At 45.3% G+C, this 118,466-nt stretch overlaps 4 protein-coding genes and 1 long non-coding RNA gene across 11 annotated transcripts; 2 read left to right on the top strand and 3 right to left on the bottom strand.

Moving 5' to 3' along the window:
• Positions 1-2,980: 2,980 nt before the first annotated feature.
• Pofut1 (protein O-fucosyltransferase 1) lies at positions 2,981-37,097 on the bottom strand. Of its 5 annotated transcripts, none has more exons than XM_071608836.1 (9): positions 36,898-37,097; positions 35,203-35,324; positions 30,511-30,693; positions 28,933-29,045; positions 20,014-20,206; positions 18,058-18,300; positions 10,543-14,617; positions 4,393-4,496; positions 2,981-3,478 (listed from the first exon to the last, which is right to left on the bottom strand). In XM_071608836.1, exons 1-7 carry the CDS (start codon positions 37,028-37,030, stop codon positions 14,429-14,431), a joined length of 1,176 nt encoding a protein of 391 aa, XP_071464937.1. In that variant the 5' UTR covers positions 37,031-37,097; the 3' UTR covers positions 2,981-3,478; positions 4,393-4,496; positions 10,543-14,428. The 5 variants fall into 5 exon arrangements, with proteins under 5 accessions (XP_071464937.1, XP_071464936.1, XP_071464934.1 ...); XM_071608835.1 differs by having other exon boundaries at positions 2,981-4,496; positions 10,543-10,632; positions 14,257-14,617; XM_071608833.1 differs by having other exon boundaries at positions 2,981-4,496.
• Positions 37,098-37,244: 147 nt separating this feature from the next.
• Positions 37,245-51,324, top strand: Plagl2 (PLAG1 like zinc finger 2). 2 transcript variants are annotated; one of them, XM_027945178.2, is made up of 3 exons: positions 37,245-37,330; positions 42,699-43,075; positions 45,591-50,705. In XM_027945178.2, the coding sequence occupies exons 2-3, from the start codon at positions 42,816-42,818 to the stop codon at positions 46,819-46,821; spliced, it is 1,491 nt and encodes a 496-aa protein (XP_027800979.1). In that variant the 5' UTR covers positions 37,245-37,330; positions 42,699-42,815; the 3' UTR covers positions 46,822-50,705. The 2 variants fall into 2 exon arrangements, 1 of the variants encoding a protein (XP_027800979.1); XR_003584071.3 differs by lacking the exon at positions 37,245-37,330 and adding an exon at positions 51,090-51,324 and having other exon boundaries at positions 42,983-47,042.
• A 1,364-nt stretch (positions 51,325-52,688) lies between these two features.
• LOC114100577 (putative testis-specific Y-encoded-like protein 3) lies at positions 52,689-56,167 on the top strand. The gene has a single exon (XM_027945364.3). The coding sequence runs from the start codon at positions 52,944-52,946 to the stop codon at positions 54,009-54,011; it is 1,068 nt and encodes a 355-aa protein (XP_027801165.1). The 5' UTR covers positions 52,689-52,943; the 3' UTR covers positions 54,012-56,167.
• Positions 56,168-56,787: 620 nt separating this feature from the next.
• On the bottom strand, positions 56,788-59,974 carry LOC114100578 (uncharacterized). The gene is made up of 2 exons (XR_003584094.1): positions 59,668-59,974; positions 56,788-57,157 (listed from the first exon to the last, which is right to left on the bottom strand). It is a non-coding gene; the product is annotated as an uncharacterized lncRNA (long non-coding RNA).
• Positions 59,975-62,219: 2,245 nt separating this feature from the next.
• Tm9sf4 (transmembrane 9 superfamily member 4) lies at positions 62,220-112,184 on the bottom strand. Of its 2 annotated transcripts, XM_027945361.3 has the most exons (18): positions 111,954-112,184; positions 90,733-90,846; positions 88,272-88,371; positions 81,916-82,084; positions 81,685-81,814; positions 80,508-80,631; positions 79,130-79,248; positions 78,921-79,032; positions 77,625-77,695; positions 75,246-75,378; positions 74,353-74,434; positions 74,182-74,257; positions 72,090-72,173; positions 70,002-70,177; positions 69,468-69,531; positions 68,020-68,139; positions 66,742-66,831; positions 62,220-64,228 (listed from the first exon to the last, which is right to left on the bottom strand). In XM_027945361.3, exons 1-18 carry the CDS (start codon positions 111,966-111,968, stop codon positions 64,079-64,081), a joined length of 1,929 nt encoding a protein of 642 aa, XP_027801162.1. In that variant the 5' UTR covers positions 111,969-112,184; the 3' UTR covers positions 62,220-64,078. The 2 variants fall into 2 exon arrangements, with proteins under 2 accessions (XP_027801162.1, XP_027801164.1); XM_027945363.2 differs by lacking the exons at positions 90,733-90,846; positions 111,954-112,184 and having other exon boundaries at positions 81,916-82,040; positions 88,272-88,352.
• Positions 112,185-118,466: the final 6,282 nt, after the last annotated feature.

Genomic DNA, 118,466 nt, shown 5'->3' with positions numbered 1-118,466 from the left:
TATTTATTTATTTATTCTTCTGTGGTACTGAGGATTGCACCCAGTGCCTTAGGCGCTAAGCAACTGAGACCCTGTCTCTGAATAAAATACAAAATAGGGTTGGGGACATAGTTCAGCGGTTGAGTGCCCCTGAGTTCAATCCCCAGTACCAAAAAAAAAAAAAAAAAAGAAAAAGAAAAAGAAGAATAGAGTATGGTAGAATTGACAATATGACTTCCAAGTTTGGGTAAAAAAGACATAGGTCTGGCATGGCACAGTGGCACATGCCTGTAATCCAATTGACTCAGGAAGCTGAGGGAGGAGGATTGCAAGTTTGAGGCCAGCCTTACCTACTTAGCAAGACTCCATCTCAAAAAATAAAAAGGGAGGGCTGGGGATATAGCTCAGTTGGCAGAGTGCTTGCCTTGCATGCACAAGGCCCTGGATTCGATCCCCAGCACCACATACACAAAAATAAATAAATAGACAGACAGAGACAGAGAGAGAGCTGGGTGCAGTGGCTGTAATCCCAGTGGCTCGGGAGGCTGAGACAGGAGAATTGTGAGTTCAAAGCCAGACTCAGCAACGGCAATGAGACTTAGCAACTCAGTGAGACTCTATCTCTAAATAAAATACAAAATAAGGCTGAAGATGTAGCTCAGTGGTCAAGTGCCCTGAATTTAATCCTCGGTACCCCCCCCCCAAAAAAAAATAAAATAAAATAAAAAGGGCTGGAGATGTAGATCAGTGGTAGAGTGCCCTGGGTTCAACCCCTAGTACTAGGCAAGGAGGTCAGGGACATGGGGAGGAGACACACAGCACTGTCTGGTTTTTCTGGAATATTCTCTCTCCAGATGACTCCTCCTGGAATACTTCCTTTTGGAACTTAGCAACCATCCTGTGAGGGGACCCAAGCTACACTGAGGCCATTTGTAGTGTTCTAGTCAAAGGCCCTCACTAGGGGCTGGGAATGTGGCTCAAGCGGTAGCGCGCTCGCCTGGCATGCGTGTGGCCCGGTTTCGATCCTCGGCACCACATACAAACAAAGATGTTGTGTCTGCCGAAAACTAAAAAATAAATATTAAAAATTCTCTCTCTCTCTCTCTAAAAAAAAAAAAAAAAAAAAAAAGAGGAGAATGCTGAATGTTTCATTTAAAAAAAAAGGCCCTCGCTAAGCCCCATATTTTAGTCATGTTCTGTCCTGCACAATTTTCTGACCCACCAAATCTATGAGCAGAATATAAGCCTTGTTTCTGCCAATAAGTTTGGGGTGGTTTGCTATCTAGCAACAAAATGTCAGAATAGCAACCCAAGAACACAATGTTATTGCAAATGATTTAAACCATAAGGAAAAACAGTGTAAAAGTGGTAGGTTCCCTTTCAAAAGATGCCTACTGGACTAGGGCTATGGCTCAGTTGGTAGAGTGCTTGCCTCACATGCATAAGGCCCTGGGTTTAATCTCCAGCACCACAAAAAAAAAAAAAAACGAATGAAGAAAATATACGTGCCATTCCATCTCCCTCTCCAGGATGATAATATAACAGTGTCCTTCCAGATCATTTTCTATATTTTTACATATGTATGTATAATAGAAACATGTAGGTTTTGTGTTTCTTAATGTCTCAGTGATCTATTTAAATTTACAGAAGAACTTGAATTTGGTAATACATTAACATGTGTGATAGCCAGCTCTAAGTTGGCCCTCAGTGACCTCCCTCTTGTATCCAAATCCTTGTATGGTCCCTTGTCACACTAAACCAGCATTGGCCTACATGATCACATGTAGAAACAATGCATGGCAGAAATAATGCTATATGCCACTCCTGAGACTAGATTATAGAAGACACCCCAGCTCCCATCTTGGTCTCTTGCTCTCTATTATATCCCTTGTTGTAGGAGAAATCAGTGCCACATTGAGAGAAGTGCCACGGACAGGCCCATATTGAGGATAACAGAGGTCTCTGGATAATCAGGTAGTTTGGAACCAAGACCTCCAGCCAACAGCCACTCAAATGTGTCATCTTAGAAGTAGATCCTCCTGCACCAGTGAAGCCTTTAGATGACCCCTGTCCTGGATGACATTTTTACTATAAGCTCATGAAAGACCTGAGCCAGAGATGCCCAGAAAAGCTGATTCCAGATTCCTTACCTTCAAAAAACTGTGTAATAAATATTTGGTGTCCTTGATGCCGAGTTTGGGGTTGATTTATTGGCAACAATAGATAAAAATAATACACATAATTCAAAAAAAGAGATATAGCCAGTTGGGCATGATGGTGCACACCTATAATCCCAGTGACTTGGAAGGCTGAGGCAGGAGGAATGCAAGTTCAAGGCCAGCCTTGGCAATGTAGCAAGACCCTCAACAACTTAGCAAGACCCTATCTCAAAACAAAAAACTAAAAGGGCTGGGGATGTGGCTCAGTGGTTAAGTGCCCCTGGGTTCAATCCCTGGTAACAAAAAAGAAAAAAAGGATATCTAAAGCTCTCTGTCACTCCTACATCTAAACACCTGGTCCCCTATCCTCTCCTAGGTCTTCCACCTCATTGTCAGTAAGCTCTGGGGAAATATGATTATCCTGGGTATAGAAGCTGACACCCATCCCAAGCCCTTCCCACAGCTCCATGAGAAGCTGTAGCAGTGTGCCACTCCCTTCAGCAAGCTGTCACATCAGGCCCTGATTCCTCATAGATGCCACCCACCTTTCCCTGCCAGGGCCTTAGACACCCACATGAATCCCTACATCCCGTCTCACATCTGCGGGTGGGGCTTCCCCTCCTCACTCACTGGTGGAAAACACGATGTGACTTTTTTCTTCAGCTCACAGAAATCAGAGATCAACACTCACCTCCCAGCATCTAGTCCCAGTCACCAATCTCACTGGCTTGTCTCTTGTGGACACTTGACCTTCATCATGACTACCTGAGCCCAGTACCCTTTGCTGGACTTCCCCAAGGGTGAGTCAGATTTTCATCATCATAACAAAGACCTGAGATAAATCAGCTGATAAATAAAACAGGTTTATTTGAACTCACAGTTTTGGAGTTCCAGCCCATAACTGGCTGAATCCATTGCTTTGGGGCCTGTGGCAAGGCAGTACACGACAGCAGGAGCATGAAGCAGAGCAAAATGTTCACTTCTTGGCCAGGAAATGAAAAAACAGAAAATGGTCTAATGTTCTTCCATTCTCTTCAAGAGCACACTCCCCAATAACTTGAAGACTTCCCATTAGTCTCTATCTCCTAAAGTTGTGTCCCCCCAAAATTCATATGTGAAGTCAGAACTCCCAGGTTGACAGTGTTGGAGTAGGCAGTGAGGCTTTGGAGAGATGATCAGATCACAAGGACAGATCCTGCATGAATTGGATTAGTGCTCTTATAAAATGAGATTCCAGAGAGGTACCTCATTCCTTCTACCAGTGTGGACACAATGAGAAGGTGCCATCTATGAATCTGAGAATAAGCCTTCACCAGACACTCAGTCGGTTGGTACAGCCTCTAGAATTATAATAAATACATTTCTGTCATTTATAAACCAATCAGTCTACGGCACTTTGTTACAGCATCCTGAATAGACTAAGACACACACTCGTCATAATTCCCCCAAACCAGTAGATCTATACAGTGGAACATAGTTTAGAACGAAAAGGAATGAGCCAGGCGCCGTGGCACACACCTATAATCCAAGCAGCTCTGGAGGTTGAGACAGGAGGATCACAAGTTCAAAGCCAGCCTCAGCAATGGCCAGGTGCTAAGCAACTCAGGGAGACCCTGTCTCCAAATAAAATACAAAACAAAACAGGGTTGATGATGTGGCTCAGTGGTCGAGTGCCCTGAGTTCAATTCATGGTCCCCCCCCCCAAAAAAAAAAAAAAAACAGGAAAAAAGAAAAGGAATGATTTATTAATTCCTGCAGTAACTTAAATGAATCTCAAAGGATTATTGTAAGTGAAAGAGTCAGTTTCAAAAGGTTACATACTGCTGAGTGTGATGGCACACACCTGTAATTTCAGCAACTTAGGATGAGGCAGGAGGATCACAAGTTCAAGGCCAGCCTCAGAAATTTAGTAAGGCCCTAATCAATTTAGTGAGACTGTCTCAAAAAAAGAAAGCTGGGGAGATACCTGGATTCAATCCCTAGTACCAAAAAACACTATATGATTTCATTTGGGTGACATTCTCTAAAAGTCAAAACTAGAGAAGGATCTGTGGTTGCTCCAGGTTGAGATGGGAGGAACGTGTCACTACAAAGGGAAATGCAAGGGCTTTTTGAGGGCTGATGGACGGTTCTGTGTCCTGTTTGTGGTGGTGGCTATAGAGATGTACATGTGAGAATTCATAGAACCACACATGAAAAAAGTAACGGAGGAAGAAGGTAAGTTGTACTAAGTGCTATTTAAACAAACAGAAACCTGGTGGTAGCGAGCTTCAAGGAGGGTCCATAATGCTCCTGGCCTTCTGCTAATAGTTTTGTCCTGTGTCCCTTCTCACTTTCAACAGGGCTAGCCTGAGTGACCTGTAAAAATGAAGGAAGTGATAGTTCATGACCTCCAAAGCTGGGTCAAAGACATTGCAGCTTCTGTATTGGCCGCTTGAACCACTCATTCTGGGGAAGTCAGCCACGGTGTGGCAAGGACCCTTGAGCGACCCCAAGGAGGGGAGCTGAGGATATCCCACAGTGGCCAGTCCCAACTTGCTAGCCATAGGGGTGACCTACCTTGGAAATGGGGCCTCCAGCCCCAGCCAGGCCTTCAGCTGGCTGTAGACTTGGCAAGGATTGATCACAACTTCCGAGAGACCCCTCTGCCCCCCCCCAACCCGGAGCCAGAACTGCCCAACCAAGTTACCCAGGAGTTTCCCACAGAAACTGTGATATTGATTGTTGTTGTTTTAAGACACCACATGGAGGGGTTATTACTTATGCAGAAATAGACAGCTGACAGAAAAATTAAGCAAGGCATGGTGGCACACACCTGTAATCCCAGCTATTTGGGAGGTTGAGGAAGGAGGATCACAAGTTAGGGGACAGCTTCAGCAATGTAGCAAGACCCTCAACAACTTAGTACCCCCCCCCCAAAAAAAAAAAAAAAAAAAAGCCAAGTTAGATATACCATTCCTCTTCCAATGGCCTTAAGGTCACTCACACAAAACCAAAGGTGAGGTCTACCACAATCCAGCCTCTGTTTTTCCCAGGCCTCACCTCCAGTTCCTCCCTATTCTCCAGATGGCCCCAGGGCTCGCTCACCTTCAAGCCTCTGCTTAAGCCTGACCGCCCCAGTCACTCTATTTCACCGGACTTCACTCTCTTTACTCTTCATGACCACCTAACACATTAGTTTTTTTTTTTTTTTTTTTTTTTTAGTACCAGGGATTGAACTCAGGGACACTCAACCGCTGGGCCACATCCCCAGCCCTATTTTGCATTTTATTTAGAGACAGGGTCTCACTGAGTTGCTGAGGCTGGCTTTGAACTCCTGATCCTTCTGCCTCAGCCTCCATAGCCACTGAGATTACAGACGTGCGCCACTGCACCTGGCTCTTGTCTCTTTCTTCCTCACCAGAAAGCAAGCCATTAATTCATAATGGCTCCGTAATTCAATTTGTATTCTCATTTTACAGATGAGAACACCAAGTTCCACCAGTTACACACTGGATTAATGGTTAATGTAGGCCTTACACACAAGTCTTTGGACACCAAGCCTAGTCCCTTTTCAAAGGGTCACCCAGTCCAAAGCCCTCATGTTACAGATGAAGAGACAAGAGTTCAGAGTGGACCAGAATCTGCCACAAACAGGCAGTTCTCTGACTCTCAGAGTCCCCTCCCCTCTGCATTACTGGTGTGAGTTCTTGGCTCCCTCTAAGTCCTTCTCCTAAGAAGTCTAATCCTCTGGAGACTGGAGGCGGGGTCCATTTACCCAGCAGGCTAAGTGTTCAGGGTTCCTGTTTGCTCCCTGGCAACAGCTGGGAGAAGATGGCCTCACTCTGAGCAAACACAACAATGAAAAGCCAGGGGGAGGTACAAAGCAAGCTTAGCCTTGCAGGGCTGCCAGAGCTCTGATAAAGCTTAACCCCCCTCCCTCAGGCCCTCCTTGGGTTTACAGAGCATTTTTATGCACTTTGCAAGCCTCTGGCAGCCCTGTGCCACCAACGTTCACACGGAAGACACTGAGGCTCAGAAGGCTTTGCAAGTTCACAGAGTTACTATGTATCAGAAGCCATGAGGGTATCAGTGCCTCAAATTCTCACAACAACCCTACAAAGAATACAGTCACATCATATGCAGGTTTAACAAATTGGGGCAGATATTAATAAAAACAAAATTTTATGCTTTAATGTGTCAATTAAAAATAAATATAATTTCAAGTGGGGTGACGTAGCACAGCCTGCAGTCCCAGCAAGTCAGGAGGCTGAAGCAGGAGGATCTCAAGTTCAAGGCCAGCCTTGATAACTTAGTGAGGCTCTAAGCAATTTAGAGAGACCCTGTCTCAAACTAAAAAATAAAAGGGCTGGGGATGTTGCTCAGTGGTTAAGCACCCCCTGGGTTTATTCCTTAGCACCAAAAAGAAAAAAGAAAAAAAAAAAAAAAAAAGAAAGAAAAGAAAACAAACTGAGCAGAAAGAAAATACTTCAATACTTTAGGTCTTGACTTTAAGACATTATCTACATCTTACAGACACAAAATGCAGAGGTTCAGACATGCTAATGACTTGAGTCACACATCAGCTAGTGGCTGCACTGGGATTTGATCCTCCCAAGCCTCCCAGGATATGGATGGTCAGCACATAGCAGCCCCGGGACAGAAGTCAGGTCAAGACCAGCACCTCCATTCTAAACCACCTGAAAAGCCAGTGAAACCAGATGGCATAGATAATGGGCACTATGCTGGGAAGGACGCAGTGCACAACCTCTCTGGGGAACAATATGGCCAAGTCTGTCAAATTATAAACTTACACACCATTATGACTCACCACTTCCAGAAACATATCCTTTGTTCATGGTGTCTAAAAACAGCAAACTTTAAGGCCTCATGGTAAATTAAAGGCATTATAGTCCAATCATGTTGTGGAATATTATGTGGCAGATAAAAAGGGAATGGAAAACAATTATATGTGTGTGTATGTGTGTGTGTATATATATATATATATATATATGCACGTTTTATATATGCACACATACACAGATATGTTTTATACACACACATGTATGCCTATGTATGGCAAGAGAAATTTCTGGAAGGCGTTCACAAAATTGCTAGTACTATGTTTGCCTCCAGGGAGAAGGAATCTAGATATTTTTCAATCTACAGACATAGTATGTTAAACTAATTTATAAAACCAGGGCCCTGCCTTTTGGCACTTCCCTTGAGAGGTGCTTACAGGGACCTTTTCACTTATCCTTGGCTCAGGTGACCCCTTAGTGAGCCCTGAAAATCCCCTGCTCCCATCTTCACCCAGCTTTGCCCCAGCCCAGAGACAATCTCTGTCTGGCTCCCATTGGGGAGGGTCAGACTTTAGTTTGATGTTCTAGCCCTTTATGAGCTGCTCAGATCTCCTTGTGTCCCCTCCTCTTGGGGCTCCATCTCCCCAAGTCCATGCTCGGGGCCTCCATACCTCAGCTCTTTGCACCTTGGTTCTGAGTCTCTAATGCCTTTTCTCCTCCCCCAGGTGCAGCTGTTAAAATATGCCTATCATTCCATTCAACTCTACCTTCGCCAAGATGCCAGAAGTCAGATCACCTGCTCAGGTCACTTTCTGCATATTCATTCAACACATAAGTACAGGACACTTATAAGCCAAGCACTGGTGAAGAGCAGATACAGGGAGACACGTCAGGCACCGTCCTGTTCTTGGGGAGGACCTCCGGTCAGCTGGGAAAACAAGCCTAGTCTTCTGATAAGTGACATAAGAAGCATCACAGTACAGAGGATAAGGGCACTGACTATGTGTCATGCTTGCAGGTTTTGAGTCCTGGGTCTATTACTCAAGCTGTGTGATTGTAGGCTAGTTGCTTTACCTCTCTGTGCCTCCATGCCCTTATCTGTAAAATGGAGATAATAAGAAAAGCAACATCTGTGAATCAGATGAGTTAGTTTATGCGGAGGGCTTAGGACACAGTTTGGCACATGATAAATGACAATAATTATGTCAGTTATTATTACAATTTAAAGGTGCTGTGGAACTCCGAGAGGAAAATTTCATAGGATTACATTTTTTCTTTTGTCCTTCAGATGGAACCCAGGACAAAACCCAGGGGTGTTCTACCATTGAGTTATATAACCAACTTTACTATTTTGAGACAGGGCCTCAGTAAGTTGCCTAGGCTGGCCTTAAACTTGGGATCCCCTCTTCAGACTCCCAAGTCGCTTGGACTACAGGCACATGCCACTCCACCCGACTTGGCATTAGGAAACGTTAGAGGGGATGGTCTAGGCAATCGCAGGCAGTGTGCAGCCAGTGGAGTTTGAGTGGACGGCAGTCTCTCTCCTCGTCACTTCCATGTGCCTCTCCCATCTCTTACTGGGAGGTGTCTTTAGGGCACAAGGATGAGTTGCTGGTAGCGCTCAATGGTACAGCGCTTGTCTAGTATGTGCAAGGCTCTGGGTTTTATCCCCAACACTATAAAATAAAATAAAATAAAATAAATAAAATAAAACAAAACAAAATATGTGGCTGAGCGAGCTTCTCCCAATCTTACCTTCTTCATTCATTCCACACCTTTTTTATTTTTTTGGTGAAGACTGAACCCAGGGCCTCGTGCATGCTAAGTGGCCCACTGTCACGGAGCTACTCGCCCAAACCTCATAACCATGGTTTATGTAATATTTTTCTCAGAGCCCATTATACTTTTTAAAATGAAATAAATTTCTTAAAAGCCAACTTTGAACCACATCTGTAAGTGAAAAAAAAAAAAACAAAACAGAAAAATCCCAAGTAGCAAAAATTAAATATAACAAAGACAATGTTAGTGACTTGTAGCTGGCTAAGGCCATCTGAGTCCGAGCTCTCTGCTCTCTCCAAGTACTAGCGAGCACAGACAGGAGTTAATGACACTGGCACTGAACTGGGACTTTCTCTATGGGAATGTTGGCAGGATGGGAAAACACTGGAAAGCTAGTTCTCTCCTCTTGTACCCAGTACCTCCGGAACCATCTTGGACACCATCTGACCTGAAAACGCCCCCACACTCCAAGAGAATCAATGTCAATGGCTTGATGTGGCGCCGGTTTTATTTAGAGGCAGACTTTCCGAGGCTGAGGTCCACCCCAGGCTGCCACCCCAGGTGGGTATTGTTCCTCCACTCAGCTGAGTCACGCCCCTGGGAGGGAGGTTTCTGGGAAATGCCTTTTGTGTCTTCCCCTCACTGTTTACTTGGCATCCTGGGCTGGTGATCAATAAAGGATTAGATGTAAAAACAAAGCAAACCTGCTTGCCAGTTAAATAGTGTCATTTCCAGGGAAAGGTCCCAACCCTGGAATAAACCAGGTTTCAAGTGAGAATCTGAATTAATTCTGACAACATAATCCAGCGCAGGATTTGCCTTCAGGCAAGGAGTTTTTTCTGTCAACTCCACTAAGGATAGAAAGAGAGCTGGGGAGAGGAAGGAGCTTTATTTTCAAGCCAGTGAAACCTTATTATTATTGCTGTTACTATTATTATGCACTAAGCTGCCTTTTTTTTTTTTTTTTTTTTGGTGTTGGGACTTGAACCCAAGGGCACTTAGCCACTGAGCCACATGCCGAGTCCTTTTTTATATTTTCAAACAGGGTCTTGCTAAGCACTTAGGGACTCACTGAGTTGCTGAGACTGGCCGAGACTTGCCATGCTCCGGCCTCCAGAGCCACTGGGGTTACGGTGTGCGCCCGCCAGGCTGCACCAAGCTTCTTTGAGGTGAACAGAAAATGGAAATGAGAGCTCCATTCTTCCTTCCTTCCTCCCTCTGCCCTTTCTCTCCTCTCCTACCCCCTAGAGCAGCTATGATGCTTCAGGACATTGTTTCCCAGCCTTATCCATTTCTGCCTTATCATAACCCATCTCTACTGGTACTTACTTATAAAAATTTTAATTGCCTTTGTTTACTTCTGTAAAGATTTGGTCTAGTTGCATATTTCCACCCTCATGTATATGGAGAGACATTAGTGGATTCAGTTCCCGCAACTCTTAAGTCACCTCCTTAAGGTGCGCTTGGTGGGACCTGGGGGGCATGCTAGGGTTCTTCTGTACTGTCGGGTGGCTGAGGAGCCGAGATCCTCTACCCACCAATGTTGCTTCTGACCTGCCTCCTTGGAGACTGCTTTAGCAGGTCTGGGATTCCATATGTCTTATTTTTCTTTCTTTTTATGGTTCTGGGAATCAAATTCAAAGCTTCATGAACACTGGGCAGAAGCTCTGTCACTGGGCTAACCTATAGCCCCACGGGATTCAGCATGTCTAACAAATTCCCCCAAGTGAGGCCACCTGCGGGTCCTATGACCACAATTTAAGAGGCCCTGAGCCACTGGCATTAAACCCACCTATAGGTGCTTGCCAAAAAAAAAAAAATGCAGATTCCTGGACACTACCCACCAGTCACTTGGATTCTTCAGGCAAGGGTGGCTCTTGGAATTTGCCTTATCCAGCAGCACTCCAAGGAAGCTCTGGACACTGCAGTAGCACCTGTAATGTGGAAGTGAGGTATGGGAGTAAGAAAATCTGCCTTGAGGTCACTCTGCAAGTCAGGGAAGCTCCCTGTGGTTTGGGCCCTAAACTCTCCAGCAGCCAGGGATCCTCTACCTCCTCATCTGCCCTCAGTGTGAGCAAATCCTGCTGGCCTGTCCCTCAAAACACACAGGTAACTTTTAAAAGACTCCAGTAAACAAGCAGATTTGGGAATGGGAGAGTGATGGAATCAGACTGGTAAAATATTGATAATTATTAAAAATGTGAGTTCAGTTTATCACAATGTTTGTGTGTATGTGAATTTTCCCACAATAAATATTTTTATTTATCTTTGTGTGTGGTACTGGGGATCAACTCCATGGGTACCATACTACTGAGCTACACCTCCATTGATTTTTAATTTCGAGACAGGGTCTGAGTTGCCCAAACTGGCCTAGAACTTGAGATCTTCCTGCCTCAGCCTCCCAAGTCACAAGATTTTAGGTATATGCCACTATGCCCTGCACCTTAACACATATTTCAAATAAAGAAAAATCTTTACAAATAAAAATATTTTTCAAATTCCAATAGTGAGAAACTGGGAACATATTAAGGTCTCATAATAGGAAAATGGTGAACTTGGGCTGGGATTGTGGCTCAGCAGTAGAGTGCTCACTTAGCACGTGTGAAGCCCTGAGTTCGATCCTCAGGACCACATAAAAATAAACAAACAAAATAAAGATATTGTGTCCAACTACAACTAAAAAATAAATTAAAAAAAAAAAAGGAAATGGTGAACTATGGAGAACCTCTCAATGGAAGTTGATATAATTAATTTATTCAGGCTATGAACAGGGAAAATATGATATACTATTGAGTAAAAAAAAAGACATTAAATTGTATATATTGCAATATTAAAACTATGCAGATTCACTTCTTCAAAAACTGAATTATAAAAAATAATTTTATACATTCAGAATCTGACCATTTCCTACCTCCTTCAATGCAATGGCCTTTGCCTCCTGGGAGAAGAGGGTGCTGGGGTTCCAGTTCAGGGGGGAAGAGCCCCTCGCCTCTCCCCTGCACCTGGGACCCAGGCCCACACCAGTCTCTGCTTTCACCCTTCCCCTCCCCATGCCAGTTCCAAGGGACCTTCAAGAGTGTAGATCAGATCATATCCTCTTCTGTCTCCAAGCCTGCAGAGGCTCTTATCTCTCCAATTAAAGCCAAGTCCAGGCCAAGGTGCAGACCTCTGGCTATGGGAGTGGCACTGGATTGCTGCAGCCACTCAGCTACACCTACTGACCTCCTCCTCGTGGCTCTTCAGGAGCCTGTGTCCCTATAGGGCCTTGATACATGCCATTTCCTCTGCTGGGAATATGCTGCCTCCAGGTATCTGGACACCTGTGTGCCTCCCCTCCTTTGTCAGCTATTCTTGTCTAAAACATCTTTCCCACTGCACCCCTAAATCCTTTATTTTTCTTCATAGCACTTACCAGTATCTCCCAATATGCTCACTATGTCTTCTACTTTCTTGAATGCAAATTCTTTGAGAAAAAAAGACTATGTTGGTTTCTCGCTGCACCATTGTTCCTAGCACAGGGCCTGGAACATAGTGGGTGCTCAGAAAACATGATGAATGAGAATGTCAAACTAAATAACTACCAGAGGAACCTGTCGACTTCACATGGACTTTGTTTCTTGGGTGACCTGGCAAATCCGCAGTAAGTGCCCATTGGAAATCCAAGTGGCTGATCTTTTCCAGCAGAGGTCCCCACGGCACACACAGGGTAAAGTGCATTTGTGAACCGACGGCAGTGGAACATGGTGGTGGCTAACAGAACTGGCTCTAGGGGTCAAATTTTGGCTTAATGCCATCAGCTGTGCAGCATTGGAGAAATAATGAGAATTCTCTGAGCGTTCATTTTTTTCCCTTATCCAGAAAGACAGGGATAGTACTAGTTCTTACTTCCCAGGGCTGGGATGGGAACTAAACAGGAGAATGCCCATAAAGCACTTGGCAAGCATGCTGCCTGGCACAGAGGAGGTGTGCACGAGAAGCAGCCCAGTTAATCCAAAGCTACGTGTGCCCCCGCATCTCTCAAGTTCAGTGTCTCTCATGCATATATGCTTTAACTGATCTGAGCCTCTCAACAACCCGTTGATTTTACCATTTTTTCACAGGGTAGGAACCTGGGTCAAAGAATAAAGCAAGTGCCCAAAGGCCAGAGCTGAGACGGCCAAGGGCTCCAGCACCTTTGCCTCCAGAGCACCAGTCAGATTACTGCTGACGCCCATCTGTGGATTCGGATGGCCCACTCTAGCTGACTCTAGAGCTGTGCCTGGTGTGAGGCTGTGAACAGCAGATGAGAATGAACAGCAGAGTCAGAAACGGAACTGGCCAGCAAGCCACGGCATCTCAACAACCTGCTGGAGGCCGAGCATGCACAGGCTCCCTTGTCTGCACCCTTTCCTCTGGGTGAGGCTTGAGAGCAAGTCTGGAAAGATAAGCCATTTACCAGGGTTTAAAACACCTGACTGTTTTTCCAGGAGGGAAAACTACAAAAGCCTTCTGTAAAGTCAGGCAGCAATTCTACACAGCAAATGCTGACTTGGGTGTTAGAGATCCTCCTGTAATCTCTGACCCCTGACCCAGTGTGCCCAGGACCTAAAGGCAATCAGGGGAGAAGCCCCTGCATGGAGCTCTGGGCCACCTATCCAGGATCAGAGGCCACAGGTGTTGCTGTGGCATTTTAGAACTACGAGGTCAAAAAAATCACAGGCTCTCAGGAGTCATGTACTGTGGAAAGTGCAGCCTCTAGAGACAAAGAACCTCATGACCATAACCCCTTGCATCTCATGGCTTGGGCAGAGATTACATTCAATGGGAAGGGGCAAAGGTTGCTTCTAAACTGGGAATTCCAATGGTTTCTGGATCCTGGGCACCTTCTATGTGCCAGATGCTCCTTTGTGAAGGCTTTGTGTGAGAGCTCCCAAGCCACAGGGCGGGGGTCAGGGGAAGAACAAGCTTTGGACATCAACCCAAATTCTACCCACAGGCCCTTTGAGAGGGCAGCCTTCAGAGGATCCTGTTAGGCCCACGAGCCCTGACCCCAGTGATGCACTGAGGTCCCCATGGTGCCAGGTTTGCAGCAGCCACCAACCATCAATTATGAGAGAAATACCATGATCATCAGGCTTGCTGGTGTGCTCTGAGCCGGGAACGTGCTGGGTGAGAGGCAGCAGCCCCCAGAGCACTGCAGAGTGCCTGACTGTTTACTCCCATTTGCAGTGTTTCTGATAGAGGAGCATACACACACCCCAATCCTGGACATGGCCTAGGAGGTGGGGATGACACTGGCTCTGGTTGGGCAGTGGAGATGGGTCTGAGGGCCACTTTGGGGGATACTTGGAAAAGTGGCCAAAAGACCCACCTCAGCCCTGGATCCATCCACTTGCTGTTAAGGTCACTTTAGGTATCTATGCTAATGGATTTCACTGACTTTTAAAAATAAAGGAGAGTCCTAGGGTGGCCATGACCTTGTATCAAAACTATAAAAATCCCCTTCTATAAAAAAATCTCTCAGCTTCCCAGGCTGCTCATCCCAGGGAGAACAAAGGAGAGAGGTTTGACTGCTCTACCTTTGTGAGAAATTCCCAGAGAATGGGGAAACACAGAGGCGGGAGATGCCTCCCTGATACGGTTCTCCAGCTCTGGCAGGCAAGAAGAGGAGCTTGCAGTCCTGAGAGCACCTCTGGCTGCCAGGCCTGGCTGAAAGGATCAGCTGTGACTGGTGACATTCTCCAGCCAGGATCAGAATTCATCCCGCAGCTGAGGGGGCCTGTCCATGCCGAAGAAGGACGACTGCTTTCCCTGGAGGTCTCGCTCCCGCTTCACAAAGGCAGTGAAGGAGGAGACACAGTTGCCAATAAAGTGGTCAGCTCTGCCGAGGATGTACAGGTCGATCTGGGCCACCTCGGGCTGCAGACTCACCACCTTCACCTGCAGAAGGAAGGCAGAGAGTATCAATCTGGTGGCTGCCAGCCACAGGCTCGACCGCCTTCCCTAGGACTGAGGTTGCAAAGAAAAGGAGGAATGGAGAGGATGAAGACCTGGGGTCGGTGTGAGAGGAGTGCAGCCCAGCTGCCTTCTAGGTGCCTGTGTCCTCCTCCAGGCCCTCCAGCCTCGGCTCGGAATGCCCCACTCTGGGTGCCTCTGCCCAGAACGCCCTTTTCCTCACCAGGGCTGGGAGCTCTGTGGAGTGTGTGCTTAGCATGCCCAAGGCCCGAGCTTCCATCTCCAGCATCAAAAGAGGGAAAAGAAAACCCTGAGCAAACTCTCAAGGCTCAGCTCATATTCTGCCTTCCTCATGAAGTCCTGGCCTGATGGGCTTCCCTCACCAAATCCTGGCTCCAAGAAGACAGTGCCCACCCATTCAGCTCTGCTGCGTGGATGCCTCTCTCCACATACTAACTCCAAGCCCCAAGTTCTGTTCAATCTATGCCCAAGATTCTCCCCAAAGATGGATCCTTCCTGTGAGGAGCTGCCCCATGCTCAGCCCAGCCATGACCATCCGCTGCTTGATCCACTACAACAGCCTCCTCACTGCCCCTCACTGCCTCTCCTGACCTGCTCATCACAGAACAGCTGAAGGAAATTTTAAAGATGCCCCTGCCCCTGCCCTTCCCCACATAATAGGTGCCCTATTGCCTTTCACAAAGGTGCCCCACATCACTGTACTCAGATCACCTTTCAGACTGTCCCTGACATCCCTTGAAATCTAGCAGCCAGCAGCCAGCCAGGCTCCCTCCCTCCCCTTCTAAGGACCTTTCTCTGTCTGGGGTATACCCTCTTTTTTTCTCTTCTAGTATTAGGAACTGAACTCAGGAATGCTTACCACTGAATTACCTCCCTTGTCCTTTTTTTTTTTTTTTTTGGTGGTGCTGGGGATTGAACCCAGGGCCGTGTGCATGCGAGGTAAGCACTCTGCCAATGGAGCTATATCCCCAGCGTCCCCAGTCCTTTTTGAGTCAGGGTCTTGCCAAGTTGCCCAGGCTGGTCTTAATATTTTGATCCTCCTGTCTGAGACACAGCCTCCTGAGAAGCGGGGGTTATAGGCCACTGTGCAAGGCCAGGGTATTAGCTTCTACTTACCCTTTACTTCTCAGCTCAAGTGGCAGCTCCCTAGGGAAGCTCTCTCCATGGGCCAGGGCCATTTACTCTGGGCTCTTACAGAACCCCTTGGCTCTGCTTTGGAGCACATATCTCAGTTTGTGACTTTCATTCCTTAGTGATTCTCTGATTGATACTGTGTCCTGCACCTGACTAGGGCCGGAGCTGTGTCAGCTGGCTTTCCACTGCTGTGCTGGCCAGGCTCAGCCACAGCCTACCTCAAATGATAGAAGGAAATGCCCACCCACCAGCACCCCCCACCCCACATACAGTTCTCTACCTGGGTCTAAATTGTGAGCCCTGGAGGGCAGGAGCACATCTTAACATCAGTATCCCTGCCTGAGCACTGGCCCAGCTTAATGGAGGGCAAAGGTTAAGTCAGAAGCAAGACAAGGATCTGAGCCCATGGAGAAGAGGGCTGAGGAGTGGGGAAGAAATGAGAAGACTGGCACAGGAACCAGAAATAGAAAACAGCAAAAGGCTCAAGGCGCAACAAACGCATCAACTCTAAAGCTCACAAAAAACTCCCTGGGACTCTCCAAATGCTTCAACTTAGTACAGAGGCGAGGGGGTGTGGGCTGAGATGGGCTGAAAGTGCTTTGCTGTTCCACTGAGATTTTTGATGTAACAAAAGCCATCATCTCACTATGGGGATTGTAGCAAAGAAATAATACCAGTTTAATCATGGCCAAAATCCCCCGAACAATTCCACCTACACCTGAAACTTACCCATTCTGTGTCATGGCTGCTATAATTAGCTCTGGGACCTCTTGGGTAAATTCTGTCCCTTCTTGGGACTTGGGTTTCCTCAGCCACAAAACAGAGGGGCAGGGTGAGAGGACGCCTAATGTCTCCCAGCTCTGATCTTCTGTTAAAAGGGGGCTAGGAGAACAAAATGTACTGACCCAGCACTTCCTCCACGGCTAGAACTTCCTGTCTGTGTCATGGTTAAAAAAAAGGAGCCTGCTCAAAGAAAGCCCATGGCTCCCAACATCTGCCTCTTAGGGTCTACCCAGCATTTACTGTTTTCGTTCATTTAACGTCTTATTTTTTTATTTTAAAAATACTTTTAATTGTAGATGGACACAATACCTTTATTTTGTTTATTAATTTTTTTTTTATGTGGCTCTGGGGATCAAACCCAGTACCTCACGTGTGCTAGGCAAGTGCTCTACCACTGAGCCGCAACCCCAGCCCCCCAGTTAACGTCTTATTGAATGTTTACTATAATTCAGCTATTTTACCGATCCATACTTTCCCATGACCAGACTCTTCACTGCTACAGCAGGCATTTACCAGACACATTCTGCTACTTATGCACATATTTCCTTAAATATACACAGCTTCCTTCAACATTCACTAAGCACAAAAGAGCTTTCCTTTATTTATCAACCAACTATTTTCTATTATTAATGAGAGCTAACTTTATTATTATTATCATCACTTTTTGGTGGTATCGGGGGTTGAACCCAGGGCTTCATGCAAGTTAGGCAAGTGCTTTACCACTGAGCCACATCCCCAGCCCCTTTTTATTTTTGTTTTATTTTGTGACAGAGTCTCACTAGGTTGCTCAGGCTGGCTTCACACTTGGACTCCTCCTGCTTCCTGAGTAGTGGGGATTCTGATGGTGTGCCACTGCATCTGGCAATAGCCAACTATATTAAGTACTTATTTTGTAGTGGGAAACTTTTTCCTTCTACCTGATCTTTACATTTGTCCTATGAGACAGGTGCTATCAGTCCTATTTTATAGATTCGGAAACAGAAACTCAGAGAGGTCAAATAATGCTTGTGAGGCTGCTCAGTGAGTTAAATCCAATTCTTTGGCTCCAGAGTCTATGCCTTTAACCCCTCTGCTGTCCTGGATCTCTTCCCAGGACCCACTCTATGTTCTAGATACTGGTGGCAATAAGGCAGGGTCTCAGCCCCCAGAGATCAAAGATATTGGGGAATACAAGAGTAGGGTTCAGCTCAGCCTTCAAGAAATCCACAATTCCTAGAAAGAAATACAACACATTTCCACACTAGTCTCAGACAGTCTAGAAAGTGCCATGAATACTCCCAGCAAGAACCCACAAGCTACAAGAGGGAAAGAATCTGCAGAGGAGATGTTCAAGCTGGGGTTGGAGGGAAGGGTAGGAATGGAGAGGAATGAGTGTTTAGGCAAGAGGCTGGTGGGGGGAGAACATGAAGCACAACATGGCAGCAGGGGGACAGGCTGGCACTTTCCCCCATTCCCTCTTGCCACACTCCCTCGGGGCCCATGCATACCTTCTCTTTGAAAAGCTGCTGGATCTCAGGCACATAACTCTCAGAGTCAGTGGCAATGTAGACTGACCGGGCGTTCAGCGCGCTCACCCAGAGCTTCACGGCCCGCCTAATTTCCTTCAGGTCCGGCAGGCACATGGTCATGGTCAGGGGGGCTGCTGTACTGCGGCTGTAGCCCACACACTGTGGAGAGGCCATGAAGTGCGAGCCTGCAGTACCGTCCTTCAGCATGGCGCATGCGTTCTTCTGTAGGAGGGGTGGGGGCAGAGTTAGACAGCAGCAAGAATTGGTAAGTAGAAAAGGACAAGCAGGAGGAGCCCAGCTGCACATTTTTTGGTATGCGGGCTGAGAATGGACTCAGGGCCTTGTGCATGCTGAGCACATGCTAGACCACTAAGCTACACCCCCAGCCCCCCAACTGTTTTTTAAAAGCATGAAGGGAAGAGGGAAATGAATCATGGGAATAACAGTGATTATTTCTGAATGGTGGGATCCTGGTGTTGTAAAAACTTTTTTCTTAGTCTTAAGGGACATGGGGTAGAATTGTGAAGAGTGGTGTTGATAAGGGACAGGTTTATCTGATTCCTTACTTCAGTGGAAACACTTCTGATAGCTGTCAGGAGGTAACAATGTTTGCTGTGGATTCCAGAGATAGCCTTTATCAAGTTAAGGTGGGCCCGTCCATTCTATTCTTGGCTGGTTATGAGTTTTTGTTTTTAATCATGAATGAGTGTTGACTTTCTTTTATCAAATGCTTTATTATCCTCCACTGAGATCATCATGATTTTTTTTCTTTGGGTGTTAAAACCAACATTTTACCGCTTTTGGTGAGGCTGGTTTTGAACTCACAATCCTCCTGTCTCAGCAATTTCATCGCATTCCTGGGATAGATTTTATTTGTATGTTACTTGGCTTTACCTGCTGATATTTTACTTAGAATATGTGCACCTATGTTGATTAGTGAGAATGCCTATAATTTTCCAAGTTGATCTTATCTGAATTTGGTATTAGTGTTATGCTAGCTTAAAAAAAAAAAAAGCATCTTTTATCTTTTTTTATCATTTTACATTCTAGGAAAGCACAGACAGGAGCTGTTCCTTGAATGTTTGGCTGAAACCACTCATAAAATATTCTGGCCCCAGGGCTAGGACTGTGGCTCAGTGGCAGAGCACTTGCCTAGCATGGGTGAGGCACTGGGTTCTATCCTTAGCACCACATACAAAAATAAGCAAAGAAAATAAAGGCATGCTGTCCATCTACAACTACAAAAAAAAAAAAAAAAAAAAAAAAATGTGGCCTGGCTCCTTTTCCTTGTGGAAGCAGGTCAGGGAGAGAGACTAGTGGTAAGTGAGATTACCTCATCAACCGAAAAAGAATGAGTTTTAATATAATTCCTACACGTTTTGGTATTTTTCAATTTTCAACAATGAGCACTTCTAACATATCTATATATCGTATCTCCTTATGTAAATTTAAGCAGACTGTCAATACTGGTTCTGTGATTTTCACATGGAGGGTAATTTGATGAGTTTCCATACATTTAAGCAGCCTCCAAATTCTGGGAGGATGACATCTTCATTTCCTGGGAGCCCCCCTCTGCACCAAGTCCATAGCTGTTTTTCAACAAGGAGTCCACTAGCTAACCACCTCATGGGGACAGAGGAACCCTAGGTGAGGGTCTCTCAACCTGCTCCTGACCTGGACTCTGGCTTGATACTTCAGTTTATCCATCAACAAAACAAGGATACAAACAGCAGCTGTTAAAATGAGAGCTGGCTCTAGACTGCTCCAGAGTCACACTTCTGATGGGTGCTGTAGCGGGATCATGGGACACAATTCCATAGACTTGGTCAAGTGAGCTCTCTCTGCCCTGTCTTGGACTTGGGGTCAATTCCTATAGATATGGCTGCTCAGCTCAGGCACATGTCAAGTGAGCCAGGGAAGGGAAGGGGAAGTTACCCAGTCAGAGCCAATGCGCAGATGAATGCCCACATAGGGCCGGATGAGGTGGGCACGGATCTGGGCCTCTCCCATCTTCACCATCTCATCTGACCACACCACGTACTTCTGGAGTGACTTGTGTTCCTCCAGGACAGGGAACTGGGCTGGGGCCCCTGGCAGGGCGAGCACAGGATGTTCCTTTGCTGAAAATCTAGACGGGATGAGGAAAAGTCAGACAGAAAGTGCATAGAGAGCCTGCCTGTCACCTCCACGGAGAAAAAGATGGTATTGCACCATGCCCCAGAGACCCTGCAGAGGCCCCGTACCATGCAAGAAGCACAAGAGGTTGTGAAATCCCAACGGGTTGATAAGAAACTACAGTGGTGGCAATAGGCACAATATGCAATACTGTCCCGCCGCACGGAATTTACAACCCTCTTTGCTTGTTTAACAATTAAAAATTTACAGTAGAGCATTCCAGCCTTTTATATGTCATGCTGGCTTCCAATCTGTGGTGCAGTAATTCACTCCAGGGTGGGGTGTCTGGACCAAGCCTTTGCCCTTTTACCCACACGGCGGGACTGAGACGTGCAGCTGCTTACAGAGGCAACGGCTGGGTCACACTCACAGGGACTGTGTACACTGGATTAGATCATTCATTCAACACTTTTCAAATACTTATTGATTGCTTACTATGTGTTGAGACCCAGAAAGAGAGGCATGGTCCCTGCCCTCATGGGATGTACAAAAGGTCCCAGATGTCCCCATCACAACCTCCCAGGGCTCTCTTTCCCCATTTACACCATATGTGTTTTGCAATTTTTCACATCTGTCTTTTCTGTTGGACCCAGGCCTGTGGAGACAGTGCCTCTGATGCGCTTTGCAGAGCACCTGGCAAAGATAAGAGCTTAGTAAGCACATGCTGACTGACTGAATGAGGAGCAACCTATGTTCCCTCCTCAGCTAAACCCAGACTCCATCCCAGCCACATGAGACAGCTTGCTGTTCCATGAGCTGACAGCACATTTTCAAACTCCAGATCTTTATATACTGCTTCATCTTCCTGGACTACCTGCCTCTGCCAGCAAAACCCTTTTCTTAACATTAGGAAATAGGCACAGCCACTCTGGAAAATAGTTTGGCAGTTAGTTTCTTATAAAACTAGACATGCAATTACCACAGGACCCAGCAATGGCACTCTTTGGCATTTATGACAAGGAAATAAAAGCTTATTTTCATACACGAACCTCTACACTAATATTCACAGCAGCTTTATTTATAACAGTCCCAAACTGGAAACCACCCAGATGTCGATCAACAAGTAAATGGTTCAACAAACTGGCACATCTGTACCATGGAATACTACTGCAATAAAAAGGTGTCAACTATCAACACAGGCGACAACTTGGATGGCTCTCCAAGGGAATTATCCCAAGTGAAAAGAGCCAATCCCAAAGGTAACACACTATATGATTTCATTGATATAATAATGAAATGACAAAACAGAGTAGAGAACCAAAACAGAAGAGATTAGCGGTTGCCAGGGGTTAGTGATGGTGTGTGTTTGGGGAGGTAGGCGTGGTTATAAGTTGACAATACAAGGATCCTTGCGGTGATGGAACCAGTCAGTATCTTAACTGTGGTGGTGGATAATATGAACCTACACATGGGATAAAATTGCACAGACCACACACACACAGAGGTGAGTACAAGTAAAACAGGAAATCTAAGTAAGAGAGGTGGATTGTTATCAATGTCAGTATCCTGCACTCCAGTTTTTTTTTTTTTTTTTTTTTGTTATCAAGGACTGAAGTCAGGGGCTCTCAACCACTGCACCATTTTGTATTTTATTTAGAGACAGGGTCTCACCGAGTTGCTTAATGCCTCGCTTTTGCTGAGGCTGGCTTTGAACTCACAATCTTCCTGTCTCAGCCTCCCAAGCCGCTGGGATTACAGGCATGCACCACTGTACCTGGCTTGCACCATAATTTTATAAGATGTTATCACTGAGGAAAAGAGGAAAGGGTACATGAGACCTCTATATTATTTCATACAACTGCATGTGAATCTACAATTACCTCAACAAAATCTTCAAATAAAATTTTGAAATATTTCAAACCTTAAAGCAAATACAGAAAATAGCAATCCACATACCTATGACCTATATCAACAGAAACTAAAACTTTGCTTTGCTTCAGATTAAAAAAATACCCACCTAAACAAAAGCCCTATCCTAACATATTTCCCTTTCCCTCCCTTCCCAGAAGATAATGTGTTATTATGCCTGATTATACTTATCTATCTATCTTCCTACCCATGACTTAGTTTCCTTATCTGTAATAGAGCTGATAACAGTTCCTACTTCATAAGGCTGTCTTTTGTGTGTGTGTGTGTGTGTGGTACTGAGGACTGAACCAAGGGGTTCACTGAGCTACATCACCAGCCCTACTCCCCCCACCCCCTTTATTTTGCAGTCCTGAGATGGAACCCAGGGCTTTGCACATGCTAGGCAAGTGCTCTACCACTGAGCTACATGCCCAACTCCCAGACCTTTTTAGGGCCTTACTGCGTCTTATTAAGTAATAGGCCATATTCTAATTGCTCATGAAATTTCCATAACAGCCCTGTGAGGTAAGTTTTACTATATTTTCTTTGGCAGATGAGGAAACTGAGGCACAAAGAGGTTATATAACGTGCAAAAGTCAAATAGCTAAGAATTGGTGGAGCTGGGATTTGAGTCTAAACAACCTCCTTCAAAACCTATGTTCTTAACTCCTAAGACTTCACTCCCTTCTCCCCACCCAGTCCAATGAGCATCTCAACATTTGAGTTTGTGACTTATTCTTCTGATTCTCAGGCCCTAGCACAGGCCTCAACACACAGTAGTTGCCATAAATACTTTCTGAATGAATGAATGAATGAATGAGAGAGTCAGTGATCTTATTAGAAAGACCAAGTCAGGCTGTCAGGAGTTGAAGGAGGAATATATTAATATTAATATACTAGCTAAAGTCCTGGCCCATATTAGGTCCTCAGATTAATATCTGAGGGTCAGGATTTTAGCTAAACTCCTTTCAGATGTCACCATAAAGAATTTTTTAAAAATATTTATTTTTTAGTTGTAGTTGGACACAATATCTTTATTTTATTTATTTATTTTTATATGGTGCTGAGGATCGAACCCAGGGCCTCGCACATGTTAGGTGAGCGCTCTACCACTGAGCCACAACCCCAGCCCCCACCTCAAAGAACTTTGAAAGAAAAGCAAGCATTTTCTAATCTTCCAGGGGCCTGGATCATTAGGATAAAATCACAATTTGAGCTGTCCCCGATCTCTTGGGAAAATCCTGCAACTAACCCTTGAATGTCTGACCCCTCTACCTGGACCAGCACAGAGTTGCCCAAGTGGGACAATATCAGCTCTGACCCAACATGGAGCAAGAAGCTAAGATTGATTTGATTATTTGCTCTGAGGTCAGAGGATGTTGTCAGGAAAGCAAGCAGGAAGTAAGGTCTTGACTAGAAAGAAAATTTGACCATTCCACATGCCATGCCCCCTGATTATTGGCCCTAGGTCAGCCCTTAGCCTGGTCACTATCCAGCAGAAGGCAGCTGGCTCTAGGGCTCACTTCACTACTTCACCCATGTTGCTAAGATTCTCCAACAGGTCGGGGTTCCTCTCTGCACAGCATCCATTCAGCATACCTTTGTGGCTGGACATCATGCTGAGTGCAGAGGACACAGGGACATTAGAATGTCAGGGCCAAGGGCTGGGGATGTGGCTCAAGCAGTGGCACACTCGCCTGGCTTAAAAAAAAAAAAATATTGGGGTTCTCTTTCTCTCTCTCTTAAAAAAAAAAAGAATATCAGGGCCTTGCTTTTGATGTCCCTGCCAGAAAGGACTACCTTCTTTCCAGCTCTTTGCAAAGCTGGCTCCCTCTCATCCTTCAGGTCTCAGTCTGATTTCACCTGTTTATGTCCTCTTGGGGAGGGTGCAGGCTGGGAGAATGACATATTATGTATCTTTATAAGAACGGTTCAACATGGTGGCCCATAGCCTCCCAACAGGAAATGTACAATAAATACCTGCTGAATTAAAGCTCTGCTCTGGTATTCATAGACTCAGAACCAGCAGAGCTGAAAAGAACCTCAGAAATCACTTGGTGGGAGAGAATTATCTGTCTTCTTTTCCTATAATCCAACTTTCAGCTAGATACTTGGAAGCTCAAAATAAAGACATTTCTCTAAATTTCTTGCAGCGAGGGATGGCTTATGGGTCTTTGTACTAGTCAGTGAGATGTAAACAAAAGAGTTACAATGAATTTTTAGGAAGGCTCCTTAAAAAGGCGAGGCTATCTGGATGCAATGGTGCAGGCATGTAGTCCCAGCTACTCAAGAGGCTGAGGCAAGAGGATTGCTTGATCTTAAGAGTTCAAAGCCAGCACAGGTAACACAGTCCCTCTTTGGTGGGGTTGGGAGGAGGGCAGGGCTTTGCCTTTCTTCTGCCCCTTTTGACCTCCAAGTTGCCTGGAATATGATGTGTGATGGCCAGAGCTTCATCTCTCATCTTGGCCCAGGAGGTCATACTGCGGATAAAAGCTAATAGGACAGGGCTGGGGATTTGGCTCAAACGGTAGCGTGCTAGCCTGGCATGCGCAGGGCGCTGGGTTCAATCCTCAGCACCACATAAAAAATAAAATAAAGATGCGTGTCCACCAAAAACTGAAAAATAAATATTTAAAAAAAAAAAAAAAAAGCTAGTAGGACAAACGAGTAGAAAGACAGGAGCCTTATTCCTGATGCCACTATGGAAGTGCCACCCTGCCCTGGACTGCACATTCCAATACCTCATTTACTTAAGAACAGTAAACTCTATGTTAGTCTGCAGTTATTTTTGGGTTTTCGGTTACATGTACCCTAACTTAAGTTCAATATGCCTTAAATCTGTGGCCCACAAAGTACTTTTACTTTATTTGGAGGCCTGATATACAAGAGAGTTAAGTACTGGTTGAAGGTAGTGGACAGGAGGAACTGAGCCCTTCCAAATTGGTCTCTGGGGGACCCTTCTGGTCCCCACAATGGCTCTGCAGGCAGTTCTCAGGAACTCTGAGGATTGTTTGGAAACCACTGATCTACTTGGTGGGGACTGATCTTGCTCACCCCTTCCTTTTATAGATGGAGCACTGAGGCCAGAAAAGGGCAACAGCTGCCCAGTCATACAATGAGTCCAGGTATAGCTGCACCCTTGGGTTCTACTCTACACTCTACCTTCCATCCCCAAGGACAATTTTTTTTTTTTTTTTTTTTTTTTTTTTTACAGCAAGCGTCTGCTTACAAAATAGTTAAAATAAAATACTCTCTCACCCACTTGTAAAACTGATCATCCACAGGCTCCTAACAATTTGCCTCACAAAGGCCTATAAAGCACTGTACAGTCTGGCCCCTGCTTTCTTATGTGGCAGTTCATCCATCTATCTGTCTATTTATTTCTTTATCAATTATACAGGGGATTGATCCCAGGAGTACCTTACTGCTGAGCTACATCCCCAGCCCATTTTATTTTTTATTTTGAGACAGGATCTCACTAAGTTGCTGAGGGTTTTACTAAAATGCTTCAGCTGGCCTTGAACTTGAGATTCGCCTGTCTCAGTCTCCTGAGTTGCTGGGATTACAAGCATGTACCACCGTGCCTGGCTCTTGTGTGGCAGAATAAAGATAGCCATCAAAACCAGGCATGGTGGTGTGCAGCTATAGTCCCAGGTACTCAGGAGGCTGAAGTGGGAGGATCACTTGAGCCCAAGAGTCCAAAACCAGCCTGGACAATATAGTGAGACACAAGACACTAAGACACCATCTCAAAACAAATAAAACAAATGAGCAAAATAACATTCAAGAAAAAAATGGCCATCAAAACTTTGAATCTCCTCCCATAGGTGAGTTCTATGTTCCTCACAATTTGACAGCAGTGACACTGTGCAGGTTGCCAGGCCAGGCATTAGGGAGCCAGCAGTTTCTACTTTCTGTCTCTTGGGACACTGCCTGAATGCTCCCTCTCAGAAACTAGTTCTCATGCTGTAAAACCTCAGGCCACAGGAGAGATCATGTATACACAGGCTGTGGATGGTCCCAGCTGATCTCCCTGGTAATACCCAGCATCATCACCAGTCATGAGTGAGATGTGGCCACGTAACTGAATCAAGTCTTCAGATGACTTGAGTCATGGCAGCTGACTGCAGCCATAAGAGAACCACATGCAAACACCACCCAGCGAACACAAGAGTCCATCAAGAGATGAATGGTGCCAGGCACCATGGTGCACGCCTGTAATCCCAGAGGCTCAGGAGCCTGAGGCAGGAGGATTGCAAGTTCAAAGGAAGCCTCAGTTGTGGCTCAGCAGTAGAGCACTCGCCTAGCACGTGCGGGGTGCTGGGTTCGATCCTCAGCACTCATTAAAATAAAATTAAGGTACTGTGTCCAACTAAAATAAAATATTAAAGAAAAAAATAGTAGGTCTCAGTAACTTAGCAAGGTACTAGGTAACTTACTGAGACCCTATCTCAAAGTAAAAAAAAAAAGACACTAAGATGTGGCCTAGTGAAGCACCACTGAGTTCGATCCCTGGTTTAAAAAAAAAAAAAAGAGAGAGAGAAGAATGGACATGCAAAATGTGTTATATACATACAAGCAATACTACTCAGTCTTAAAAAGACTGAGGTTCTGACATGTGCCACAATACTGATGAACCTTGGAGACGTTTTTCTACATGAAATAAACCAGACACAAAAAGACAAATACTGAATGATTCTACCTATAACAGGTTCACAGAATAGGTGATTTTTTTATTTGTTTGGTTGGTACCAGGGATTGAACCTAAGGGCACTCACTCACTGAGCTACATCCCCAGCCCAATTTTGTATTTTATTTAAAGACAAAGTCTCACTGAGTTGCTTAGTGCCTCACTGTTGCTGAGCTGGCTTTGAATTTGCAATCCTCCTGTCAGCCTCCTGAACTGCTGGGATTACAGGCATGCACCCCACACCTGGCAAATAGGTGAATCTGTAAAGACAGAAAGCAAGTTACCAGGGAGTCTGCTACTTCAACCTTTGTGACCTCAGGCAAGTAACTTCACTCCTCTCTGCTTCCATTTCTTTATGTGTAAAGCACAGATGACAATATATCCTGTAGACTCATGGAAAGATTAAACCCAAGTCAATACATTTGAAGACTTAAGAACAGTACCTGGCACATTTTAAGCATGAAATAAATATTAGCTCTTATTATTTCTTTAAGACTTATATACACAGCCAGGCTCAGTGACACATGCCTATAATCCCAGAAACTCAAGAGGCTAAGCCAGGAGGATCATCCCAAATTCAAGGCCAGCCTAGGCAATTTAGCAAGACTCTGCTTCAAGCTGGGTGTGGTGGCACTTGCTTGTAATCCCAGCAACTCAGGAGGCTGAGGCAAGAGGATTGCAAGTTCAAGGTCAGCCTCAGCAATGTAGAAAGGATCTAAGCAAATTTGTGAGACCTCTTCTCAAAATAAAAAAGTAATGTTGCTCAGTGGTTAAATACTCCTGGATTCAATCTCAAGCAGCACCCTCAAATTCCTCAAAATAAAAAGGGCTGGGGATGTAGTTCAATGGCAGAGTTCCCCAAGTTCAATCCCCACAATGGAGGAAAATTTTTACATACAGATCCTAGAAGCCTACGCAACAGGTCTATGACCTTGAGCACATTATTTAACTTCATCAAGCCAGTTCGGACCTGTAAAATGGAAATTGAGGGCTGGGGATCTGTAGCTCAGTAGCAGTATGTTTGCCTAGCATACGTGAGGTCCTGTGTTCGATCCCTAACACTAAAAATTTTAAAAAGTGGGGGGGACTGATAATAGCCATCTTATAAAATCTCATATAAAAAAGGCACGTGAGAGCTAACTTTGGCTGGCCACTTATTATATGCTATGCATTTTTGCTACGCATTTTCTGTGGTAGGAGAAGATACTGTTACTACTCTTTCCACTAACCCAAGGAAGAAATTGGAGCCAGAGAGCTGGAGTGGCTTTTCCAGAGATTCCTGAGAAGGAGGCTGAGCTGTGTCAGAGCTTTGGATTGTCTTACTCCTGAGCCTGTACTTGTTTTCTACATCTGTCTACCTCTGGCCTACTGAATGCCAAGTGCTATGACTATGCCTGAATTCATATGTTCCTCTCGTCTCCTAACCAGCCTGACTGCTAAGACCAGGCTCTTTCCTGCCATGCCACAGTCCGTACCCTATGTGAGTTATCATCACCAGGACTAGATTACAGCTCCCCAGGGTGGGGGTAGAGGGGAGAGGGTTGGGAGTGCTGGATGCCCATGAGCCCCATGTCCCTCCCTGACCCCACCACTGCTGCCCCTTTATTTTTACACATTACCTGTGGCCTCTAAGTACTGACTCACACATGACAAACGCTCTATAAATATTTCACAGCCTCTGCCTGTGCCCTGCTAACCTATTTTTTCTTAATAGGGCCTACTGGCATACAATTAATAAAGCACATCCAGTAATTATCTGGATGACATCACTTCTCAGTCTGCACCTGAAGCTGTTCTCTAAGAGCTGTTTCCAATTTTCACCTTGTGAAGAGGAAGGCACAGGGGAGTGATTCTCACGCCTGGAGGAGGAAATCGAGATGCATGTGACTGCACAATGTTCTTTTTATGACATCCCTTATCAGCCAATAAACTCTTGCTCAACTTGTGGCAGGTCAATGTCCCACCGTGTCAGGCTTTGAGATGGGAACAGATCACACAGAATCACAAGTTCAACAGACAGAGTGCCTACACCTTTCATCTCACACATCAGGGTGGGGTAGAGGGGAGAGGGTTAGGAGTGCTGGATGCCCATGAGCCCCATGTCCCTCCCTGACCCCACCACTGCTGTCCCCTCAAAGTACCTCTGAATCCATTGTTCTTTGTAGGAAGCGCTGAAGGAAATGCCTGTAAAAAGTTCCGACTTATTGAAACTCACATGAAACTGATCCCAGAATGGGCCAAAGGGGTTTCCTTCCTGTAAGAAAAGAGTGATGGAAGACTCACTTGGGAGACGAAGGAAAGACCATCCAGGGTTGGGGCTAAGGAACTGTAGGGGAACCCTGGGTGCTCTGACTCAGGATGAAATACCCTCTTAGGATGGCTCCCTGGGCTGAGGGCTGAAAAGAGTTGCTTGGTTTCCATTCCAGTTTCCAGTAGGAAATATTCTCTAGTGTTTGATAGTCTTTCCCATTCACAAGTCAAGTTCCACCACCCCTGAAGAACTGGTGGGCCCAGGGAGGAACAGACCTTGGGATTGGATCCATGGACTAGAGCTTCAGTAGACTTTCAAGACTGGCTAATAGACCACCCTTGTTTTCCAACATGGAATCCAAGGCTCAGAGAAAGTAAGACACATGCCCAATATCACACAGCATGTGAGGGCATTGCTGGGAGCTGCAAGCTAGATCTCCTTTCTCAAATTTCATGGTTCTGCTAACCACTCTCCCCAAACTGCAGCATCCATACTGAATGATAGATTTGGGGATTATTTTATTCCCAAAGTGCCAGAAATTTGCAAATTTCTACTAATAAAATATGGCACTTCTCATCTACCTTCTGAGAGGCAGAAAAGTCTTCAAGTTAAGAGGATGGACAAAGAAGCCAAACTATCTGGGGCTGAATCCCAGCACTACCACATCTGCTGTGTGACTTTGAGCAAAATTTTGAACCTCTTTGCCATATTCAACATCCTGTCTATGTAATGGGGATATCATTAGTACTTTCTTCATGGAGCAGTTTGAGATTAAATGAATTAATATGCACAAAGCTCTTAGTACGGCATCTGACATAATGAGGATTAGTTATTATTATTGATGTGGCACCTTATACTTCACAAGCATTCTTATACTTGGTTGTCTTGACATTTTCTGAGAAAGAAGGAACAGAGACTAGCATTTCCATTTTTTTTTTTTTAAAGTTTCCTCATTTGGCTGTTTTTTTTGTTGTTGTTGTTGTCAATGGACCTTTATTTTATTTATTTATATGCAGTGCTGAGAATTGAACCCAGTGCCTCATATGTGCTAAGCAAGTGTTCTACCTACCAGTGAGCTACAACCCCAGACCTAGCATCGCTATTTTGTAGGAAGAAATTAAGGCTCAAAGAAGCAAATTCTGGACAAGGTGACACTGCTGATAAATGCCAAAAATAAACCTAAATCTCCATCTTCTATTCTAAGCCCTTCTGGGACCCTCCCCTACATAACGTGCTACTACACAATCTCAGGAGTCCAGTGGACATAGAACAGGCAGAAAGGGCCCCCAAGGGGCTGGGGCTGGGGCTCAGTGGTGGAGCACTTGCCTAGCATGTGTGAGTCACTGGGTTCAATTCTCAGCACCACATAAAATAAATAAACAAATAAATAAATAAAGATATTGTGTCCATCTATAACTTGAAAAAAAAGATAAAGAAAAGAAAGGGCCCCCAGGCTCACAGGACCCACCTTCATGGGGCATGTCTTCTTATCAGGGCTTCGCTGTGCTGCCACCTCAAAGCAGTATGCCACCCGCTTCTCGGGGGGCCAGTGGGTGGGAGCCAGCTTCTCCATGAAGTCCTCCAGGCTGATGACCCGATGGTAAGCCTGGAGGGGCTCCAGCTTGAAGTACTTCTGGTAGGACACATGGAGCTACGGGAAAAGGAGGGGCAAAGGTCCTACCTCAGTGTTCCAGTTTAGAGACATTAACTAAAACCATACACTCCTAATTCCAGACACTGCAGATTACGTGACAATGAAAAACTTTTGTTAAAAGACACCAAAATAGGCTCAAGACATAGCTCAATAGTAGAGTACTTGCTGAGCATGTGTGAAGCCCGGGGTTTGATCCTTAGCACTGAGAAAAAGAACACTAAAGTCAGGACAGAGACAAAATGGGGGATTAAATCTGCAAATTCAAAAGTGAATAGTAGTATCCCTCGTGCTAAAAAATGACAGCTGATCTATATGACAAATAATGGGCAAAGGATAGAGGTGAATAACTCACAGCAAAGGAAACCCAAATAGCCAATACTCTCAACTGATGTGCAACCTCACCAATAATTAGGAAAATGCAAATTACAGTTATGAAGAGACATCACTTCTCGCCCAGGAGGCCAGCAAAACATTTAAATGCTAACACTAATTGTTACAAAGGATGTGGGAGTTAGGCACTCTCACACATGGCTGGCAGCTGACCTGTATATTTTGGACAAACCACTTTGGGATGCAAGCTGTCAGCATTTTAATTCAATACAATTAAAATGTTCCTTCTACTGTTAGGTATTTGCCCTGGAGAAGTTCTTTCACTTTTCACTGGAGTTGAGTACAAGGATGCTCAATGATACAGTGGAAGAATAGGGAAGAGCACAGAAATTACACCCAATACACTGAATCTATGGAGTGGCTGCCTCTGGGGGTGGGGAGAGGGACTGGGATTCGAACAGAGGCCAAGAAAAGTTGTCCTACACCAACTTTATCTGCAATGCTTCATTTCTTTTATTAACAAAAAGAAAAAGTGAAGCAAAAAGGAGACAGTATTAATGATCACTTTTAGCAGTGATATATGAGTGATGGTTGTATTCATCTTTGTATTCTTTTTAGATTAAAAAAAAATTAAACACCATGGAATAAAACTTGAACTTCATCCTATTGGTCAGGGTTTCCTAAACATGTTGCACTAGTTCAGATGGATAAAAGGTTCTGCATAAAGGAGCTCCAGAGCTAACGAAGCCAAGGAAATGCTATTTTAAGTTGCTTCTTTATTGCAGCAGGTCTTTTTAGGGCCTTAAACACGCTAATGTGCATTGTGAATCTGAAAATTTTGGGGGATAAGGAATTAAGAATATTTCCCAAACTGATTCAACTATGGCACCCTTCTAAGACTGGAAATTGGGGTTCCAATGAATAGATTTTAGACACCTTAGCTATTAGCAATAATAGTATAGCTAAAGGATTTTTTTAATATTCATTTTTTAGTTATAGGCAGACACAATACCTTTATTTTATTTTTATGTGGTGCTGAGGATCGAACCCAGTGCCTCATGCATGCTAGGTGAGCGCTCTACCTCTGAGTCACAACCCCAGACCCAAGCTGAAGGATTTTTTTAGCACAAAAAATATTGAAAGATCATTCTGGTGGTAGAGGAGAGAGGAATTAGGAGGTTACTGCAATGGTCTTTTTCTTTGTTCAAGTATCATTCAGCATGCACTCACTGGGCAGCTTCCACACATTTAAGTGAGAGATGGAGCAGCTCAGACAGGTCAAGATGCAAAGGAAGGTGAAACAGGGGTTGTATGTATGTACGTAAGGAGAGGCACAAAGGGGAACCTTTAGGTTCCTAGCTTGGCATCCAGGTGAATGGCGTGGCATAAAATAAGGCTGGGATTACAGACAGTGACAGGTTTGTGGGGAAAGATGCCAAGTTCAGTTCGGGCTGTGATCTGAGATATCTGAAGGACATCCAAGTAGACTCAAGGGTCTAGGAGTCAGAAATTCAGGCTTGTGATCAAAGAGTGTTAGCCATACATAAATTGGATAGGTACCTGGAAAACAGTGAAAGCCATAAGAGTCAACAGAAATTTATAGCAAAGCAAATAATGATAATAATAGTAACTACTACTTATTTAGTGTTGATTTAGTGCCAGGTATTATACTCATCACTTTACAAGGATTTATTCATCAATTCTACCACCTCCAGTATATTTATAAAGAAACCTGGGCATACAGAACCTAGGTGACTCATCTGAGCCCACAGAGCTCGAAAATAGAAAGAGGACACACACCAACAACTAAACAGTGGATGGAGAGAGAGGTGCTCCCAGCACAACACAAAGAGGGAAATGCTGACAGGTCAGGGCTGTGGCAGGAATCAGTGGTGTCCTGGAAGCCAAGGGAATAAGAAAGTTCAGGAAGGAGAGAGACTCACAGGAAGTCAGGTGAGATGAAGACTGAGAAATAAACCCTGGATTTGGCAATTCTGAGGTCCCTGGTGACCTCAGTGAGAACAGTCACAGCAGAGAAGGAAAGCCCAATTGGGGCAGGTTGAGTAACCCACAGAAATAAAGGAAGTGGAGACTCACAACTGGCCAAGACCATAAGGAGAGAGCAAGCAAGTTAGAGGGAGGTGGATGGGCAACATCTAAAGGTAAGAGTGAGAAAAAAAAAAAAAAAAAATGAGAACGCTGACAGGTCCCAGAACTGAGAACTTCTTGTGTCCTAGGTTCTTCGCATTGAGGAGCTCAGGTGACTCTAAGAAGGAGGCAGATGACAACATCCCAGGCATGGTACCACCATTAACCCATTCAGTTCTTACACGGGATATAGGGACAGTTATTACCAAGCTATTTTAAAGAAGAGGAAACTGGTTGGGCTGTGATGCATGCCTGTAATCCCAGCAACTCGGAAGGCTGAGGAAGGAGGATTGTAAGTTCAAAAACAACCTCAGCAACTTAGTGAGGCCCTAAGCATCTTAGTGAGACCCTGTCTCAAAATTAAAAAAAATAATAATAAAAAGGGCTGGGGATGTGGCTCAGTGGTTAAGCACCCTGAGTTGAATCCCTGGTACTTAAAAAAAAAAAAAAAAAATGAGGAAACTGAGGTACAAAAAGGTACCTTGCCCAGGTCACACAATTAGTTAAGTGGATAAGCTAAGCTCTGGTCTCAGATACTCCCGGCTTTTAATTTCAATCGCTCCAGGGCTTGGCTATAGCACCATGGTAGGATGCTTGCCTAACATTCACAAAGCCCTGGGTGTGATTCCCCATCACTTGTAAGAGGGGTGGAAAAGGACTGGAAATGGAAACTCAAATTCCTGTATGAAAAATGGAAAATAAAACCTGTGGGACTCAGGAGGCTGAAGCAAGAGGATCACAAGTTCAAAGCCAGCCTCAGCAACTTAGCAAGACCCTAAGTAACTTAGTGAGATCTTGTCTCAAAATAAAAAATAAAATACAAAGGGCTGGCTCAGTGGTTTAGTGCTCCTGGTTTCAATTCCTGGTATAAAAAAACAAAAGACCAATCTATGCAGAGAAAAGGCTTTATGAATAAAATGCAGTGTTTTGTATATACTTAGTGTTATTTCTTACGTCTATTAAAGTTTTTTGTCAATTCATTAAATACTAATTAAGTTCCTACTGTCAGGCCCATGGGATATGGTGTGAACAAAGGCAGACATGGGGTCATTAAGACACAAAGATAAGCCAGGAATCAGAGGATGCTAAGCAGACCATGCTGAGGGAGTCCCCTGATGGGATAAGAGGCAGCACTGCAACCAGAATACTTGGGGTTGTGGTCTTGGCCTCAGTTTCTTTCTTTCTTTTTTTTTTTTTTTTTGTACTAGGGATTTAACCCAGGGTTATTTAACCACTAAGCCATATCCCCAGCCCTTTTTTATTTTTTGAGACAGGGTCTTGTTAAGTTGCTTAGGGCTTTGTTAAGTTGCTGACACTGGCTTTGAATTTGCAATCCTCCTGCCTCAGCTTGAAAAGCTGCTGGGATTACAGGCATGCACCACTGAACTCAGCAACCTTAGTTTCTTCTTCAAAACTGATAATCATATCCATCTTTTTTTTTTTTTTTCCAGTATTAGGGATTGAACCCAGGGGTACTCAACCATTGAGTCACATCTCCAACCTCTTTCATTTTTTTATTTTGAGACAGGGTCTGGCTAAATTGCTGAGGTTGGCCTTGAACTTACCATTCTCCTATCTCAGACTGGGATTATAGGCATACACTATTGTGCCCTGCACCCATCACCTACTAATGGGAATGCACAGATGGTGGAATCAATCAGGACTAGAAATGGAAACTTTAGGTCTCAAACTCTGAAGTCAGACAGACATGGGTTTAAATTCTAGGTCTACTACTCCTATAAGCTGTGTGACCTTGGGCAAGTTACCTAACCTCTCTAAACCCCAGTTTCCTCATGAGGATGAGAGGTGGGAGAAATGAGCTAATCCTCATGCAGTGCTCAGAATAGAGTCAGCACACAGCAGGGACTGGAAAAATGTTAGCCATTGTTATTCCAGGGAAAAAGAGTTCTGAGAGTAAGACAAACTCAGAGGAGTAGGAGGTAAAGCCCAGAGGACTTGGAGGTCAAGCAGAAGTCAGCAAGACTGAGGAAGCGTGGACAAGGGCCAAGGTCAGTGGGAAGTACTCACATTGGTGAAGGGAGGTTTGTGATGCTGGTACTCAATCCACGGAGGTACAGCCAAGGTGCGGTTCAACAACTTTGCAAATGCCAGGGAGCCCAAGAAGTGATCAGCCTGGTTCCCAAAGCGCCCTGGAAATGGTATGTTGTGGCTAAGGTGAGGCCTCAGGCATCAAGGACATTGGGCACCCAGGGGTGGGGAGAGCCAGGATACCAAGGAGAGCAAGTTGGACTCCTGAGTCCGGCATTCAAGGCCCTATAGGTTCTGCTCCTTAAGCCTCAGCAACTCCAGATTCCCTGCTATTTCCCCCAACATAAATCTACAATTCTCACACTACCCCTATCCCTAAGATCCATTCACAAACCCCCATCCAGTTGCACTCTCCCAACTTGGATATGAGTTTCTTTCTTTTTTTAATATTTATTTTTTAGTTGTAGATGGACACAATATCTTATTGTATTTTATTTTTTTTATGTGGTGCTGAGGATCGAACCCAGGGCCTTGCACATGCTAGGCGAGCTCTCTACCGCTGAGCCACAATCCCAGCCCTTGGATTTGAGTTTCTTCAATTCTTTTCCTCAAATGTCTTTTCTCATTTCCTGGCTTTTCGTACTTTTCTCAGCCTGTGAATGCCTCAGGTGGAAGGATTGTATCTGATTACTTTTGCTATCCCCAGCATGATCTCCATGCTAGGATACAGGAGCAAGCATGGATAAGATCTCTCCCCTCAAGGCACTCAGTGCTGATGGGGAGATACCACACATGTAAACAAATACATAATGATGACTTTTTTAAAATTTCAAGAAAGAAAGGAAAAGGTTTGATGATGGAAACTAGTAAGGAGATTACTTGGGTAGAAATCAGTCAAGTCCTCTCTGGTGACATTTATGCTGAGACCTGGAGGATAGGAAGGAGTTGGTAGGGCAAAAGTGAACCGGAGGTCATTCCTCACACACCTGGGTGTGAGGAAAAGAAAGGCTGCAGCTGGAGGGTTAGGAGAGAAGGGAGTTGTGGAGGTGAACAGCAGTCGATCAATTAATGCAGCGGCCCAAGGGCCATGGTCAGGAGCCTGGAGGCCATTGGAGGATTCTAAGAAGGAATTACTTTTTCAGTGATACTTCATTCCACTGAAACTGCATTCTTCGCTGGCCCTTAGATTCTTCCTTACCCTGATCTCTTTTATTTTACTGTAGTTTTCATTATCTTTGAGAAAAATCATGTACTTACTTATTTTTCACGTTTATCTTCTACTGTCTATTTTCCCCATTTAAAATACAGCTCTAAAAGGGGCTGGGGTTTATTTGTCTCATCACATCCGTACTCTCAGAACAGAGAACACAGCCTGGCACAGAAAAGGTATCCCATAAATATTTGTTGAATGAATGAAAGAAATCGCTTGGAGCTAGCATGGATCAGTGACATCAAATCCTGCCCCACTAACTCCGTTTACTGAACTCCAGGCTGGCTTAGACCTCGAGTAAATCACATAACCTCTCCCAGCCTCAGTTTTCTCATCCATCAAATGGAAAGGTGGATACCGTGGCCCTCTGTGCCCTCGCAAATAGGGCAGAGGGGAGAAGCGCAGACCCTGCAACGCTCTGGGGATCTCTCCTGGACCTGTCAAGGAATCTGAGCGCCTCAGAGGAGTGGCTGCTCTCCCGGTCTCAGTTTCTCCATTTGAGCAGAGAGCTCGGGAGGCCTTACCCATGCAGGGGCAGTAGAGCAGGTAACCGGCCGGGTCCCAGGAGCCCGTGGGCAGCCCTGGGAGAGGCAGAAGCAGTAGCAGCACAGACGCACGCAGTGCCAGAGGCCGCAGCGCCCGCGCGGCGGCGCCCATGTCGGCTCCAGAGCCTGCGCGCGCCAGGGAGAAGAGGAGGGGAGGAAAGGAGGGGCGCGAGCGTCCGCCCCGCTCCCGGCGGTCCCCGCGCGCCGCCCGCGCGCCGCCCCGGCCGCTCTAGCCCGCCGGCGGGCGGGACCATAGAGAGCCCGCGGCACCGCCCCTCCACGGCCCGAGCGCCCGCTCGCGCGGCTCCCACAATGCACCGCACAATGGCCGGACCGCCGCCACTACCGGGGCCTGAGCGGGCCTGGCGGAGCCCGAGCGCGGCCCGGCCCGCAGCGCGGGGCTCCGAGCGCGGTGAGTGCGGCGAGGGCTCCAGGGGACGGCGGGGAGCGGGGTGGGAGGTCGTCTCGCTGCGCCCGCTCGCCGGCACCCGGGGCGGCGGCGCCCCTCATTTTGGGCCCCTTAGCGCGGTCGTCCACACCCCCGACTGGGGGCCCCTTCTGCTCCAGCCCGGCCCGAGATAGGCCCCAGGATGCCGAAAACTTTCCCCGGACCTCATACCTATGCCTGGGGGACCCGAAGAAGCCCCGCTGGCCCCCTTCCTTCTTAGATCTAGAGGCTCAGCCCTGAGGGTCCTCCTGTCCCGACCCCCAGGCTCCCTGGAGACCCAGATAACGCGCTGCCGACCTTACCAAGGACCCCGGTCTGGGGGACGCAGATAAGCTGCACCTGCTCCCTCCCTTAGACACGCCTACCCCGACCCACATAACCCCCTCTTTCCTGCTCCAAACAGTCCGCTTTTTATCCTCTGTTTCATTTGCGAGGTTTACCTAACCCCCTTTGAGGCTTCCATCAAATACCTGGGTCTGGAGAACCCAAATAAGCCCTACCTGTAGTTCCCTTCCTAGTGACTGTTTTCACGAACTTTAGACATTTTCCATCGGGGGTACCCATTTTGAGATTCTCTTGAAATTCAGAGAATTTAGAACATCTTCAACTCCCAGAGCCCTCCTCCAACCCTTAGAATCCCCATCTCTCTCTCTTTTGGGGTCCCTTGGAAACGCACATAACTCGCTCTCATGATTCTTTACCATGTTTGACCTTCTTTCCCATCCCTGAGATCCTGAATTTCTGTTTCCTCCCCATGTGTCCACTCCCATCTCCCAGTCTTGGGGAATTTAACATTTCCCACCTTACATGGGGTGGTCTAGAAACTAGTCTGGGTGGGCAGGCTTTTTCCTGCAAAACCAGCCCCATGCTATGGCCCAGTTTGGTGGCCTCCTGTAAGGTGGAAGATAAGGGCCAACAGTGTGGGGGAGTTGGTGCTTTTCACCTGTAAGTGTAGCCTGTCTCCTGCCTTGTGTGTTTTTCCACCTGTGAGCTTGGGACTGTGATAGTTTGGCCTTGGGTTTCTAATCCTCCCCTAGTGTCCAAGGTGAGGCCACAAGATTGGGGGGGTGGGGTGTCTCATGGAGTTTCCTCACGGTGAAAACGAGGCTTTAGTGAGTTGCAGCCATTTGCTCAAGGCCTCCCCAGGAGTGGGAGGCTGCAGGAATCTGAGGAAGTCCAAAGAGGGCCCATCTACACTGACAGAAGAACTAGCAGCACAAGAGTAAATCCAACCCCCTGTTAATCCTGTTTGATGTTTCTTGGAATGATGCAAGTCATTGAGACTCTCCAGCCTCCCTGTAATTTAATTCTCCCACCACTCTGAAGTGTTGTATGTGTGAGTTGGAGTGAGCACGACAGCTATTCCCATTTCCCTTTGCTTCTCACTGTTTTCCAGCCAACCAGTATGCTTTTTGGGTATCCCAAGTCAGGACCTATTCTATATATAATTTCCTAGTTGCTATTTTGACTTTTGCTTTAAGGGAAGATTCAGTCCACCCCAAGGAACGTTCCTGGGTGTGTTCCTCCTCGGCAGGTGTTGAATTGAGTTCTTCAGATCCCCAAGTAGCTCTTGGGCAGGAGGGATAAAAGCTATTTTAGGGTAGTCACTGAAGTGGAGCTGTTAATCCTCTGTGGGTCTCTTTAGTTAAGAACTCTCAGAGATTAACCCTTTCCTTGCAGGGACAGGGAACTAGCTCAACAGGATTTTGGGGGACAGTTGGGAGAATTGGAGTGTGGTAATAGAAAGTGGGAACATGTAATTTAATACAAAGACAGAGGTAATAGCTCTCTTTCGTTGGGCACTTATAGCAGACCAAACCCAATGCTGAGCTCTTTGCATACCTGCCTAAAATAATCCTTACAACAAGCCTGTGAAGTAAGTATTTTAGCTTACAGATGAGGAAACTGGCTAATAATGGAGAAAGAACGCAGTTTCTATAGAGGTGATGTAACACCATAAAAACTATAGTTTCATCAGAGGGCAGCAGGCATCATGGCATACAGCAGAGGACAGACAGGAGCAGTATGTCTCCGTTTCAGCTTTCAGAGGCCAATCACAGTTTTGAGCAAACATTCCTATTTGGGGTATGGAGACTTAATAATAGAAGAGGGTACAATAAAAGCATAATAAAGTGGCTATTCAGGCAAGAGAAAAGTCTGGCCCAGGAGATGTGCTAGAGGAAGGTGAAGGAACTGGTTAGAATGGATGTGCTGAGGGTTAGTTGTGAGGGAAAAGCGGAAGGCTGCATTCTGGGGACATGTCAGGAAGGGAAGGAAACTCACTCTTAGGCTTGAGAAAATACTGAAGGGAAAAAAAGAAGTACTAGTCAGGTGCGGTGCAGAAAAGAGGCAGATGCAACTTGGACCTCAGAGAGGACATTGCATGTATTCAGCATGTTTCATGTCACTTCTAAGAGAATTATTTCACTTAATCCTCTAGGAGAATTTTATAAGGAGAATAATCTCTATTTTAGAAATTAAGGAAAGCATTTCAGAGAAATAAAGTAACTTGCCTATGACTTCACAACCAGTTAAGTGGCAGTTCTTTTGATAGCAAGTCCAAGGTTCTTTCCATACTACCTCCACCTTCAGATCAGATGCCAGAAAGGATCCTAGGCTGAAAATATACTGAGTTATACCAGTCTGGGAGGGATTGTGTTTGTTTTATGGGAACAGGTTCTGTCAGCTTTCTGTAGTTGTTACAGTTAGAGCGTGAGACCAGAAGAGCAGCTTTGAAAGAGAAGCAGAATTCTTTTACAGTTTCGTGGAGGAAGGAGAAGTCTGAAGGAACAGGCCTGATTATGTGAAACAAATCCAGGAATCTTCTGGATCACAGGAGTTTTCAAACAAAGGACAGAGAACTAGATTCCCAAAGGGTTCCTAGGTAATACAACAGCTTGTTGGTGACAGATAAGGTCTTTACTGTGCCATTTTGTGTGTGTGCGCGCGCACGCGCATTGGGAATTAAACCCAGGGGTGCTTAACCACTGAGCTACATTCCCAGCCCTTTTTTTATTTTTCATTTTGAGACAAGGTCTCACAAAGTTGCCTAGGTTCTCTCTCAGTTGCCAAGGATGACCTCAAACTTGGGGTCTTCTTCCTGCCTCAAGCCTCCTGGGTCACCGGGATTACAGGACTGCACCACCATTCCCAGTTTACTGTGCCTTTAAAAAGGCCTATAGGGGACTAGGATCTGGGTGGTGACTCTTTTCTTTTAACCTCATTAAGTGCAGATCAAGGCAAGCACATGGTTCCCGCCTTCTTCCTTGGTTCTATCAGTACAACCTCATGAGCTCTTCTGAGCCATTACCAGCCTCTTTCCTAGAAGCCCATTACTCACTCTTTCAGTAGCTGCATGCTAAACTACTATGTCTTGTTTGTGCATGTTTGAGAGAATAGATGAGGTGGACGTGTGGGAGGTGGGGCTGTACCATTCTCTTTCTGAGTTCGTACGGAATTTCCAGGGTTTGGCTCCCCTCTCATATCAGCCAGAGTAGTGTGCTTGCTTTCCTCTGGCTGCCATTCCCAACTTTTCAGAGGCTGAAGTGCATGATTTCAGATATGAAGGGAGAACAGAATTTGACTTTGAAGGTAGGGGAAATTCCCTCCAAACAAGACACGCACACTCAAGCTCACCGTCTTCCCGGTTCCAAGGTGCATAGTAAGCACTGGTATTATAAACAGGTAATTCCACCCTTGCGAAGGAGGAGGGGACTTAGACAATGAAAGGCAGAGAACAGAGGCCTTTGAGGTTTTTAGTGAAGCACAAGTATGCCATAATGACTTGAAGGCTCAAGTGGGTCTAGTTTTTAGTGCTGCCTACCCCCTCCCAGCACATGATTCACATAAAACATGGCCACCTGTGTGCAGCTCTGTCTAGGCACATCTCCACTCATGATGGGGAAATGTTTATCGCATTACATTGCAACATTTTTTCAACAAGAGGGAATGGTTCCTGAACAGGATGTAGCTCATGTTAATGATGAGCAAAGCTCTCTGGGGCATGAACCCGCTGATACTATCATCTCGTTCATGGCCAGTCTGTTGGATGAATGGTCACTGTAAGCAGCAGGTGCTAATGAGCTGAGCAAGCATTCTGTAGCCCACAGCTAGTTTGTACAGTTGGAGCCCTCCCCAGATTCTTATGGACAGTCCCCAGATACCCCCTTTGCTCTCTTCACATGGAAAAGCCATATGACCACATTTGACATGATCTCTTCAAAGGGAATCTCCCTGTTGTAACAGGGTGCGTTGTAGTTGGTAATATGTGGTGTGCTCTAATGAGTGTGAATGTAGGTCTGTTGTCCGCCTTTTGAGTGTCAGTATGGAAACTCCCATCCCTTTCTTCTGAGGTGGTGTCAGGAAAGGAGATGTTTCACCACTGTTCCTGCCCTCCTCCCTTCCTGGTACCACTTCTGCCAACAATAGAATGGGTCAGATTTCAAGTTGATATTCCTTTTCCAGATATTAGATGTATGGCGATACCTAGACCCATTAAGAGAGATGATAGGAGCCCTCAGAATCAGAGTTGGGTGGAGAAATCTAAATTCTAATGCAAGTGTGTTACTTGCTGCTAATGGAGAAGTGCATATATGCCCTGAGAGTCTGTAATAGGGGCTACCCAGCACCTTGGGATGTTGGACAGGCTTTGCCACAGAGGTATGAACTGGACCTGGAGGCCAAGAGAACCAGAGAGGTGGTAGAGGTCAGGATGGGACTGGTATTGGTTCTGCTATTGCCTCCTCAAACAGAACTTCCTGGTGTCAGTGTGCCATAAGAAGCACATCTGGCACAGGGCTGGCTCTTGGGGTGTAAATTTCCTAAGTAAAAGCTTCTTCCTTCTCTGTTGCCTTTTGGACATTTTATTGCTCCTTAGCACCTCTGTGAAGGGAATTGCAGAAAGTAGTGATAAGGGGGGAGGGTAAACAGGAGGAGGAGGAAGAATTGCTGTCTCTGGGTTCAGTAGAAAGGATGTAAAAGTGAAGTCAGAAGAGAAAGCTTAGAGTTTTAGAGCTTTTAGTTACTTCTATCTTCCTGTTTCTTATTAGCTTAGGTAGTACCAGTTATAATATTTACCACTAAGCACTTAATGGTGCCTCAACTTCTGCTGAGTGTTTTATATTTAATGATCTCATTATTCCTCAAAACACTGAAAATTTTGGTGATGGTTATGCCCATTTTATAATTGAGGAAACAGCTCAGGAAGGTAAGTAATTGAAAATCACACAGCTTCTAAGTGGAAGGGCTGGGATTGGAATGGGATCTGTCTTCCTCCAGAGCCCATATTCTCATGGTATTGGGCTTCCTAACACCAGGTGTTCTTATATTTCAGGTGAAGAGATTGTTTTCTGAAGGCTGCAGTGTTGAAGGCTGTGACAGAGCGGAGAGCCTGTGTGGAGCTGATGGGGAGGCTTTCTGAATAACATGGCCCTACGCCATTAGCCTTGCCATGACCACATTTTTCACCAGCGTCCCTCCCTGGATTCAAGATGCAAAGCAGGAGGAGGAAGTGGGCTGGAAACTAGTTCCCAGGCCTCGGGGCCGGGAGGCAGAGAGTCAAGTGAAGTGCCAATGTGAAATCTCGGGGACACCCTTCTCAAATGGGGAGAAGCTGAGGCCTCACAGCCTCCCCCATCCAGAGCAGAGACCATATAGCTGTCCACAGCTGCACTGTGGCAAGGCTTTTGCTTCCAAATACAAGCTGTATAGGTAAGTCACATTCCCATACCTCTTCCTGCCAGAGGTTCGCAGAAGTCAGAGCTAGAGAGATGCCACCAAGCGTGGGGCTTTATCTGCAACAGAAGAGTGGAAGTTAATTTGTCCAAAAGTGTACTCTGAACTCTTAACAGTTTGAAGTCACTCATTAAAAACTAATAGTCTTTTTGAAGAAGAAACTAGATTCTGGTATGTACAGTATCAGTGGGGAACAAACTAGACTGAATATTGTTTTTAATACTACTTTCTCCACTCCTGTCAGGTAAATTATCAGAATCTTAGCCAGAAATTAGAAATCAGTCTTAGTACTTTAGAAGAAAAGATTTTCTGGTTCACTCTGTAAATTTTTTTAAAAAATATTTTTTTAGTTGTAGGTGGACACAGTACCTTTATTTTATTTGTTTATTTTTATGTGGTGCCAGGGATGGAACTCAATGCCTCTCGCATGCTAGGCAAGCACTCTACTACTAAGCCAAAACCCCAGCCCTAAATTTTAAAGTGGAGGTTCAGAACAAGGATGTAACTTATCCAAGATCATATAGCTTCTTAGTTAGTTAGTTAGTTAGTGCTGCTTTTACTGAATCAGCTTGACTCAGATGACTACTTCTCTGTTTCTGTAGAGTCCCTGGTGCCCTCTGGGTCAGCTGCTTTTCCTGAAACTTATAAGCCCAAGAAACCCTACTTAAAGTGAAATGGAATGTGAAAGCCTTTGTTAGGGCCTATATGGCAGAGCAGCCGTGATGGGGAGGGGCGCGGTGAAAATGATTTTCACTTTGCCCTTGCCTTTCTATCAGAGGAACCATGAATTTGCACATCAGATGAGATGGCTCAGCCTGATGCACAGTTGTCTAACCATTCATTCACTATTATTTTGATCCCCTGCTATTTATAGTATTCATTGCTTAGGGACAGAATAGTGAGTAAGATAGATGGGGATACAGGCCCTTCATGAGTTTACTTTCTTTAAATTGGAGGTAGATGGTAAACAAGTGAATATATCAACAAAGGACCATAAAAAGCCTCAGTTCCTCATCTGGAAAACAGTTGATAGGAAGGAACTAAAATAGGCAACAGGGTAGTGTGGAAGCCAGGATTGTCCTCAGGGCATTCTTTGGTTCTCAGGCATGTTTTGATTCTCTGTGTATTTCTATATCTTAGGGGGATTCCAGTTAGGGCCATCCTCTTAATCTTTCTTAGAGGTGGTCTGGGTGCCTGGGAGGCTGCAGAAGTACTGGTCCAGGAGGCAGGATCCCTGACATAATTCTCTTGTGATTTTATGTGAGTTACTAAATATCTTTGGGGATTAATTTCCCCATCTGCAAAATGAAGAAAATAGATTGGATCACTCAGCACCTCCCTGTCTTGCTCAGTTGATTCTGAACGTACATGGAGCTGTGGATTACAATTCCTGTATTTTGAGCTGCTTTCCAACCAGATGGGAGCAGGTAAACTAAGGGCACACTGAGGTGCCTTACCACTAAAATATTTCTTCTGCGTTACTGATTTACTGGTAAGCAGTTCAAATGCTATAAATGGGTATGCAATGAAAGATGAGTTGTATACACACTTGAAGCCAGTGTTCCTCTCTCAAAGGCAGCCAGTGGGATTTGTTTCTTGTGTGTGTGTTTCCTGAAACAGTCAAATATGTATTCCTTCCTTTTTTATTTTCAAAAAGAATCATATTACATGTTCTGTATTGAACTTCCTTTTTTAAATTAGCTCCATATATCTTGGGAACTTGTTCCAGATCAGGAAGTTAGGTATTTTTCATTTTCCCTTTATTGTGTCCTTTTAAAAAAATTTTTTTTAAGTACTTTTTTTTTTTTTTGCATTGCTGGGGATTGCATGCTCTACCGCTGAGCTACATCCCCGGTGCACAGTTTTTTTGAAGTGAGAATGAGAATACAAATTCTCCGTCATACCCGTCTCTGAGTTGTCCAATTCTTTGCCCACAGTCTACCAACGATGTCAAGTGTTTTTTTTCTTTCTTTCTTTAAAAATTTTTTTTATATTTTTTTATGTGTGAATATGTGTGTGTTGCTGGAGATTGAAATCAAAGCCTTGTGCATGTGAGGCAAGCACTCTGCCGAGTGAGCTATATCCTCAGCTCCTCAAGTTTCTTATATATCCTTTCAGAAATATTTTCAGCAATGCAAGTAAATGTACATATATTTTCACCTTTTTTCAAACACAGAATACCATTCTCTGCACTTTTGTACCTCATTTTTTCATTTTATAGATTTAGCATATTTTATGTAACCTGTTCCCTGTTGATAGATTGGATGTTCAGATTCTTTCTGGTTTTGTTTGCTACTACAACCGATGCTGTGAAGAATAACAGTCATTTTGCAGGGACATGTATAGATTATAGTTGGCATGGTATTCCACTGCATGGCTTTATCATAGTTTTTATATGTAGTTTCCTGTTAGTAGACACATTGGTTATTCAGTCAGCCCTTGTGATCCCCCTCTTTCTGCTTTCTCCCCTGTCCTCCATCCTTACCCCCAGGCACATGGCCACCCACTCGGCCCAGAAACCCCACCAGTGCATGTACTGTGATAAGATGTTTCATCGTAAGGACCATCTGCGGAACCACTTGCAGACCCACGACCCCAATAAAGAGGCCCTTCACTGTTCTGAGTGTGGTAAGAATTATAATACGAAGCTGGGCTACCGTCGCCACCTGGCCATGCATGCTGCCAGCAGTGGTGACCTCAGCTGCAAGGTGTGCCTGCAGACCTTTGAGAGTACCCAGGCACTGCTAGAGCACCTGAAGGCCCACTCACGTCGGGTAGCAGGTGGTGCCAAGGAGAAGAAGCACCCCTGTGACCACTGTGACCGGCGGTTTTATACTCGTAAGGATGTCCGGCGGCACCTAGTGGTGCACACAGGCCGTAAGGACTTCCTGTGCCAGTACTGTGCCCAGAGGTTTGGCCGTAAGGATCACCTGACCCGTCATGTTAAGAAGAGCCACTCACAGGAGCTGCTCAAGATCAAGACAGAGCCAGTGGACATGTTAGGCCTACTCAGCTGCAGCTCCACAGTCAGTGTGAAGGAAGAACTGAGCCCTGTGCTGTGCATGGCCTCTCGGGACGTAATGGGGGCCAAGGCCTTCCCTGGCATGTTGCCCATGGGCATGTATGGTGCCCACATCCCTACCATGCCCAGCGCAGGCGTACCACACTCCCTGGTGCACAACACGCTGCCCATGGGTATGAGCTACCCTCTGGAATCCTCACCTATCTCTTCCCCTGCTCAGCTCCCTCCAAAATACCAGCTTGGATCTACCTCATACTTGCCCGACAAATTGCCCAAAGTGGAGGTGGATAGTTTTCTGGCGGAGCTTCCTGGAAGCCTCTCTCTCTCATCCGCCGAACCCCAGCCCGCCTCACCTCAGCCGGCGGCAGCTGCGGCCCTCCTAGATGAAGCACTGCTCACCAAGAGCCCCGCCAACCTCTCTGAGGCCCTCTGCGCTGCTAATGTGGACTTCTCTCACCTACTGGGCTTTCTTCCACTCAACCTGCCCCCATGTAACCCGCCTGGGACCGCAGGAGGCCTAGTCATGGGCTACTCCCAGGCTGAGGCACAGCCCCTGCTCACCACTTTGCAAGCTCAGCCTCAAGATTCCCCAGGAACTGGGGGACCACTGAACTTTGGGCCTCTGCACTCCTTGCCTCCTGTCTTCACCTCTGGCCTGAGTACCACCACCCTGCCTCGATTCCACCAAGCATTCCAATAGCCCCCAAGGAGGCCCTTGGCTCAGTCTCTGGCTCTGTCAGGGAGCCTCAGTACCCACCTCGTCTGCAAAGGCAGCTGAGCTTTCAGAGCTGGGTTCAAAAAAGCAAAAATTCCAGTGTCTGTATGGAGCACTTGGTTTGGGGGTTCAGGTTCCAGGATCATTTCCAGGAGGAGCTTTGAGCCCCAGCACCGTGAAAAGATCTCCTACCATAGGACTTTCAGGTATTTTTACTTTATTTTTATTTTTTTAATCTGAATTGGGAGCCACACTTAGCCCTCTCCCTCTCCAAAGCATCAGAACCACCTCCTCTTTGAAGAGGAAGGCTTCTTGGAGACACAGAGGGCTTCACCTTGGATGACCTCAAGAGAAATAGCTCAAGAGGCCTGCTTCTGGTCCCAGCCTGCAGACCCCACAGCAGTTAGTTGGTCAGGCCCTGCTGTGGAAGGTCACTTGGCTCCATCACCTGCTTCCAGCCAGCGGGCAGAAGGCCTCTGTTTTTCCCATCACCCCCATCCCCACTGTACCACCAGCTCTGTTTTCAGTCAGTGTTGTCCAGCAACGGTACCGTTTACACACTTGCCTCAGACACACCATTTCACCTCCCTTACCACGCTGTTAGCCTTAGAATGATTGCAGTGAACACTGTTTACACACCATAAATCCATTCCCACCAGTCCATTTCAGTTGGCACCAGCCTGAACCACTTGGTACCTGGTGTTAACTGGAGCCCTGTTTACAAGGCGGAGTCGGGTCTTGCTGACTTCTCTTCACTTGAGGTCACATTTTTCCCCCGTGGGGAAATAAACTGACTTTGGACTGCTTCAGTCTCTGCCATCTTCCATGACTGCGTCTGTTCCTGCCTTCCTCGGCAGTGTCCACAGGAGACAGGCAAGAAGATTGGAGCAGCTTTCTCACAGGTCTACAATTCTGTTTTTCTCCAAATACATCATGACCCCCTCATCCTCCTTTTGAACTGGAGAGGGGAAGAAATGAAAGGCATGCCCACATCCATCACCTCCCAATCCCCTAACCGCCACCTGCAACATCATGAGCTGTTTTGTTTTTTTGAATTTTTTTTTTTTTTTTTGTCTTGGAAGGAGGGACTCTGGGTTCCAGGTTGGTGTGAATTGCAAAGGAAAAGGAATGAGCCCTTTATTTGTTTCCCTCCTGCCTGTCCCTTTTCCAGGAAGTTGTGGAATTGTTGGAAGAAGAGTTTTCAGAATGTTAGGACTGGGCAGATAGTTGAGTCCTATGTAATCATTGTTGCCTCTCATACCAAAATTTTTCTTATCCACAGTTTCCCTTCTGTCTCTTCCACTTTGCAGTCCCCATGGACTCATGGCCACTGTGCATAAGCTTCTCTGCTCTCCATCAAGAACTTCCCATGGTTCAGTACCCCTCAGTTTTGCCCCTAGTATCCAACAAGGCTTCTTGAGAGAAGTGATTTAGTTCTTCTGATTTGTGGGGCTCCCTGCAACAGACAGCACAACCCGTTCCCAGAACCCCACCAGACCCCAAACCCTGCTTCATCTCAGTTCTACATGGGCTCTCCCCATTCGTGGAAGGGAGGCAGCTCAGGGGCCACCATTGTGGGGTCCTCCTTAGACCTTCCTTTCTGACTCAGAAACACACTTCTACCTCTCTACTGTTAACTCCTATAGATGCAGCCAGCTGTTTCTGGGCACTTCTGTCAATGGGTGCCTCATGCTGGCTTCTCCACTAGGGTTTCAGGACAAACTACCTAGGAACTGCCTCACCCTCCTACTCGGCCTCCTGTCCCCCTTCTGTCTAGATTCACTTCAGGAATTGAGTCATCAGGAACTGCCCAGGTCCAGTACCCAGGCTTCTGCTTCAGCCCAGGCCAGTACTCCTTGTTTTAGGTGAAAGCCTTAAAATTTTAGCTCCCTGACCCTTGACTGAAAGCAATGTGGAGTGAATAATAAGCGTGTTTTGATTTAGGCAGGGTAGCTTGGGATACCTTTTAAAAAACAAATATAAATATGATCAACAAGTTTAGCATCAGACTAGATGATTTGCTTCTAAAAATTTGTTTCCGTGAGTCCCAGGACTAATTAAAATATATTTTTAAAACCATCTACCCTGGTACGCAGCCACCTCCTGCATGCAGTGCGTGTTATTTGGACTGGTGTTACAGGAAATGATCTGTGAGAGTCCAGGGACTCATTGCTGCCATTCTCCTTGTGTCTGGTCTTCCCCAGACCCAGCAGCCCTCTTTGCCTTGCCTGCCACCTTCCCTGCACCCTCAGATTCTGCAGGGTTCCCCGACCGTACAAGATAAAGTCCTGGACTGTTAGGGAGTCTTGCCCCGTTTGCCCTTTCCTGACTCTCCCCTCCATTTGTGATACCGAGAAGCTCATAGGACAGGCAGCGCAACTATTTAAAATCTTATAACTAGGGCCTGGCCACCACCTTTTTTTTTTCCTTTGCCCTCGCCTATTCCCATCTCTCTTCCTGTCTCTCCTCAGTACCCTTACCACCACAAGGAATTTTCCTGTCACTGTGAACTTTGCTAGGGCAGAGGAACATTATCTGCCTACATCTTTGGACCATATCCCTGCTGTTTCTTAGCTTCTTCCCATCCACTGCCCAGAAAAGCCCTTTTGGCCTCACTGTTCAAAGGATTTTTAATCTGTGCTCACTTCAGTACCCCTACTGAGGCCATGAGATCCTGAAGGGCATATGCCCAGGTCAGAAGCCATGGCATGTGGCACACACCAGTCAGGGACCAGAAAAAAGGAGTGATGTTCTCTTTCTCTGCCACCTCTTCCAGCCTGTCAGCAGTGAGCTGACCTGTACAGGAGGACAGGCAACTCCCACCCTGCCCAGTAGGTGGCCAGAGCTGATATAGTACTGGGGGCCCAGTGCTGGCACACCCAGGTGTCAGCCCAAAGGGTCCCTGTACCATCTTAGTGAGCTGGGAGGCAGGGAAAGGTGCACCAGTGAGTGTCGGCCCCCAACACCCCCTGTGCGCCCTACCACCCAGACCTTTTATAAGTGGCATTTTGTTAATGGAAATCCGGGAAGCAGGTGTGATTACTTTTTTGCTCGTAGATATTGTCTTAAGTTGAAATTCTCCCAGTACCCTAAACTTTCCCTAGTAGCCCCTTTAAATTCCCTCCTCCCCTTTGGTAGCTGTTTTCTCCACCACCCCTCTCCACCTCCCCTCTTATCTAGGAGCTGTTTTTAAGCACGATTTTTTTTAACAGGTTATATTGTACAGGATCAATATTTTGCTTTTTAACAAGGATATTTATGTAATAAGAAACTTTGCCTTAGGCAGGTGTTGGCCAGAAAAGTCCAGATTCCTCTGGAACCCCACCCTGGCCTCTCCTGGAGCTCTGATCCTGCTGTGGAAGGAATTGGCTGTGACCTTCACCACCAGAGAGTAGGGTCTAGCGAGGGAAAGGGGTGTTCACTGTCATAATCTAGTGCCTCCATGGAGGGTGTGGAAGTGTTCCAGTCCAGTGGCTTCTGGTGTCGGCTGACTTCCTGCGCTGATTCTCGCCCCACACCTCTCCACCTCTGCATATCCGGCACTAGAACTCCTGAACATCTCTTCTCACGCTCTCCCCTCCTTCCCTGTGGTCGAGGCTTTGGAGCCACCCTTTCTTAATGCCAGATTATTTAAAGAGAGAAAAATACAAGACAAAAACCTTCTAGCACTTTGTAAACACAGTGAATAACCTCTTGGAGTATTTTTGGCTTTATATAAAACAAGGTTTTTAATTGTAAAATATAAGTGCCATTAGAAAATGCACAGGGCATATCTTTGTTAAAGTAGATTTTTTTCAATGTTTTACAGAATTACATTTTCAAAAAAAGTTTTTATAATGAAGTTGTTTATTAAAAACTTCTGAATGATGTGTTTGGCAGTTGTGAACCTAATTGGGAAAGGGTTGGAGAAAGCCTGGAATTGGGAAAAACTGGAATCTCCAGACATCTTTGGCATCCAGGGTGAGGATGGTGAGTGTAGGGCAGATAGCAGTAGCCATTCACATTAAAGATGGAGTTTGAAATGGAAGCTCTTAATTGGGTATCTTTGAGGTAAGTGGTATCATTCTATCAGTTAATCTTGGGTGCAAGGATCAGAAAACACAAATTGACTTCAAATAGCAACATCTCAGGTAACTGAAAACGCCAGCAGCAGCACAGTCTTTGGGTCAGGCCTGACTCAGAGGTTGGAACATGCCTGGCCTCAGCATTGCTGTGTGTCCGCCCTGACTCTAGTGCTGTGACTTCATCCTCAGGGTCTACAAAGTATGTTCTTCCTTTATGTGAGATCAGAATTCTGCCACGATTCTTGACTTGTCACTCACAGGACTGACCAGCAGAGGATCTTCAGGAAGAAGTCCTTTTGTTCACAGACGACCCAGTAAGCATCCTATTCCATTGGCTTCCGTGGTGTTCCCCCCCATCAATTAAAGCAGACCCTATCAGTGACTTTGAGACTTAAACCAAGGAGGAATGGTTTCTCACAGTAAACATGGGCAACTGTTAGGATGAGAAACTGGTTGTCCAAAAAATATGCATGTCTACCACAGTCACCTACACTGCCCAAGGTGCACCTATGCCTGTGCCCAACAACTTTTGAGAGGCTGACGTGCTTTCAGCTGACATTGCTTGGCCAGTCCTAACAAATGTCATCACCATCCTGGGCGCCACCCCCTGTGCTGAGATCCTTCCATCAAGGGCCAGGGTTACACCCTTATAAGAGCATATCTCCAGTCACCTATTTCTCCCAGCTAGCCCCAACTTACAGCTTCCCCCACCTCCCCGATAGTCCATTCAATTGTGAACCTATCAATGGATTAACTCATTGATGAGATCGGAATCGCGATCCAATCACTTCCAAAAAGCCCCACCTTTGAATATTGCTGCATTGGGGACCAAGTCTCCAACATAGGAAGAAGGAGCCTTTGGCGGACCAAAGGCTCCAGGTCCAAACCATGAGCCCAGTAGCCCTTGAGGGCACTAGCAAGTGTGAGTGTGTGCTTGAACAAAGGCAGCAAGCTGACCCTTCATCCATCATTCTACTTACATGTTCACTGGACACCCCAATGAGTTGGGGCCTCAGGAGAATCCACCTTGCCTTCTTAAGTTGTGTATACCTTCGGATAGCCCCGGTGGCTCAGATGAGGGAGCTGTCATGTCCATTGGGCAGGAAAGAGGCTCAAGGCTTTCTGGAGTAAGTGGCAGGGACTTGGCAGAAATGGCATTAGGTCTACTGAACTCCATATGCCACAAGTTTAAGAACTGAGACCACAGGAGTGTGGATGTATTTGCCGGTCCTGGACTGCAGGGGCTGGTCTACCCAAGAACAGATCACTTCAGACTCAAGTCCGGCTTTGTGAAATGAGTGGTACTGAGCAAAAGGTAACTAACCCCTTTGGCCTGGCATAAAATGAAGCAAGGTCCGCCTGGTCTCAGCCAGCCAGCCTAGGAGGAACATGGGGACCAGGCTGATGCTCTCGCTCCCTGCTCTGCAGTGGTTTGAGGCCTTTCCTTGTTTGGGATCTTTCTACTCATTAATAACTATTTTCTTCCCTTTCTCCACAAGAGGAGCACCTTGGGTGCCACAGTTACTGTTATCTTCGGCTCCGGGTTCAAGTGTGGTCAGCCTCTGCAAGGAACACCCCTTGGCCCCTTGGCTGTTCCTGTGAAAATGTATCCTGTGTGAAAGTGCAAGTGTCCACAGTGGCCCCGAGAGAGCCCAGCAAGGGGAACGAATGCCAGCCGTGGTGGCTGTGATGGGCTGCCCCCCCCCAGCCCCCCCCCCCCCCGCCCAAGCTGCCCCTGCTTGGTTCACCCCTGCACTTTCCCCCACCTCCACCGCCTCTGAGCCAGTTCTGTTTAGCGCCGGGAGCCGCGTCTCCACCGGGCAGCCCCCATATACACACCAGAACTCCAGGTCCCTTGTCTCCCCCGCGCGGGAGGACCCTAACGAGTCACATCCGGAAGAGGGGTGCGAGGGGCGGAGCGCGCCCCGGAGGAGGAGACAGCACCTCCCCGCCGCCTGTCCGCGACCTGCCACTGCCGCCGCCCCTGTCGCAGAGCCCGCAGTCTCGCCTGAGCCCCACCAGCCAAGAGGCTGCCCGCAGGTGATGGCGGACAAGGGGGCGGGTGCCCTGGAAGCTGCCGCTAGCCCACCGTCTGGGCCCGCGCAGGAGGGGTGCGAGCGCCTGGCCCCCGCGGCCTGGGTCCCGGGAGCTGGGGGACGCGGGGACCCCCACCCTGCAGCCGGCCCCGGGACCGCTCCACCTGCCCCAGGGCTCCGGGAAGTGGCCTCGGTGGCGACTGACCCAAGCCTGGAAAGCGGCCCCCACGGGGATGAGACCCCAGAAACGTGTGGCGCAGAAGAGTGGGGGGCTCGGGCGGGGGCCGGTGGGAAGGCCGAGGAAGTGACGACTGAGGAGGGCGCCATCTTCATGGAGGAGGCGGCGGAGGAGGTGGAGAAGCAGCAGGTGGGGGAGGAGAGGCTGGAGGTGGGCGCGGAGGCACAGGAGGCCCCGAGGCCCCTAAACCTTGATGGTCTCATTGTGGACCCATTGGAGGCCATCCAGTGGGAGCTGGAAGTCCTGAGTGGCCAGGCCGACAGGGCCTACCTCTGGCTTGAGCGCAGTTTTGGGAGGATGCGCCGGTTGCACCTAGCCCGGAGAAGCTTCATCATCCAGAATATTCCCGGGTTTTGGGTCACCGCCTTCCTGAACCACCCGCAGCTGTCAACCATGATTAGCCCCCGAGATGAAGACATGCTCTGCTACCTGATGAATCTGGAGGTGAGGGAACTCAGGCATGCCAGGTCAGGTTGCAAGTTCAAGTTCCGCTTTTGGAGCAACCCCTACTTTCAAAACAAGGTGATAGTGAAGGAGTACGAGTGTAGGTCTTCAGGCCGGGTGGTATCCATTGCAACTCGGATCCGATGGCATCGAGGTCAGGAACCCCCAGCCCTGGTTCACAGGAACAGAGACACAGTGCGAAGCTTCTTTAGCTGGTTTTCACAGCACAGCCTCCCAGAGGCTGACAGGGTTGCCCAGATCATCAAAGATGACCTGTGGCCTAACCCCCTGCAGTACTATTTGCTGGGGGATAGGCCCCTCAGAGCCAGGCGAGGCCTAGCAAGGTGGCCCACAGAGGCCCCACCTCGGGCCTCCAGGTTCCAGTCTGGCTGAGTCCTACAGAGACTCCTTTCCACCTCCTGTGGACCTGGGCTTAGGCCCACAGTGGGTGCCCTGCTGTCTGCCTTCTCTTTTGCACCCTTTGGCTCCTCTGGATGTTCAGTGGACTCAGCTCCTAGACTGTGGCCTTCGTGGCCAATCTCTGCAAATTTCCATGTGACCTTCATGCTGTTCTCTGTCAACATCACATGACTGAAACATGCCACTGCATTTACTCCAGAACGTCCAGTGCTGTGCATGTATCCACCACCATCTTCCTGGCCTGGCCCTGTCTGGGATCTGGCCCTCACAAGGCATCACCAGGAAGACCCGTGCCTCTCTGCCGCCTAGTGCTTCAAAGCCGCAGCTGGATGGGCTTTGAGTTTGTGCTGGCTGCACTCATGACGGCTCCCCACACTGGCTGTGGCTGAGACTCCGATGGTTGGGGCAGTTGGTGCTGCCTGCCAGCCAGACCTGGACATTCCAAGGCCCCAGGACCACAGGCCAGGTTACCACCAAATGGACTGTTGGGCATGGGCAGAGCAGGCCTGGGGGAGGTCTGGAGCAGGGAGCAGCGGGCAAGCACACTCTGTGATTCCCCTGCTCTTCCTCCCCACGTTGGGTCCCTGCCGGGGCTTGCTCTTGAAGGCCTGCGCTATGCCCCATGAACGCCTGGCTCTCACATTTCTCATAAGTTCTGCCCAGGCAGCCATCAGCCCTTGGCCTACTTCCAGGTCTATAAGAATCTCAAAAACTGTCTATGAACCCTGCTGGGCCACCTGCCAATGCACAGGAGATCTCACAATTGCCCAGAAGCTCTGCCAGGTTGGCGTATCTGGGCACATGGTCAAGGTGGCGGCAAAGATGAGATCCTCCAGGAGCCCACTTTCCTGAACCCTATTTCTGGACCCACAGAGAATCCATACCCTTCACTGGCTCCCTTGCCCACGTGTTCTTAGCTGCCAAGTTGTGGATGCTGGGAATTGTGTCTACTTTGGCCTAGATCTCACCATTTTTCCTTAAAGTCGCAGCTCAGAAACGAAAACTGAAGAAGCAAAGTGTTTGCAAATAGCTAAGAAGACAGACTTTCTTGAATTCATCTTTGTCTCCAGAAAGGGAAAGCTTGTCCTGTAAACTGCCAGGGCTCTCTTTGCCCCCTCTGCTCACTTGCCTCACCCCATTTAGCAAGGCCTAGAATCTTCAAAAGGTGGGCAGGGCTGCTCAGCAGTCCAGGAAGTCCTCAGGGGCAGGGAGAGTTAATCATTTCATTTTACACGATGTTCTTTTGGAGGAACTTTAGTCTCAACTCTTCTCCCTCCTCCAGACCCAGCCCCCCTGTGCCCCCCACCATGGGTTGCAGGTTTCTGTAGGTACAAGGGCTGAGCTACTCCTCTCCTCCAAGTGCCCTCTGGGACTGTGGGCTGTCTCTGTTTTATTTAGGAGGTGGTGGCCCCTGCCCACATAAGGCCTGTCTTTTGCTCCTAGGACCTAGGAACACAAAATAGTGGGGAGGGCAGTGTAACAAGCTGGAGCCTGTAGGAAAGGTGGGGTGGCAGGGGGCCTGCGGGGTAGAGGGAGCAGTCCCCTGATTTTTACTAACTTCCTGGATTCACCAATATGTTTTGTAAATTGTGGGAATGAGAGAGCACTACAACTTTAGAGTCTTTCCCTCCTAGTCAGGTATGACCTTGTGTGTGTAAAGTTAACGCTATAGGGTTTTTGCTGCTTTTAAGAACCGAAGCATCCCCTTTTCTGTTTCCAGCCCACTGGAAAATGGAGCTGTTTAGGCCTGTTTGTTGCTTTTAGTTGAGAACATTTGTAAAACTGTCAATGTAATTGTTCTGTGTCACTCGGAAACTTATGTGACTCTTCCTGATTCTTATCAAGTTGTGGCCTGATACTATACCTGTTCTTAGAAGTAGTTTGAAGAAGGTGGTTTTTTAGGACTTACCACGGAAGTTGTTACCATGTTTTGTGAGAATAATCTCCAGAATGGTCTTGAGGAATCTGTGCCCTGGAGTCGTATTGTAATTGACATCACTATAACTGATATCGCTACTTCTTAACAAATATGCCCAGACTGACTTTGTCCAATCCAAAGAGGATTTGTGGCACTTTTGCCTTCTATATGCATGATGGAAAAATAAAAACTTTTTGGTCTGGGGAAAAAATAGCTTGTTTCTTGTTACTCCCCCATCCAAACTCTCTTGACAAGCACACACAAATGCCCCAGTTCCTACTGCCACTGCAAACCTTGCCTTTCCTGGTTCTTACCAGCATCTCTCATGCATCTCCCTTTGATCTCTCTACACCGGCCCCTACACACAGCCCCTGCTGCTCCTTAAATACAGCAAGCTCATTCTGGCCTCAGGGTGTTTGCATTTGCTTTTCCCTCTCTCAGCAATTTTCTCCCTTCAGGTATCACATCTCCGCTCCCTCAACTTGTTCAGGCCTCAAGCGCCATTTCTTCAGAGGCTTTCCTGTCCAGCCCTTCACAGTTTTCTGCTTATCACTTGTGATTCAAAAAAGACCTTGATCTCTTATCTTCTTTTCCCTCTCACAGGAGTCAGGGGAACAGGTACTGGTCTGTCTGCCACTCGGCCTCACATGGTTCAGTGTCCAGCACCCCATAATCACCCTTGTGAGGAGTGACCTTATCCATAGGAGTTGCCGTGCTGGGGAGGCTCCGACAAGATAAAGAATGAGCAGGGTTTCTCCTGAAGTTTCTGTTGGGTGGGGAAGGGTGGGGTGGTGACGGCTGATTGCACAACTTCATCCACTGAAGCACATCTCGAGGTGGAAGGAGTCAGTATTAATAATTACACCAGGAAAAGAGGCATAATGGTCGTCCCAAGCAGACAGAATCCTACAAAGTCCAGCTTGGCAAAGAGTTCACCACAACTGTAGATGGAGGAGGCCACAGGTACAGACTTCTCTGGTCAGGATACTGGAGATGGCTCTTGAGGATTGGGCAGAAATTTGAAAAGCAGGACTGAAGAAGGGAACTTCTGGCAGAGCAACCAGCATGAGCAAAGGCACTGGCGTCTGCAGATGCCAGGATGTTCACACATGATGAGTGGCTGCCTGAGAGGCAAAGCTGGATAGGTAGGCCGAGGCCACTTCTGAAAGTGGAACTCTGAATGCCAAGCCAAGGCTTTATCCTGCAGAGAGGAAGGGGTGGAATCAGGTGTGGTTCAGAGGTGAGAGTGTCACAGGGCAGCTGGAGGAAAGAGGAGGAGAGTGCAACTCCAGATCTCTCCAATATGAATGTTATCCATCCCTCCAAGTTGTACCTCTTCCAGGAAGCCCTCCATGGTTGCCTTGGCCCACATTACTCTCTGACATGTCCCAAATTTAGGATTTACAGCCTAAATCCCAAATTTTGGGTACAGAGGCCAGACTTGGCTGCACTTGTTGGGGTTCTCTTTTGCCAAATACCTTTTCCTGACACTCCAAGAGGAATCAGGATGAGCCTCTAAGATCCTGGTGATTTTAAAAGCTGATGCCCCATGCGGTTTGCCTGGTGATTGGCAGGTGTACTTTGGCTCCTGCAGCCCAGGTTTAGACCCAGGTATATCATGTGATCTCTTAGCTCCAGACAATGGTACTTAAGTAAAATAGGTTTTTATCTTCTGTACATTCAGTGACATGCTTCCGTCACTCTGAGTAACTCTGAAGCTACCACAGTTCCCTCCACTCTTCTGGGGCATGAGTTTCGTGCTGAGAAACCTCCCCGCCAACCCTTTTTTTTTTTGTACTGAAAACTGAATCCAGAACACTTTTGCAGTAGTATCCCCAGCCATATTTATTTATTTTATTACCAGGGATTGAACCCAGGGATGCTTAACCACTGAGCCACATCCCCCGTCCTTTTTATTTTTAGAGACAGGGTCTTGCTGAGTCGCTGAGGTTGGCTCCAAAGCTGTGATCCTTCTTCCTCAGTCTTCTGAGTCTTTGGGATTACAGGCACGTGCCACTGCACCACACCTGGCTTTATCTTTTGTTTATAGACAGAGTCTCAATAAACTGCTGAGACTGGCCTAGAACTTGCCATCCTCCTGGCTCAGCCTCCTGAGTAGCTGGGATTACAGGTGTGCGCCACCACACCTGGTGAGAACCCGCTGAGTCACTCACTCGTATTCACACATCTCAGCACCCCTCTTAGGGCATGAGATGATTCTGTTCCTGCCTTTTGAGCTCAAGGTCCAGTAGCCAGGTTGAAAAACAGTGATATTGACCACCAATGTATATTGTGCACCTATTACATGCCAGGGGCTTACATGGAAATAGCAGTGTAGGTCTCTAAACTGATTTGAGCTGTGCCCCTCTGTTCCAAACCCTCCAATGACTCCAATCTCACACAGGAAAAGCCAATTAGCTCAGCACAGCCTGCAAGACCCTCATGATCTGACCTCTGCTCACCTCCCCAGATTTCTTTCCATCTATACCAGCCTCTTGCTAGTCTTGCTTCCTATTCCCTTGGCCTAGAAACTTCTCCAGATTATTTATAGTCTGGCTCTTTTTTACTTCATTAAGGCTTCTCAGCTCAAATGTTGTACCTCATAACATTTGAAAAAGAGAATTTCACCCCTGTTGGGAAGTCTTCCCCAATTACTGTTAGAACTACCCACTCTTCCTGTCTTTTTTTTTTGGTACTGGGGATTGAACTCAGGGGCACTGAGCCACATCCCCAGCCTTATTTTGTATTTTATTTAGAGACAGGGTCTCACTGAGTTGCTTAGTGCCTTGCTGTTGCTGAGGCTGGCTTTGAATTCCTGATCCTCCTGCTTCAGCCTCCCCAAGAAGCTGGGATTATAGGCGTGTGCCACCATGCCACCTCACTGGCTTCTCTTTTTTAAATTAGAGTTTTGCTTTAGCATTCATCACAGGATCTCATCCAATACTTTCATTTATGCATTTGCCTTTTTCTCTACACTCTTGGGACTTTGTTTTGTTCACTGCCTAGAGTCTCCTTCCCCTCAGGCTCAGCACAGCTGGAGACTCGGTAGTTCTTTATGGAATGAATGAATGCTCCACATCCTTGAGGCTAGAGAGGAATTTTCAGGTGGGCAGAGGGAAGACAGGTCACCTGACAGGAGACAATGTTTACAAGGCACCGAAGCCTGTTGAAGGACCTTCTGGGCCTGACTCTAGGGATAAGAACTCTAAGGCTGGGGCTCGGGCTCAGTGACAGAGCCCTTGCCTAGCATGCTTGAGTCACAGGGTTCGATCCTGAGCACCACATAAATATAAATAAATACAATAAAGGTATTATGCCACCTACAACTAAGAATATTAAAAAAAAAAAAAAAAAAAAAAAAAGGAACTCTACCGAGGTGCATGGTGGCACACTCCTGTAATTCCAGTGACTCGGGTGGCTGAGGCAGGAGGATCCCAAGTTCAAGATCAGTCTCAACAATTTAGCAAGGCCCTAAGCAACTAAGCAAGACTCTGTCTCTAAATAAACAAACAAATAAATATATTTTAAAAATAGGCTGAGGATGAGGCTAAGTGGTTCAGGGCCTTTTGGGTTCAATCCCTGGTAACTAAAAACAAAACACTCCTCACCATCCAAGGGGCAAACATTTTCCAGGAAGCCTTGGAGTTGGAGCAGTAAATACCTCTGTCCCCATTTTTGATCCCTACTACAGAGAGATGTCCTGTGGCTTACATGTGTGCCAAGGGTGGAGGAAGGTGGCAGGGTAAGGAGGGGACTTCCTGCTGTGGTGTGGAGTTCAAACATGAGCTCTGGATCCCAAGGTTTTGCTCATCTCATCTCAGCCGTCTGCCCTGTTCTGTTGGCCTGGAAAAGAACTTTGGACAAGTTATTTTTCAATCTGAGATGTCTCGAAACTGGGGTAATTACTTGTAATCTGCAACTGCCTTGATTATAGCTCAGGGGACTTTGATATTTTCCTCTAAGGACGCTATTTCAGCACAAAAATTCAAGGAAGTCCCTGGTGTCTGCTTGCCTTTGCTCAACAGAACTAAAAGTTGACCTGAGTTGCTAAATCCGAGGGCCTTCTACAGGCACCCCCATTGGTGCGACCTGGGCACTTGGGCTCCTAGGCACCAGGGCTCCTTGGCACCAGGCCTCCTTGGCACCAGGCTGTGGTGGAACAGGCCCTACTTGGAAGGCTAATAGGCCTGAGAGCAGCCATGGCCTGCTCTCCAGGATTCCACACACTTCACAGCCCTAAGCTTGTTTTCTCATCCAGAGAAGAAACTTGGAATTCCTTAGCAGAAGGAAAAACTCCCTTCAAGCTGTCTTCCCTCTCCAGTGCACCAGCCATTTAAGGGGGCTGACTGTGGCAATGCTTTTGTTGACAACCATAGGAAACTCTCTTTTTTTAAAAAATATTTATATTTTAGTTGTAGTTGGACACAATACCTTTATTTTATTTATTTTTAAATATTTGTTAGATATTAAGGACCTTTATTTTATTCATTTATTTATATGTGGTGCTGAGAATTGAACTCAGGGCCTCACACATGCTAGGCAAGTGCTCTACCACTGACCACAATCCCAGCCTCACAACCCCAACCTTATTGGAAACTCTTTGACTCAACAGATTCCTGTTGATATTGCTTCTGTAGTGCTGGGAGTTGAATCCAGGGCCTTATGTGTGTTAGGCAAGTGCCGTACAGTTGAGCTATACCTTAAACAATATTTTTTGTGGGGAGGGGACCAGAGATTAAAGGCAGGGTTGCTCTACCACTAGGCTACATTCCCAGCCCTGTTTTATTTCTAAGTTGCCCAGGCTGATCTTTACACTTGGCAATTCTCCTGCCTCAGCCTCAACTAACTGGGATTACAGGTGTGCCACTGTTTCCAGCTATATGTATGTTTTTTAACCTTCTATGAGCATCCAGAGGTGAGACAGCCTATGTAATTTTCAGTTCAATGTTATCTTCAAGGAATTGGGCCTTCTTCTCTGATCTGCCATCCTTTATGTTGGTGTTGTCCTTGGATTGGTGCTAAGTGGTGGCCATATCTCTAAGCGTTACAATGGGATATGGCAGTTACTGTTGACTCCCCTTAAAAAGGAAGAAACCTTTCCAGAACCTACTGTTATTTTCCTGGCCCTGTATCTGAATTGGCTAGAACTGGATCATAACTTGAATCAACTCTTGGCAACGGGGGGAGTGTACCTTGATCTGCTTAGACCAAGCATCAGGAGTGAGTTTTTGTCTGTTCACATCGGTGATGTAGCTAGACTGTTGTCTGTGGGAGGTCACACTCACAACTCAGTCCTCCTATGGGAGCATCGGCATGGCAATTTCATAATGTGATGGCCTTCAGGGTTCCAGGGTGCTGACTTCTGAGCCAGCATGGGTCCAACTGCAAGTTTCTAGGCCTATAAATTTCCCTATATTGAGGGGCTGGGCTATGGCTCAGCATTAGAGCACTAGCCTAGCATGTGTGAGGCTCTGGGTTCGATCTTCAGCACCACATAAAAACAAATAAATAAAATAAAGGTGTTGTGTCCAACTACAACTAAAAAATAAATATTTAAGAAAAAATTTCCTTAAGTTTGAGTCATTACCAAACTTAGATTACTAGCCTTTGAGACTCACCTTTGATGAGTGAGGAGGGAATAGGTGATTGAGCACCTACTACTATGTGAGGGACCCTCAAAGGGTTCAAACATGCTAGGCAAGTGCTCTACCACTGAGCCACAACTCCAGCCCGTCTTTTTTATTTCTTGAGACAGAGGCTTGCTAAGTTGCCCATGCTGGCCTTGAACTTGAGATTGTCCTGACTCAGCCTCTCTATATATCTTTTTTTTTTTTTTTTTTTTTTTATGCTAGGGATTGAATCCAAGGCCTTTTCAAGTATGCTAAGCACATGCTTTCCACACTCCCAGCCCTTTGACCTAAATTTCTATTGCTTCATTTGAAGATGCCCTACATGATAGAGGGTAAAATGACCTGGCAATAAAATATTGGAGCTGGGAATCCAAAACCAGGACTGCTTCCAAAACGCACACCTGATTGCCATTTCCTGCTTGTTGGATCAGAGGGTGGTGCAAATGCTTACAATTTGGTGTGGAGGAGCCGAGCAGATGGCGCAAGACTATGGACTTGTACCAGACAGGAAACAGTGTTGGCCTGAACCCTAGAAAGCCAGAGAGGAGACTGAACATCAAGAGCAACACTCAGTTCATTAGGGAGGCTATCACACATTACACCCCAACCCCTGCATGTGACTTGAGACATCACAACAGGACAATGGCATTTTTATTTACAATTGGACCAAAAAAAGGCATACAGGCATTTAATTAAAAATAATGATGATGATGATTAAAAAAGTCAGAAAAATCGACGATGTTTGAACCCTTTGAGGAGTCCATTTTCCCACTCCCCCCCAAATAAGAATTTCTTAGGGGGAAAAAAAATGTCAAGATTTGAACTATCAATAGATTCCAAATATCATTCCCTACAGCTTGGTTCCCTTTTCTCCAGCCTGATTCTTGATGGACGCCGCTTGGCACCAAGGAGTTGCTACGTGGTAAGACTGGGAAGTTTACTGGTTTGACTCATGGGGAGCTGGCAGGGCCCTGGGGGACTCTGAGGTGGAGAAGGGAGGGGTGTATTCCTGGCTTCACCAGCATCCTGAGCTTAGTCTCATGGTTGGAGCCCAAGGACTGGAGTAAGGGTGAGTGGCTATTACTTAAACACTCATCCCAGGTGGATTTGGTCTCTTACAATTTAAGAGCAAACGTCTGTGACTTCAACAGGGTGGGCATGGGCAAGAAGAGTGGGGGTCTGTGGAGGACCAGGCCAGCCACATGAGCAAACTCCTTCCAGCTCGGGGAAACTAAACTTCTTGCTTGTTCCTGGTGGAATTTGGGAAGGAACGACAGAACTTACCATCTTCCTTCTCACAGCAGTTTTCTGGGTGCCCCCAACAAGAACTCAGGTGAGAAGTGGAGGGGATGGGTCCAGCTAAAAGAACTGAGTATAAACACTGCGGCCAGGGGACGTCAAGAAGGCCTCTGCCCAGCCACCTAAAGGAGGAATGTGAGTTCTCCAGGCTCCTTGCTCTGCCCTGGGAGTGGGGGAGAAGGTCCACCACTACCACATGTGAGAAAGAGTGGCACCCCCTGAGAAGAGGACTGGGGGCAGTCCTGAGGGGTGAGGGCCCCAGCGGCCTCTGCCACCCTTCCCAGACCCAGACATGTGGGTGCTGTACTCTGGAAATACTTGGCTCCAGGTCCAGGGTTTCTTGGCACAAGAATAGTTCACTGCTCGTCTCTCCTCCTCGTTGGTCAGTGCCTCTGGCTGTTCTTCTCAGGGGTGCTTCCTGCTGTCTTGGGGAACTGACCGGGTACTTCCAGGGGATCTCCTGCATCCACCAAGGCGTGGGCTTGCTCGTGGTGAAAAGATGACCCAGAGGCCTGGCTGGAAGCCCTGCCTAGAAGCTCTGCCTTGGGCAGCTCTGGGAAGAGGTTGGGAAAGAAAGAAGAGGAAAGGAGAGGGCTGGCAAAGGCTGGTTGGCACTGAGGGTGCTGTCCAGGCTAGAACCGTGCTGTTGTGGCATCAATGGTGAGGACAGGCGGCGAGAGGCTTGGAACCCTCACTGCAGCCCTGGCATTGCCTCTTCCAGTGAGTCGTGGGGTGGCCACAGCCCTGAGGAACTGAGGTGGAGACAGTGACCAAAACCCAGTTATCTTGGTGGATTTATCCATCCTGGATCCATTGGTTTAAAAAAACTAAGGAAAAAACAAACCCAAGCCAAAAAGAAATCTGAATAAACACATCAGAGAGTTCCAGTTGGAGGGAACTTTCTTAGCACTGAAGAAAAAACAACCCACTAAAAAAAAGAAAAAGAAAAAAAACAAAACAAAAAAACCCCCAAAAAACAAAACCTCATCCCCACAGAACTGCAAGATGAAGAAAAATGCAAGATTTATCTACAGGCCCTCCCACCCTCCACACAGCCCCAGGATCCAGGAACACTGTGCCAGGAGTTACATTCCAAACGAGCAGGAGTTATTTTATTTTGCGTGCCTGCAGTTCCCCACGCAGGGTGGCTTCCTGTCCGAGGATAGAGTGGGCGTGGCCGTGGTCCACCCCAATCAGTCAATCTTCACAGCAGCATAGATCTTACGGACAAACATGTAGGCTGCATAGAAGCCGATGGTGCCTGTGAGCAGCCAGAAGGACAAGACCATGAGGGCCGTGTAGCCGAAGTAGAGGAGAGAGGGGATGAACTCGACAATGTCCAGCTGGGGCAGAACAGGGAGAGAAGACAAGAGACAGCGCTTAGGACCAGCAGCACGGCAACGGGTCCCACCCTCTCCCTCACCTCACGGCCAACCCACCGCCTGACAAAGGGAAGGGGCTCATAGCACAGCTGACCCTCACTGGCACTAACTAGGACTGGTACGTCGCCTGGGCTGCTCATGACCTCAGGGGCCAGGGCCAGAATGTCACAAGACCGAATGGCCACAGCAGTGCTACTTCCTGGTCCTGCATAGTCCCCAGAACAGCACGGAAACACTCCTGGATGGCTGAAGGAGCAGGAGGAAGTGGGGAGGCAGGCAGGGGAGAGAGCTGTCCACAGCTTCCAGTTTAAGGTCCAGAGCCACTGCTGGCCTGTTTTCTCCCTGAGAGTTAACATCTCACAGCGTCTTTCATCGGAAAGCATTTCAGACTCCTCTGTGAAAGGGACAGAGTTTGGAGGCCTTGGCAGAGAGGATAGGGACTTGTGTTGCAGTGTTTGTTGTGATAAATGAAGCTAATCTGGGGGCCTGTTCTAGGCTCATGGGCAGCTACATGATCATACAACTGCCAGGAGCCCGGAAGAAAATAAAGGTCACTGTATGAGATCTTCTCCCAAGCCTAAGAGGTGACGGCCAGATTTTCAGGTTCAATTACCATCTCTCATCACAAGACTCTTGTAGCTGCATATGGGGGAGGGATGATGGCGGGGGGGGGAGGGGGGCAGGACAGTGTTCAAACCAGAAGAAGGTGAACAAGAAGGCAGGTCTGGAAGGGCCCCGAGAGCTCAGGGGGGCCAAGGCCCTCATTTTACAGACAAGATGACAGGGCCAGAGGAGCCAGCTTTAGACAGAGAAGCAGTCTGAGTAGGAGAGGCAGGCGGTAGCTGCCATGAGATCTCTGGCTTTGTTTGCCCAGCACTGTTTCCTGTCCCCAAACGCGAGATGTTTTGAGGAAAACATTGGCTACTTTGTGATGCTGTTGGGGTCAGCAATCCTAGTACAAAACCTAAGCTAGTCAATCAGGATATTCCATCCCATTGCTGAAATGAGGAGGGGGGCTAGCTTTCTACTCTGTGTACAGATCCCACCTGTAGAAGAAGTAAAAAACAGACATACAGAACCAAAGTGTGGACACAGAGCCCAGACTTAACCATGCTTGAAACGAGAAATCCAAACTTCTCAAACTGTCCAGTTATATCAGCTAGTAGATTTTCTTTGTTTTTGAACTGGGTTTTGGTCATTTGCCACTTACAAGAGATCTCTTCAAATGGGTTGTAGAAAAGGGAGATCCAATTTATTCTGGATGCTCCAAGGACTGTGATTAAGGTCTGAATGTAGAGGTTACAGGGGGCGACTTGTAATCTAAATCAAGAAGACCCTTGAAATGACAGATACTGTCCAGAAAGAGAATGGGGAGGGTCAGGAAGAAATGTCTTTTCTGTTACTGGATGTGCAACAGCAGGGGTCAGCATGTTTTTCTTAAAGGGCCAGATTATAATTTTTTAGGTTTTATAAGCCACATGGTCTCTGTGGCAACTATTCAATTGCCACTGCAGTGTGAAAGCAGCCGCAGATGATATGCACATGAGCACGGCTGTATTCTAATAAAACTATTTCAGGAACAGCTCTGCTGGTCCATGGGCTATAGTTTGCTGACCTCCTGGCTAGATGACCAGCTGCTGGAATTGAAGAGAGAGGCATGGTCACCAGACTGAAAACAGGGGTGTAGCACTGCATTAAATGATCCTCTCTTCTGACATGGAATTTTTGGGAAAAGGTATTCCAAGCCTCAACCTAAGGACTTACAACTCTATTTTGCAAATGTACTCTGATTGCATACAGAGGACTGCTTGCTTTTAGGCTCTGGAGACCCAAAATACTGTGGTAAGAGTGAGTCTTCAGTGTTATCCTTGGAGGTGAGGGGCCTCCCAGAGCCTCCTAAACTCTTCCCACAGTCTGTCTGCTTTATGTGTCATGTAGCAGTCTACCAGTACTGTAGTAGTGCCAGGGCCAGTACTGTGGGGATCTGTTTGCATCCTCACTCACGCCACTCAGAGACAATGAGGTCTGTGAGTCTGCCCTAGTCAGACAGGCTGGGGTCCTGTTCATTAGCCCACACTTACCCTGTGTGGAATCCTGCAGAAAGGAGGTGCTTTTTAACTCTCCTATCACCTACTTTTATTCTTTCCTGTTCTTTTATCTAGTTCCCTGGGAGATACTGTATTATCAGTTTCTCTTACTTCCTATTTAAAAGTGGTACAGGTGACATACTGCCTGTAAGTATTGTCCTAGGGGTATCTTACAGATTTCATATGAAGGCTTGACTCCTACATGTACAGAACACAGATTGTTCTTTCCTAAAAAGGCACATTCTAGAGTAGAAAACAACCCTAGCTGACTGTGGTTCTCCCTGCTCTTGGTGGGAAAGATTCAGACACTGAGATTTCCCCCCAGCGTTCTCCTCTCTACCATGCTGCGTGAGGGCACTAAGGGGATCCCCTCAAGGAGGGTGGTACCTTATTAACAAAATAAAAGATGGCATAGACCAGGACGTAGAATGCAGATCCTCCAGAAACTAGGAAATTTCTCCACCACCAGCGGTAATCCTGAGGAGGAAACAGAGCAGGGGTCACTGCTGTCTCCAGGGCCTCTTCCTGCCACACTGCACAGCTGGCTGAAGGGCTCAAGGCTCACAGTAAGAGTCACATTTAGGTGAGGGAAATATTTTATACCTTTTTTGTGACGGTGGTTACACAATTGTGCACATTTCTAAAAAATGTAGAAGTACAAAATAAAAAGGGTGAATTTTACTATAAATTATACCTTGATTTTAAAAAACTCAACAACAGAATAAAAAAGTAATAACAATTGATATTTCTTGAGCGAATACATCCCATGTATTAAGTAAGTACTTTTTTTGTTTTGGTGCTTAGGATTGAACCCAGGACTTACACATGCTAGGTAAGTGCTCTACCACTGAGCTACATCCCCTAGTCCTTTTTTTGTTTAATTTTTTGAGACAGGGTCTTAATAAGCTGCTGAGAATCTCATTAAATTGCTAAAGCTGTCCTCAAACTTGTGATTCTCCTGACTTAGCTGGGAGGTCACCATGCCAGCCTTCAGCCCTTTTTTAAATTTTTATTTTGAGAGTGGGTCTAGTCAAGTTGTCCAGGCTGGCCTTGAACTTGCGAACCTAAAGGCTCGCCTATGAATAGCTGGGACTGCAGGCTGCACTATCCAGCTCAGCCTGTCAGGCACTTCATAAGAACTACATACGAATCAACTCAACTCATTCACTACTTAATAGCAGCCCTCCAAGTTAGGTCTATTATTATCCCTGTCACTTGGAGGAGCAGCAAAAGGCACAGAGGTTAAGCAACCTACTCAAGATCTAGAGCTACTAATGCAAGAGCCAGATTCCAGCTCACACTGGTAGCTCTAGGGCCAGACTTACCCACTCTGCAAGAGTTTACTCCTAAAGGAAGGGCAGATTACTAATCTGCATCAGATGGGTGGAGAAACTACTACTAGAGAGGACTCGGCACTGATACCATCCTTGTATCAAGTGGAGGGCATTACCTCACACAACTATGCAGTGAGGGAGATATCACCAATCCAGCCTCAAGCTGAGAAATGCAGGCTTGGATAAGGAAGCAACATACTGGTCCAACATTCACGGCCTGAGGCAGGGACCATGGGAAACCCAGACCCAGTTCCCAATGCAGCCTCACTGACCTGTTCCATGCTGGACCCAGCTCCCATACTCTCTTGCTTCCTGGCCCCATTCCCCTCACCTCTGCACACAGCTGGAAGTATACCATGACGATGCTGATTTGCGAACAGGACACCACCAGGATGATGAAAACGAGGAACAGGAAGCCAAAGAGGTAATAAAACTGATTCTCCCAGATTGCCTGTGAACACAGCAGAGCGGGCTTCAGCTGGCCTGCCTCTACTCAGCTGCCCCTTCCCTTGGCATCCCACCTCTAACCAGAGCAGTAATGAGACACCATCGTGACATCATCACAGCCTGTGTGCCTGGTATGTGGCTCTGACTGGCCATTCCTCTCTGGAGCAGGAGGTGAGCCATAATAGTGTTCTTAGGGAGGGGCTATGGCTGATGTAGGTGGCCCCAGCCTGAACATGGTAGCATGAGGAAATAATCAAAAGTACACAGCAGCCACCGCCACTCAGAGTCAGCTTACCACATGCTGGGTGCTGGGCTCTGTCCTTTATGTTCATCTACAGATACGAGCCCATATAATCTTGCCTATTTATTTAGTTGGTACCAGGGATTGAACCCAGGGGCACTCACCCACATACCCAACCCTTTCTAAAAATTTTTCTATTTTGAGACAGGGCCTCGCTAAATTGCTGAGGGTTGGCTTTGAACTTGTAATCCTCCTGTCTCAGTCTCCCAAACTGCTGGGATTATAGGCATGGACCCCCCACACTGGGCAACCTTGCCCTTTTAGAGCTGAGGAAATTAAGGCTGAGTAAGGGTGGTAATTGGTCCAGGATCACACAGGACAGAATAAAGGGGATTTTCCTGGGAGAGACCTAGGGGCCAAAGGGCAGTCACCTCATTCTCTGACCCTTTTCCTAGGCAGGTCTGGGTGCGCCAGGGTCTTGGTAGGTCTTGGCTGGACCATTACCCTGGAATAGTAGAGACTTGTCCAAAACTGACTTGGGGTATGGCACCACCTGTTCTGGGCGCCCGGCTGGGTCAGCTAGACTTACTGCCGACTTTCCCCCTGGCACTCCCAGCCAGCAGTCATTATTGTCCCAGCAGCAGCACTTTCTGCATGTCGAGCGCCTTGACAGCCCACAAGGATCCTGACAACTAGGGATCATTGCCTCCACTTGCCTGAGGTTTTGGGAAATGTTGACAAGTATTCCCGTCTTTATGGGAAGGGCTCAGAATGGAAGCAGATGCAGCAATGCTATTACTCATGGTGCTAGATGATGGAGCATCACTGAAGCAGCTTCCATGTGCGGCACCCTTTACCGCACCAGATGCCGTACAGATGTATGCTGGCACATCTCCTCAGTCTTCTGACTTTTAAACTATCCTGACAGCAGCTCTGTGACTTAATTTCAGGGTAAGAAAGAGGCTTCCAGAGGTTAAATGACCCATCTGCAATTTCACAGGCAGTGAAGAGGCAGAGTGCTGAGGTGAGAGGGAGGGACCATGCTCAAGAGGCAAGGTGGCATGTGGGGATGGGGACGGGCCAGTACTTACACTGAAGATGAAGAACAGCTCAATGAACATGGCACCAAAGGGCAGGATCCCAGCCATGAGGATGCTGTAGCAGAGCATGAGTGTTAGAACCGCCTACAACCCAGCCACTGGGAAGCTCAAGCTCCTCCCAAGCCAGTGTGAAGAGAGGGTGGTGGTTCTCAGTCTCCCTGCGCCATTGGGCCACTACAACCTTTTGAGAGAGAGGCACGGTGGGCATCATTCTCTCCAGTTCACAGATGGGAAAATGAGGTACAGAGAGGTGAGTGACTTGCTCAAGGTTCAAATGTAGGTCTTAATTTGTCTCATCACACCATCCTCTGTCCCCTTCCCTGTCCTGTTTTCTAGGCTGACACTAAGTCTGGTTGCAATCTGGGCCTCTTATCATGGAGTGAAGTTGGGTTTTGTCAAGGCTACTGGTATGGCTGCAGCCACTGCTGGAGTATAGGTCATAGCACCCTGTGGGGCCTTCCTAAGTAGATGTCTCAGGGGAACATTGGCCTTTTCCACCCAGAAGGCCCCTGCCCGAAGACTCACCCCACAAATCGGTTCATGTACCACCGCTGTTCAGGGATCTGCCGGGGAATCTGGTTTGTACGCACAGGGTTGTCGTATGGTTGCTTGCGGAAGCCAAAGTAGTAGCCCAAGTAGACAAGGGGCAGGGAGATCCCAAACCACATACACAGCAGAGCCACCATGGTGGGAAAGGGCACCTGTGGACACAACACTGTGAGGACCCGATGAGGCCCGATACCCCATTTGGGGTCCATCCAAGGTGGAAGGTGACCTTTTAGGTTCTAGAGAGGGAAAAGCCACACACACAGCAGGTCTACCATCTTGGAGAAGGTTCTGCAGATGCCCACCCTCTCTCTAGGGCTCCTGGCCAGAATCTCATGGGGCCAAGAATTTCCTGGGGGTGGGGAAAGCAGAGTGCATGTAGCAGGCCATTTGGGCTCCCAGTGAAGAAGGAAACTTGGCACCCCAGAAGCTCATCACCCCGGAAGGAAGTGGGGAAGAACAGGGAAGTAAAGGACTAAGAACCTAAAGGGAACATAAAAAGGCCAGAATGAGAGGAAATTACAAGTGGTCCATCATATGTAAAGAGAAGTGAAGAAGAAAAGGGAAAAAACAAAAAGCTGCACAAAGCACTTTCAATTTGGTTGAAGTAAAATACCACTAAATGCAAAAAAGCACTTTATATCACTGTATGTACAGTGCTTTTTTTGGTACTGGGGATTGAACCTAGGAGCTCTTAACTACTGAGCCACATCCCCAGCCCTTTTATTTTTTTCTAAATTTTGAGACAGGGTCTCGCTAAGTTGCTTAGGGCCTCACTAAATTGCTGAGGCTGGCTTTGAACTAATAATCCTCCTGCCTCAGCCTTCAGAACAGCTGGGATTACAGGCATGTGCCATGGGTCTGGCTGGACTCCATTTTAATGAAAACACAATATTTACACATATATGAGCCTTTAAAGGACTCAAGCAAAAACTTAATAGTGCCTCCTTGGATGGAGTGTGGGGGATTTTCTTCATCTTCTTTTGTGCAGTTTCATGATTTAAGTTTCTACAAAAATCATGCCAAAAGAAATGAATTAATATACATAGTATTTAGAATATTTATTTATTACAAAGTAAGCACCATATAAATATTTGTTATTATTTTATAATTTTTAAATTATGTAATTCCACTTAAAATATAGCTATAAAAGGAAAGAACAATAAAAATAACATATATTAAATATCTATATAGTATTTATCTCTGGATGGTTGGATTATGAGTTATTTTTAATTTCCTTAATTTCTCTGTACTTCTCAAAATTTCTATAAGTGTGAATAATGTACAATTGGCATCAGGAGTAATATGTTGAAGAGAACATAAATCCAGGTATGGGAAAAGAGAGGCAGGCATGACTCTATTTCCTGAGGGCAGTTTCCCAAGCTGCTGGGAAGAACCCCGTCCTCTAGCTTCCTGAGCTTGCAGCCTCACCGGGGGACCTTTAACAGGCACCGGCAGTGAAGGGGCAGGTGGTTCTACATGCTAAGGCTGGGGTGGCAAATACCTGCCCCCTAGTACCACAGCCCTGCTCTCCTACCCTCCAGAGTCCAAAGCCATACTCAGTGAGCCTCAGTGTGCACAACTCCCATGTGTGGCTGCTGGCAACACAACCGACTGGTGTGGGTGGGATCCCCACTCAAAGGATAAGACTACCTATTCCTGCCTACCCTTGCTGCTCTACCTGCAGGGGCTAGCTAGGGCAGGACACTAGGTAGGAGAGTCCTATTTTGGGATACTGACCTAGCATATTCATGCCGGGCAGCTCTGCTTTGATTGAGACAAAGGGGAATTCCCCAGCTAGCTGCTGGACCATGAAAACCTCCCTTTAGAGAAGTAAGCTTTGGCCAACTGAGAGCCTACAGAGGCCAGTGCCCAGATACATGCAGAAAATGGGCAGTGCTAGGGAAACCCCAGCCAGCCCTTGACCCCTAGGGCTGGGAACACAACTTTGGGGACTTAGAAAAGGGAAGGGAACAGCAGGAAGTTACCCTGGGGAGTGGGACAGAATACCACTGGCTGCCCCCCCTTGCTGGGGAGGGGCTGGGAGGGAATGGACAGGACACTTACCGCTCCAGATGAGTGCTTTCCCCAGATGAAGCAATTCAATATGAAGCAGATGCCAAAGACCACGCCAGGGTACAGTGTTGCCGTCTGGGAGCAAGAGGGGCCAGGCTGGGGAGCTGTATCCAGGGAGTTCCCACCTGTTCCCAGTGGGGCTTCCTGACCAGTTTCAAATCCTCCTTGTCCTTCAAAACTCAGCTCAAGTATCATTCTTTTTTGAAGCATTCCCCCAAGAATAGTCAGGTCTTGGTGCTATGCCTTCTTAGATCCCTGAAATGGCTCCTTCCTTACTTTCATCCCAGTGAGCAATTATAGATAGTCCCCAAATTACGAAGGTTCTACTTCACATTTTTTTGACTTTATAATGGTGTAAAAGCAACAGGCCTCCAGGAGAAACCATGCTTGATATTCTGAGGGTTAAGTGTGTTAAATGCATTTTTGAGTCAAGATATTCTCAACTTATGATGGGGTTACTGGGATGTGATCCCATTTTAAGTCAAGGAGTGCATTTTTGCTACCTGAGAAGGTGCATGCCTGCCTTTCCTCAATAGTGAGTTCCCTGGGAGGAGTGAGAACAGCATGTTCTCTGATGGACTTCCATCATTTAAAACACAGAGCAGAATACATACTCATTAAATAAGAAAATGAATAAACTTTCACAAAATATGTATGCCTAGGCCCTGGCCCAAACCACCTAGAATGACAGTTAGCTTTGAATCTTAGGGATAGCAAATGCTGGGACAGGCACTATCTCACCCAACCTCACTATAGGTTTAGAAGAAAACGACTAACATTACCCCCTTTAAAGACAGGGACACTAAAGTTTGAGGGTTGAACAGAGGTTCACATCCACGCAGTCTAATTCCTAAGCCAGACTGTGGTTTCTAGTCAGTCAGAATCTTCGGCTGTGTGAGTACAGGGAACCAAAACCTCAGACTTATACGTAAGCCTCCTTCTTTCCATGCTGGGGCCAACAGCCAGCCAGGATTTCCAGGCAAGTCACTGACCACAAGGACCATGGCTCCCTACAACCTGGCACTCAACTTCCACTTCCAGTTTCATTTTGGGGCCACAGTCCCTCCCACCCAGTAACTGGTCGCTGCTCCTTCATGTTCCTGCCCCTGGGCCTTTATACAGTCATCACCTTGGGGTATCTGCTTCCTGCCTAGGCTTCTGCTATCCCAAGGCCCTTACGTGCACAGTCTCTTTCCACCCATACAACCCCAAGAGGTTGATGGAACTATCCCCACTGGAGAGATGAGAAAACAGGCTCAAAGGGCTTCTCATGATTATCAATCTGGGAAAAAACAGATCCGGGACTGGGACTTAGGCAATCCCAGAGCCTGCGGCCCTTCTGCTGGCTGCTTCCCTCTGTCTGAAACTCCTCTCTAAGGACCAGCTCAAAGGCTACTTCCTCTTTTCATGTTCTCCTTCAATGCAGAGAATTCCTCTTCTGCCTTCCTGGCTGAAATTTATGGGCTAGGCACTGTGTCAGTCACCAGGAGTATGAACAAGGAGAAATGTTCCATGGAGACGGGACTCAGATCCCCCTAGGTGAGATTCACTCCTAGGACTGTTCCTATTTCTATGATCTTTTCTGTTGCTAAACTCTTTCCCCGATCCCCCGGAGGACAGGGAAAGGCAAGGGCCATCCTCACTGCAGATAAATGAAGGCACCACATTTGGGAAACATGCTGGCAGTCATGTGGGCCTGGCCTCTTCTGTCCTGGTAGGTGATTCTCTCTACTATCCTGTTGGGCATAGTGTTTTCCTGTGGCATTGCCAACTGAAATCCTATCATTCTGTGTCCCCTATTTCTTCTCTTGCTTGAGCCATTGAACAATGTAGACTGAGAATAACCCAAGTCCAAACCCTTACTTTATTATGGGACAACCAAGGCCCTGAGAGGTCCTTCTGTGAGCCTACAGGTAAAAGCCCAGAACTGCTGACCCTCAGACCTGAGTCCTCCCTGCTCCATCATGCTGCTGTTTAGTCCTTGCCTGATCCCCACCAGGGCCTGCCTATGCTCCTCCTGAGGAGCCCAAGAAGGAGTCTCTTTGTTCCCATCAAATGCCAGAGGGGGGTTTAGGAAACTTACACAGAAGGCTCCTTTCTTCCATCGATGGCCTTTTAGAGTGCGGTACAGACGGCCAGCAGAAAATCCACCAAACACCCTGTGGGAAAAGGGCAGAGGGGCGCACACCAAGGGTGGCCTGTTAGTAACACGAAGGAACCTTGTGCCAGCCCCTGGGAGCATGCTCACACCTACCCCATGAACATGAAGAGGAAACAGGCTGTGGTCATAAGAGCTCCCCGGCTGGAGGGTGACAGCATCCCAAGCATGGCCACGACTGAGGAGGGAAGGGGGACAGTCAGGGTGGCATATTTGCCAGGTCCCCAGTTCCTGCCTCGGGCAGGCTGACAGGATCCTGGGTAGATAGGATTAGAAGAGTCTCCTTGGGCCTTCTCAATATCCCTTCCTCTCTACAGGAAAAGACTAGGTCTTAGCTGGGGCTCACAGGGGTACGGCAGCTTCTGGACCCTGGCTGGCCAAATCTTAACTATAGCTTCTAGTCCACAGATCCAGGTACTTGACTGAGAAATGCCACCTCACTGAATGCGCATTCTTGACTTTGCAAGGGGGAGATTAGTTTCTCCATTTCTCAGATGAGAAAACTGAGGCTTAAAACGATTAGGTGGCTTATCCAAGGCCATAAAGCCTGGAGGCATGAGGCTGAGATACAAATTTAGGCACAGTGACTCTAGAGCTGTTTGTGACTATTATACACTAGTATTTTTTGTTTGTTAAAGAGTTCAGTCTTAATCCTGGTATTGACTTTGGGTCAGTCACTTAACCTGACTGCAAAAGGAAGTCAACCTCACAGCAGTGATATGAGGCTTTACTGATAGAGTGGACATAGTGGGGCTCCATAAATGAAGCTAGAAAGTCATGAGGAGATTACCATTCCCAGGGACTGGGTCTGCTGCTGGGATGCTGCCAGCAGTTGTCTGGCCCAGAGAGGTGGAAACGCCTGCTTCTTGCTGAGTGCTTAGATCGCCCCTGGAAGCCCACCCTTTTCGAGGCACATGGAAAAAGAGCTAAGCTTCCAGATCAGGTCCTTGGTCCTCTGGGCCCCAAACTCAGCCTAGTGGCCCACTCACAGATGACGATGAGGATCATACAGAAGAGCTGAATGCCTGAGCCCAGCAGGGAGCTAAGAATCATGGGGTACTGGGGTGGCCTGAAGACGTCACCATGCACCAGCTTCCACCCAGATTCTTCCATGGTGTCTTCCTGTAGCAAAGGGCCAGAGAGTGAGACAGGTTTGTGAGGATGAGGACAGCTCCTACTGGAGTCACCCCCAAGGACCCAGGCCCCCAGGACCCCAGACCTGGGTTGAGAGTCCCTCAGGTGTCAATCACTACTGTTCTGATACAGGAGTGTAAAATGATAGGAGAAAACGCTTCTCAGAACTGTCATACAGGGAAGGGATGCCACAAACATGATGCTTGTAGTGCATGAAAGAGAAGTCTCCTGATTCTACAAATTTGGTGCATGGAAAAATAATAAAAGCATACCAGCACACTGAGATGGTAACTTAGTCATTTTTAGGTAGTGAGATTTAGGAGCACTTTATTTATTTGTTTATTTTTTGACTACAAAAGAAATAAATATTTGTGTAAAAAAAAAAAAAAGGAGGTATATATCTTGAAATTCAAGTAAACAAAAAACAATACTATGGAACAATTTTTTAAAATACGGATAGATATAAAAGTAATGCTCTATACTTAAGTAATGTTTAAACATTATCATAGGATAATGATACTTCTCCCCCTGCCCCACCCCATGCCGGGGATTGAATTCAGGGGTCTTACATATGTTAGGCAAATGCTGTACCACTAAGCTACATCTCCAGCCTGATACCATGTTTTGGTATATTTGCTTTAGTCTTTTATATATGTTTGTGTGCCAAGTATACATATGTTTAAACATTAAAAGTGACACCTTCTGTGTAGTTTTTTATTTTCAGTTGGTATTTGATCATGAGCATCTCAAGTCAATAAACACTTCTTTGAAATTATATTTCAAAGCTGCAATAAATGTTTCTAGACCAAGTGTTTGGTTCTTTCATTAGGAAAATTCTATAATTACTGTGGCAAAGCAAGTTGCTATTTTATAGTTTTTGAGAAGTACTATTAAATACTTTTCAGAAAATCACCAAATTTCCCTTCCATGGGTGGAATGGGAAGGTGCTTTTATATTAATCTTGCAAACAATTAGTACTATTAAAAAAAATTGAGAGCTGGGGATGTAGCGTAGTGGAGAGCCCTTGTCTAGCATGTATAAGGTCCTGGGTTTGGTTCTCAATGTCCCAAAAAAATCTATGCCAATTTGATGGTCATTTTCTCATGATTAAATCTGCCAGCTGGGGGGTTATTCCTAAAGCAAAAACAATTTTTCATAAGCTTACTGGCCATGTATTCCTTGTCTATAAATTTGATGTTTAGCATTATATTAATGATGTTAGGTTTTTGAGTTCTTTAAAAGAATTCTGTACAATTTGTTGTTGTTGTTGTTGAAGCAGTCTGGGGATTGAACCCAGGCCCTTGAACATGCTAGGCAAGTGCTGTACCACTGAGCTATATCCCTAGCTCCTCTGTACTTTTTTTTTTTAAAAATAAATCTCTAAAAGTTTTGGCACCAAGCTGACCTTTTTTTTTAGTTGTAGCTGGAAATGATACTTTTATTTTATTTATTTATTTTTAAAAAATATTTTTTAGTTGTTGATGGACGTTTATTCCATTTATTTGCATGTGGTGCTGAGAATTGAACCCAGTGCCTCATGCATGCTAGGCAAGTGTTCTACCACTGAGCCCTAGCCCTGTACTTGTTTATTGAAGTTTGTGAGAAATATTGTTTTGCCATTTCATTTGTTTGCTTTCTTGTATATCTGACATGCAGTTTTAAATTTTTTAATGTCATATTAATCAAGTTTTATTCCTGTGACTTCTTCCATTGCTATTATACTATGATATCAGAAATATCAAGCCCATCATTTTGGGTAGTTAAAATTTTTTGGTGGGGCGGCTAGGCACTGGGGATTAAACCCAAGGGCACTCTACCAGTGAGCTATACTCCTCAGCTCTTTTTTTTTCTTATTTTAATATCTTGTTTTTTAGTTGTAGTTTGACACTATACCTTTATTTTATTTTTACGTGGTACTGAGGATTGAACCCAGCACCCCACATGTGCTAGGTGAGCACTCTACCGCTAAGCCACAAGCCCAGCCCCTTAGGCTCTTTTTTAAAATTTTGAGACAGGGTCTCCCTAAGTTGCCAAGCTGGCCTTGAACTTGCAATCCTTCTGCCTTAACCTCCATTATAGGTATGTGCCACTGCATGTGATGGGGTCGTTTAACACTTTTGAGGTTTACTGCCTGAGTGACTGCAGTCAGAAATCGTGGGCGCGTGCACGCACACGCACACTCACACCCCGGACTGCCCTCCCTTTCCCAGCCCATCCATCCCAAGACCTCATACAATGTCATCCTCCTTGTTATAGTTGGCGATGTCCTTCCTGAGGGTCCGAATAATAATCATGCTCAGGATGCCTGAAACAGAGGAGGGAGGGAGAGTTTTGAGTGTGGTTAACTGCTGTCTGTATTCTGAGCCCTCCAGCAGGACTAGGCCATGTGGCCACTTCAGCTCCTCCCCTGGGCAGAACTCCACTCAAGCTGACTAGAGAGAGGTGTGCAGAAACAAAGGGCTGCTACGATGGGTGGGAGAGCCACAGGACACTGTTTTTTTATGTCAGGAAGGAGAGTATCTCAGCCTCTTCATGGCTTAGTCCTCCTGGCTTCTCTGGCTTCATCTCTCCCAGGCTCGCTCTCACCCAACACTGAGTCCACAGCTCGTCTCTTTCTCACCTCCATGCTGTACTCCAACTGGGAATACCCATGCTGCCCTGACAGCCTCCTACGCACTTTTCAAGACTCATTCCGGGCATCATTGCCTGTTAGTGCCCCCAACTAGCTCAGAGACACCGGCTGCCCCTGTCCTGATTTGGCCTTTCAACTTCCCAAGGCAGCAGTATAGCTGTTAGCAGAGCAAACTCTATGATTCTGATTCACTTAACGCTTTTAGGCTTAGCTCATGGGGATGAAGGACTGAGATGTTTGTAAAGTACTAGGATAGCAGCTGGCCCCTTGGCAAATGTTTAATAAATAGTAGCTTGCACAGTCTTTGCTTCTCATGACACTGAAATGATCAGTGTCTCTTTACCTCTGTCCACTGCCCTCTCACCATCGGGCTTCCTGCCAAGCATGTCTCACTGCAGGGCTGCAACCCTGGTTGGAATAGTTCTTCCCTGGGTCTCTGAATGGTGGCTCTTCCCCTTCATTCAGAGAAGACTTCCCTATAGTAGCCTTCACCTTTTCTTCCACTTTTGAATACTTGATCCCTCTCTTTATCTGCTCCATGAAGCATTTGTTACTATCTGGAATACCACTACTTATTTGATGTTTTGTTTCCTCCCATCACTAGTTTGTAGATTCTGGACAGAGAGGACTGACTGGTTGGCTTGCTCAATACCTTATCACCAGCATCTGGCACTGCACCTGGTACAGACTACGCAACAATAAAGTGTTACTGAATTATCAATGAATGTGTGTGCAAACAGATCCAATTTCCTCTAGTGAGCTCTCAGCAGAGACTGAATCTTGTTCACTTCAGTATATTTGGTGCCTAGCATAGATCCTGACCCACACTGGGCCCTGAGGACAAATCAGAAATCCCCCCACTGGGTCCTCTCCACCTGTTGACCCACAGAGCTCTCACCTGACAGGAAGAAGACCACCACAACTGAGTTGATGATGGAAAACCAGTGGATCTGCACATCGCTCATGGTCAGGTAGGTATCCCAGCGAGAGGCCCATTTGATGTCACTTTCCTGATAGGCAAGAGGAAGCAGAATCAGGCCTCCTGTTCTTAAATCCAGGCCCAGACTAGACCTTCTCCCCTGCCAGTGAGCTCTGGTTCCTTCTCACCTCCCAGTGCACAGAGTAGGTGAAGTACAGCTGATTCTCCTTGGTGGGGTCAATTTCTTGGGGTGAGGAGTTGGTACCCTCAGGCAGGGTACATGAGCTCTTCTCATCTGCTTTGAGGTCTGTGAGAAACAAGAGACTCAGTCTGTTCCCATGGTGGCCAGTACCACTATCCAAGGGCTGTTCTGGGGCTCCCCTCAAGGCTACTTACTGCTGGGACTCTGGCCTCAAGGGTCTGAGAGCTCAGCAGGCAACAGTGGCTTTTAAAATTATATCCCCTAGGGCCCTGACCTTCCAAAGGGCCTTTGGGGCTGCGAGAGATGTATGCATGGGGGGAGGGGAGGGGAAGGGGGGAAGAGAGGGGTCCAAGTCTAAGCCCCTCCTTTAGGCAATCAATCTCTTGCACTTGATTCAAACATCCACTTACTTATTCAGTCAGGCCCATTCAGCACACGATAGTGGCTCATTCTATCATGTTTGCTCATTCACTCAGTCTGCCCCCATGACTTTAATCACTTAGGTGCTATCTCCATTCATTTAATCATTTTTTCATTCTGCCATTGCCCCATTCATTCAGCCAACAAACATATGATAGGCACCAAGTATGTGCCAGGAACTGTGCTGGGTGCTAGAGATAAAATGGTGAGAAAAGGAGACAGAGACTCTAATCTCAATGAGTCACTGATGGAGCAGAAACCTCAAAATAATCAAAATAATCTTTGAGCGTGTCCATCATGCTCATAGGAGAGGCAGCATGGTGCCCTTAAAGTATGGGATCTGCTTTATAAGGCTTCTGTGTATGACTCTGGCCTGCTGCTTAATTGAAGACCTCCCTGTGGAGTGAGGGCCTACAGGGGAGGGGGAGCTGGATCAGGTCCTATAAAGCCTGTCAGGACTGGGCTAGGATCTCAAAATCCCACATAACTGCTGACCCTGGGCAATTTTAGTCTGTACCAATCACTCACACAGAGGGGAACAAGACGGCTGCTGCCCAGCAGCTTTGCCTGCATCCTTACTCCTTGTACTGCAACCCAGGGTGAGCTGCCTGGTTCTTGTGAAGAGGCTCAACAAAGCCTCACTTGCTGTTTGGTCTCACCCAAGTTACCAACCTCTCTGAGCCTCTGACTCCTCATAGGTAATCAACACCCTCCTGGGGTTGCTAGATGGTGGTAAGCTGGTGGGTGCCCAGCCTATGACATAGCAGATGTCAACTTTCCCTTGATCCCCACATTCTCTTCTGGAAATACAGTGACCCTTCTGTGGCCAGACCCATACTTTACACCTGGGCCTACTGGCCAGTTCAGGGGTGAGAAATGAGAAAACTGAGTGGGAAGCACAGGCCCATCCAGCCCTGCCCCACTGGTCAGACCTCCCCACTCACCCTCCAGCCTGATGCTCTGGGGAATCACCTCGAAGCGGACGACGCGGTATGTATGCTCCTGGTCCTCCTCCATGTCCTCCCGGTGGTAGTAAAGGATGAACGAGAGGTGATTGTGAAGGTAGATCTAAAAGAGAGTAACAGAGAGAACAATACAGCTGGCAGCCAAGAAACAATCAGAAGCCACTCAGAGAGACCAGCCCAGGCACTAGGTCCCTCCCCTCGTCCAACATGCCTGGTTGTACCAACCTTCCAAAAACACTGCTTTCTTCCTATCACCCTCCAACTCCGAAGCTCTCCAGGGCTCCCTGGGGGTTATCAGATAAAAGTCCTATTTCCTCAGCCTGGCATTCAAGGCCTTCTACCCTCTGACCCAAACAGAGCTGGCCATCAGCATCTTCTAAGACACACTAGTCCACCTGGTTTCCCCAGCCCCTGCCTGCCTCACAGTCCTCCATTCTCATATTCATTGCAGCTCGCAAGCCAGCACCACTTCCTCTTGGCTCAAGCCTGCCTATTTTCCAAGGCCTACCTCCCCTGTGGCACCTGGATGCACAACGAGCTTCCCTGCTAATCAGCTGAGAGGACCCAAGGCCTCACACTGCGAATTTGCTCCCAAATAGGATAGAAGTCCTTTGAGTACAGGGGCTGCACCTCAAATGAAATCTTTTTGTCCTTTACTCCTTAAGTAATATGTTTTCAGTTTAGAAAATGGGATAACATGTAAAGAGAACAGTTAGTCACTGTCGCCACTATTAGCTTATTCCTGGGATTTACATCACAAAGCGCTCACAGATTTACCCTGAAGAACAACCCCAGGGGGTGAATATCATTATTATACACATTTACAGATTCAGAAACCCAGGCTGCCCACCTGCTCATGCTTGCTACATGGCCCTCTTCTGTATACTGAAGAACTTCCAGATTTGTCTGGTTGAATTCTATAAAAACAAATTCTAAAATTTTAGCAACTGGCTTTCTGCACTCTACAGAATTACCAGAGCCTTATCCAAGGCTGCAGACTTCCGACAGACCATCTCCTCTAGAGGCAATGGGAGAAATATGCCTTGGACTGACCCCATCTTTCTGTCACAAGCCTAGAGAGGAATGTATCCCTCTTCTCTGTGGCCCCCAGTGCTTATGGCTCCCCAGCTCTTTGAACACACCAAAGACACTCTACCTTGTTGACATCTGTGAAGCCGAGCCGGTAGCCATGTTCAAACTGCACATCTTTTTCTTTCTTCTTGTCATCACTGTCGCGGTTGGAGTAGAGCTCCAGCCGGGTGGCCACAGGCAGGTTATCGGCAATGCTGGAAACCCAAGGCCCCACTCAGTCCCTCTGGACCGCCTCTCCCATCAGCTCCCTCCCCTAAGTGACTGCGAGGCCAACAGGAGGCAGAGGACAACTTACAGGTGGACATAGTAGTCTTCCGTGATGCGCTCAGCCACCAGCCGGCTCTGCTCCACTGTCAGGGTCACTGGCTTGTTGGCCTGGCTGCATAGAACTTCACACTTCTTCTCACTGTTCATGAGAACCTGGAAAGGGGTGTTGACAATCCGGTCCCCTCTCAGCACCTCTCCTGCCATAAGAGAGACAGATCGAGCTCAGAGTCTCAGCCCTGAGTTTGCTGAGGTCAGCAGAGTCACAAGTCGTGGGACGGCAGGGCAAAATGGACTTCCCAGGACTTCAGCAGTGCCTTGACCTGGTCAATGCTCTGTCTCATCTGTTTGTGCCCAGCCTGCCCATCTAACAGGCCCTCTGTCGTCCTTCCTTCCTCCTTTGAGTTCTAGTACCAGCCTATCAGAGCTCATCACATGACCACACACCTGGACCTGGGGTGCCATGCCCTGTCCCACATGCCTGGCTACACACTCAGCTTCCCTTACACCCTCTCTGAGATGCCCTTCCTGACCTCATCAGCACAGTGTTCTTTACTTTCCCCCAGTCTCCTGTGCAGAGCAGAGGCAGCATCGTGTACTGAAGAGATAGCTGACTTCAGGCTATCTGCTGTTGTGCCCTGCCTCTGCCACTTACTAGGTTAACAGTCTTGGTAATTCACTTAACTTTGCTGAGCCTCAATTTCCTTATCCATAAAATGGGATAATAACAGTACCCATCTCACAGAGTTACAGTGAGAAATGGAGTTACAGTGAGACAAGTAAAGTCCAGGCACACAGAAGGCAGGCCAAGGATACCATTTTTTTTTTTTTAAATTTGTTTTAATTAGTTACACATGACAGTACAATGATCTTGACATATCATACATTTGAATCAGATGGGGGTATAATTTCTCATTTTTCTGAGTGCACAGGTTGCAGAATCACATTGGTCATGCAGTCACGTATTTACCCACAGCAATAATAATGTCCATTTTTATTCTGCTATCCTTCCATTCCGCCCTTCCCCTCCCCTCCCATCCCTCCCATCACTTCTCTCTACCCAATTTAATGTGACCCACTTCTTTCTTTTCCCCTCACATTGTCATACCTGTATTCTGTATAACGAAGGGGGTCTCCTTCCCTCTTCCATGCAATTCCCCTTCTCCTTCCCTTACCCTCCCACCTCTGTTCCCTATCTAGAGGTAATTTTCTTCACATGCTCCTCTTCCCTATCCCATTTTGAGTCACCCCCTTATATCAGAGAAGACATTCGGCATTTGTTTTTTTTTGGGATTGGCTAACTTCACTTAGCATAATATGCTCTAGTGCCATCCATTTCCCTGCAAATGCCATGATCTTGTTATTTTTTAGTGCTGAGTAATATTCCATTGTGTATAAATGCCACATTTTTTAAATCCATTCATCCATTGAAGGGCATCTAGGTTGGCTCCACAGTCTAGCTATTGTGAATTGTGCTGCTATAAACATTGATGTGGCTGTGTCCTACAGTATGCCGTTTTTAGGTCTTTTGAGTATAGCCCAAGAAGAGGAATAGCTGGATCAAATGGTGGTTCCATTCCCAGTTTTCCAAGGAATCTCCACACTGCTTTCCAAATTGGCTGCACCAATTTGCAGTCCCACCAGCAATGTGTGACTGTACCTTTTTCCCTGCATCCTCGCCAGCACTTGTTGTTTGACTTCATAATGGCTGCCATTCTTATTGGAGTGAGATGGTATCTTAGAGTAGTTTTAATTTTCATTTCTCTGATTGCTAGCGATGGTGAGCATTTTTTCATGTATTTGTTGATTGATTGTATATCCTCTTCTGAGAAGTGTCTGTTCAGGTCCTTGGCCTATTTTTGATTGGGTTATTTGCTTTTTTGTTGTTTAACTTTTTGAGTTCTTTGTATACCCTAGAGGTTAGAGCTTTTATTTATTTATTTATTTTTTTTTAAATTTTTAATTTTTTATTGTGGGTTGTTCAAAACATTACAAATTTCTTGACATATCATATTCCACACTTTGATTCAAGTGGGTTATGAACTCCCACCTTCACCCCATACACAGATTGCAGAATCACATCAGTTACACATCCATTGATTTACATATTGCCATACTAGTGTCTGTTGTGCTCCGCTGCCTTTCCCATCCTCCACCCTCCCCCCTCCCCACCTCTCCCCTCCCCGAGGTTAGAGCTTTATCTGATGTGTGAGGGGTAAAAATTTGTTCCCAGGATGTAGGCTCCCTATTCACTTCACATATTATTTCTCTTGCTGAGAAAAAACTTTTTAGTTTGAATTCGTCCCATTTGTTGATTCTTGGTTTTAATTCTTGTGCTATAGGTGTCTTATTAAGAAACTTGGGGCCTAACCCCACGTGATGGAGATTAGGGCTTACTTTTTCTTCTATTAGACGCAGAGTCTCTAGTTTGATTCCTAGATCCTTGATCCATTTTGAGTTAACTTTTGTGCATGGTGAGAAATAGGGATTCAATTTCATTTTGTTGCATACGGATTTCCAGTTCTCCCAGCACCATTTATTGAAGACGCTATCCTTTCTCCATTGCATGCTTTTAGCACCTTTGTCTAATATAAGGTAGTTGTAATTTTGTGGGTTGGTCTCTGTGTCCTCTATTCTGTACCATTGGTCTACCAGCCTGTTTTGGTGCCAGTACCATGCTGTTTTTGTTACTATTGCTCTGTAGTATAGTTTAAGATCTGGTATAGCGATACCACCTGCTTCACTCTTCCTCCTTAGAATTGCTTTAGCTATTCTGGGTCTCTTATTCCAGATGAATTTCATAATTGCTTTTTCTATTTCTGTGAGGAATGCCGTTGGGGAGGATACCATTTTTATCATCAGCAATACCCCTGCACCTTTTCATATGTCAGCAATGTTATTTAAAAAAAAAAATTTTTTTTAAGTCGTAGTTGGTTCAATATCTTTATTTATTTATTTATTTTTATGAGGCTGAGGATCGAACCCAGTACCTCACACATGCAAGGCAAGTGCTCTACCACTGAGCTACAGCCCCAGCCCCAGCAATGTTATTTTGTACACTGTGTTAATATATTTGTGATTCTGCCTCTTCTATCTGATCATGAGCTTTTTGAGGGGAGACACTATTTCCTGTTTATCTCTGTGTCTTTAGATCCTGGTTAGGCAGAGAAGAAAGCAGGGTGAAATCGAGCACTTGACATTTTTAGCCAAAACATCTTTTTGCTTAATGAACCGGCACACCCCTTGCAAGACTGTCTGTCTTCAGTAACCTGCTGCCAGATGTCATACAGACAGGCACTGAGCAATTAGGGAGGTCACCTAAACTCTACTGAGCTTTCATCCTGAGCTGCTCAACAATTCTACTGTGATGATGTGAAACTGGAGCAAACTGAAGGAGAGCGCCCAGTACCAACAGGCAGGACGAATGCCCCCACGTGCACTTGTTCTAACACTTGCGTACCAGTGTGGATCTGCTTGATACAGCTGTCTGCCTTGTCACCTAGTCATTTGTTTCTCCATCATAAACACTTACTTACTTGCCAAGGCTTTGAAGCTACAATGTTAGACAATGTTACGGTATGCGGGAAGTTGGACCACGATCAATAATCAGCAAAATGAGAATATACTGTACAACTGCTGTGGAGAGTGGAGTGGGTCTAGGAAAGGCTCCACGAGGAAGTGGGGCCTGAAGTGACTTTAAAGGAAGGGAGGAGTTAACTAGGCAAAGAGACCTGTGTGGCTGCAAATCAAGAGAGCTGGGGAAGGACTAGAGTGAGCTGGAGAGATGGGTGAGAGATGGAATGGAGCTGGACCCAGAGGGCCTGTGGGCCACCCACAGTTCGATCTTTATCTAGAAAGCAATGAAAGTCAGTGAAGGATTCCTGATATGATGGGGGAGATGTTTATCTGACTCTGGTCACAGAAAAATCACTCAAGTTGCTTTGTGCAGAAAACAGAGGATGTGAGAAGATGGTAGGGGCAATGGCAGCAGTCGTGCAGATGATTGAGGATGCGGCAGGAGGTGAGCATGAGGGGAGCCTGGAGCAAAGGGCACAAATTGAGGAGCTACTGAAGGGATAAATCTAGGGGCCTGCTGCAGACTGGATATGAGGAATGAGGGGGAATGATACGTGTTAGGAAGACTCGCAGGTTTCTAAGACCAGGCAGAACCTGAAAGCAGGACAGGAAAAACAGCAAACTCAGATGGAAGGTATTTTCAGTTTGGACACACCAAAGAGATATCAAGACTTAAGGCCTAGAGGAGAGATCAGGACAGAGATGGAGGCTGTGAGTGGCTGGTACAAAGGTGATAAGTACAATGGCAGTGCTCAATGAGCAAGGCAGAAGCCTGGCAAATGAGCACCCTGGCAAATGACACCTCAAGTGTGGATGGGTCACCCCTGAGGGGAAGTGAGAAGGAGAAGCTGAGCCTGGATGAAGGCCTCTCCCCCTTGTGTCCTATTTTAGAAGACTGGCAGTGCAGGTGAGCCTGCAAGGCTAAGGGATGGAGTGACCCAGTAGATAGCAAGGCCATCAATATGACATCTGCACGGCCACAGCTAAAAGGTCATTTTAAAGACTGAGGACCAAAGAGGGACAGTGGCTTGCCCATGATCATCATGGAGTTGTGATGGTACCAGTGTCCTGCATTCTCTCCCCACACCCAATGCTACTGCTCACTTTCTTGAAGGTCTAGTAGGGAGCTGGCCTGAGGAGAGGAGAATCTGCAGAGAGAGGAACAGACCATTGAAGCTGGTACACTTCTTGATATTTAGAAATTAAACTTAAACCGAGAAAGAGGACATACTAGTCTGAAATGACTCATTTCTAATACGGAAGCATTTTTTTTTTTTTTTTTTTAAATGGGGGTCTCCCTATGTTGCCCAGGGTGATCTTGAACTCATGGACTCAAGCAATCCTCTCAAGTAGCTGCGACTATAGGTATGTACTACCATGCCCGGCAATAAGTATTCCTTGTTCACAATGAGCCACAAGCCATGACATGGACCTGCTAAGAGCACCTACTACCATACCCCAGCAATGCCACAGATGATCCAACACATATGCCACAATATAAATCGCCATCAACATTGACAAACACAAGCACAGCCTTCAGATAGCCCTGGTGAACCTTTCTGGAGAAGGCAGCTGGGACAACAGAAATAACTCTGGCTTTAATAAACAAAAAATGAGTTAAAAGCTCAATTTCTTCACCTATTGGGCATATGATACTGAGTGGGGACAATTTTACTCAGCTAGCAGAGTTAATGGAAGGATCAGGCAGGACAATGAACAGAACATGGTGCTCAAAGGTGAACTGGAGCCACAGCTCCCAGGGTTCTGTGTAAGTGGCACTATTACTAGGTGGTCTACTGGGCAAGAGACTTAGCTACTTTGTGCTTCACTTTCCTTAAGAGATTATACCTCATAGGTATTGTGAGAATTAATAAGGTGAAGCACACAGATGATTAGAACACAGTGCTTGGCCTATGCACAGGTGGTATTTAGGGGAAGGGATGCAGCCCACTTTTGGTTAAACTAGCTCCATGACCTGCCTGTAGCTGGTTCAGGACCCTCAAGATCTGGCAGTAGGAAAACTTGTCATCTGGGGGTTCTGGAAGTATCTGAGCCATGAGAGCCCTAATAGAGAAGACAGCTCTTTCAGAGGCCTGATCAAGAACCAGTTCTCTCTTTCTTCTTCCTAAGGTATGAGAAAAGGAAAGGCTCTTAAGGTCCTAGAGGTCAGGGAAAGCATTTCCCCAGTCTTAGCTCCAGGACTTAACACACAAGTCAGGAAAGAGAGGAAGCACTAAAAACTGTCCTGAGCAGGCACCTTCAAGTGTGGATGGGTCAAGTGTGGATGACAAATGGAGAATTACTTAACTTAGAATGAAATGGCTACCATTTATGGAACACCTGTGTCAAACACTGCGCTGGGTACTTCACACATTATTTGAGGCACCTCTTCAACAGCTTAGCTAATATGGCAACATCTCTGCTTGCTTTAGAGCAAAGGTAATCGCTCCCTCTTTCAATGAAAGGCAGAGCAGGTGACAGAAGCCACCAGAGAGAAGGGGATATTTAGAAATAGAGGGAAGCCAGTCTGAGTAGAAGCCAAGTGCTCCAATTCTGAAAAAGACCAGCTGGGTGGGTTCAAAGCTTAGTTTAGCCATTCATGGTACAACCAAAGGCAAATCACGTAATCTGCAAAATGGGAATGAAAACTGCAACTCCTCTCCCCCAAGAGCTGCTATGAAGATTAGATAAGCTAACAGGCACAGAAACTATGAGCAACAGTGTCTAGATAAGGGTCAACTGCTATTATCATTGCAAAAATTGTTCTGGGTTCCCCTTTGGGGCAGGCTGCAGCTGTGTGAGAGAACTTACCCAGATTCTCTGCCTTGTAGGTTATTTTGCTGGGCTGGCAGAAGGGCAATGAGTAGTATTCATAAGGCAGCTGAGTTCGAGAGCTGGTAAGCTTCACAGCCTGGTAGGAGAAGAGAGGCTGTTATTCCTCAACCCAGCAGAAACCAAGATAATTGCTCTAAGAATCCTCCCCACAGCCACACATATTCAGTACACTTGGTAGTATCATCCACCAAGCAAACTAACTGTAGCAGACATGAATATGGCCTACTATAGTGTCCATAACCCTGGATTATTTCACTTTTCAGTAATTTTAGACTGCAGTACAGATTTAGTTTAAAAATCACAACTGATTTAAGACACTACGAGTCTTGAACATTTTACTATCCTTTGAAAAGATCATTTTATTCTGGGCCTCTTTCCTAAGGAAATATTCCAGATGAGAAAAAAAAGCCCCTAGGAACAAAGAGGGCACTCCTTATTCATACCCACAAGGCCTTCTTACTCCCCTGCCTCAAGAATTCATCCTGCTGCTCCTCTCTGACCCTTTCTAATGACTTCATGCATTTTGAATGCCCTCATCTGTGAGTCCTTCCCTAACTAATCCACCTAAAGGAACTCTCCATCTTTCCCAGTTCCAACCCTCTCAGTTTCCTTTACAACATATCAAATAAAAATGCAATGATTCAGCTTGGTGTGGTGGTGCATGCCTAAAATCCCAGTACACCTGTAATGCCAGATTGGGGCTAAAGCAGGAGGATCATGGGTTCAAAGCCAGCCTTAGCAAAATCGAGGTGAGACCCTATCTCTAAATAGAATACAAAATAGGGCTGGGGATGTGGCTCAGTGGTTGAGTGCCCCTGAGTTCAATCCCTGGTTGTCTCACCCCCCGTCTGCCAAAAAAGCAAAGATTCTGTTTTATGAAACAGAAGCTAAGATTTAAATTCCTGGAGGGCAAGAATCACAGGTGTTTTGGTCATCTTATTAGCCCTTGTGCCTTAAGAATAAGGCAGAGTAGGTGCTACTAAATGTCTGCTGAATGAGAAAACCAACCCATCAATAGGCTACAATATTTTCGTTCAATTCAATACTGTATAGCCATTGAGAATGAGGTATAAGATGCAGGAACATGTATAGGAAATGATGCAAGCACACAGAACACAGCTTTAGAAAGTGCACCAGTCACAGAAAACCCAAACCATAAATAAGGGAATCATCAAAAATAGTGGAGCGGGGGATATTATCTCAGTTGGTAGACTACTTACTTGCACATAAGGCCCTGGGTTCAATCCCCAGCACCATAAATAAATAAATAAAATAAAGCAAAAAAAATTAAATTTTAATATCTAACAAAAATTATCTTTATAATTTGGAAGCTACCCACCAAATTCATATCATCAAAAAATATAAATAATTTTAGAATTCTAGGTCTATTTATTTAAAACTCTTGCTTTGGAATTAGGCATTTTTTTGGACTTCAGATAGGCAATGTGGCATGCATACTGTGGGTTTCATAACATCCCCAGATGGGTCCGGAGTAGTACCTCATGGTCCATGACTATTTGTGAAGAGAAATGTAAAAACATTCATACTAAGTGGGATAAATGATGTGAATAAGTAGCTTCATGTTAGTTGAGGTCAGGTCTTGCCTCCAGTAGCTTAGAAAAACCTTGGGTGTCAGTGGGAGAAAGTATTGCAATGGTAAAGAGATGGGGCCTGAAATACATTCTGTATCTTTCTTAACCATGTGACCTTGGGAAACTGGTTCATTTGCCCAGGCCTTGTCCGTATCTATAAAATGTACAGAAAATCTGTAAAACATACTTTGCCTTAGAGCATTCTTAAATAGGGGACATCCTGAGCTAAGCCAGGCCCAAAACCTGGCATGTAAATAACCCTCAGTAAATGTTATTTTATTTTTATTGTTTTCTCAAGATACGAGTCTGTCTCTAAGGAAGATACTTACAATATATAAACAATATGAGCAGATGCTATGAGTTCCACAGAGAAAGCCGGTAACTGAGAGGAGGATGGAGCAGATTAAAGAGGGAGTCAGAAATGCCACATAAGAAGAGGCAAGTGGAGTGAGACAAGAGACAGAGATGGACGTGGACACACACACACACACACCCCCACACACACACCCCCACACACACACCCCCTTGACAGAGAGAGAAGGAGATAAAAGAGATCTGCATGAATTCAATCAAACAGAGAGAAACGGAACAAAGCAGAAGCACAGAGAGGTCACTCAACAGGACAGCCAGAGACACAGAGACAGAGATGAAGAGGCAGGACAGAATTCCCGGAATGCACGCTCCAGGGCACTCGACTTTGGGTCAGGAAGCATGCACTGAGCTCTCTTTTTCTCAGTGTCAATGGCAGTCATCTGTGTTCTCCGTAACCACAGGATGGACATGAACAGCTCACCACACACTCCAGCCTGACTGTCTAGTGAGGCTCCAATAGTGCAGAAACATACCTTGATTTCTACTGGGTCGTTCTGGTGGAAGTTGATTGGTGCAACCCCAGGGACGTAGAAGGCGTTCGTTTCACACTTGAGAGAGAGAAGTAACAGGGACCACGGCAACCATACCTGTTCAGAAGAAAGGGCACAGATGGAATGGGGGAAAGAAGTGAACTTTCTCCTACAGCAGACTACCCTCATGCCTGCTTCCAATGAGCCAGTGTCCCTTCCCCTTTGGGAAGGCTGCGCCCTTGTAAATGTTGTCTCCCAAATCCCCAATAATGGGCATGGTAGTACACAACTGTAATGTCGGCTACTTGGGAGGCTGAGGGAACACTTGAGCACAGGAGTTCGAGGAGAGCCTGGACAACATAGTAAGACTTTGTCTCTTAAAACAAAAGAAAAAAAACAAGCTACAAAATGATTCTGTACTTCCAGAAATATGCCACAGAATGGATCAGGTAATCAACATCTGGGCAACACTGCCACACAGGAGCCACACCTCCCTGCTTCTGGATCAGTGGGTTTTTTGTCAGCACTAGGGATTGAACCAGGTGCACTTAACCACTGAGCCACATCCCCACTCCCTGACTCCCTTTTTTGAGACAGGACCTTGCTAAATTGTTGAGATTGGCTTTGAATTTGCAATCCTCCTGCCACAGCCTCCCAAGACACTGGAATTACAGGCATGTGCCACTGTGCCTGGCCTAGATCACACTGTTCCTTTAACCACTTCATATATATCACTTTCCACTACAGCTCACAGGAAGTAAAGCTCCATAATGTTCCCATTTCTCTTTATATCAACAGCCTCTCCTTGTCAAGATGCTCCTACGTTACCATTTTTCTATGAGCCTTCTCCCAAAATGGAACAGGCCTCATCACCTCCTACCCTCCTCAGCTCCAGCCACAGGGACCCTCTAGCTTTCCCTTGACCCCAAGCCCTTCCCTAAGCCTCAGGGCCTTCACCTTTACTGTTTCTTCTGCCAGAAGGCTTCTCCCACATCTGCATGGCTCCCACATTCCTTATTTCACTCAGGTATCTCGAATGTCACCTCCTCAGACAAGATTCTATCTAAAATAGTATCCTTATGGTTCCCATGACCCATTTCTCTAGTCCCTTACTCTACTTTATTATTATTCCTGGATTTATCTACTTGACATGGATGATACAGATTTATTTGTATATTATATGTCCCCTCCACTTGGACATAATTTCTCCAGTACCATGAATAGTGCCTGGCACAGAGCAGGCACTCAGTAAATATCTGCATGTAGGATATGCACGTGGGAATCCAAGGCAAGCGAGACCAATTTCTGACCTCAATAGGTCTGCCCATCAAAGCTTCCCTTTCCCTCCATTAATATCAGCACTTTACCTGTTCCAGGAACTAGAAGAGTTGCCTCCTTCTGCTCCTCTGCCTGGTCTGAACAAGGAACTTTCATCATCCACACATCTGAGTCACCAGCTTGATTGTTTCTGTATCTGCCTTCTTTTCCCCCTTCACTGCTACTCTATTTCAGATGCTAGTTTCTTCCCACTCAGACATTGGCTACAGCTGACTCATTACTTTGCTGCGGCAGTCCCTCCATCCACCAAGTTATTCCCAGCCCCCAAAGACATACTCATGAATCTTTCTGAAGTCCAGTTTTGCAGGCAGTCACTGACTACCAAGAACACACTCATCTGTGTCTTTACCTGGACTATAAGTGGAAAAACAATGGCTTTAGAAGTTTTAGGTTCTAGCTGGGGGCAATGGTACATGCCTAAAGTCCTAGCTACTTGGGAGGCTGGGTCAGGAGGACTGCTTGAGCCCAGGAATTTGAGGCCAGCTTAGGCAACATAGAGAGATTCCATCTCAAAGACAAAAAAAATTAAGGTTCTGAGTTCAGTGTACTTTCTGTAGATACACAGCTTGGTCAAAGTCTTAAAAGTACCAGGCATGGTGGCATACACCTGTAATCCCAATGGCTCAGAAGGTGAGGCAGGAGGATTACAAGTTCAAAACCAGCCTCAGCAACTTAGCGAGGCTCTTAGCAACTTAGTGAGACCCTGTCTCAAAATTTAAAAAAGGGCTGAGGACATGGCTTGGTGATTAAGCACCCCTGGGTTCAATCCCTGATACCAAAAACAAAAGAACAACAACAACAAAAAGTCTTAAAAGCAATACATTCACAGTGTTTCTCTTCAGGTTTGATGTACACTTTTATTAGTATCTAATACCATTATGAAATAAAAGTTTGACCCTGATAAAAATAGCAACATTGGCCAAGATAGGTATACTGTATTTGGTAGTCAGGAAGTAGACAGAATAGGGAGAACAGAAAAATCTTTAAAAGAAGGTAGAAAATTGATTCAAGGGACAGAATTCCACACTGAAAGGCAGAACCCCTCCCCACCCCGCCGACTGGACCCAGTGGTGGTGCTCTCCCACTCAGCTCCATCTCCAGTTCTTTTTATTTTGAGATAGGGTCTTGCTAAGTTGCTAAGGCTGGCCTGGAATTTGCGATCCTCCTACCTCAATCTCCTGAGTCCTGGGATTACAGGTAGTGGTTTCGATCCTACCTTTTATTCTTAAATAAATTTAGATTTACAGAAGAGTTGCGAAGACACCATGAGTTCCCATGTTATTCTTCACTCGGTTTCCCCTAGCATTAACATCTTTCATACCATGGAAAAAGCTATTAAGAAATAATATTTTGACTCAGTGGCAGAATACTTGCCTCGCATGTGTGAGGCACTGGGTTCGATCCTCAGCACCATATAAAAATAAACAAATAAAATAAAGGCATTCTGTTCATCTACAACTACAAAAAATTTTAAAAAAGAAAGAAATACATGTTTTTTTAAAAAGTAAAACCATTCAATGAATAATTCAAACACTATCCATGGGAAAAATGAATCTTCCTCCCATTCCAGCTACCCAGGGACAACTGCTACCACCAGTTCTTTTAAATCCCTCCAGAGGCATACTATGTTTGCACAAAGGGAAGGTTTTCAGTGCTGGGGCTTGCCTTGACTACAACAAACAGGTTTTGATTTTTTCTGACAGTAATGGAAAGCTGGCTTCAATGTCCGATTTTCTCTCCATGGGAGGATTTCCTCCACTTCATCAGCCATCTGAAGATTCCAGTCCTCCTTCTTGAAAGCTTTGCGGACACTCACTTAGTGGTTAGAATGTGTTTCACTTGAGAAATAAACATTGTCCTCCTTTTTTTCTCTAATTTCCCTCTATATCTGAATTCTGGTTAGCCAAGATATAAGGAAGACAAATCCTGTGTTACTGGCATAAACTGCCATTCAAAAGTCGCTTAAAAAACTCAATTTTTGAAAATGCAGAAAACAATTGTCACACAAAGATACTACTAGCAAACTAATTTGTTTTAGAGAAAGGATAAGGGAAGCAAAAAATTACAAAGAATATCTCCATAATAAACTCGAGTTTGTGAGCCAGGTGCAGTGGCGCACACATGTATGTAATTCCAGGGGCTTGGGAGGCTGAGGCAGGAGGATCGTGAGTTCAAAGCCAGCCTCATCAACTTAGCAAGGCCCTGAGCAACTCAGAAAGACCCTAACTCAAAATATTAAAAAAGGGCTTGTGGCTGGGCTGGGGTTGTAGTTCAGTGGTGGAGAGTGCTCACCTCACATACAGAGGGCACTGGGTTTGATCCTCAGCACCACATAAAGAGAAAATAAAGGTATTGTATTCATCTACAACTAAAAAAAAAAAAAAAAAAAAATGGACTGTGGCTGTGGCTTAGTGGTTAACTGGGTTCAATCCCTGGTACCAAAATAAATAGAAAAGATAGCTAGATAAATAGATAGTCAGGCAAATAGAGTCTTTGAATACTTACACTGACAACCAAAAGCAATTCAGAAATTCAGCTTAGAATTAGAACTAATCATTATACTCATGCAAGACCGGCAGTGTTAGATTTTTTTCTAAATCTAATTTTAATCTAGATTTTTTTTTTTTTTTTTTAGGGGGATGGGACACTTTGCCACTGAAGCCACATCCCCAGTCCTTTTTATTTCTTATTTTGAGATAGGTTTCACTAAGTTGCTCAGAGCCTTGATAAGTTACTGAGGCTGACCTCAAATTTTCAATCCCACTGCCTCAGACTCTGAGTTCCTAGGAATACAGGTGTGTGCCACCATTCCTGGCTTAGTATTAGATATTAAAGGTCACTGCCATGGTATTCTCACATAGTTGGAGGAATTATAAACTGGAACATTTCTGGAGACAACCTGGCATCTGTATCCCAAAAGCCCCCAAAAGTATATACTCAATTCTATTTCTAGTCATGTTCAAAAACATATGGCAAGTATGACAAAATCTAAAAGGGGTTTCCCACAGCATTATTTAAGTGAATTGAGTGATGGATTTTTTCTTTCTTTATGTATCTGTATTTTCTAACAAAATTATATAGTATTTATATAACTTCAGAAAAAAATGAGGCCAAAGAAAACGTCACTGTGTGCATGTTCAGGTTCAAGTAATTTGAGTCTGGCACGAAGAACATCCTCCTGCTGGCCCTAGGACGACTTTCCAGCAGCATCTCCCACCTTTTCTTTCGAAGCCTTGGGGAGATCCAGGAAATGTTCCTGGCCTGGAGAGCACACTGGTGGGTTCGCTTTGTTTTAGACACTCCACCTTGCTTGATCAAGTCCTACTGCCCCGTGGAGGTCCGGACGAAATGTTTCTTCCTTACTTTTCAAGGTGCTTTATAAATATCTCTATGACACTAGAGGAAAGAGAATGGAAACATCACCTGATGCCCAAGTGAACTTTCATACCTATATATACTTCTGAAGATTGCTGCTTAAGTGAGAAATACTCAATTCTCTACTTGTTTAAGGTGCTATTATGGCACTTTTCACGTTTAGTTATGGCCATTTCAGTATCTGCCATCTCTCTCCCTGCACTTCTAGCTTTGCTGATTAGGGTGCTCAATAAATCCTTATTAAACACCAACCAAACTCTGATCTATTAAAATATGAAACCATCCATTCACACACAGGCTTAATACTGTGGTTCTTAATCTTCCCTGTTTCCCTCAAAAAAAAAAAAAAAAAAAAAAAATTCCAAGTGCTGGGGACATAGCTCAGTGGTAGAGCACTTGCTTGGCATGTGTGAGGAGGTCCTGGGTTCAATCCCTAGTATCAAAAAAACAAAAATCTACCCACGCCAAAGTCTCATGCTAGATTACTGGTCATCATGACCAATGAAAAGTCAAATTTCTGAGAGATAGGATCCTGTTTTCAGCATTTTTTTTCTTAGTTGTTGACAGATCTTTATTTTATTTATTTATATGTGGTGCTGAGAATCGAACCCCAGTGCCTCACACATGTCAGGCAAGTGAGCTACCACTGAGCCACAGTCCCAGCCCTGTCTTCAGCATTTTTAAAGGGTCACTAGGTTCTTAGATCTTTGGAGAATAGTATTACCATTTTCTGGAAGCTTGTTAAAAAATACAGAACCTCAGGCCCTACCCTAGGACTTGAACCAGAATCTACATTTTAGCACGCTGTCCAAGTCAAAGGATCACCACTCTAGGTAATCTTAATGTAGCCAGGGTTAAGAACCACTGCTCAGGTGGCAGTGTCTATCCTAGATGATATACACCCCTTGGAAAGGAGGTGCTAGGTTTCTGTTTCTCTTTGGCCATGTTTCAAACTTCCTGGCTGGGTGCACGCCTGTAATCCCAGCGGCTTGGGAGGCTGAGGCAGGAGAATCAAAGCAGCCTCAGCAACAGTGAGGCACTAAGTAACTCAGTGAGACTCTGTCTCTAAATAAAATACAAAATAGGGCTGGGAATGTAGCTCAGGTTGAGTGCCCCCAAGTTCAATCCCTGGTACCCCCCCACCAAAAAAAACCCCAAAATTACATCCTGACAATCAACAGGGAGGTGGCTATCATACACTGGGGAAAGTACTGAGCCTAAGGACCCAAAATACAAACAGGAAATTGAACCCTATCCTTCAGCTCGAAGCTTTGGGCCATCAACTTTGGTTGGTGCTGGTGTCCTTACTTATTGGGATAGATTCATGCAGAAGGGGGGGTGTGGAAACACCATTACCATCACATATGAGACATTATGATCATTATTTCTTGCTAACTAAAAGCAAGTGTTCTGAGTTTCCCCTTCTAAGAAGCCTGACACCAGACCTTTTAGCCTTATCTGATAAGTGACTTGAAGCTGGGGCAGAGGATTACAATCTCTTTATCAAGCCAATTAAATCTAAGAAGTTACTTCAGTTCTACCTTCTTTTGAAACAGAATCTTCCAAACTTAGATGAGAGACCCTGCCCTGGGGAACTCAAGGGCTCTCTGAGAGTTCAGGTTGCAGAGGAATGAAAACCAAATCCTGAGAGACATCAGTACACTTTTGTTCCAAAGTCTTAAACAAATGGAGCAAGTCCACACAGGCAGGACAAAAACAGAAAGACCACAGTGAGAATAATACTCACCCTAAGGGGAAGACACACCACAAATAAAAAAGAAGACAGTTGCTCAGTACATACCAAGTACAAGGCACTGTGGCAGACATGGTAACTTCCAATTTCCATTCACCTAGTCCTGCTGGTTCTAAGTCCTTCACATACACAGTGAGTCATAGCCTTACAACTACCTGTAGATTTTTACCACCATTTTGTAGGCAATTGCCAGTTAACATGAGTCAGAGATTCATAACTTGCATAAGGTCATCCAGCCAGAAAGTGGAGGACAGGTGAGTTGTAATAGAAAATGAGAATGTAACGATGCTGCTGATTAAAATGGCAGCTAACATTTACTCAATACTGATTATGTATCAGGCACATAATCAGTTCTAGTTCTTTTCATTTAACAACTAATCATCACAACAATCCTATTGGAAAGGGACTCTTATAATTCCCAATTCACAGATAAGGTAACTGAGGTTCAGAGAGGTGACAAATATTGGATGAGCCAGGATTTATACCTAGGCAGTCTGAGCCCAAAGCCCATGTTTGAGCCAGTACAGAAATGAGTTCACCAATTATTTATTGACCACCTACTATGTGTCAGGTAGTACCATGTGAGCAGCCTCACAGATGCCTACAAGGAGCTTTTAGCCTACAGGGGGACAGAGACAAGACACCAGTCAATCCCACTAAGTGTCCAATGCTAGCAGCTGGTTAAGAGGATATGAATTATTGGGGAGTATACAGCAACACACCTAGTCTTAAGAGTTAGGGGAAGGCAGGCATAAGGAAGGGAGGAGTGTTCCAGGAAGAGAAAAACACAGGTAACAAAGGCCTGGTGGCAACTGGAAGTTTCTGGCAGGTAAAAGCACAGGCTGTATTCTTCAAAGCTGACAGCGTGGATAAATCACCCAGCAACCTTGTTAAAATGCAGACTCTGATTCAGTAGGTCTGTGGTGGGTCCTGAGATTCTGCATTCCTAATGAGGTATCAGGCAATGACAACAATTTTTGGTGTATGGATATACTTTTAAATAATCTTTTTTTTTTTTTTTAGAGAGAGAGAGAGAATTTTTAAATATTTATTTATTTTTTTTTAGTTATCGCCAGACACAACATCTTTGTTTGTATGTGATGCTGAGGATCGAACCCGGGCCGCACGCATGCCAGGCAAGCGCGCTACCGCTTGAGCCACATCCCCAGCCCCTTTTAAATAATCTTGATGGAAAGTTTTCTAAGAAAAAAAATCCAGGAGCTAAAAATATAAAGGACATATAAAGGAAGAAAATGAAAAAAAAAAAAAAATACACACCACAAAGAAATAAAAAAAAAAAAATGGTTTAGATAAAAACATCTACAACTCACTTGACAAAAGAGTCATTTCTTCAAGATACCAATAATTTATAATTAATGAAGAACAAATAACTCATAACTCAAAAGAATACAATCAGGCAGTTTAAAAACAAAATGAAACAAAAAGTTCAAATGGCTAAGCGCAAAAGGATGCTCAATATTATTCATGATTTTAAAAATGTGAGTCAAAATAATGACATCTCATTTTTAACCTATCAGAGTCACAAAGTATAAAAATGTCTGGCATAGTTTTTGGGGAGAGCAAGTTAGTCATGTATTCTTAAATGGAAGGCAGAACTATTATTGAAGGACTGCCAATGTGAGTTATTGGAGAGAAAAAAAGTATGATGCTCAGGGTCTATGTATAGCATGGTCTCATTTGCTAAATAGTTTTGTTTTTTTTTTGTACCAGGGATTGAACCCACAGATACTTTACCACTGAGCCACAACCTCAGCCCTTTTTTATATTTTATTTAGAGACAGGGTCTTGTTGGGTTGCTTAGGGCCTCACTAAATTGCTGAGGCTGGCTTTGAACTCATGATCCTCCTGCCTTAACCTCCTGAGCTGCTGGGATTACAGGCCTGCATCACCATGTCCAGCTTTAAATAGTTTTTTAAAGAGCAAGTACCAAAACTTGACAAAGACATCACAAGAAAAGGAAGCTACAAATATCTATCATGAACATAGATAAAAAAGTCTTTACCAAAAAGTTAGTAAATTGAACCAGCAACATATAAAAAGGTCTATATATCATGACCAAGTGGGATTTATCCCAGGAATGCCAGATTAATACAATTTGCTGTAATAAATAGCATAGAAGACAAAAACAACACCATTATTGCAACAGACTAAAAAAAAAGCACAACAAAATCCAACACATGGCAATCATAAAACTCAACAAACCAGGGAACTTCTTCACTCAGATAAAGGGCAACTATGAAAAACCCATAGCTGACATCATACTTAATGGTGAAAGACTAAATGTTAAGTTCCCCTAAAATCAGGAACAAGGCAGGATGTCCATTTTCACCATCTATTTCACCACTATGCTATAAGCCAGTACATGGAAGCAAATAAATTAATTAGAAATGAAAGGCAACTACAGTAAAAATAAGTAAAGGGGCTGGGCTTAGTAGTAAAGTGCTTGCCTAGCACATGTGAAGCACTGGGTTCAATTCTCAGCACCACATAAAAATAAATAAAATAAAGGGCATTGTGTCCATCTACAACTAAAAATATTTTAAAAAGAAGAGGTAAAAAGTGCTTTTACTTGCACATCACATGATCTTGTATTTAGAAAATCCTAAGGAATCTACAAAATAATTAACTAGAACTAATAAGCAAATTGAGGAAGGTCACAGACCACCAGATCAACATACAAAAAATTAACTATATTTCTACATACTGGCAGCAATCAACCTGAAAAATATAATTAAAAAAAAATTCTACTTAGTATCAAAAAGAATATTTAGGAATATATTTTTAAGAAGGACTTGTACACTTAAAATTACAAAACATTGCTAAGAGAAATTAAAGAAGACCTAAATAATTGGAGATATTCCATGTTTACGGATTGGAACTCAATACTGTTAGGGATGGAAATTCTCCTCATATTGGATTCAACGTGATCCCTATCAAAATCTCAGCAGACTTCCTTGCAGAAATTGACAACCTGACCCTAAAATTTACACAGGAACAGAAAGGACCTAATACATACAAAACAATTTTAAAAACCAAATCAGAGGATTTACATTATCCAATTTCTAAATATTATAAAGCACAGTAATAAAGATAGTATAGTAAGGATACACATACATGTCAATGGAACAGAATTTAAATTCTAGAAATAAATCTTTACATTTATAATAAACTGATCTTCAATAAAGGTGCTGAGGCAATTCAATAGGCCAGTACCACAAAAACAAACAAACAAAAACAACCTCAAAGTGAACTATAGACCTAAATAGAAAAGCCCAAACCCTCAAAATCTCTAGAATATAGAGGAGAAAACCTGTGTGGATTAGGCAAAGATGTCTTACACATGTCACCAACAGTATAATTCATTAAAAAATTAATAAATAGCTGGGCACAGTGGTGCATGCCTATAATCCCAGCAGCTCAGAGGCCAAGGCAAGAGGATTGCAAGTTCAAAGCCAGCCTCAGCAACTTCGCAAGATCCTGTCTCTAAATAAAATACAAAAAAGGGCTGGGGATGTGGCTCAGTTGTTAAGCGCCCTGGGGTTTAATCCCTGATAAGAAAAGAAAAAAAAAATCATAATTTAGATCTCATAAAAAAATAAAACTTTTATACTTTCAAAGACACCATTAAGAAAAGATAGGCCACAGACTAGGGGGACAATCTTTGCAAATCATTTATATAATAAAGGATTTATATCTAGAATAAATAAAGAACTCTCGTAATAATCCAACTAAAAAACAGGTGAGCCAGGTACAGTGGCGCATGCCCGTAATCCTAGCAGTTTGAAAGGCTGAGGCAGGAGGCTCACGAGTTCAAAGCCAGCCTCAGTAAAAGCAAGGTGCTAAGCAACTCAGTGAGACCCTGTCTCTAAATAAAATAAAAAATAGGGCTGGGGATGTGCCCCAGAGGTCAAGTGCCCCTGAGTTCAATCACCAGTACCAAAATACAAAAAACCAAAACAAACAAATACAACCCCCCAAATAAAAAAACTGGTGAAAGCTGGTGATAAAATACTTGTCTAGCAGGTGGGAAGCCCTGAGTCCAACCCCCAGTAGCCCCCCAAAGGAAGCTAAAGATTTTTTTTTTAATATTTGTTGATTGACCTTTATTTATTTATTTACATGTGGTGCTGAGACTCTAACCCAGTGCCTCACGCATGCAACGCAAGTACGCTACCGCTGAGCCATAACCCCAGCCCCAGAAGCTAAAGATGTGTATAGACTTTTCACAAGAGAAGATATATAAAGATATATGAACGGCTAATAAACACATAAGATGTCTAGCTGGTTATGGAGGCACATGCCAGCTACTCAGGAGGCTGAGGCATGAAGAATACAAGTTTGAGGACAGTTTGGGTAGTAAGACTCTGCCTCAAAATAAAAATAAACAAATACAGGCCTGGGGACATAGTTTGATAGTAGAGCACCCCTGGATTCAATTCCCAGTACTACAAAAAAAAAAAAAAAAAGTTTAATCTCATTTATCATTGGTGAAATGCAAACCAAAACCGCAGTGAGGTAACCACACAAGCACTAGAATGACTCAACCCAGAAATACAGGCAAGCAATATGGACCAGGATGTGGAGAAAGGAACCTCCACATATTGTTGATGGGAATGTAAAATGGCACAGGCACTCTGGAACGTTTGACAGTATCTTAAAAAGTTAAACTTACCATACTAGCCAGCATTCCCAACTCTAGGCATTTACCCAAGAGAAAAATATACTTCCAAAGACCTGTATGTGAATGTGCATAGCAAATTTAATCACCACATAGTAGTTCCCCCTCATATAAGTGTTTCACTTTCCAGTTTCAGTTACCTGCAGTCAATAAAGGTCTGGAAAATTTTCCATTACATGGAAAATTCCAGAAATAATCAATGCATAGGTCTTAAACAACTTTTATTATAGCATAGTGTTATAACGGCTCTATTTTGTTATTTGTTATTTTTAGTCTCTTCCTATGTTTAGTTAATAAATTAAAACTTTATCATAGATATACATGTATAGAGAAAAACAGTACATATAGGGCTCAGTACTAGACGAATATCCACTTGGGAACATCAGAATTTGTTCCATCAAATGGGGAGACTGTTGTAGTTCAAAATTGGAAACTATCCAAAGGCCAATCAATTAGTAATGAAGAAACAAAATGTACTATCTCCACACAATGGAATAGTATTCAGCAATTAAAAAAAAAAGTACTACTAATACATGTTAAAGCATGGATAAATGTCAAAAACATTATACTATGTAAAAGAAGTCAGATACAAAAGTCTACACACCATGATTCTGCTTCCACGAAATGCCTAGAAAAGGAAAGTCTACAGACAGGAAGCAGATCAGTAGTTGGCTGGCTATGGAAGCAGGGGTTGACTATAAGGAAAACTGAGGTAATAGAAATGTTATAAAGCATTGTGTCATTATGGTGATAGCTGCAGAAGTCTACATTTACTAAAGTTCAGTGAGTGATTTTATGGTACCAAATTTGCTTCATAAGTCTGAAGAAAAAAATAACTAGCTGGTCTGACTATCAAACTAGTTTAACAATATAATGATAATTATTGAAAGCTGGAGATGCATTATGGGGATTAGCTATGTTATTCTACTTTTACTTATGTTGGAAATTTTTATAACAAAAAGTTTAAAAAAGTAGCCATATGCATAAAAATGTCCTGGAGCAGTGGTGCATGCCTGTAATTCCAGTGACTCGGGATGCTGAGGCAGGAGGATTGTGAATTCAAAGCCAGCCTCAGCAACTCGAGACACCGAACAACTCAGTGAGACCCTGTCTCTAAATAAAATACAAAATAGGGCTGGGGATGTGGCTAAGTGGCCACATGCCCCTGAGTTCTATCCTGAGTACATTAAAAAAAAAAAAAAAAGTTCTGTAAAGATATTTTAAAAGTCAAAAACTACCTCTGATGAATGGATTACAGGTAGCTCAATGACTTTTTCACTTTATAGCTTTCTAAGAAACTGACACAATTATATGTTTTACTATCACAACATTTTTTTATTTTACAACTTTTATACTTTTTCTTCCACGTACATGGATCACTTTTTTAAAAAGAATATTTATTTTCTGTTATAAATTATAAAAATACTTATTTTCAGTTATAAGTTATTTCAGTTATAAGGACACAATATCCTTATTTTATTTTTATGTGGTGCTGGGGGTCGAATCCAATGTCTCACACGCGGTAGGCGAGCGCTCTACCTCTGAGCCACAATCCAGCCCACATGAGTCACTCTTATTCAAAATAAATTTATTTGTGGGGGCTGGGGCTGTGGCTCAGCGGAAGAACGCTCGCCTAGCACGTGCAAGGCCCTGGGTTCGATCCTCAGCACCACATAAAAATAAATAAAATAAAGGTATTGTGTCCAACTACAACTAAAAAATAAATATTAGAAAAAATACATTTGTATTTTAAGAAGGGAAGGAAATGAGTTGCCTCTGAATAGTGACAATTAAGAGTTAAACTTAAGAATGATGCAGAAAGGAGCTGGAGCTGAAGGTTAGTAGCAGAGCACTTGCCTAGCATGGCAGAGGGCCAGGATATAATCTCCAGTATCACAAAGAAAGTAAAGAAAAAAAGGAGGAATGATGCAGAAAAGATTCTGCCGCCAGATTTGTGGGTAACCAGACAGATCAGCAATTCTTTTTTATTTTTTAAGATGTTGATGTACCTTTATTTTATTCATTCATCTATATGCAGTGTGGAGAATTGAACCCAGTGCCTCACATATGCTAGGCAAGTCTTCTACCATTGAACCACAACTCTGGCTCCATGCAATTCTTCAGCTCAGGGAGTACCACAAACCTCTCTGAGAACCTTACAGGAGCTACAGACCCTGCTCGCAGGGAGGTGGGGAAGTTCCAATGTATAGAATGTAACATGATTCCAGGAGAATCAGGGCCATAGTAGCTTATGGGCCTTTGACAAGACTGCCATACTACATGCTGTTCCAACTAGGACTCCATTATCCTCTGTAGCCTTGACAGCCTGAAAGGATGATTGACCCACAGTTCATTTCTGTATAGAAGACAAAGTAGCAAAGCACTTGCTTCTTTGGAAATTCCTCTGTGTTTTTCTTTAATTTTCAACCGATCATCTCAGTAACTCCCATTTGAGGTTCAGTATGAAAAGTCAGTTAAGTATTTAGCAAACATCTTTTGCATGTTCAGAGCCATGAAAGGAGGGGGACTTCTAAGAGACATGAACTAGCCCATTCAATGTCACTTTGCTTTATTTGGTTTCCAAGTCACCAGACCACAAAGGCAGCTTGTCAGAGAACAAGGTGATGGCAATCTAGAAGGCCTCTTGTGTAGTAATCGTACACTTCATCACTGGCAAAGATATGGGTGACCTGAAAACTGATAAAGCTCAAGAGACCCAAGAATCAAGGTCTTTCCTTCCTTGTCGTTTCTTCTTGGGGATTGGACAATCAGAAAAACCCTACAAACAACAAACAAAAAAAGGGCTGCTAGAACAAAATAGCACTCCTTACCCACCAAATTTTGCTCCACCCAGTTTAAAAAAAATTTTTTTTTGTAGTTGTAGATGGACAGAATGCCTTTTTTTCATTTGTTTATTTTTATGCGGTGCTGAGGATCAAAACCAGTGCCTCAATGCATGCTAGGCAAGTGCTCTGCCACTGAGCTACAGCCCCAGCCCTCCACCTAGTTTTAAAGGTGTGAACAATTAATTTACCCAAAGAATAGGAAGTTTCCCCTGAGAACTGAAAACGATTTCACTCACTCACATTGCTGCGTGACCAGAAGTTAACCTTTTCTTTTCTGGAGCCCTCTGCCTTGCAATCTCCTTTCCCATAAATAGTATCACCCAGCTATACAGTCTGGCCAATCTGAACAGCGGTTCCACTGGGCCTGGTGGCCCACGCCTGTAAACCCAGTGGCTCGGGAGGCTGAGACAGGAGGATCATGAGTTCAAAGCCAGCCTCAGCAAAAGTGAGGTGCTAAGCAACTCAGTGAGATCCTGTCTCTAAATAAAATACAAAATAGGGCTGGGGATGTGGCTCAGTGATTGAGTGCCCCTGAGTTCAGACCTTGGTAACTGCACCCCCCCACCACCCAAAGAACAGTGGTTCCTGTTTCTTCCATGCCCTTCCTGCTGCTGAAAAAGCAGCACCTTCCTCACAGGTGGCTAGATTCTTCTTTTTCTTTTTCAAAGATAGTCACCTTGTTAAGACCACATCAGTAACTGCTCCTAGATTAAAGAAAAGGAAAAAGAAAGGGGAGGGAGAGGAAGAAAAGGAAGCAGAAAAAAGGCTTTGGGGACACAGTTTGCCAACAGTTAAATGAAATCAATTCCCCACTCAGTTAAAACTCCCTGAGAATTCAACCCCACATGAATGAAGGCTAATGACAGCTGAAGAACACTTACTAAGAAGCCCATGGAGCTAAAGAACTCATAGAGAAAAAGAAAACAAAAACACCCACAACCAAATTAGCCACTGGGGACTCTGAAAAATGTAGCCTTTATTTCAGGGCCAATAGACACAGAATAATAGAGACACACAAAAAGACAAAAATTTACTGAGGGAGGAGGAAGACCCCCAATAGGTTGTGTAAGTCCAGGTGAAACTAACCATCCACATAAAGCAATAGACAGCCAGAAATGCCCTGCCCTTCTCTCCTGCCCTCAGGGCTGACCACAGAACTCTCAGCTTAGAGCACCTCCGCACCATTTCAAACCCTGGAGTAGAGTTACAGAACGCCCTCTTTGTGCCAGGCCCTTTTATCTTGTGTATCATCCACACATCACAAAACAGGATCATCACAAAAGGATCATCTCATCACAACAACCCTTTTGAGCAGAGTATCATCCCACTTCAAAAACAAAAAAATAGATTCAGTATGAGATGATGAAAAAAGTTTGGTGATGGCTGCATAACATTGTGAATTAATGTTGGAACCTTTACACTTAAAAATGGCTACAATGGTAAACCAGTCTCTCTCTCTCATGCATGCACTCGCACACACGCACACACACACACACACAAAAGATTAGGAAAAAATAAGGTAATAGGCATAAGGAGGCAAACAGTTTGACCACAGTCACAAAACCAGTACAAAGTCACAGAAGTAACAAGAGTATCAAGAGCTGGAATTCTAGCCCAGATTCTTAGCCCAAGCCTGAGACAGAGATTTCAAACTTTGAGAGCTCTGTTTCATGTGTCAGGCATAGGTAAGAAATCATGTTAGATTGGCACAGAGGAAGCAACGAAGAGGAATGAGATGGAACTGAGAAGTCCTGGGTGTCCCCATTCGTGCTCCATTTGGGAAAGAGTGGTGTCAGCAAATGGTTCAGGGATCAAAGCAGATTTGGAGGTAGGTGGCTCCTGTTATTCGTCTGTGGCCAGATGGCCCTGCTTATCCTGGGTCCTTCCCACCATCCTGCCAGTGTCCAGAGATCAAAACTCAACCTTCTCCAACATTCTGTAACCTGCTTTTTTAATGCCAAGATCAAAGGGGAACTTTTGTCCATGTTGTAAAAGAGAAACCAAGAGGCAACTAAATGCTGGCTCTCCCTCCTCTGTACTTCCTGGGGGGATTAAGGGCACTCCTTTAAAGGGACTCCTCAGGGAAACACATTTAACCAAGGCCTAGTTTCAGCACTTCACCTCTCAGAACACAGCAGCTCCTACAGAGTGTGCACCAGGTGGGGCAACTTGAGAGCAGACAGACACAACCAACACAAGACAACCTGTAAAGATCACAAAAACTATGATCATGGAAAAAAAAATCTGATGTTATAGGCATATTAGCAAACAAAATCACCTTAAAGGCAAGTATTCTAGACCACAGAATTTTGACTTGTAATTTAGAAATCATAAAGTCCAAGTTTTAATTTCACACATGACATACTTGGAAAACAGACCAGTAAAGCCAAAGTGATTTGTCTAGGGTATACAGAAAATGTGATAGTGTTGGAACCACGTCCAGACTGACCCTGTGCTCCTTTCTCAATAGCTAATGCCCAGCCATACATGAGGTCCAAAGGAGAGCAGCTCCCCACATCATGACTGGTGGCAGAGTCCAGGCTTCTTGCCTCCTTGTTCAGGACTTTACCATCCAAGTGCCCTATGATTAGCACTAGATTCCATAACTAAAAACTGTTCCTGTGCTTCTGGCTGGGGGGGGGGGGGCGGGTGCTGGCTAGTGCTGCCTGCACTCAAGAAAACTCTGTGTGTGTGCATGGTACTAGGGTCAAACCCAGGGCCTCCTGCATATTGGATAAATACTCTACCACTAGGCTACAACCCCAGCTCTTTTAAATTTTATTCTTTTTTTTAATATTTATTTTTAGTTTTTTAAGTGGACACAATATCTTTATTTTATTTTTACGTGGTGCTGAGAATCGAACCTAGTGCCTCACGCTAGGCGATCGCACTACCACTTGAGCCACACCCCCAGCCCATTAAATTTTATTCTTAAGACAGGGTCTTAAATTTTATTTTGAAACAAGCTGGTCTTGAATTTGCAATCCTCCTATATCAGCCTCTCAAACAGCAAAGACTACATGGCTGTGCCACTGTGCCCAGCTCAAAAGAACCCTGAAGTCATTCTATCCATTTCTCTGCCTCTAAACCATATCAAATCTAAGCAACCTCAAAACAGTGTGAACTGAGCCAGCAATTCCACTACTAGGTAAAGACCCAAGAAAACTGAAGATATATTCATGCAAAAATGTGCCCATGAATTTCTACAGCATTATACCTAATAGCTCAAAAGTGGGAACAATTCCAATGTCTGTCAACTAATGAAAAAATAACCTGTGGTCTACCACATAGTAGAACATTATTCAGGCATAAAAAGGAATGAAGCACTGATACGTGCTATAAATGGATAACTTTGAAAACATAAGTAAAAAAATTCAGACACAGAAGACCACATATTATAAATTCCCTTTATATGAAATGCCCAGAAAAGGCAAATCCATAGAGACAGAAAATATGTTAGTGGTTGCTAAGGGCTGCAGGCACTAAGAGTGGGAGTGACTACTACTGTTTCTTTTTAGGGTGATAAGAATGTTCTGGAATGAGACCCAACACTGAATATACTAAAAACCACTGAATTGTACGCTTTAAAAGGACAAGTTTTATGGCATGTGAATTATATGTAAAAAATAAAACTATAATACAATCCAAAACAGTGTGAATGAGAGACAAGTAGAGACAAGTGAGACAAGTAGAGTTTTATTCTCTAAATTCAAGTTTCTAGACCAGAAATGCCTACAAATATACTCAATGTACATTTCCCAAGTTCCACCAAAATAATATTCCCAAGAGCAGTTTTACATAAAGAATGAGATAGGAGCCTGCTTCTCAATTTAGACCTAGCCAGATCAATTCCATATCCTATAATTTTATAGGGTAGGATGGGAGGAAGGCAAGAAAATTTTAAAAAGAACTTCAGTTTATAGGGGCTACCTTCTCCTATGGTGGGAGAAGTCTTGCCCTGCAGGTTCAGAAAACAGCCACTGTGCTAAGACCACCTGGGAGGTAGCAGCCCAACCCTTGGGGAAAAATAACTATTCACCAAGCTAAAAGAGAGAGGGAAAGGGGGGCTGTGGATATAGCTCAGTTGGTAGAGTGCTTACCTCCCATGCATAAAGCCCTGGGTTCAATCCCTAGCACTGCCAAAAAAAGAAAGAAAAAAAATGGGGTTGGAGGGGGAAGCCCTGTAGTCACAACCTGAATTTTCAAAACAAAAGAACAAAGCAAAAACCCCAGCCTGTTCCCATGGCCACTGAATCCACTAGCTCAGTTCCTCTTTGGTTGTATGACCTGCTTCAGGAACCTGTGCACCCCAAATTAGATCCCACACACCCCATCCCCAATGGTTGTGAAACAGTCTATGTGTATGAAGATGTGGGGACCATTGTGACTTCCGCGTAATAAAGTGCTTGACACAGACCAAACTCAGTCTAATTTTAAGTCCAATTTTAAAAATATGTATTGCTAACTTATAACCTCTTAAAAAACCTCTGAACAGGGTAGGAATTTCCATTTTGCCCATTACACATACACCCCTATAACAATACTTTCATTCTTTCTCTGCACCAAAGTGTAGGTTTTATGCACTCTTCAGACTGGCCTCTGGGAGTCACTGTTTATATCACATACTCCATTTCTTAAAATTGGCTACGGTTTTCAAATGAAAGTGCAGTATAATATTCCCAGGTGGCACACTAAATCATTGTGCTAAGGATAAAATCCAAACTCATTTCCATGGCTTGTCTGCAGCATGAGAACAAACTGGTTCTCTTAATGTATTGTCCTGGAGGGACAGGAAGCATGAACAACTTAAGAGAACAACAATCTATTTCAAAATACAGTTCGCAGACTACAAACTGTAGGCTACAACTCACCCCGATTTTAAGTCTGCTTCTAGGTACACATTTACTCTTGCCTCAGTCCAATTTCATCTTGTGTCATTGTCTCCTACCCCCACCTATCAACATGCTTCAGATCCTCTACCCTGTGTTCCTCAAATGTGCCAAGCTCTCTATCTTGGCCTTTAGGTTTACCATTTCCTTCGCCTGGAACACTCCCTGCATACCTGATTCTTCCTTGTCAATCAAGTCTCAGCTTACATCCCTTTCTCTGAGAAGACTTCTCTAATCACTCAATCCCAAATAGTTGTGTCACCCAGTCACTCCAATCACTATTACTTCACCTTGCTGTCTTCACAAACCTAACATTATGAAACATTAACTTATTATTTTTTCAACTGTTTTGTAGTTGTAGATGGACAGCATGCCTTTATTTTGTTTATTTTTATTTTTATGTGGTGCTGAGGATTGAACCCAGTGCCTCACACATGCTAGGCAAGCATTCTGCCACTGAGTCACAGCTCCAGCCCCTGGAACATTATTTTATGTATTTACTTATTTATGCATTTACATATTTACTATGTTCACTGCCTGTCACCTCAGACTAGAAAAGCTCCACAAGGAGCTCAAATTCACAAGTACACCTCCAGTTCCTGGCAGAGAGTAGGCACTCAAATATTTGCTGATTAAATAAATGTGTACCAAAAATATGTATTGCTAACTTATAACCTCTTAAAAACCTCTGAACAGGGCAGGAATTTCCCAGTGCAATGCTATAAATGCCACTTTATTGAACTTTTCCCTATGGTGAGAGGGTGTGACTTCCTGTCAAGTTCTTACACCATCTTTGTTCTGAATGTGGTAAAGGAAAAACAGGGGTTTCAACATATCACTTGGGATTTTCCCCACTTATGGTTCAAACTGAAGTCTGAGACCATGGGAATCAGGTGAGGCTGCAACCCCCCTTCCCCCTTTGGTGGTGCTGGGGATCAACCACAGGGCCTTGTGCATGCTAGGCAAGCACTCTACCACTAAGCTACACCACCAGCCACAGGATGTGAAATCTTTTACCTGACACTTGTGATTCTACAAAGAATCCTTCATCAAATAAACAAACAAAAGATAAGTTATCAGTCAGCTAACAGAAGGAGAAAAATCCATTATTGGTCAATAATCTACTGCTGTTTGGAGAAAATCAACACAAAGAATTGAAGCAAGAATCTTCCTCCGCTAAAGTCAAATGTTACATCCTATTCTCCAGGTTTTCCTTATCATTCACTCCCAGGATGAAATTATCTGCTGAGATAACAATATCCAGGAAGACCCAGGAAATCTCTGGACTAAGTGACTTCAATTTTAGTTCTGAATACTTAACAAGCAGAATGTGAGCTGAACTTTGGAAGAAAAGCCAGTTCTTCAAAGACTTACTCCCAGGGTTCTGTAGGAGAAGCCCGCACAGCTTTTACCCCCGCCTTCACCCAACATAGACTTTATCCTAAGGAGCTTCATCATAATGAGCATTTATCCCTAAGGAGCTGTGTGGCTCTGTAGGGGAATGGGAAGGGGAGGCAGCCTGGTGGGGCTAGAAGTGTTTTTCAGAATCTAGTTCACAGATCACCTCCATCATAATCACAGGAGTGCATATAAAGGTGCAGATCCCAGGGCAATGCCCAGCCCTACGGAGTTAGGACCTTTGGGAAGGAGGCTTTTAACTTGCCTTCCCACACACAACCTTTTTCTTATGCATAGTAAAGTCTGAGAAACAGTGGGATAGAAGGACGCGAGAAGAGGCAAGGAGCTCATTGAAAAAGACAAGGGGTAGGAAAGGATCTGGGAATGGAAGATAGCGGTGGGCTAGGGGAGGGTGTGCTCTGCGTTATCAGCAGTCAAGAGGGGTGTGTGATGGGGACAGTTGAGGGTGGAGGTGAGAACAGAGCTTAGACTGGGAGGCTGGTCCGAAGCGAGGTCGCAGCAGCGGACTGGCCAGGACGTTGGGGAGGCGGGGAGAACAGGGTCTGGACGTGAGGGGGAGGAGCGAGGGTGGAAAAAACGGGGATTCTTCGGGGGGTGAGGGCTGAAAGGTGAAATGGGGAAGTGGGGATCACTGGGGGCGGGGACCAAAGTAGGGCTGGGAACCCAGCGGAGGCAGTAGCCGAGGTCTTCCTCCGAAAAGGCGCCTCTCCTAAAACTCCCGGCCTTGACAAGCCTGAATGCGGGGCCAAGACCCGGGAGGGGGAATTGGGAGGAGAGCCCAGTCAGGAGTAACCTGAGCAGGGGTTCTGAAAGTGGCTTGGCACCAGGCATGGGGTGCCGGAAGGTCCTGGGATACCCGAGAGGGCCCTGCCTCAGCTCCGGCTCCCGGAGTCTCCTTCACTCACCATCGCCGCCGCCATCTTGGATCCACGTGTCGCCGTGATGACGTCAGCGGAAGTGGTGCTTCCCTGGTTACGGACTTCGAGTCCTCGAGGTGGTCTATCAATTCCAATCTCTCCTGTCGTCGCGGTCAGCGAAAAGGCAAAGGAGACTTAACTCCTGCAAGACAGGCTAGTCCGAGCAGTCATGTCACTGACGAGGTGGAGAGAGAGGCTGGTGTAACTATTGGAGCCATATTAGCTCCTGGCAGAGACGGCGCCTCCCCTACTCTCGCTGCCTTGTGGGTAATGGAGTGTGCGAAACACGCTTGCTCTCTGGGTGCCATCTTTACTATTGGCAGAAAGACCCGTTGCCAGGGTTACCGAGACCTTGATAGAAGGAGGAGGGTGCTCCCGCAGCGGCCGAACTCTGAGAATAATCTGCAATTATGTGTTTATTTGCTTGACTAACATATATCCTTTCTAATAGACTATCCTCTGCAGGAAGTTAGGGTCCTGTCTTTTATTTTACCTTGCTCTACTTCATTGTCATCTGTGAAACAGGGAAGGGATTATAGTAACTCCATCCTAGGCTTCTGATGAAGATTCAGTCACATATGTTACATAGGATGCGTTCAATAAATAATTATCATTATATGCTTAGCTATACTCCTTCAGGCTTATAGTAGATGCGAACGGTACACTATGTATTAAATGAATGAATAAATGAAATGCAGCATATTTAGTGGAGGGAGACATCTTTGAATATGGACTTCACCATGTTTGACTAGCTAAGTGTGTGACTTGAGGCAAGTCACTAAGTCTTGCTAAACCTTCGTTTCCAATACTGGTAAAAAGAGACTCAAATCATCATGGTATTAAGATTGAGAGAGCAAAGCCCAGAGGTACATACTTATGATCCCAGCGACTTGGGAGGCAGAAACAGGAGGATCCAAGTTCCAGGCTGGCATCAGCAATTTAGTGATACACTTGTTTCAAAATAAAAAGGGCAGGGGATGTAGCTCAATGGTAAAGTGACCCTTAGTTCAATCCCCAGTTCCCCGCCCCCTCAGCAAAAAAAAAAAAAAAAAAGATGGGAAAGACCTCAAAATTCATTTGGTCTATGCATACCACTGTAAATTGGATATCTCGTTATATTGTTTCAAAAAGTTGTTAAAAGAATAATCATTAGTGATAATAATCAGCATTGACTGAATATTTGTTGTGTGCAGTAGCATTTAACATTATGCAAAAATAGTTCCTAAGACTCTTAGTTATCTAATTCTACCTATTGGCAGGGGGACCAGTGAACTTTGGTCCCCACATATAAGCACCCTGGTGAATTTTCTGCAAAGATGGCTACCAACAAGCCCTTCCATCCTTTCATGAGAATACGGTTTCTCCCTCCAAAAAATAAACTATTATCCTCCCATCAAATATGACTGGTCAAATCCCTTGCTTTGCAATAGAATGTTATACAAGTGGCTGCCACTTCTGAATCTAGGCCTTATGAGGTGTGGCAGCTTTTGCTCTACCCTCATAGGTGCAGAGAAGTCTGACTACCCTGCTGGAGAGCCATGTGGAGAGACACAGAGGGCAGTCAATTCCTCAAGACATTCTGGAAACTCCAGCTGAGCACTACACATGTGCCCACACATTCCAACCCCAGCTGAGCTACCAACTAAATAGAGCTGCATGAATCACCTCATCAGCACCAGGAGGAACAAAAGAACTGTCCAGCTGAGCCTAGTTGTTTTAGCTTTGGGGATTGCTTTATTATGGTGTAGTAAATCATTGAAACTGGTGACCTGCACAACCATCCTAAAAGGTAGTAGATCAGATATTATCCCTAAGAGGGAAGAAGCTTGAGAGACAAGAGGGATTTGTCATTGTCACAGTAAAAATAGATTCCAAACTTGTAACCAGTTCTGGAGCTTGGGTTCTAGAGGTTTCTTCCCATTTCTGGCTGCCCAAAGAGGACTGACTGATAAAGAACAAAGCTCCATAAATGGCATATTAGTCCTCAATATTTCCATGTTTCCCCTCCTCATGCTTTGTATTTTTTTCCCCAAAGGGCTTCCATATCCCAGTCTCCTTTGGTGACATAAGCTGTAATATATGATTATGCAGGAAGAATTGCATAAAGGCGAAAGTCCCTAAGGCCCATGAAAAGCAGAATGCAGCTCTGGTTGGTTGCTTCAAAACGGCCTGAAAGTGGCAGCTAATGTTGCAAATAGGGCTTGAATTTTAGTTTTGTTAGCGAAACTTTTCTGTAATGAGGCAGAGAGTAGAAAGTTTAGACTTTGTCAACATATGGCTGCGTCATGACTGCTCAGCTGCCATCTTGCTACAATCCATGCATAATGGGCTTGGCTGCAGCCCGAGAAGTTTGCCAAATCCTGGTCCAGATATAAAGTGATGGAGAAACTGTTCACATTGTAGATGGTACTTATATTGTGACCAGCATAAAACTGTGACTTTGGGAACTCCTACTTTATTCAGCAAAGTTGTTCCTGTCTTTGATTCAAGAGTCGGGTTCTGATAGGTCTTATTATTTCACTTTCATCTTATTCATTAATGCAAGTGAAACTATCAAACTTAATTCATGCTGGAACTATACTAAGAAAGTATGTTGTCAACCACGTTACCACTCTGGGCAACCAAAGCTCAACCCTGGCGCTGGGGGTGAGCTCAGTGGTAGACAGCTTGCCTAGCAAGTTTGAGGCCCTGGGTTGGATTTCCTGCACAATGATAGCAGTAACAACAAGCTTGATCCCATGAGGAAACGTTGGGAAATAATAGTTATTCTACCTGGGAAGGGAGCTGGGAGTCACTAATAGAGGACTGCTTGCTCCCCAGGCCCTTAACTCCTACCTACTCTCAGCCTCCTGGGAACCCCTGCAACTGAGGCTTTTTGCGGTTTCCAGAAATATAAGCCCTCAGGCATAGTAATGCAAAAATGACAGCAGAAAGCCCAGTCCACTCTAAGGGATAGGAGCACATGCCACACCCTCTGATGTCAAAGTCTGGAGGAGGACTGTCCAGGCTGGTATGGTACCCTAAAACATCCTCAGGGGTCTAGGCTCTATCCAACTTGTCAGCCTTTAGAGTTGGTTCATTTTCCTCAGGGTCTAAATTGGCAGCTAGAGCTCCAGCCTTCACACACACACTTTCTAGGCAGCAAGGCAGAGGAAGAGATGAGAAATGAGGGCAAAGAGCCTATACCAGTTGTCTCTTAAGAAAGGTTCCTGGAGAGCTGTGGATGTGGCTCAGTGGTAGGGCACTTAGCTAGCATGAGTGAAGCTCTGAGTTCAACCCCTAGTACTGAAAAAAAAAATTCCTGGAATCTTCTATAACATACTTAAACTTATAACCATAATTATCAGAACTTAATGATGGGGTCATGTTTTGCTGCAAAAAGGGATTGGAAAATGTAGCTTTCATTCTAGGTGGTTATGCTCTCATGAAATAATTTTATTTCCTGCTGGGTGTGATGTCCCACACCTGTAATCCCAGTGATTTGGGAGGCTGAGGCAGGAGGATTGAAAGTTCAAGGCTAGCCTCAGCAATTTAGTGATACCTAGTCTCAAAATATAAAAAAAAAAAAAAAGGTTGGGGGTGTAGCTCAGTGGTAGAGCTCTCTGGGTTCAGTCCCCAGTAACACACACACACACACACACACACACACACATACTCTTCCATTTCTCTAGAAGGAGAAACGTGGATATGGAGATGACCAGCAGTCACTGCCATCGCCTAAAAGGGAAGGAATGCAGATAGAGTACAAATTGCTAAGAGCCTGTCAGAATATACCATAATGGGGACAGATGTGTGACAAAAATTAAGGGCCCACGTAGGGGACTAAGGAGGCAGTTGTATTCCAGAGCACAGGAGAAGGTTGAAACAGAATGCTGAAGCTCAGTGCCAAGCCAGGGTGAGACGAAGCAGGCCGTTTTGGCCTCAGATTGGAGCATCTTACTTGCCTTTCTCTGCCACCATCTGGGGGAGGATTCCATGCAGTTTTCCCTCAGAACAAGTAACATAAAAAGTATTCCCATGTGCTTTGTATAATTGTCAGACTTAATTTTTAAGAGCAGTGCCATGGTTTGAATGTGTTCTCCAAAATTCGTGTGTTGAATTAGTCCTCAATCCCATAGTGTTGAGAGGTGGGACTTAAGAGTCAATTTGGCCATGAAGGTTCTGCCCTCACGCGTGGAGGAGAGGGGTGAGTTCTCCTGAGACTTGGCTTCTGATACAGATGGTACAGATACTCCACCCCTCCCCACACAGAGCTCGGTTCCCCTTCTGCCTTCTGCCATGGGATGATGCACCAAGAAGGCCCTGGCCAGATGAGGGACCCTTAGCCTTGGTCTTCTCAGCCTTTAGAACGATAAGAAATAAATCTATGTTCTTTACATTTACCCAGTCTCAGGTATTCTGTTACAGCAGCAGAAAGGGAGTAAATAGTTTAAGTACACAGAAAAATGAGTGGAAATTACAGTTCTAAAATAGCCCTTCATCTGCCCCCGATTTCCATTATTATTAACATCTTGTGTTGGTGTGGTGTGTTTGTGACAACTGACAAACCAATGTTGAAATACTACTAAAGTTCATATTTTACAATAGGGTTCACTCTTTACGTCCTATATTTTGTATGGGTTTGGACAGCTGTATGATGATATGTAAGCACCATGGTAATATCATACAGAAAGGTTTCACAGCCCTCCAAATGCCCTGTGTTTCACCCATCCATTCCTCCCTCCCTTTGTCCACACTCCTGGCAACCCTTAACCTCATTACAGCCTACATGGTATTACTTTTTAAGAATGTCATATAGATGGAATCTACAGCAAATGACCTTTTAAATTTGGTTCCTTTCACCTAGCAACATGCATTTAAAATTTATCCATCTCTTTTCATAACTCATTTCTTTTTAACACTGAATAAAATTCCATTATATGGATGTATCCATTTGCCTATGAAAGGAAATCTTTTTTCTTTCTTTTGCTGTTACATCTCAGTCCTTTTTTTTTTTCCGGACAAGTTCTCGCTATGTTGCTGAGGCTGGCCTCAAACTTGCAATCCTCCTGCCTCAGCCTCCTGAGTCGCTGGGATTACAGGCTTGTGCCACTATACCCAGCTTCAAAAGATATCTTGATTTCTTCTGAGTTATGGTATTTATGAATAAAGTTTCTCTGAACATCTCTGTGCAGGTTTTGTGGGACATAAATTTTCAACTCAAATGGGTAAACACCAAGGAGCCCAAATGGTGGATCATATGGTAAGAGAAAGTTTAGCTTTCTAAGAAATTGCCAAATGTCTTCCAAAGCGACGGAGCCGGTTTGCCTTCCCACCAGCAGTGAGAGGTCCCGTTGCTGTATGGCATCAGCATTTGGCATTGTCAGTGTTTTGGATCTTAGTCATTCTAATAAGAGTGTCATTGTCATTCTAATTTGCATTTCCCCAATGGCATGTGATGTGGAGCAACTTTCATATGCTTAATTGCTATCTGTATATCTTCTTTGGTGAGGTGTTTTCAGATCTCTTGTCCCCACTCCCCACACCTTTTTGTGGTATAGGCATTCAACCCAGGGGTGCTCTACCACTGACAGATACAGCCTGTATTATTATTATTATTGCTTTTAAATTTTGAGACAGTGGTCTTGCTCAGTTGCCAAAGCTGGCCTTGATCTTTTGATCCTCAGGCCTCACCTTCCTGAGTGACCGGGATTTGCAGGCATGTACCACTGTGCCTAGTTTGCCTATTTTTATATTGAGGTTTTTTGTTTGTTTGTTTTTGTACTGGCAGTTAAACCCAGGGAAGCTTCACGACTGAACTACAATGCCAGTCCTTTTTATTTTTGAGACAGGGTCTTTCTAAGTAGTGCTGAGTGTCATGTTAAATTGCTGAGGCTGGTCTCAAACTTGCAATGCTCCAATCTCAGCCTCTCATGTGGCTGGGATTACAGGGTTTGTTTTGTTTTGTTCTTGTACTGGGGATTGAACCCGGAAGTGCTTAACCACTGAGCCACATTTTATTTAGAGACAGGGTCTCACTGAGTTGCTTAGGGCCTCCCTAAGTTGCTGAGGCTGGCTTTGAACTCGTGATCCTCCTGCCTCAACTTCCCAAGCCATTGGGATTACAGGTGTGCACCACCGTGCCTGGCAGGACTACAGGCTTTTTGGTACTAGGATCAAATCCAGGGTGTTTAACACTGAGCTACATACCCAGTTCTTTTTTCTTTCTTTCTTCTTCTTTTTTTAATCTTGAGACAGGGTCTTGCTAAATTACTGAGGCTGTCATTGAACTTGAGATCCTCCTGCCTTAGCTTCATGTGTCACAGGGATTACAGGCATGTGCCAATGTGACCAGCTTTTTTTTTTTTTTTTATTGTTGAGTTTTAAGAGTACTTTGTATATTTTGGATATTAGTCTTCCATCAGTTATGTTTTGCAAATATTTTCTCCAAACTTGGGGCTTCTTTTCATTTTTTAAACAATGTACTTTGCAGAGCTGAGTTTTCAATTTTAATGAAGTCCA

Source organism: Marmota flaviventris, chromosome 2 (genome assembly GCF_047511675.1).
Source record: "Marmota flaviventris isolate mMarFla1 chromosome 2, mMarFla1.hap1, whole genome shotgun sequence".
NCBI classification, from domain to species: domain Eukaryota; kingdom Metazoa; phylum Chordata; class Mammalia; order Rodentia; family Sciuridae; genus Marmota; species Marmota flaviventris.
Note: the sequence above shows the minus strand (reverse complement) of the source record. Positions and strands in the feature narration are given on the sequence as shown.

What these genes read in the sequence shown, in the direction of transcription:
- Pofut1 (XM_071608833.1), bottom strand. Translation starts at nt 37,030, where the DNA reads ATGGGCGCCGCCGCGCGGGCGCTGCGGCCTCTGGCACTGCGTGCGTCT. An exon ending in ACAAACCTCCCTTCACCAAT is followed by an intron (nt 30,694 to 35,202) that starts GTGAGTACTTCC and finishes CTTTTCCCGTAG; the next exon opens with CTCCATGTGTCCTACCAGAA. An exon ending in AGAAGACATGCCCCATGAAG is followed by an intron (nt 29,046 to 30,510) that starts GTGGGTCCTGTG and finishes CTTTTCTTACAG; the next exon opens with GAAGGAAACCCCTTTGGCCC.
- Plagl2 (XM_027945178.2), top strand. Translation starts at nt 42,816, where the DNA reads ATGACCACATTTTTCACCAGCGTCCCTCCCTGGATTCAAGATGCAAAG. An exon ending in TCCAAATACAAGCTGTATAG is followed by an intron (nt 43,076 to 45,590) that starts GTAAGTCACATT and finishes CCTTACCCCCAG; the next exon opens with GCACATGGCCACCCACTCGG.
- LOC114100577 (XM_027945364.3), top strand. Translation starts at nt 52,944, where the DNA reads ATGGCGGACAAGGGGGCGGGTGCCCTGGAAGCTGCCGCTAGCCCACCG.
- Tm9sf4 (XM_027945361.3), bottom strand. An exon ending in TTCCTCTTCATGTTCATGGG is followed by an intron (nt 74,258 to 74,352) that starts GTAGGTGTGAGC and finishes CTTTTCCCACAG; the next exon opens with GGTGTTTGGTGGATTTTCTG. An exon ending in GGAAGAAAGGAGCCTTCTGT is followed by an intron (nt 72,174 to 74,181) that starts GTAAGTTTCCTA and finishes TCTTGCTCCCAG; the next exon opens with ACGGCAACACTGTACCCTGG.